This window comes from Cupressus sempervirens, chromosome 10, assembly GCF_028749045.1.
Source record: "Cupressus sempervirens isolate cs-2001-9-10 chromosome 10, ASM2874904v1, whole genome shotgun sequence".
NCBI lineage: Eukaryota > Viridiplantae > Streptophyta > Pinopsida > Cupressales > Cupressaceae > Cupressus > Cupressus sempervirens.
The window spans coordinates 854437164-854581342 of NC_143127.1; the positions used below are offsets into that span (position 1 = coordinate 854437164).

The 144179-nt window shown below is 34.7% G+C and overlaps 1 protein-coding gene across 5 annotated transcripts; it reads right to left on the bottom strand.

Annotated features, from left to right (window-relative positions):
- Positions 1–22628: 22628 nt before the first annotated feature.
- LOC149536696 (sporulation-specific protein) lies at positions 22629–95232 on the bottom strand. 5 transcript variants are annotated; one of them, XM_089806919.1, is made up of 11 exons: positions 65997–66446; positions 65492–65903; positions 50618–50818; positions 50250–50372; positions 49854–49891; positions 49587–49698; positions 41543–47377; positions 41093–41251; positions 40158–40268; positions 39875–40017; positions 22629–23621 (listed from the first exon to the last, which is right to left on the bottom strand). In XM_089806919.1, exons 2-11 carry the CDS (start codon positions 65567–65569, stop codon positions 23387–23389), a joined length of 7035 nt encoding a protein of 2344 aa, XP_089663045.1. In that variant the 5' UTR covers positions 65570–65903; positions 65997–66446; the 3' UTR covers positions 22629–23386. The 5 variants fall into 5 exon arrangements, 4 of the variants coding, with proteins under 4 accessions (XP_089663045.1, XP_089663044.1, XP_089663043.1 ...); XM_089806918.1 differs by lacking the exons at positions 65492–65903; positions 65997–66446 and adding an exon at positions 94418–95232; XM_089806917.1 differs by having other exon boundaries at positions 65492–66446.
- Positions 95233–144179: the final 48947 nt, after the last annotated feature.

Consider the following 144179-nt stretch of genomic DNA (forward strand, 5'->3'; position numbering starts at 1 on the left):
TAGGGTCACTTTTCAATCTACCCTGGGTGTCTGATGCAGGAGCATCCAGAGGTATAAGGGCAATCCTGTGTCACCCAAAAAAAAAAAGTACTTAGACTTAGTTTCTGTTTCATGTCTTTACATTTTTGGATACCCATTTGGACCAAATAAAGGTTCCAACTCTCACAGTTCCACTATCAGTGTGTTTGAAAATCCCAAAAAAATAGGAGCATGCAATTTGGCCATCATTTTGGTGACCTAGAATGTGTGAATTGGCCAGATGAATGTAATTGTGATTTAGAGCATTCCAGAAAAAGAATCAGGTTAAAAGGCCCCACGGTTTGAAAGTTATTGCAGTTTTTCAAGTTTTGGAGACCTCCTAAGAATGCTTTGAAGTCAAGTTAGGGGCATTAAATGACCTCAAAAAGGGCCAAAAAATGGGGGACGAGCGAAGCCTGTCCATAGGGCTATAGAGTGCTTCGAGAGCTTTCCAAAATTGTAAACGGTTCGTCAATCGGAGCTACGGTTCAAAAGTTATGCCTCCCGAAAGTTCGGTTACCATTTTTGGATTCTTCTAGATTTGCACCGACTTCTAACGCAGCTTCTGGAACCTTCTATTTTGTCGGTGGATGCCTACTAGCATTTCTAGAATGTACTCCTAGTCCTTAACCCTCTAGGGTCTATTTAAGGAGATTTCTGGCATTGTAAAAGGCAGTTCGGAGTGGAGCTTGAGAGGAGGTGCTAAAAGGAGAAATATTCTCCAGATTTATGCTATTGTAAGCCCTTAGGGCATGTTCTGAAGTTTATTTTCTCTGTACTATTTGTACTAGCTTATTTTCTCAGTTAATATAATTTCCCTTTTCTGTTGTGTCCATTCTGTTCTTGGGTCATGTCTCCATCATATTTTCATGTCCACATCATCTTCCTTGAATTTTTTTTGGAGATTAGCTTGTTATCGTGATATCATTCTTGTCATTGTAGACTCATTTTGTCTTGATCTAAATTCTTGAATTCAACATATCTAACCTCCTAATTCCACCATTATGTCATATTGAGTAAACACAATTTTGTATGAAAATCTTCTATATCCTTGTATTTAAGAATATTCAATGCATTCAATAATTAATTAGATCATAAGGAAAAACTATTGTCTTTATGCACTTTAATTGGTACTCTAAAAAGAATTAAATTTTGCACAAAAATTTGTAGAAGAATATGGATTATTGAAAAGTTTTTTTTTTTAATTTGTTATTCATTTTATGTGTCAATTTGGGAGAACTTCCCTTCTTATGATTAATTAGAACCCATGATAATTCTTAAATAGTGTTGAATTCCTATGTACTCAAGAAGAGTATGGTAAAGCATCATATAGATTATGTGGAATTCTACAATAGAACATCAATAAACACAAGAATGAGTCTAACCTAGAAAGGGCTCTGTTAATTGCACTCCACCAAAGCAGTGGTCCAATGTATATATTGAGGCACTTTACTAGTATAAAGACATTATTTCCATAGAAAATAGATTCTAGAATCACCTACATACGACATTCTTTCTTCAATCATCAAGCTAACTATATTTATTTATCTTTTATAAATTTTAGTTACGAACTTGTTGTTCACATCTCAATTCTACTATTAATTGTATGCAAAATTTATTATGTCCACTTGTATAAATTGTGTCTCAATAGCCATACTATGCTTAGGGGGAGTTTATTTTCCCTTACATTATTTGAGGTCTAATTTTCTCATCTTTATCGTTCCTTAAAAGTTTCGAATTAATATTTTCAAGCATGATATTATTTGAATTTTAATATATTTTTCACTTTATATATAACTTGATCTTTATGTAACTATGTCTTAAGGTTTGGGCCAAATATAACGATTTATCTTTTATTTGACCCTACAATCCTACATTATTCTATCACATTGACATTTTTTGGTCTTTTATTGTTGGCTTATATTCAAGCATACATTTCAAGTTTCAATAGATATTTATTTTTAATTACACTTGTGTCCTTCTTATCTTTAAGTTATATTTGTTTAATCAAAACAATGGGAAAAGTTATCTATCATCTATCAAAGTAAATTATGTTCTTTTATTTATGTTATTAAGGTATTTTTTCTATTGAAAGTTAAACTCAAGTTATGAACTAAGGTCTAATGGGTATTGTCCTATCAAAATTCATCCCTTATATGAATTTTTTGTTACATGATTTGTGAGATCTCTAAATTAAGTAAATTGATTGTCATATTCATAAAATTAAATATGAATGTTTTCACAAAAACAATGAAAAATATAAATCAAAATAAATCAACCTCTAAAATAAACCTAATATATTAACAAAATGACAATTGGTAGTTATATTGCACTATTAGAGGAAATAGGGGAGATCAAAACTCTTGATTGCTCCTAAAAGAAAAAATTGTAAGATTGTTGGAAATATTCAAGACTATGCTAAGTTACTAAGAGGGAAGGGGTAAATCAGTAACTTCTAAAGCTTCTACCAATTTTAACAATTAATCCAATAAATCAATTAACACTTAATTCATCTCATCTGATCTAATTACATGTATGAGAAACTGAAAATATGAAAGCATCCACAACACTTGAACACAAAGATTTGGTGACCAAGAAACCTTCCAAACAGAAAGTAAAACTAGGGTGGGGATGATATCCACAAACTTTACTACTATAGCATAGAATTGGCCAGTTGAGGCTTACATTGATCACTTCTGATGACCTACCCTATTAAGAGCAATTAGGACTATTAGGTCTACCTTATGAGAGGAGTTACAAACACATAACGAAGTATGCACTTGGTAAAGAGATTTATAGAAGACTATTAGGTCTACCTTGTTAAAGGATTTTGACTGGCTCACCTATTAGGATGAAGCAATAGATCTCTGACTTGCAACTGAGTTTGTTGATAGAGATTCCTTAGTGTATTGATCACCTTTCTATGATAGATCTGTCACTACTGCTCCTTATGTTGATATGGCCTTCATAAATCTTTATCTATTGCTATCATAACTTGGACTTTTTGCATCCACAATACATATGCTCACATTCACATTCTTTCTTATACACTTTTATGCATTCATACATTTGAAATGATACAATACATTACATATATATACCAATCCAAATTATAAAATTACAAAGTCAGCCATGACACAAGTTAACACAAATATTACAAAGTCAGCCCACATGAAATACTTGGGTTCTAAAGACTAATTTGTTGAGGTTCTGATACATGGCATCCACTATCACTGCTTGGCACCATCATGCTCTTGGTAGACGTAAAATCTTGGTCCATACTGATCACTTTCAAGAAGTCTTGAACTCAGTTTGCATTGGTGACTCGGTAGATATTGTGTAACTCGGCAAACACTAAATCACTTGGTTACCATGAAGTGGCTTGATTAACACTGGCTTCACATCACCTCAACTATGAACTCGGTAAACATTGGAATGCTTGGTAAACATAGGCTTCGCATCACATAAACTACAAACTCGGTAACCACTGATAAACTTGGTATACACTAAAATACACGGTTTGAACTGCTGGACTTCACAATAACTGAATTTGCTCAGTAACCACTAGAATTAGTCCAAAGGACTCAATAGAAACTACAGTAGAAACTATAGAACTCGGTGGCTACTAAATTACATGGAAAAAATTGTAAACTATTCAATGAGCTTGGTAGCTATACGGATTTTGAATAAGTGTGTGTCACTAATAACAAACTTGACTGATATGTCAACAAAGATAAGTCTATAAGAAGCATTGGTTAATGCTTATTTACCAAGCTTGCAATATATAGACTTAAGAGGTTCAAGAAGCCACCAAATAGAAATAATAAAAATCCAAAAAGGTTTTTAATTACTATAGCATATATTCTCATCATCCACAGTAAAAGAGCTACCAAAAACCTTAAAATATAACTCTCTAATAATATTGACTTTTGCAACTCAGATTGTTGACATATCTGACTCTTACTTGCATTCATTCATTAAGCACTTGTTACTCTTAAATGGGCACTAATAATTAAAGATTGTCTTTTAATTCCACTATTCAACAACTGAAGTATGCATCAATACATTGATAGTTTAAAGTCCTTAAAGAATAATAAATTTATTATGTAGTTTAATACCCTCATAAGGTGCCTCATTTTTCTACTTTGTGTTTCTTGAAAATTTATAAATTATCTACCCATTTCCAAATGATTGTACTATAATAAACCTCAGAATATGCAATGTCAATAAACTTAATCCTAATCTTATACTTGATAAACACGTTGTAAGTTCATAAAGGGCTCCAAAAAATAAACTCTTATGGGGTTTCAAAACTTGGTCTTACCCAACTACGTTATGATAATGGAATCAATAAATCAACCTATGGTTTTCATTATGTGGCCACCATCACGACCACAATAATTTCATTTATCATCATTCTTACAAAATATGTTGTTTTATCTCACATTGTAAAGTTGCTACCACGTGGGGAAGGATGCTAGTGGTGATCATTTGACTATCCTAGCATGCAATCATTCCTTTAATGACTCTTAATACCTAGATGATTTATCCCCATAGATGAAGTTCTTGTTACTACTTTGGCCTCCTCGAACCTTGTGGATCCTACACTATCTCTTTCTACCAGATTAGCCCCCTCTAGCCATGTGGAAGATCTATTCATCCCCCTCCAAGTATTTCTTTCGTGTTAACTTGAGGCACGAAAAATATATTAAATTATGATTTAAGCTAATAAATAGAACTATTCTAAATGATTTAAACCTATCTAGATGTAACGATTCAAGATCTAGAGCTCTCACTCACTATTATCATTTGAGGAACACATATAGGAATTCACTACTCTATTAGGACATGCATATTTAACAACAAATAAGAATTTTTATGTGTAATTCTTATCTACAATATTTGTTCACAAGTCATTGATTTGGTTTATCTGAGCATCTAATTGAGGAGAACATGACCCTCAATTACCAAACTCCATAAATATGTTTTATCAGCACCACTAATTCATCATTGCATATTGAAATGTAAGAAAACAAGGTGAACTAGTTTTCAGATTGATAAAGCTAGTAAGTGAACTTGTGCACACAAAATATCAATTCCACAATAAGATAAATTATTATTACTATTTCATTTAGAGTGGATGAAAAGTTAATTTCATTTTCTATCAAAATCATAAAAATAAATCTAATATCAAAAGACGGTTTTAAATTGTAGAGCTACAATTCATAATGATGCATCTTTCTAAATAATTAAAGTTTAATAACCATAATCTATCTTTATCAACTCAAAAAACATTGCTCATAGAATTATAGGATGGATATTTTATCATCATGTATATGGAAGCAATATAGATAGTGTAAAAATGTACAAAGAGAGCTACCATATAGTAGGAAAATTTAGAAATGGGTTACATGACAATAGAAGATTGGGAAGTAGTGTGTTTAGCAACAACAACCACCTACTAAAACAACTAGCAAGACATATCAAGATATAGCAATCTATAGCATCATATAAGGAAGAAACATCATGCTTCCATTTGAGCTAATACATACAATATTAGACCAAGATTACACTTGAAAACACCATTTAGATCCTCATCATTCTATGATCTGTCATTTTCCCAATCAAAAACCACTAACATAATTAATGTAATTTTCCAAATCAACCACCTCATCATAATCAATCATATCTTCATTATGATAAATGTTATTCTCCATAAACAAACACCATTTCAACCATGTCCAACTGTGGGAACTCTCTTTGGAGTTGGGTTTGCACACTTATCTTGAAACCCATTAATATGTACTTCAATTTTGTCTAAATATAATTCAATCTAAATCTTGCCAAGGATAATTATATAAATACTAATATGAAAGGCCAATCTTGAGTATACAATATGGATGTCAACCTGGAGCAAGAAAAAGGAATAATAATAGGAAATCAAGCACCTAAACCTCCAAATAAGGTTAATAAGAACTTGTCTTAAAGTCTAGGAGATGATATTGTGATGAGAGGATAGCCTAAGAGGTGCAATTTTCCAAGATCAATCTTGAGAGAAGAGATTTGAGAGGGTGATAAAGAGGGAGACCAATGTGGTGAGTATGGGCACAAAGAAAGCATTTAGATTATTTTCTCTTTTTGTATCAAAAAGGACAAGCCAAGGGTGAGAAGATGAAAAATAGTTGCTCACCAATTGAAATTTAGATGTGGACTAATTTCCAAGATTTTAATTGATACTAAGCATTATTAGTTTTTTATTTCCAAATTTCAAAGTTAACTTGTTCTATTTTACATGACTAGGGTTGCACTTTCATTAGATCTAAGTTGAGATGCTATGAGAAAATTAGAAGTTGTATATATATGATTTTAGGAGAAATGTTAGAAATTTTGTAAGTCATTCCATTTCCAATCATTTAGGAAGTTGAAATGGCAAGGGGTGGACAACAAACAAAAAATTTCAAGAGTTACTAGCTATTAGATTTCCAAAAGAAGCTACATATTAAAAGAGAAGAATAGTAAATTGAGTTACTCCTATGACATCCAATTAGAACTAGTGGGATCCCATATGTCACTAAAAAGTTGAATTCATTTTTTAACAAATGCTTTTCCTAGGGGCTTTCGAAGATACTGAGAGTCTTGTCATTTGTTGGTCAGAGAGGTTCCACTAAATAGAAGAAGTAATAAAGCTCAAGACATAATTCAAGATTTGATCATACCAAAACAATCTACTAGAAGTTACTTCCCAAGAATACCAAATAGATTTAAAATCAGCAAACCCATGACCTTTTGAGAAAGGAGAAAAAATCAGTTTATCTTTCTAGAGAATCAAAGATCACTGGACAATAGTAGATTGGATTTAATGTCCAACTAAGAACTTCTAAGGGACTTTTTCATGTGAAGCCCTAACAATCCACTTTGTTGTAAGACATAAGTCTAGGGCATATAGCTAGGGAATTCTCAAGCTCCATCTATCTTTTGGTGGAAGTAGTAGGTCCACATGGTTGGTGAAAAGCCTTTTTATTTACACATTTATCCTAAAGGAAACTCCTATTCAACCAGTCAACTTTATTGTAGCATCTCTTATAGGGAAACAAACAAGAATATATAAAGATAGGGCTAACAATGATGATTTTGAATGCCACATATAATCATCCAGCTAGGGATAAAAACAATTTTGTCAAATTCATGAGCTACTTGAATTTATTCAATATTCACATGTCCTTGAAGGAGAGTCCAATGTGAAAGTATTCCCAAGGTATCTACTGATAGTATCATGCTTGACTTTATTCCAATCACTAGAGATCCAAATAGGGTGAATGCTAGGGCGACTCTATCTTAGAACCAGAAATAGTACAAAAGAGATCCAATGTCTAACATGTGACCCATCTCCTTAGAAAATTTCTAGATAAAACACTATTATTATTAGAAAAGTGAGAATGTCTTTAAAAAGATAGTCAAAAGCATCAATAGCAAGGACAAAAAAGAATGTTTCAAGAGGCCAACCTTGGCAAATGGATTTTTGAAAAAGGAATTGAAGAAAGAATAGTTCATTAATAACCATGTTTGCATTAGCATCACTAAATAACATTTTAACGCTCTTAGAATTTGGGGCCAAAGTGAAGCCATTGTAACATTTTAAGTATCAATGGTTGAAGAATATAATCATAGACCTTATCAAAATCAAGTTTAATAATAAGAACATCTTTGATAGTTTGGTGTGCCAATTTAACAATTTTCCAACAAAAAACAAGAATGCCATTTACTTAATAATGTTTTATGTCCATGAGGCAAAGAAATGTATCCTATGAGATAGTCATCTTTGCAAACTTATCCTTGAGCATTTATTTATTTTGATCTACACAGGCCTATGATGAGCTCCTAATATTTTTAATAGCCCCCTCCTTTTTGAAAAGACTACCATGAACCAACTTACAATACATTACCATAATTGTTTCTAATGTTGCAATAAGCATCACACTCCAAAATAAAGTGATTTAGAAGCATTCTAGGGGTAAGGGAAGTCTTGCATCTCCCAAAAATATTTATGATTTTTCTTTCAATAAGGCCTATCTCAGTGTAGAGTTACTATTTCTGGAGGATTAGTAATTTTAGTAAGTTGGTTTCTTGGCCTCATAATGTTCTAATTTCATCCATGGATGTTCATTTTGAATATATTAACTTGGGTGTAAAGTCTCACTATCATATATTGAGTGTATTTGTAAAGTTATTATTAAAAAAATTGTATTGGCAATAGGGTATAAAAGCTTTGAACTCAAGTTAGAAGGTATTAGAGGCTCTAAAAAGGGATCAAGCCTCAATTCACTAGAGCTTACACAAGATGAGTGTTGTAGATCAGGTTGTGACATTTCTAAGTTAAGGTCATAATAGTTAATCATAGCAATTAGAAATGAGTTATGGTCATCAATAGTCATGCCACCTAAAATAGGCAAAAATGAAGTTTCTTCAAAATTTATTTTGAGTTCAAAAAATTTCTGGGACTTTCTCTAATGTAAAAAAATATGAAAAATAATTATAATTTAGGGATGGTTGGTCTCAAGTTCTTTGGTTAGATTTCAAGAACCTTTTGGGTGATCGAAAATGGTCTAAATAAAGAATGTGTGTAGGGTTGTCTAGGGCAGTTCTGGAATATTGGATGTGACTCTGGCTTACAAAATACTATAATAAATATGCTTATGTGTCTTTGCATACTTTGTTTCTAAAATTTTTAATTCCATACGTTTGGAGATAATAAGAAGCCAACTTTTTGTTCTTGCAACTTCTTTTTAGTTCTCTATTTTTGTTATGTGTTTGTATTATTAAGGGGAGCACCCTTCATCAAGTGGTATCAAAGAATTCATTTGTTAGTGGTATAAGAGAAGGAGTTCCTAAGTGTGTATATAGATTTCCAACCTATGAGGTATTTTGCACCAAGACCATGCTTGGGGGTTTAAACGATTAGTGCATAAAATGCCTCCATGAAAGAATTGTGGTAGAAGAGCTAGGGGTGTGACAAATGAGGGTTTTAGAGCCCTCCAAAGACAAGTTACAAGAGAAGGTTCATAGAGGAATGAATATAGTAGTGAGAGATGAAATTTAGGATGAATTTGATGAAGGGAATATTGAACATGAAGGAGCATAAGTGGCTAGGGGTCCTGAGGAGAATAGGTTTTTTAGAGCCATTTACAAGGTTGGAAAAAGACCCAAGATTGAAGTCCCCACATTTTCAAGAAATCTTAACCTAGACGAGATGATTAAATGGATCAATGATCTAGATGAATATTTTGAGTATGAAGAAATCAAAGATCCTGAGAGGGTCAAGTTTGCAAAGGTCAAATTAAAAGGGCATGTGAAAATTTGGTGGCAGGAGATTTAGTTAGAGAGAAACAGAAGAGGAAAAGATAAAATCACAAGATGGGATTAGATGGTGGATAAATTGAAGTGATAATTCATTTCTATTGATTATGAACTTGATCTATTGAATAAATGCTAGGGTTGAAGAAATTGAGAAGATTTGTTCAGGTGTACACATAAGAGTTCTATCAAGTCCTCATCAATGATATGGAAGCTAGCAAGGAGAAAGTTGATTATTACCTTAATAAGTTGAGGCCAAGTATTCAAGAGTTGTGTTTGGTTAGAATGACCAATATTGAAAAGGTGGACCAATTTTCCTTAAGGGTAGAAAATATCATGGTGGAACATCTAGTGGATAGTCTTATGGAGGTCGAAATGAAGATCATAAAAAGAATGATGATGCAAGAAGTAGTAAAAATCATAGGGGGAATAATTTTAGTCACTCTATGATCATAATAATGAGAATCAAAGAGGAAGAGGGAGAGGGAAACTACCAAGAAGAGGAGGTTTTCGTGAAACTTGTTTCAATTGAATGTCCTCAATGCCAAGGAAGGACAGATATGAGATTTGAATATTAGGAAAGAGTTGCACATGTAGACGAAAATGTCAATTCATCACATTTTGTAGAAGTTAAATGAAGAGAAGTCTTATTTGTCATAATAGTCTTGTTGAATGATGATAATGAACTTGAACATAGGAGGAATTTATTTTACACCAAGTGCAAGTTTGAGGATAAGTGTTGTGATGTGATTATTGATAATGGAAGCATTGACAATTTGGTGTAAGTGGAGATGGTCACAAAACTAAATCTCAAGAGATAAAGATATTCATGCCCATATCGGATTGCTTTGGTGTAGGATGACCACAAGGTCATGGTCAATGAATATTGTTTAGTGAAGTTCAATATTGGGAGCTACCTTGATGAGGTACTCTATGACTTCATACCCATGGATGCATGTCATATGTTGTTGGGGAGTTCATGATGATTTGCAAGTCATTTTATACATGATGGTTGTGCAAAAACTTATTCCTTCATAAAGGATGGAGTTAGACACAAGCTCAAGTAATTGAAAGAAATAGAAGAAAACATATGTAGTAGTATCAAAATTTGTGTAGTTGATGGAAGATAGTTTCTAGAAGATATGAGCATGAACACATATATTTATCTCTAATTCTAAAATTTGGTAAAGGGGACATAAAAGATGTACCTATAAAAGTTATAGATTTGCTAGATAAATTTAAAGATATTGTCCCCAATAATGTGCTTGATGGGTTACCGCGTGTAAGAAAGATTATTCATCAAATGGATTTGATTCTAGGAGCCAGCTTGCTCATAAGGAATCTCACACAATAACTCCAGTTGAAAGTGAAGAATTGAATAGACAAGTACAAGATTTATTGCAGAAGGTGTTGATTCATGAGAGTTTGAGTCCATGTGTTGCACCATTAATATTAGAACCAAAGAAAAATGGAGAATGGAGGATATGTATAGGTTTTCAAGCCATCAATAAGATCACTATTAAGAACAAATCTCCCTTACCAAGGATGGATTATATTATGGATTGTTCGAGTAGATCTATGTATTTCACAAAGATGGATCTAAAGAACAGATATCACCAAATATGGATCAAAGAAGGTGGTGAATGGAAGACTGCATTTAAGACAAAGGAGGGGTTCTGTGAGTGGTTTGTCATGCATTTTGGACTAATCAATGCTCTAAGGAGATTCATCTAGCTCGTGAATGAAGTATTGAAATATTTTCTAGGTAAGTTTCACATTATTTACATAGATTATATTTTGATCTTCATTAAGACATTGGAGTAGAATATAATACATATTTGCAAGGTCTTTAAGAGGCTACGGGAAGAGAAATTATTGACTAATTTGAAGATGTATGGATATGTGAAGAAGTATACATGGGATTTGTAGTTTCAGTAGAAGGCCTAAAAATAGACTTAGAGAAGCTGAAGGTGATTCTTGAATGACCCATTCCAAAGAGTGTGAGTGAGGTAAGATCTTTTCATGGTTTTGCTAGATTTTACAAAAATTTTATCAAAAGTTTTAGCAGTCTCTATGGACCCTTGATTGAAAGAATGATAGGGTATAGAAAGGAGTTTAGGTGGACTAAAAGAGCAAACAAGAGTTTTTAATTATTGAAATATAAAGTTACAAAACAATCGATTTTAGCACTTTCATATTTTATTAAGGTGTTTCAAGTAGACCGTGACGCTAATGGTAATGCAATTGGAGTTATTTTGAGCCAAAAAGGAAAACCTATTACTTGCTTCAGTGAGAAGTTAATTAATGATAAAAGAAAATATTGTGTTTATGATTAGGAGTTTTATGCTATAGTTCATACATTGAAGAAATGGAGACATCATAATTTTCCTAAGGAGTGTTTTATATACTAATCATCAAGGTTTGCAATATCTGAATAGTGAACGAATTTAATCAATGACATTTGAAATGGGTTTTTTTTGCAAAGTTACACATTTACTTTGATACATGAGAGTGGAAAATCTAACTGGATTGAAGATGCTCTTAGGAAGAGACAATTTGTAGACAAATATGGAAATTGAGGTTGTTGGGTTCAAGGAACTCAAGAGTTTGTATCTTGAGGATCCTAATTTTGGTGAAGCTTGAAAATCTTGTATTGAACATGTTAAGAACTAGGTGGTTATATTTCATCATCCAGTATGGTATGCTACTTAAAGGAAGTTAGTTGTGCATTTTGAAGAAAACTATGAGGGAGAATATCATCAAGGAGAAACATAGCAGAGGGATGCCTAAACATTTTGGTCAAGAAAAAAACCTTCTCTTATTAGTGAGAGTTATGATTGGCAACAGTTACAGTAAGATGTCAAGAAATCTATACAAAATTGCAGTGTATGCTAGATGACTAAAGGAGCAAAGAAAAATATAGGTTTATATCATCCATTAACTATATCAAAGAAGTCATGGGAGGATATCAGTATGGACTTTATTCCTAGTTTACCAAGGAGTCAACAAGAGCGTGATTCAATTTTTTTGGTGGTTGATAAGTTTTAAAAGATGGCACTTTTCATTCCCTACAAGAAGAATAATGATGTTGTTAATGTGGCAGGATTATTTATCAAAGAAGTGATGAGCCCACATGGTCTACCCAAGAGCATAGTTTAAGATCAAGACACCAAGTTTTTTGGGTGCTTTTGACACGCACTGGAAGAAGTTAAAGATAGTTTTGAATTCCAACTCATCACATCATCCACAAATTGGTAGACTAATAGAAGTGTTGAATAGGTGTTTGGATAATTTGGTATGATGTCTGGTTAGAGATAAACCAAAGGGATGGAATTTGATTTTACCACAAGAGGAATTTGTATACAATAATTTTGTCAATGGTACCACTACTAAATCACCATTTCAAATAGTGTATGGTAGTTGTAGGAAAAATGCTTCCAAAATAAGGAAGTTGAAAAAAGGGGAGACACGTAGTGCTGAAGATGAAGATTTTACAGAACACTTGAAGAACATCCATGAGGAGGTATGAAAGCACATTAACAAAATGAATATACAGTACAAGGCTTGGGCATATGAGAAAATGAGGCATAAGGAATTTCATATTGGAGATGAAGTCATGGTCCATGTAAGAAAGGAGAAATTTCCAGTCAGAACATTGATAGAGGTACGGCTCTGATACCACTTGATGAAGGTACACTCTGATACCACTGACGAAGAGCCACACCACCCTTACCAACTCATGACAAAGAATGCAACAAAATCTCTCAAGATCCAATCCAAACCCAAGCTAGCCCAGATCCACACTCTGGTAGAAACATCTGAGATCTCAACTTGTGCTCGCAAGCCACCAAGCAACCCCCTTGTTTCTAAACCGCAGTCACTAGCTCTTCTCCAACCTTATCCGAGATCCAAGTGTAAACTGCCTCACATTCGGCGCTCTATCTACACTCACAACTCCATCACAATGCTGTTATAAACTACCTCACATTCGACGCTCTGTCCACAGACTCAGAAAAACTCACTCTTCACTTCCTCCTTCTCTTTCACACTTTGAAACTTTCCAAGCTTTCCAAGCTTCACCTTCCACAACTTTCACCTTTCCAAGCTTTCCTTCCAAAGCTTCTACTTCCCAAGCTTCTCCTTCTCAAGCTTCCACTTCTCAAGCTTTCACCTTCTTCTCTAGCTTCCACTTCTCAAGCTTCTCCTTGAGCTTGATTAGAAATGCTCATATGCCTTGCTTAAATAGGCACTTACCACCCCATGCATGACTTATCCACAACCTTCTAGAATTCCTCCACAACCTTCTACAACTTCCATAATCTTCTAGAATTACAACTAAGCACCACCATGTGGCCCAATTAGAAAATTACATTTCCTTTATGGATCACAACAAATATTAAATGCAAGATTTAAGAAACTTTCCACAAGCTTCTAAGATGCCACCTACATACCTTGATTAATGGAATGACAACTAATTTCTCATTTTTTTATTTTATGCCACCTATGCACCTCGAAAATAGAAATTCCTCCTTTTTTCTTTTTCTCCTTTTTCCCTTTTTATTTTTTTATTATTTCTCCTCTAATTTTCGTCACTTTCTCTCTCCTCCACAAATTTTCTTTTTTTTTTTTTCAATTTTCTTTTTTCCCAATAATTTTCCCATACAAGATGCTCCTGCATCAAACTCCCCTGGTAGATAGAAAACTGTGTCCCACACTTTTGATGCCAAAAAGAAAGGTCTACAACCATCTTCATCTTCACCAAAGGTTTCCACCTCAACAGGGACAAGAAAACCACCATGCAAATCTTCCACATCTGCATCCATATGTCAAACACCAACATCTCAACCATCCAATCAGCATGCTCACTCCCAGGAACAAACTGAACATAATGCTTCATCAACAAAAACTCACTCACATCAGCAACTAGTGAATCCACACTCATAGCAACAAACCCCACATCAATAGCCACATGTAGATCTCCATCAACACATGCCAAACTCTCAACACCAGCAACCTCATTGCTCACAAGAAGATGCTCTGCAATACATAACTCACCTCCAACAACCGGATCATCCATGACCAAGTGCTCTGCAACATACAAGTCACCACCAGCATCAACTAGATCATCCATGACCAAATGCTCTGCAGTCTCCATGTCAAACTCTACCAACTGATCATGAAAAACAATCTCCATCCCAACATCAGCAAGGTTAGGAATATCCTCAGCAACAACCTCTAGTTGCTCTACAAGTTCTGCATCAGACTCCACAAACTGATCGACAAGACCAACCTCTTCTACCTCAACCTTGCGATGTCATCTTCTCTCACGAACCTCCTTAACTTGATCAGTCAATCTATCATCAAACCGAGAAAACATCTTAGAAAAATTTCTCTCCACTATATCATGAATTTTCGCAATTATCTTAGGGTCCAATCCTCTTGGAGCCATCTTCTAAGATCTTCATAAACCCTCTACAACAAATCCTTCCCACGCTCCTTGTGACAACCAAATTATTTGCAATTCAGATCGCAACCTGCCACCTCGCACGAACAATCAGGAACCACATCACAAGTCTAGGACCACGGATTTGCAATCCACCAGCTCTGATAAACTTTACCCAACCAAGGTCCTGGTACAAACTGCCTCACTCTTCGGCGATCTACTTGTACACTCAAGAACTCCTCTCTGGTAAACTTCACCCAACCAAGGTCCTGGTACAAACTACCTCACACTTCGGCGATCTGCTTGTACACTCAAGATCTCTTGCTCTGATACCACTAATAGAGGTACGGCTCTGATACCACTTGATGAAGGTACGCTCTAATACCACTGACGAAGAGCCACACCACCCTTACCAACTCATGACAAAGAATGCAACAAAATCTCTCAAGATCCAATCCAAACCCGAGCTAGCCCAGATCCACACTCTGGTAGAAACCTCTGAGATCTCAACTTGTGCTCGCAAGCCACCAAGCAACCTCCTTGTTTCTAAACCGCAGTCACTAGCTCTTCTCCAACCTTATCCAAGATCCAAGTGTAAACTACCTCACATTCGGCGCTCTGTCTACACTCACAACTCCATCACAATCCTGCTGTAAACTGCCTCACATTCGGCGCTCTGTCCACAGACTCAGGAAAACTCACTCTTCACTTCCTCCTTCTCTTTCACACCTTGAAACTTTCCAAGCTTTCCAAGCTTCACCTTCCACAACTTTCACCTTCCAAAGCTTCTACTTCCCAAGCTTCTCCTTCTCAAGCTTCCACTTCTCAAGCTTCTCCTTGAGCTTGATTAGAAATGCTCATATGCCTTGCTTAAATAGGCACTTACCACCCCATGCATGACTTATCCACAACCTTCTAGAATTCTTCCACAACCTTCTACAACTTCCATAACCTTCTAGAATTCCAACTAAGCACCACCATGTGGCCCAATTAGAAAATTACATTTCCTTTATGGATCACAACAAATATTAAATGCAAGATTTAAGAAACTTTCCACAAGCTTCTAAGATGCCACCTATACACCTTGATTAATGGAATGACAACTAATTTCTCATTTTTTTATTTTATGCCACCTATGCACCTCGAAAATAGAAATTCCTTCTTTTTTCTTTTTCTCCTTTTTCCCTTTTTATTTTTTTATTATTTCTCCTCTAATTTTCGTCACTTTCTCTCTCCTCGACAATTTTTTTTTTTTTTTCAATTTTTTTTTTTCAATTTTTTTTTTATTTTCCCATGCAAGATGCTCCTGCATCAAACATATAATAAGTTGAAGATGAAGAAATTTTGACCATGCAAGATACTGAAGAAACATGACTTGGGAAATGCCTATGAAGTAGAGTTGCCCAATGAATTGAATATTTCACCAATGTTTAACATTTCAAATTTGACAGACTATCACAAAGGAGGTGTTGAAGATGAGGTCACAAAAACACAGTGGAGTCTTGTAGTAACTATTTCAATTACAAAGGAGATTGAAGGAATCATAAACAGTCATGTTGACAAAAGCACAAGAAACAAGACATATGAAGAATATCTAGTCAAATGGAAAGGAAGATTGTAATGCCCCACCCGAAGATCCTTGGAACAAGGATGAAATATAAGCGAAGATTTATTTTTTAAAGTGTAAGTGCACAAGATCACAACATACACGGATCACAAAGATTGCAACAAAAGACTGAACCACCATCCCGACAACCAAGAAATCTCCTAATGCCACTACCCGAACTAACAACAAAAGATGCACAACTGAATTCGAACAAAACATACCAAATCTAGAATGTGACACCAAAGGATTGAAGAGCACTTAAGAGGGTACCCTAAAAATCTTTTGAAAAGTTTGGGTCTTACCAAAAAGTGCTCGCTGCCCACTTGCATAGGCTTTCGCAATTTCCAAGCGATACTTTAAATCAACACTAGGCAATACTTTCCGGTATCGCACGACATTTCTAAAGAAAAAGACAACACTTTGAGGGACTAATTGATACTTCTCTCAAGGGTGTGCGATACTTTTTAAGTATCGTACGATAATTCTTCAATGGGGGTGCGATACTGGAAAGTATCGCATGACAAAACTCCAAGAGGCATGCGACACAATCAAGAAATGCATGACAGAGTTCCAATGGGCATGTGACACTTTATTGTATTGCACCATGCTGACACATGGTCGCCCAGGAAAAACAAGAAAACACTTAAGGACAACAAAAAGGGGTAAATTAGAGTACAAAATCTCCACACCGGGAAGTATCGGATCCACGATTCAAGGCACAGCACTCGAAAAAAATACTAAAGAATGAAAAGCTAGAAACAACATCTAACCATCTAATCAAATAGCAAAGGAAAAGAACAAAAGGGAAACATCGCAGAGTACTAAAAGTAACATTGCAATAAATGAAAATAACATCACAATGAGCAATAAAACAAACTAAATGTGTAGTTCCTCCCAACCGTCAATAGCATCATAAGACCATCGTGGGTCCTAGCCATCTCCCATGCATAACATCCCAAGTAGCATATTAGAAGAAAGCATAAGATAATCCTATAAAGTAGATAACATCACCTATCACATGCTAATCATCAAAGTAAGAAAATGAGTCAATAAATAACATCATCTAAACATGATATACAAGCATTTCAATGATAGCATAAATCAGAAGAAAGCATACTCCGGAACTCGAAGTACCAAGTGACAACATCCTGCAATAGTTGCATTAGAACAAAAGACTGCCTTTGTACGTCGGTCCCTAGCAATGGTATAGGTAGCTATGCCTCCCAACCACGTGGCACCCATAGGTCCACACCCACCATGCTAATGGAGATAATGATCCAACCAAAAACACATGCAAAGCAAACATCCATGGCTAACACACACACCAAGCAGTATGATGGCTAAATCCAAGACATAGACAATGCATAAACTATAGGTCTTGGTCAGACATCTCAATGGGCTACTAAGTAGGGGCTGACATCATGAAGAGTCACTTGGCATCGACAAGCCCAAGCTAGTACTAGCAGCTCTCCACTTCCCAACGAAAGGAGCACATCCTAAATCATTTTATTATCTTTAAGTTTTATTACCATCCAATGTTTAAATTTAGTTATCACTTGTTTACAAAGCTTCTACACACCAACCCTTGGGAAATAGGCACCAAGCTGCGTAGATAGAAGCCCCCTCCATATGCTACCCTACCCTACCCATGCTCATCCAACGATGAGTGCCCGTAGGCATGCAAATTCCCAACCCAACCCCAATTATCATAACTTTCAGAAGTACCATAGAAGATCGGGCCCTGCAGGTCACCCAAAAAATGTATGTGTACATACAGGTGTGTGGCGCACCACCATCACGAAGATCAAAGTACAAGGAACACAAAGCAGAAAGTCACTCAACTAAAACAGACTTAGGAGGACGGACGCAACACACATCCCAATGCAACATAAAAGTGCAATAGTGGTCTAAATGATATCCAAATGGATCATCCAAGTCCAAGACCCACATTGTGCTAAGAAAACCTGAGAAAATAGAGTGGCACACAAAACAAGGTAAAATCCCAAAATTTGGAAAATTTTTGAAAATAAAACCCATTTGGCCTTTGGGCACAAAAACCTTGAAATCCAAAAATAAATGAATTCAAACACCATATGCAAAAATGGCTAGCATAACAGCTCGAAATCCCAAACCCCCATCCCAAAAGTATGGAAAACATTCATACCCGACCAACCGGGCAAAACCAGCAAATAGAAACAGGAGGGAACACTAGTTCTCAGCCTCCTAACAAACTACTACAAGAAACAGAAGCTGAAATGGAGTGAAACTAATAAAACAAGAAGGCCCTACTTGACAGCAAAAGGGGTCGAAACTGAAATCTGCAAAATAAAATAAATAGCTCGTCGAATATGCCTAAATGACAGCATAGCAAGGTCTCCTCGAGCTGGGTCCAATGAGACTGATCTCACGAAAAACCCATGCTCACAGCTCCCAAAACAAACAAAAGTCCAATCCTTCATAAGAGGATTTTGGAAAATGCTCTCCAAATTCTAAAATCCAAAAAATAGAAAAGTGAGGAATTAAATTCCTCTTTCAATACTTATTCACTTTTTGAGTGAATAGTCGATTAGGGCAAATAGCCAACTATAGCAACGAGACTCCAAATTGACCCAAACAAAAATAGGTTCTTCTCCGTAACGAAAATTTACCTAAGGCAAAGCTGCCAAAAATTAAATCCGAAAAGATTTAAAACTCAAAAACTCAAAATTACAGAGAATCACTTAACACTTTCACGACAGAGTGAACCTCTAAATGCACAGACACGCTCACTAGTCCGATCACATAATGCAAATGAGTTCAAATTTACTAATCACCAAAAGGTTTTAATTAAAATAATTAAAATAAGGATACATCGACCATACAAGGACGACATTGGTAAAACATGAACAGCTGAATCACTAACTGCATAGGCCACTGCCAGGGATATAACTCTTGCACACTAAAACACATGAAAAACACACAATCAAGTGCAATTGCATATGTTATAGCCGAAGCAATTAATGCATTAAGTAACTAATAAATCCATTTACACCACTCACGTTCGCAGAAAGTGTAAAGATACATGAATGAAGTAAATAACCATAGCATAAAATCTATCTAATAACATAATCAACAAATATGTCCAATAAACCATATAACTAGATATCATCATAGATCTACTGTCATCTCAAAATAGCATCAACATGCTAATATGATAAATTGAACAGCATAGCAGTAAGGCATCTATGGTACTGAATCAAAGTATAACATCTGACCATCAGGTCATCTCAAAATACATATAACAATAAGAGTATCAAGTATCTCTCAAATCAAAATAGACAAGATACAGATTGCAAACACAAGAGGCACTACAAAGACCTTTTGAAGATTCATCATGGTTGACAAGGGATGAGGTTTCCCTCTAAACACTTGAGATGTGAAAAGGTCACTTCTCAAAATACCTTGTGTGTCTAATGCATGAGCATTCTAGGTGTAAGGGCAACCTTGCATCCCCAAGAAACTATTTCTAATTTGTCTTTCAATAAGGGCTACCCCAGTGCAAAGTTACTATTTCTAGAGACTTAGTATTTTTAGTAAGTTAGTCATTTGAGCTCAAAGTGTTTTGATTTCATCCTTGGAGGTTCAATATTAGATATAGCATCCTAGTAGTGAATTCTCATTGCAATATCAAATCTATTTGTGAAGTTATCAAAAGTTTATGGTATAAAAGCTTTGAACTCATATTTAAAGGCTTTAGAGGCTACAAAAGGGGTCAAACCTCGGTTGATTAGAGCTAATGCAAGTGAGGCATTGTAGATTAGGTCATAGCATTATTAAAATATCATATTAGTCAATCAAAGCTACTAGAAATGAATTATGGTCTTCGAAAGTTGTGCCACCTGAAATGGACAAAAATGAAATTTCTTTTGAGTTCTGAAAGATGTTAGGGCATACTCTAATGTAATAAAATATTAATAATAATAATTTAGGGATGGTAGACGTCTAGGTCTAGGGTTAAATTTCTAGGATCTTCTTAGGCAATGAAAAATTACCTATATAAAAAAGGTATGTAGGGTTGTTTAGGACAATTTTGGGAAGTTGGTGATGGCTCTTGCTTACAAAATACTATAATGAAAATGCCCATGTCGCTTTGCATGTTTTGTTTCTGAATTTTGTAATTCTCATGCTTTTGGAGATAATAAGAAGTCAACTTTTTATTCTTGCAACTTGTTATTTCTATATTTATGTTATGTGTTTGTGTTATTAAGGGGAGTGCCCTTCATCAAGTGGTATCATAACAGTCCTTTGCAATAAAGTGTTTTAGATTTAATTGTCCCAGAAGTACAAGGTACACACTCTTCCCATAATTTGTTTAAATCATTTCCACCTCCTAGGTTCATATTGAAGTTGATGAGAGTTAACTCTAGATTAAGCAATGAGAAATTTAGCTTTTCATGAGATACAAACATTTAAGTATGTTTTTTTGAGAGGGATCAAATGTGGAACTAAACTTCTCAATATACTATTTATTTTTTCTCCCAAACACTTTATGACAAAAATGTTTGCCAAATTAGTCTAGAACAAAAGCTTTTCTCTTTGTTGCCTAAGGGACACATATTCCATTCGCACATCCATCTATTGTTATTCCTCATCCAAGTCTTTTTTTCCTTTTGCTCAAGCTATTACTGAAAGCAATGAATCTAATTGTTTACACGTTTTCAATTCTTTTTAAATAGCCTACAAGACACATCATAACAACTTCTTCGTTAGGAACTACCCCCTCTTCATTCAATAAAATGTTATTCAATCAAAATTTTAATCTTAAACTTACATGTTATCGAGTGTTTTTAATTTCTCTTAGTTTGTTTCCAACATGAAATAGTATTGTTGGCCTACATTCGACATACACAAAGAACAATTGAGAGCAATAGAAGAAAAATAACGTGGACAATATAATGACGATAAAGTTTAGTCTCGCTACGTCTATTTTGAAACCAAAGTTTTCTTTCTTGCACAGCACCACCGGACTCAAGAATGTTGCCTTCAAAATTAAACCTACACGGAACTAGTTAGCACACCTCACTTTAGTTGTTCCTTTCCATAATAAAGAGTCAACATATACACATACACTCTTATGAATGGGGATGTGAGTTGTGTGAATAAAAATAGATTGGGACAAATTCTATTCATTGAAAAATTTAACATTTCCATTTTTGTGTTAAATTGTTGTGCATTCCAATTTAGTCATTGTGCTCTTATTCATCCTCACATTTTATTTCTTATTTCGCAACTCACATAAACTGCAAGTCAAACATTCTTAAATGAAAGCCAACACTTGAATGGCAAACTACTGATAATTGAATAACAGATGTGATATTCTCCAAGGCCAATACTCTTGATATAAGATGTGATATCAAACATTTTTGAGTAATTGGTAAATATCATGTATCCAGGGAAACCAATATTCTTGATATCAAAACAATAGAAATATTATGATCAAAGACATCTTTAATCTTGCTAATTTGATATTACTTTGAAGTAATATGTGTTTTATCCCAAACATTATGACAGTGTTAATACATTTGCAACAAATCCAAAAATCAACATTTGAAACCAAAGTTCTCTTCTTTTCTACAGCCCTCCCAATTTAACTACTTGTTGAAGTCAAACCCAAGATATTGGTACTCTTAAGTCAAGAATGTTGCCTTCAAAATGATATCTATACTGAACTGGTTAGTGTACACTTCATTTCAGTTGTTCCTATCAAGAATAAAGATTCAACATTCAACATATTTAAAAGACTACACATGCACTCTTCTAAAAGGGGATGCAAATTGTGTGAGTAAAAGTAGATTGGGACAAATTGTATTCATAGAAAATTTTAACATTTCCATTAGTGTGTTAAATTGCTGTGCATTCTCATTTAGTTCTTGTGCTCTTGTTCATCATCACATTTTTCTTCTTATTTCATAACTCACATAAAATGTAAGTCAAACATTCTTACATGAAAGCCAACAGCTGAATTGCAAACTCCTGATCAATGAATAACATTTGTATGTTCTCAAGTTTCATAAGTTGTGCAGTAAAGATAAAATTGATACCTCATCATGACAACATAAAATTGCAGTGATCGTGAAATTTTCACCTCATCAAGATTCAAAAAGAAATTCACAGCTATAAATTAATGAGCACCAGACCTCATGAACTATGGAATGATTCCATAAGCACAAGTGACAAAAAGCCCCGAATATTTATTTACAAGACAGTTTGCATGCTGTAAACATTTACCATTAGAACATTATTTATAACTGCTAAACCATTTACTCGTACAATCTAACTTGATAAAGTAGCTCAATGGTCTACTGTAGTGAGGCCACAACTTCCGAAGTCCTTTCTTTCCTGACACATTTTAAGACTTTACAAGTACTAATTACTCATCTTCATTCGAGTTCGTAATCAGAAGAAATTGGAGAGCCAAAGCCTTGGATTAAAAATCTGAGGTGTGCCTCCAATATGATGATATTCACAAAATTATCCTGTTCGTGATTGTAAGTTTTAAAGGCTACAAGATTACATGCAATGCCAATAGATCCAGTAGGCATTGATAACTCGGAATCATTTTTTCCAGAGTTGGATTGCTATGTGTAGTTCCTGTTTTATGAAGGAACAAAGAATCCGTTTATCAATATTTGAAAAAATTTCTTCAGTACAAATGAAAGAATGCTATCAAAACTAACAAAATCCATATCTACAATGGCATATTTTGATCTACAAATTAAGATATCGGGTAAAATTGTGCTTGCTCATAACATGAAATACCATGACAGAAAAGCTCTTCCAACCCCCTCCTCTATTCCCTTGCTTTTTAACAACTTCTAAGAATGAATATAATACAATCAACAAAGATCAAGCAGATCACTGATATATCTCCTGAGACAAGGGAATGCTTTCTTTCATCCCTGATGACAACTTTGGACTAGAGCCACAATCTAAGACTTCTTTCCTCCCCGCAAGTTCTTGACCGTCATGACTAGTTGTTGTCTTTCTCCCTCCACTTCTGCAAACTGGAGGCTTACTTGAGAGTATCGATTTTGTAGCTCTTTTAGTTCATCTTCAAGCACTGAATTTTTTCTCTTCACTTCCAGCATATCATTAATCAATTCATTTATGTCCCTGAAGCTTTGGAGCATAGCTGCTTGATCTGCTTGTTGCTTTACAAAAGAGCTGATGAAAAGAGAAGAAAGTTATGACACAAAAATCAGGCCCTGAAACTTATTTAGCAGTAATAACAGAATCAAAGCTATTATCTTGAAATGAATATTGGATAGTGGAAATGGATAGTACAACTTAATACAATGCACATTTATTATCTTGACATGTATACTAAACTAACCTTAAGAAAAAAAATTCTGTAAATGTCATCACCTGCCTAAAACATAAATTGTCCAAAGAGATGAAAACTAACACAAAGCAGTACAGCTAAGACAACTCAATGTAGGTGAATCCAATCAGAAGGGAGGAATGACTAAGATATTACATCAAATAGATTGAGCATATGTAACATACTTTGAACAAGACCTTTCGCAATATATATTTATTCTACGAAACAGTTCGGTACTTATTAGAGACAGTTTACAAGATTTGTGAGACCACCTTTAACAACATACTGCAAATACTTTAGGAGATTTGTAAGTCATTTTCAATAGCCACTCCCTATGAGGTCACCAGGTTAGAATAACTGAGAAATTGGTCCTTATTAATACTATTTAAAAATGCAATGAATTTGATAGAGATGAGGCACAGGAAACAATTAGAATTGTAACCATGCAAAGCCATTGGTAAATGTTGTTGGATAGATAATATATTCCACAAGTCAAGTAACATCCTAAATAAAAGGCATGTTTTATCATCAAACTTACACCTAATCAATTATCACATTTCTGCAGTAATGTCCTCTTTCCAAATTCCACATTTCAAAGGTGATGCCTTTTTCCATGTGAAGGATATTGTTTATAGTATAATGTCAAGTAGTATATAAATTAAGGGAACCATTAGATCAAAGACCATCTAAATATTAAGCAACAAAGATGAATGAACATGAACATTTTTGTTAGTTCTCTTAAGGTTGTCTGATTTTGGGTTTTAGCTATGTTATAGGGTTCAGCAGAACTCCCACAAGGCCAGATCTAGGGGCACATGACAGCCTAGGGTGTGCCCAGGGTCCACCCAAAGTTCATTGGGAGTCCATCTGATCACCCTACAGGAAGCTGAGGCGGACCCAAGCAAACCCACAGATCACCCAAAAGAAAAAGAAAAAGGAAAAAGCTAAAACACTTTCGTAAGCAGAAAACAATCAAAATACCAGATTTTGTCCTCGTGATGAAATTGTGAATATCACATGCATTGTGAAGGGTTTTGTGGTATCAAAGAACTTTATCTATGGTTGGTGGTGGAGAATCTTCCCCTTGATCCCACCTTGTATCACAGGAAAGAACATGCTCAACCCACCCTATATTATAAAGGTAAACATGCCCAAGTTGCTACTCTAAAACACCAAACAGGCCACTACCCCTGAACTACACTAGGTACACTACCCCCAAACACCAAGAAGGGCCACTGCCCCTTGATCCCACTAGGGACTCTACTCCCACACACCCACAAGTTGCCATCCCTAAATCTAGGCTCTCAGTCTACCCATCCTCAATAACCATTCCTCATAGTAGGATTCCAAGGACCATAACTTATTTTTCTCAATTTAACATTTCTAGAAGTTTTGGGTGTTTCTTCAACCATGACGAATACTTCCCTTGTGATTAATGATCTGTTATTATTGCATGTCATGTTATTTAGTTGTATAAATATACTCACCCAACATTAGTTATTAAACATTTTGTGAGAAGAGCTTGAGCGTACAACTAACTAGAGCTTGGAAAAAGAGGTAGAAAGGCTTAGTTGCTTACAGAGGTGAGTTGTTGATTGCTTTATTTTTGTCTTAAAGAATATGCATCAGAGTCGAAGTTTTGGGTCTGTCCACTCTCCTTCGGAAACAAATATAAGGACAGATTTACAAATTTTTGAGAATGCCTCTAGTAAGAAGGGCCAGTAACCATGTAGCGGATTATGTCATGAGCACCATAGTTAAAAGTGAGATTGTTTAAGCCGTGGCTTTCCTGGCATCAATGATTTGCCTCGAATTAGTTCAGGACTGTATAGACAAGTATGGCCCCAAGGAGAGGTGCATCATGAATGTTGATGGTGGGGTGTTATTTGCAATCAATAAAGAGACTATTACAGTAGCTCTGAAAATTCTGGTAAGGGATAAGTACTTGGAATTCAACGTTTCCTCCTCCTGGGCACAATTTTCCCAAAACAAGCAACTATACACAACTAGGATAGCCAAGAACTAGATAATTAAGGCACAGAAAGGTGGGTCAAGGTGATGCAGTGGATTACCACATGATCCTTTCACAGAAGACACGAAGATAGATGAATGCTACTCTTGTTTACATAAAAGGACAAATGACACCTTCTTAAGTAAACTAAAACATGAACTAGTAGTGATTCCTTATCAAAGAATGTCAAATGAAGCTACTCAACTCATTGGCGTGTATCGGTATTATTATACACAATTTCCGCACTTTACATACCTACGGGTGGGACTCAGGAGGGTATGAAGGAGCCCATGTAAAGTTGCCCATGTATGCTTTGGATTGCTTCATGTTAGTGGAACTATGCAGACAACTTGCCCACATCAGCAAAATATACTCACCCAAGAGTGAGGAAGGTATTTCCTTTCCCATTGAACTAGGTACATGTGAATGTAGAAGTGCATTGGATGGTCTAAATCTGAAGGTAGATTTATTCAAATTTCAATTTCAGTTTTATAAACTTCACATGAATTTTGATAACAAGGGGTTTGCAAGGGAACACTTCCTTCTAAAGCCAAAGTATCTGTTGATTCCACACCTAGAAGATTACTGGGCTGATGCTAATGAAGATGAGGTGCTTAAAAGATCATGGAGCAGGTTCACCTTGTCCCAAATTGTCGAAAAATGAACATTAATGGAGTTGAGGAGGAAGATGAAAACATCCTAGTGCCTGTCTATATTGATTTAAGTCCTCTTCCCATACCGAAAATTGATTGGACAATCCCAAAAAATGGCAACCTAAAGTTCAAAATGTTCTCTGTTATAAGGCAAATTCAAAAATGGTTGCATGAGAACAAATGCAAGCCTAAGAAAACTAAGTCAATCTCTAAGAAAGATGATAAAAGTGTTAACACTGAGATGTGGGTGAAGTTCATAGTAAAGCCCAGAAGTCAAGCCCAAAGGATGAATCTATGACCCCAACACTCATTGTCACTCTTGTTCAGGTCACATGGTCAAGAACAAGAAATAAGAATAAAGGAACAATGATTGAAGCTCAAAAAAAAGTGGTTAACCTAGATTCACGAGGAGATAAAAAGACCATGTCTAAGGAGGAAACCGAATTTGATAAGTTGGAAACTATTGACCTCAATGATTCCCCGGACTTAGACATTGAGTGTTGAAACTACTGACCTCAATGATTCCCCAGACTCAAGCATTGAGTGTTATAGACTCTACACCAATTCCACTCCAAAATGGCTAGAAACCTCAATGATCAAGAAGAGGAAATTTGTACCTGCGACACTACCTATCGAAGACATGGTCAAAAAATGCCTTAAAATGACACCTAAGGCTAAGAATTTGAAGGATACGCCATGAATGATAGTAGACCCATAGACGGGTTGATGGGTAGCAAAGGTTGCTCGACCGATAACCACAAAAGAGGTGGAATAACCTATTGTGAGTGACTTTAAAATCGAGAAATTAGATTTAGGAGTTGCAAATAGAGGAACCAATAATCGTCTGTTCAAAGCCACAAAGACGAAAGGGATAAGAAAGAGCGTAAACATATGTTGAAAACTATGGTTGAATATATTGAAGCCATCTGCAAGCTATCCCCTCAACCTCAAGCTCAGGGACCATAGTCTTTCAATCCCAAATCCCCAACTAAAAAAATTTTCTCGACCAAGTACAAAGAGGTAAGATGATTGTCAATATGTTTGAAGAAAAAATATCGTCCAACAAGGTGAAGCCCATGTAGATAAAACCAAAGAAATATATGATGAAATGACCTTAGCCAAAGCCAAATTAGAAACATAGACCTCTGTATGGGAGAAAAAAGAAAATAAATAGGTTAATGTAATCGCCCAAATCTAGTAGATCCAAAATTGTGGAGTCTTTAAGTTCCTTACTGAAAAGCCTTGTAAAAGTGCAGATGAATACATGCTCTACACTTGCAAGAAGAACATCGAATGGAGGAACTTGACTATTGGACAAAGAAAAATAGAGTACTCCAATTTCATCAAAGTATTGAACAAGTTTACCAAGATGCTATTGGAGGAACTCCAGTGTAACAGGGTTCTGTATGTCTTTGAGAGTGGAGAAGTTGACCAAGATGAAGAATTGTTCATGCAAGATCTAAAGCGGGAGGTAGAGAAAATTAAGGACTCTAAGAACATCACCGCAAAAGACCTATCCAAACTAGCAGAAATTGAAGCCTTGTATGCACTCACAACTTGACTAACTACACCACCAAAATCCAAGAGGTCAAAAGAGAGAGATATTTGATGACAACGTGTAGTACATATCAATATACCCAACTTGAAGGTGATCCAGGAATTCGTGGCAGCTCACACGGAGTGGAAGGTCGTTTGATATATAACTCAGCCTGAGGAATCCGACAAAAAAACCCAATGATGTCTCGTGCATTCATTAGATAAGATAGAGTTTTGTGTTGTTTTTAGAGCATAATGAGTTAGGTACTGGGGGGATAAATTTGGAAATTTTATGAATTTCTTTTAAATAAAAATCCAAAAAGCAGATTGTGCGAACCCATCTTTTTATTTTGGTTGTCTAAAAGACTTTATATAGCCAATCAATTGACAAGCAAAGGGTTGGACAAATTTTTCTTGCACTATTAGCTAACTAATACATTCCAAAGCTCAAACTGTTTTTGATATTTTGGTGATATGAATATATGATGAATGATGACAACCTTTATCTCTTAAAGAAAGTTGTTCATGTGTTGAATGGATTAACCCTTTAACATCTATGAATTTTGGGAATTCGTGAAAAGTACCTTGTCTGTTGAAAGCCATTTCCGACTTCCATCGATCTACCTCTAAGCATAAGAGAAGGAATAACATCAAATCTATCAGGAATGATAACAATGAGGAACTCATAGAGGCCAAGGATGTAGGCAAACAGGCTTCTCAGATCTTCCTTCATAATTTCATTGATGGGTCTAGAGCGGATCCTACTATTCATGATAAGCTCTTAGATCAAATCCCATTGATTATTGATGAGGATGACAATGTTACTTTCACAAGTCACTGAAGATGAGGTAAAAAAGGCTACCTTCTCTATGGGAGCTTATAAAGCCCCAAGCCCTGATGGTTTTCCTCCAGCCTTCTTCCAACAATATTGGAAAGTTATAAAGTATGATCTAACCAAAGTTGCTCAAGACTTCCTTTGCTTGGTTAAACTATTGCAAAAATTGAACAACACATACACTGTCCCCATGCCTACGGTAACTAACCCCAAGTTGATGAGAGACTTCTGACCTATTAGCTTATGCAATACTGTGTACAAGATCTTTTCTAAGGTTAAGGTGAATCGGATCAAACCTCTTCTAAACAAAATTATTAGCTCTGCCCAGAAGGGTTTTGTCCTTGGTCATCAAATTAAGGATGTTGCAATATCAACTCATGAGGTCATTCACTCCATGTAGAAATGTAAATCTATGGCTATGGCTCTAAAGCTTGACATTTCTAAAGCTTACAAAAAGGTTTGATAGAACTGTGTTTTTGTTGTTCTTGCTAAGTTGGGATTCCACAAGCATGTCATTAACATCGTCCGAGAGGCCATTAGAAATGTTCGTTACTTTGGTCTTATCAATGGCAACCCCTAGGGCTTCTTTAAGGCTAAGATAAGGAGATCCGCTCTCAAATTATGACGCAGGAGCATCCTGGGGTAGTCAACAGTCCTACATGCAAGAGCTTTGTGCTCAGATTTGTGGAGCTAAGGTTTGCGCAATTGGGGATGCGTTCGAGACATATTGGGGAACCTTGTCCTAAGCGCGCATAAAGTTTGGAGTAATCGTCTTGGAGTTCAAGCAATTTTGCTGGCTACTGGTAGCGTGTTCCTGATTTGCTGGCAGTCTGGCAGACTTTGGAGATTGTATTTGCGAGCTTCAATCCGAGGGAGTTGACTTATGTGCTCTTGGATTTAGATCGTTGGATGGCACATGGACATATGCCTAAGAGCGTGTACTCTTATTTGGGCATATGAGTTAGTTATGGATTGTAAATCAAGGCTTGTTTTAAGTGTTATTTAACTGAGTTTGTCATGCTGACTTGTGGTTTAAGTGTGTATTTAATGTGAGTGTTTATTTAATGTAACTGCTAGCCTGACTTGTGGCTTGGTTTAGTATAAGTAGAGGGTCTTGTGAAGTCTAGAGTTATATTATTCAGTTCAACATGGAGTAGCTAAGAGGAGTGAAGTTTCGCAGAGCTAGTAGCTAGAGGAGTGAAGTTTCGCAGAGCTAGTAGCTAAGTGTGGGCTTGGGAAACACGAAGATTGCTTGGTGGCTTGCGAGCACAAGTTTAGATTCTTCTTGGGGTTCTCTACTAGATTGTGGGTTTGGGCTAGCTAGGAGTTAGATCTTGCGAGGCCTTGTAGAACTGTTATAGTAATTTGTTGATGAATTTGTCCATAATCCGGAAGGCCTTATAGTCGGGCATGCTCGATGTAAATCTTATGATTCCATTATGAGAATTGGTGTTGTTTGGATCTAAATCTCTATGTTATTGTTTATATTCCATTGTGTGGTTACTTGTTGGGGGCTAGGACATCTCCTTTGGGAATTCTCCTACCTTGCAATGCATCAAGTGGTATCAGAGCATTAGGTTGATCTTGTGGAGCTGGTCAATCTTGTAGATTTGTCGCTTTGAGTTTGCAAAGATCTTGGGAGATGCCTCCGAGAAGATTGGACCCTAGGGCAGTTGCAAATCTTTTGTGATGTTGTGGAGACTAAGGTTTTAGAGAAGGTTAGATCAGATTTCAGATCTGAGATGGAATTGATGAAGAATAACATGGTCGTTGAGAACATGAGAGCTATAGCTGGTGTACCTAGGAATGTGGGTATTGAAGATGGTTATGAAGACATTGATCGGATGGAGAGACCTATGGAAGACACAACTAGTCAGCTGGGTAGATCGGGATCGAAGTTGAAGTTGAAGCATAAGATGGATGTTTCTAATTTCTCGGCTACTTTGAATCCTGAAGATCTGATCGATTGAATTGGTGAATTGGAAGACTACTTTGAGTTAGAGGATATTGGAGATTCGCTTAGAGTGAGGTTGGCACAAACTAAGTTGAAAGGACATGTTGCTTTATGGTAGAAGGAATTACAAAGAGATAGAGAAGAGGAAGGTGAAATGAAGATCACTAGGTGGAGATTGATGGTGACAAAATTGAAAGCAAAGTTCATTTGTGCTGATTATGAACTTGAGTTGTTTAAAAGATTGCAGAATCTGAAATAGGACTTGTCTGTGAAGGATTACACTGAGGAGTTTTACAAGTTGACTTTTTAGTCTGGACATAGTGAACTGTCTAAGGAAATGGTGACTAGATATATCAATGGTTTGAGATTCAATATTCAAGATGAGATTCATATGGTGAAGATTGATTCAATTGAGGATGCTTATCAATATGCTCTGAGGGCAGAAGAGAAGTTGAAGAGAAGACATCAAGGTAATTCCTAAGGGAAGGAAAAGAAGGAATGCTCTAAGAAGGATAAACAGATTGTTGAAGATGAACCAAAACCTGTTGAGCAAAAGAGAAGAACAAGTAAGGTTGCATAGAAGGAATTGTTTCAAATGTGGTGAAGGACATAAAGCTTTTGAATGTCCCAATGTTGATAGGAAGACTGGTGATAGAAGAGTTGTTGTGGTACATGAGAATGTGGATTCACTGAATGAGCCTAAGGTGGAGTATAACTTGTTGGTTCGGCGAATGTTGCTTGGTAAGGTGATGTTGGAACCTTGTCAAAGGAGGAATTTGTTAAGAACTCGATGTAAGTCTGGAGATAAATGTTGGAATATTATTGTGGATGGTGGTAGTATTGATAACCTAGCTGTTGAGGAGATGGTTCAGAAACTTGGTTTGAAGAGAGTGAGACATCATTGTCCTTATAAGATCAATTAGTTACAAGATGAGCATCCTTTGGAGGTGAAGGAGCAATGTCTTGTTAATTTTCATATTGTACAGTATGTTGATCAAGTGTTTTGTAATATTGTGGGCATGAGTAGTTGTCACATATTACTTGGTAGTCCGTGGTAGTATGATTACAAGACAGTGCATGATTGTGTCAAGAATGTGTTTACTGTTGACAGGGTAGCAAGAAGCATTCTCTGATTCCCCTATAGAATACAGAACTTGGAAGGAGGAACTTGAGTTTTGGTAGCCAAGTTGAGTTGCAGAATTCTCAAAGGGTTAAAGATTAGCGTGGGAAACAGAACTGTGGTACATTAAAGACAATTATGAAGAACACAGTTGCAAGAAAGGAGCTGCAGAAGTGGAACAAAGGCAAGAGTGTACAAATTGATAATTTGCAGGACGTTTATGCGAAGATCCAATTCACAATTAATGTGTTAAACCTTGAAAGATGTTCTTCCAGTTGTTAAGAAGAACTTTTCTTCACACCTAGGGTGTTTAATGCAAGAGAATCCTAGCATAATGAGCAACCCTATATGCAGGAGCTTTGTGCTCAGATATTTGGAGTTAAGGTTTCCACAGTTGGGGATGTGTTCAAGACATTTTAGGGAACCTCGTCCTAAGTGCGCATAAAGTTTGGAGTAATCGTATTGGAGTTAAAGCCATGTTGGTGGTTGTTGATAGTGTGTTCCCAATTTACTAACAGACTTTGGAGATTGTATTCACGAGCTTCGATCCTAGGGAGTTGGCTTATGCGCTCTTGGATTTAGATCATTAGATGGCACATGGACCTATGCTTAAGAGTGCATACTCCTATTTGGTCTTATGAGTTAGTTATGCATTGTAACTTGTGGCTTGTCCTAAGTCTTATTTAATTGAGTCGGTCAAGCTGACTTGTGGCTTAAGCGTGTATTTAATGTGTGTTTATTTAATGTATCTGCTAGGCCAACCTATGGCTTGGTTTAGTATAAGTAGAGGGTCTTCTGAAGTTTAGAGTCATTATTCAGCTCAACGAAGTTTAGTAGACCTAGTAGCTAAGTGTGGTCTTGAGAAACAAGAAGGTTGCTTGGTGGCTTGCGAGCACAAGTTTAGATCCTTCTTGAGGTTGTCTACCAGATTGTGGGTTCGGGCTAGCTACGAGTTGGATCTTGCGAGGTTCTGCAAATCTGTTATAGTAATTTGCTGATGTTTTTGGCCATAACCCGAAAGGCCTTACAATCGGGCACGTTGGATGTAAGTTTGATGATTCCATTATGAGAATTGGTGTTGTTTGGATCTAAATCTTCGTGTTGTTTTTTATATTCCATTGTGTGGTTACTTGTTGGGAGCTAGGTCATCTCCTTTGGGGATTCTCCTGCCTTGCACTGTGTCACCTTTCCTACAATCATACTATTGGTTGAAGTCATGCCTAGGAATTTCACTTTCTTAGTCAGTGAACATAAAATTCGAGGCATGTGTTGCCACTAACCTTCCTCCGAAGGTTCTACCAATTTGTTGATGACACCCTTCCATTCGAGGTCTCCTCAATCATTGGGGCCAAACATTGGAAACAACTCATGGATGACTATTAGTCTTTGGCCATCAATTCATTGCTACAAAAGAAAAATCTACTTTTTCCATTTTGATTTAGGCCTACAAAGTAAAATCACTCAAATTATCATTTTTCAAGCAGCACCTCTTCCAAATACTTACTTGGGTCTCCTACTAACAGTTAAGGAGGTTACCCCCCGATTCTAGAACTCCATTCTTGAATGAATTCGGAGGAAGTTGGTGGGCTCAAAAGGTAAAACTCTAACCAAAGCTAGTAATTTGCAACTCTTCCAAGCCTCCCTTTAAGGAATACCGATGTTTTTCCTATCCTTATTTAAGATCTCTAAAAGTATAGCTGACAATGTGGAGAAGCTCCAAAGAAACTTCCTATGGACAGGTATGGAGGAGAACGCTAGAGATAGTCTAGTTAATTGGGACACAATTTGTATACCCAAATCCCAAGGCGGCCTAGGGATCAGAAAAATAACAGATCTAAACAAAAACCCTCCTTACCAAAGTTGGTTGGAATTCAGCCCGTCAATCAGATGGTTGATACAAAATCATGAAAGCCAAATATCTGAGAAACAACTCCTTTGTATACTCTTTTATGACAAAGGACCTGCCCCTAAGATCAAGAATTTGGAACAATATTGGTAGAACCTAAAACGTTTTGAAACAAGGGATTAGATGGCATTTTGCTAATGGCAACAAGATCAATTTTTGGGAGGACAAATGGGTGGGGGACAAGCCCCTGATTAAAAGTCAATTCAGCCAAATTATGAGGCAAACCAAGGAGTTTTTGGGTTACATGGTTAATAACTACATCAACCCTACCAAAGTGTCGGTTAGGATTGTTGAGTGCCTTGGGAACTCTCCCCACCTCCTCCGATTGGCGAAGGTCCTCCAAGATATGTTAAAGGACATTAGAATGCCCATGTTTGAAAACGAAGATATCTTCATCCGAGATAGAAACCAATCTAGTGAGTTCTCTATCAAGTTGACTTACAACCTTCTAATCAGCCTTCCAAGGACCCTACTTGCTGGGGGGAAATTTGAACTCCCAACTCTTCCCCAAGATTAATTTCTTTTGCTGGATGGTTTTGCATAGAAAAATTTGGCTACTGATAACCTCGAACGAAGGGGCTTTCAACTCACTAATTGGTCCATTCTCTACAAGAATGCAAAGGAAACTATCATCCACCTCTTGATCCATTGCTCTTTTGACTCCCCTGCCTAGAGAGCAATCCTTTCCAAATTCAATATCCCTTGGACTTTCCTTGAGGATCTACTACAATTTATACACAACCGGGATTGCCACTCCAACCACACTACAATTCAACAAATCTGGAACTTCATTCCGCCTCACATTTGCTAGAACATATGGAAAGAAAGAAAGAATAGGATTTTCAAGGATACTACTAATAACATTGAGACAATGGTGACTATCATGGAGAAATTGCTCTTAGAAAATGCTTCAATCTGTAAATGGAGAACTTTGGTTGATCCCCCTTCCTCCACGATTATATGTTGGCGAAGGAAATGGAGCTTCCCTAGCCCAACTCAATACTAAATGGATGGGCCCCCTTACTTCTTATCTTAAACTAAACTTAAATGGCACTGCCCATAGTGAGTTGGCTGGTGGTGGTGAAATGCTAAGAAATCATAAGGGAGAACTAATCTTGACCTATACAAGAAACTTATGGTTCGCATCTAGCAACTTAGCTAAAGCATTGGCATTGTTCTAGGGTCTAAAATTTATCTTGGCTATAGGGGCTACTAGCCTTTGCATTTAGGGGGATTTCAAACTAATCATTGAAGCCACTAGAGGAAATATACATGCTAGTTGGCAAGTGAGTTGTACAATACAAGACATTTGGCCCCTGTTGACAAAGCTCGACGAATTCTTTGTACAACACACTTTCAAAGAAGGTAATGTAGTGGTTGATTCCCTTGTTGTGGTGCATCTTGGGATTAATGGTATGAGCCTTGAGATGTTGGAGGCACATCTCGTCCCTCAGAAGCAACACCACCTCCCTTATTGGGAGAGAAAAATCATGTAAATCCTAAATGATGCACAACCTCTTAGTGTTAGATCCTTGAAGAAGCCATGTAAATCCTAAATGTACAACACACTTTCAAAGAAGGTAATGTAGTGGTTGATTCCCTTGTTGCGGTGCATCTTGGGATTAATGGTATGAGCCTTGAGATGTTGGAGGCACATCTCATCCCTCAGAAGCAACACCACCTCCCTTATTGGGAGAGAAAAATCATGTAAATCCTAAATGATGCACAACCTCTTAGTGTTAGATCCTTGAAGAAGCCATGTTGGTTGGCGATCCCTATAGCGGGCATTTCCATGTCAGTGTTTTCAAATTTGAATGTGGCTCTCATGGTGGGAGGGGATGGGCCCCACTACCAAGACAACTATGAAAATAGTGGCACCAATTCATAATATTGACATGACTTATAATTACTTTGCCTACTGTGATCAGATTATTAATTACTGGCCTCTATGTCTGAGATTTGATATTGCCTGGATTTTGAAGTTAGATAGTCCATGTGTCACCCAATTGGGATGTACTTACCCTGTGCAGTGCAATTAAAGCTTATAATTACATGCTGTCCATCATTTCTTGAGCTACCTTCTCAATGGTTTTCTAAGCTCTAAAGCCTCTATGCAATTACTCTCTCTGTGCTTTGTGTGTTTCCACCATTAACACTCTGGAGAACGAAGAGATGGGTGGTGATAGGGTTCGGGTGTAGCCAAAGAAAATCAATGATAATATTTGTAACGATCCCAAGTTTTGGCTCATGTTGGATAAAGGTGGCATTATGTCTTATATGGAAGCCACGAATAGGTATGATGAGTGTCTTTCTCTACAATTCATTAATAGTTAGAATGAAAGGCGGGTCACCATGGGTGGCATTTTCTTTGAGATAAACAAAGACAATATTGCATAGGCAACTAGGTTGTGTTCTAAAGGCCGAAAATGGAAAAAGACAAGCAATATTCCTAACGAAACAACTCAGAATAAATTTTTCCGAAGGAACAAGGTGCTTGTCAAGTTATGTGGAGGATTCAAAATAGAGGAGCTACCCAAGCCCTGGATTCTGGTATGCATGGTCACTATGAAGTACTTCACCCTCGAAGGAAGTTTCGAAATTCGCTATTACTATCACTTTCCTTTGCTCAATCATTTTAGGGACCATGACATTATTTCCTTTGATTTCTTCTTGCTCTATTCGCTTGAATTTACTATTAATGATGACAAGGAGTGTCAAAGCCAAGGAAAAAACTACACCATTGTCCACCAAGGTCTTCTTCTGTGTCTGTTCAATTTCTACAGTGACCTTTGTCCACCTAGGAACATCATAGTTGAGGAAGTTACTACCCTCCTAAGCCCCACCAAGAATCATGTTAAAAGTTCCTCTAAGAAGCCGACCCACAAAGCTAAAACCTCCCCTCTTACTGTCGGTTACCTCACCCAAAATTAGGGAAAAATTTTAAAAGGCCCCTACCAATCCTTTTGTTGGCACTAAGAAACCCAAAATCGAACCCCATGTCAATGTGGATTCTAAAGGCGAGGCTGGGGAAAACCCTGTAGGTCCCATAGAATTGCTAATAAATCTAAACCTAGAATGAAGGGCAAGAAGTTTATTGATAAAGACTATTAAAATACTAACAATGAGCAAAGTTCTACCAATAGCTCTACCCATGTTTCAGCAAGCCTTAATGAGGACACAGCAAACTCCCCGCAAAACACTAAGCAAAAGAAATAAAATTACCCCAAACTGTTACCTCCCTTGTTCCTAGCAAAGGTAAACAGGTTCATATGGATGATGTTGCAACGAGAAGTGCGCAAAAAGGTTCAGGTGTCGAATGTGTGACCAATGAGAGGCTATTGCCAAACTCAGGTTGGAGTTGGAAACTATGGACACGAGGTACACCAGACTGGCAACCTACATAGTTAGGGTTATGAACTCCTTTGCTACTACCCTAAGCCTATTGCAGGAATCTAAAGACAAGAAGGGCTCTAATGGAGAGGCTACTAGGGAGCTATTTGCCTTCTTGGCTGAAGATTGGACCCAACTGATGCTGACAAAGCCCAAGGAGAGCAATAATTTGATTTAATGGCTTTTACTTTGGTTAAGTTGGTTTACTTATCCTTGTTTATATTTTATATAATGGCCCTACATGGCAACAATACTCTTGATTTTTTTGGTACAATTCCATTGAAAGCCATAATGGCTTAGATACTAGTTATAGTAGGAACTTACATAGTTGTTTCTTTTTGCTTTCAATGAATGCTCTTCTTACAGTTAGTCAAAAAAATGTGATGGTTATCTGGTTCTCAAGGGATGGGTTTTTGAAATAAAGGGAAGGGTAGGCTAACAATGTGTTGTGAATCTCTGTGATTTCCAATTGTTATTGATGTGTTGTAACTGATCTTTTGTCCTTAGAGTAAGTTCCTTTGTTGGTGCACCTTATCAAGTTGTTATGCTTATGCTATTTTCTTAATGGCTCAAGAAGGCTATGTAATGTTCTAATTGGCCCACATAGTGGTGCTCAATTGTTATTGGGTTGACATTTAATATTTGTAGCTATGGCTATGGAAACCCTAATTAGGGCTTATGTGAATTAATCTTAGCTCTTTATTTCAAATCAATCTTGATCATTCTTGTAATTGAGCTCCATATATAAAGGCTTTCTCACATCATTTGTATGGGAGTTATGTTGGAGAATTGTTGCCAAAGTACTACCAGAATTGTTCTTTATTTATTTTTGTGCTTGCATGGTGGATATATACAATCATTTTGGAGTATTGCAAGGTTCTTTGCATCTCTCACTTAGATTAGGTTTTTATTTTATGTTGGATAAAGTAGAAATAGATGGATGGAAGATATTGTTGAATAGTGATTAGTGGTGTAGCGTGCATACCTTCTATTACTTGCTAGTTGTAAGTAAAGTTGTAAGACCAGTATGGGCCTAAATTGGAAGTATTTAACTTATGTTGGAGATGTTCATTTGGATTGCACCTTAATCGGGTTTTTGGATGAATATTGACAATGCGAAGAGAGATTAGAGGCAAGGATACGGTGAAGCAAGGATTGATTAGAGGCTCACCCCTTCATCAACATTATCTTACATTCTTAGAATTAGATAGCCTTTTTTACTTTAATAGTGATGCGGTTGGAAGTTGTTTGATTTGGAGAAGTTGAAAGGGTTGATATCCATCGAATGAATAGAGTAAGTTCCTTTGTGATAACTAGTAATAAGTCTCTTGGTGAGAAAAAGCATTTCGCATTATAAAATTGAGTGAAAGTCTACAATTAAGGATGAACCTTGAGGTTGTCTCGTTTGATCACATTGTTCAACATATGAGCATCCTTATTCAAGAGAGAGTTGGAGATTTGTTGTTTCACCTAGAAATACTAAGTACTTGATTCTCCATGTTGTAGTGGAGCAAAATTCACATCAACACCTCGTAAGGGCCTCAATATACTTTCAAGTCTCTTTAGCCACAATATTATTTCTTTCTAAAAAGATCATTCAAATAATCTTGCCTTTGTTTGGACATCTAGGAAATATAATATCTTTTGCATCAAATTTAAAGAAATTGTAGCCAAACTCCAAAACATGATATTTCCCATTCAATCCAAGTACTACAAAATAAAATTAAAAGTTGAGTATTATAAGGCTTGTCTAGTTTCCTCCTGAAAGACTAATTTCAGCTTGTTTTATCATATGGAGTCATAATATAAGATCTTCCTTTGTAGTTAAGGAAGGCAGTTGCAATCTTTCTATCTCCTCTTCAAGCCATTTGGAGGAATAGGATTGGGATAACTCCAAAGGTTGGCATTCTCCTCTTCGTTATAGAAAATGGCATTTCAATGGCTGAATGCTTCAGATCTCTTTCAAACATTTCCCCAAGGTTTGAATCTCTTTTAAGCTTCAATTATAAACTTAGTAAAGAAACCCTCACATCACCCTTGGTCATGACTTAGAGTCTCTTCTTTCATACACACACATTGCCATGTGGGTTGTGGTGCCAAAAATCAATTGAAGCTTGAATACCATTTGATCTGTCGAAAGAAAAATGCAAGAAGAATTTGGGGAAACTATTATTTACATGCAAATTAGAAAAATTGGTGGCACTTGATCACCCAAGTCTGTTTGTTTCATGCTGCCAACTCCAATTGTAACAATGACAAGGGCTAACAACACCTTGCACTAAAATAATTCCCAAAAAAGAATGAAATATAAAGATTAGGGCCTTCCCAAATTTTATAATTAGAGAGAAGAAATTCTTAAATAACTCAAAAGGAATTCCAGAAGACATCAAAAACATTAGCCAACACAGATGTATCCTATTGACCAATATGTGGACCATGGGCCTAATGAGAAAATATGTTATAACAAATACCTAACACTATGTTGTACCTAGGTACAGAATAGGAAGTTATCTACCGTAAACATTATTTTGAATATTTAAATCCTTTATTTTTTTTAATAAAAACTCATAGGTTGCGAACCAGAAAAGTGATTTCATATTTCATGTGAGTATAATGCTCAGATAAGATTATGGGAAGAAGCATTCTGAATACGCCGATATGGTTTCATATATTTGGATCCAATGAAGATACCTTTGGAACTGTCTTTTCTTTGCATCATTTGCTTTCAATGCATCTGCCAACTCTCTCTCCAAAGCAAGGACTCTGTCTATAACATTTCCACCCCTTGCAGGCTCTTTAAAACTGGGAAACATATTCTCAAGCTGTCTATTCACCTGCACACCAATACTATCTGGTTTAATTGTAAACTGCATCATATAAAAATTGCTTTCTACATATCATATTTGTAAGTATTATTATACAAATATGTTACAGGGAAATTGCAACTACTCATAGAAAACGTCGAGTCTCATACCATCTGCAACTGCTCCATTTCTTTCTGTAATGGTTTTTGTCGATCCAGCTCACATAGAGGCTCATTTTGTTGCTGAAATGGAGCTAAATTGTCACGTTTCATTTTCTCCAGCTACACACATACAAGATTTATGAAATAATTCAATTTGCGCAAAAAAATGAAACAAAACAAATCCAAAAAATGAACAAGATCAACATGAGAATTTTATTTATTAATGATAAGATCATAAGACAAATATAAGCTCCATGTTCTTAGATCTAGTGTTTGGCTAAATGTGACAGAAAATTGTTATTTCCAAAGCCCACATAAGATGTTTCTTTTTGTCATATTAACTATGAAGCATGAAGAGGATGTTTGTGGTGCAGTAGCTTGTTAAAGAGAACTAAGAAGGATTATTGTTCATTTGATAATAAATGGTGCTTACATAGTAATATACTAAAATAGTGAAGGAGAGGTACAATAGAGATGCCTTTTACTAGTAATTATTTTTATTACACTTGTAATTACTATTTTATTATATTATTTTCAAGTACCCCAAGTCTGGTTGACTGAGAAAGGTTGGGTTTATCCAGAAATGATTAAGAATTTGGAAACATATAGAAGCAAACAGGGAAATCCCTTTGTGAGCTACCATATGGGGATCTCATATGCCAAAACAGCATCCAACCTTTCTGTGACCTAAAAAACCTTACTTACACACTATTTTATTGTTATTTAGCATTAGAATTTCTACCACAGAAGCATAAAGAATAAAACGACCACCAGTAACTATATCCTCTTTAAAAGAAATGTCTAAGAAAAAATATAAACAATGAAAATTAAAGTTTCTGTAACCATCCTCAATTTGTGGGCATCCTTAAGCTAATAAAATATAGCACAGCTCAGTAAGAAGAGAAAAACTCTAAATATGACTGATATTTTGCACATGTCATTACCTCTTTGTTAATCCGTTCCAAACTAGAATTCAAAGTTGACTCATCTAGATGCTCGTCAATCAGCTCCACTTTATCAATATAATTTTGTGATTTCATTTCATGTAAACTAAATTCTTGCCAGGGCTCTCCAAGTACGACAGCCAATGATTTCACCTCACTCTGGCAACCATACAAAATCAGCCAATGTGTAAATTGTTGAACCTCCTCATTGCATGCAAGCAAGATAACATATTGTCTCTAGTGGAGTTAAAAGGAAACAATTCAACATGTAGTGAAGAATTTCAAGATTGTCACAAGCATGCAGAAAATATAGTTTTATATGATAGTAAACATGACCTATGAAACAATTAATTGTGTTGCCTTTAGTGGTTGAGCAACAGCATTAATTTTGTAAAAAGGTGAAGAAATATTAAGGTAAGGTCCACAGCTAAATTTAGAAAGTGCACTTACTGTGCTATCATCAGCAGTCAATTTTGTGTTATCATCTTTGCCCTTCAACTTTCTCTTAATTTCAACAAGTGCATTCACGTTTTGCTGAAGCTCTCTCTCTAATCTGGATACATGTTTCTCCATGTCTTCCATCTTTGACTCTTTCTCCAACAATCTATTCTTAAGTTCATTTTCTAACTCTCGAAGCTGAATTAGTTCATCCTTTTCATCTCCTCGGAGCAATAATTGAGCATCTTGGCCATCCAATTTGGACTGGAGAGAAGCAATCTTCATCTCCAGTTCATCCTTGCAACATTTCAAATCATCCAATTCCACATCAGAATATCTAAGCATTTCCTTTAAAGAGCAAAGCTCTTTATCAAGTTGTTCTTTCTCCACATTAGAAATATGCAACAAATGTTCTAACCGTGCTTTTTCTGCTACACACTTCTCTAAACTTGCTTTGGTAACTTCAACCTCATTCTTCATGTCACTGCTTTCCTCAACCTTCTGAACAAGGATACTATTTTCTTTCAAGACAGATTGCCATTCTGTCTCCAGTGACACAAATTTAACGGACAACTCTTCAGTTTTTTCCCTGTACTGAATTTCATTTCTTTTTTGGATTTCAAGCTCTTCCATCCTATCTTGCAGCTTTGACAGTAAGTCCTCGGCATGTCTTTTTGACATTTCTAATTGGCTCATCAGTTCTTGCTCCTTCATTTCAAATTGCTCTCGGATGAATGCAATTCGAAGCGACTCTTGCACCATAATTGAATGTTCTTCCATTTCTTTCTTCTGCACACGGAGTTGAGAGACTTCACGTTCTGCCTTCTGTTGAAGCTCTTTCAACTGCATTGAATGTCTTCTCAAATCTTCTGTCATTACTTCTTTCTCTGAGAGGCCGTTCTTAAGTTCAATGCATTCATTATGAAGCTGTATCAATTCACCATTTTGCTCATCCATCTTGGACTCCAGAACTGTGACCGTTATCTCTAGTTCATCTCTGTGGCAATTTAGCTCATCTAGCTCTGAATTTAAATTCCTTAACATTTCTTTTAGCAAACCAAGCTCCTTACCAAGTTGCGCTTTTTCCTCATTAGCACTGTCCAAACAGTCTTCTAGTTCAGCTTTGAACACTTTAAGTTCCTCAAGATTATGAATGATTTCCAACTTCTCATTCATAACAGTTTCCAGCTCTGTTTCCAATAATGATATCTTGACAGAAAGCTCCATATTTTCTCTCAAGTAATTTTCTTCACTTTTTGTTCGAATCTCAAGATCAGACATTACATTTTGCAGCTTTATTAAAAGCTCTTTCCTTTGTGTTGTTGACAGATCTAGCTCCTGCACCTTGGCAGCCAACTGCTTTTGCATCGATTCATTCTCTGCATTTGCTATTTGTAGAGATTCTTGGATAACTAACAACTTCTTTTCTAAGTCAACATTTCTGGCTTGAAGCTGAGAAGCTTTCAGTTCTGCCTTCTCCAAAAGATCTTTAGAGTGAGCTAAGCATTTCATCAGGTCTTCTGTTTTAGATTCTTGTTCTTGAAACCTATGTTTAAGTTCATTATTTTTGCCATGAAGCCGTATCAATTCATCATTTTGCTCATTCACCTTGGACTGCAGCAATCTGACTTCTGTCTCTAGTTCACTTCTGTGTTGCTTCAGCTGTAGTAATGTTGAATCTGAATCCCTTAATAATTCCTTTAATAAACCAAGCTCCTTACCGGCTTTTTCTTTCTCCTTGGTAGCCCTGTCCAAGGAATCCTCTAGCACTGCTCTCTCTGAATTACAAATATTGAGACTCCTTTTATTACTTTCTAGTTCAGCTACAACAACTTCATAATCTTCAACTTTATGAAGAATTTCCATCTTTCCATTCAAAGCTGTTTCAACCTCTGTTTCCAATAATGAAATCTTGATGGACAGTTCCTTATTTTCTCTGAATGAATTTTCTTTACTTTTAGTCTGCAATTCAAGATCCGTCATTGCATTTTCTATCTTTGATAACAACTCTTCCCTTTCCTTTGTTAACAGATATAGTTCTTGCATATTGGCTTCAATTTGCATTCTCAATGATTCATTCTCTGCATTTTCTAATTGTAGTGATTCTTGGATGATTGATAACTGTTTCTCCAAGTCATGATTTCTTGCACAAACCTGAGAAACTTCCACGTCTCCCTTCTGTGAATATTCTACAGAATGAACTAAATGTTTTGTAAGTTCTTCTACTTCCACTTCTTTTTCTGAAAACCTATGTTTTAATTCATCATACTGCTTCTGAAGCTCGCTTAACTCATCCCTTTGCTCATTACTCAATACTAGGTCAGCATATTGATTATCCAACTTGGACTTCAGGAATGCTACTGTGATCTCCAGTTCATTCTTGGAACATTTCAACTCATCCAGTTCTCTTTCTGCACTTTTCAGTGCTTCTTTCAATGATATAAGTTCATTTTCAAGCTCTCTACTTTCATGCTTAAGCTTTTGCAAAGTTGATTTTAGCTCTGCATTTTGGACTTTAGTACTGTCCAAAGTTTGTTTATTTTTCTCAAAATCAGACATCATACTGTCACATTCCTTAACCCTTTGCGTAAGACTACTCACATCCTTCAAAACAGACTGCAACTCTGTCTCCAACATTGAAACTTTACTGGCCAGCTCATGATTTCTTTTGATATGATTTGTTTCATTATTAATGCATTTCTCTTTATCATTCCATGCACTTTGCAGCCTTGAAATCATCTCCTCTCGCTGTTTATTTGAAAGATCTAATTGGGTCATAAGTTCTTGGACCTTGCCTTCATACTGTCCCGTAATAAATGCAATCTCATCTTTGGCATTTTGGAGTGATGCTTGCAAGCCTGATGAATATTCTTCAAGATCATTCTTCTGAGCGCACAGTTGAGATATATCTGCCTCTGCCTTCTGTTGAAGTTCTTTCTGTGAATGAAACAAATGTTTCATCTCTGCTGTCTTTAACTCTTGCTCAGACAACTTCTTCTTAAGCTCACTATGTTGGCTATGAAGTTCCAACAATTTGTTCTTTTGCTCGATATGAGATGATTTATCTGCAACTATATTTTCCAATCTGGAGCAAAGTGATGCTACTTCTTCATGTCGTTCATCTTTGCAATACTTCTCATGCAAGTCTGTATCTGAATTTTTCAGTATTTCATTCAAAGAACCAAGTTCCTTTTCAGATTTTCCTTTTTCCTCATTTACTCTCTGCAACAAAGCTTCTATACCTGTCTTCTCCGCCTTACAATCATTTAAACTTATTTTAGTACTCTGGAGTTCAGCCTTTACAATGTTACATTCTTCAGCCTTTTGAAGCAGATTGATCTTTTCATTTGTTAGAGTTTGTACCTGTCTCTCCATCATCAAAATTTGGGACGAAAGTTCCTGGTCTCTTTTATTAAAGTCTTTTTCACTTCTATTCTTGTTTTCTATCTCACTCGCCATGTTTTGAAGCTTTAACAGCAACTCTTCTTCGCTTTGCTTTGAGAGATTCAGCTGTGCTGTAAGTTTTTGCACCTGAGATTCACTCTGTTGTCTGGTTTCTGCAATCACCCCATTGGCCTTTTCAAGTGACTTTTGCATTATTTTTAATTGATCTTCCAGTTCTTCCTTCTGTACACGCAGTTGAGATACTTCTGCAAATGCTTGTGTTGCCAGTTTTTCATTGGTATTAAATGTACATGAAATCTGGAAAGAAAGATGCTCAAGCTCTTTCTGAAGTTGTCCAACTGTGTTAGCATTATGCAATCGAGTCTTTTTGAGTGTCATTTCTGTTTTGTTGGCCCTTTGCTCCAGTTCAGCTTTACACGAGGCCATTTTATCCCTGTCTTCTGAATAGCTTGCTGCTTGTTGATCAAACGCTTGCTTTAACTTTTCCAGTTGACTTTCAAGGATGCTAATATTGTATAAAGAAGCACTGTGCTCATTTCTCAAATTTTCCAACTGTTCTTGCAGCTGTTGCTCTGAGTTCCCTAAATATGACACACGTTCCTCAAGTTCGCATATCAGAGCCTCATATTTGTATTCTAATTGCTCTATTTCATATGCTAGAGAGTCACGTGCTTTTCTATAGTCCTCTGCTTCCGCAGAAAGCTCATAAATCCTTTTCTGCATTTCAAGAGTGTTATCATCATCAGTTTCACCTTTTCTGACTACCTCTGATAGCTTTGTTGTGGCCATCAGAGCTTCATCATTTTCCATATCATGTTGCTGTGCACGAAACTGAGAACTATTTTGAATGAACTGATTCTTTTTCTTACCCAAATGAAACATTCTGCTGTAAATCTCATCTTGGTCATTGCCTATGTTTTGGCTTCTCTTGATTTGTGGTTCACAGTTTTCTTCTGTGACAGTCATAGATTTTTCTATAAAGCCTTCGTTTTGTTCCCTTGTTAGAACTGTATTTAGCCGATTTTGTAAGTCCAGTCTTTCCTCCACTAGGGATTGAATTCTATTTTCTAGCTGGTGATTTGATGTAGAAAGAATCTGTACCTGTTGCTTAGCTTCTGAAAGTTGAAATTCTAATCCTGACTTGTCAAAACCATTTCTTCTTTCTATGTTCCCTGAAAGTTGATGTGTTCCAATATGTATATCATGTAATGCATTTTTCTGCTTGTTAAGCTGATAAGTGCTCGGTGTTTCATGATCATCCAAATAAAGATATGAATTTCTATTACCAGAGCCAAAATTAGTTATATTGTTATGTGGCAGGAAGAACTCTTCGGGCAACTTGTCAGGATCAACTTCAGTTATATTTCTATCACTTGCAATCATTTTACCATTAAACTTATGAATCATACTTATGTTTTCCTGCCTGAACTCTTCAAATAGCCTCTCTAAAACCTCAAGATCATCTCCAAGGAATTCCAAGATCCTCCCATCATCTTTCAAATTTATTTTCTCTTTCATTTCTCTGACTTTGTGCTCTGAAGAAATGAGCTTCTGTAGCCAGTCAATCTCAATGTGCGTAAGTCCCTGATTGTTTCTATTTGATACCTGTTCAATTTCCTCAGTCTTTCTCCCTTTAAAATCCCCCTGAAATCCAAGTAATAACTTAGTGTGTGCCTCTTGAGTCTCCTCCAGCTGCATTTTGAGGCTCGTGCTGACTTGTTTCTCAGAATCCAGCTCTTTCTTGAGCTCTTCCAAAGTATACTTGCTATCACCTGTGTCACGCCATCCATTTCCCAGATGCTTATTTACTTCCTTGCCCTGTCCTGGAGCCTGTATCTGTTCATAATTTGATGTAATACTTCCACACTCTGATCTGACATTTGAATTTTGTACTGCAAAATTATGTTCCTGCTTGATCTCTGCTGCAAGTTGCTGCATTAGAGTATTAATTTCTGCTGTTTGTCCTTCTGACTGTTTTTCTAATGAAGTGACCTCTGTCTTGAGCTGCATTATTGAAGATTCAGCAATTTGTAGATTTACTCTAAGCCTCTCATTTTCTTCATAAACATTTGCCACATCATTTTCTGTAGAATAATCTGAACTCCAACCATGTGTCCATTCACCACTTGACCTTTCTATTTGTTTCATATGCATTTGCACCTGACCATTACTGCTTGATTTTAGAGGAGGCTTAGAATTTTGGGTAAGAGGAGACGGAAAGCCTTCTGCATCTTGACTCATTCCGTTTGTTGTACCACCAACCTCAGGAACATCATGATCCTGCTGCTTTGCAGTATAGTTGTTTTCTGCAGTATAAACTGGTATAGTAGCACCAGTGGCATGCCCTCTGTAGTTTCTATTTGCTCTGCTACTAAGTTTTATTGATGAAACTTCTTGACTGCCTGGACGGAGCCGAACAGCCGAACTGGATCGAGGCTTTTCCTGGTTAGTTTCAATGAAAAATATTTAGAAGCAGTTCATCAATTGTTTTTAAAACATGCATATCAAGAAATACGCAGGGAGAATGTAGCTGATGCAGAATGACTTCCCAAAGAAAGTTTGTTATTCTTTAGAAAAGTAAATTCCAAAAGGAAAAGATCCATAGCTGAAGATGAACATATGATTCTTTCATATATCAACAAAAAAAGCTCCAAGCATCATAATAACTAACAAGGCGTACATAGGCCCTGAGAAATATCATAATTACAAATATTTAACTAAATCCATATTTCAGACAGAGTCCCACTGTCATACTCAAAAACATAAAGTGAAATGGAAGTTCACCATTTCTCCCTAACTCATTACATTGTCATGAACCAAGTAATATAAGCTTTTCAGAACTAAGACTTCCAGGGAATGGATGCTTGCTAGGGCATGATTTCACTCAATAAATTGAATGTTTTTCCAATGCAATATCAAATAAGCAATGACTTTTTTCAACAGCTTAGTGGTATTCAAAGAAGAGCTAGATTACATTCACCATTCATATGCTATAAAGATTTCTATCAAAGAAATTGCATAGCATTTGGTACTCACTTGTTCCATGAAATAATGAAGAAAACAACTTACTCACTTATAAGTCTTTTATACAATCAAAAGCTTAAAAGTTAGATATTCAGATTGAAAACATTTAGTGCTCCCTAGTATTTAGCCCAGATCTTCCAAAGATTTTTATTTTCTGGATAAGAACTCCTGCAGAATGTATGTACCAAAACATACCCCTGAACATAGGATTTAACGTTTTAAGGTAGTTCAGGCACATCTCTTTGTATTACTGTAGTACCCTACAAAATTTGATGAAGAGGAAAGAATTTCTAGACAAGTTTAACCATCTTGTAGTAGAAGGAAAGAAGCAATACTCAAAATTATGATTTCATAATAGGAAGAAGGAATAGACACTTGAGTTTGCTGATCTCCTAGTCTTTCATGGTGCTGTGGCATTCCTGGATAAATAATTTTGTCCTTAAGATCCAAATTTGGACTGACTATTTAAATTATCGTTGGCGACATACTGCATAATCCTTGTAATGCTTAAAGTGCATGAATGTCATTAACATGATGTCAAAACTTAGATACGTTCTAAATAAAGAAAGAGCTAGCACAAATAACCACACCTTTCTTAACATAAAAATACTTCTCAATAACAACATATAAAAGCTTTGGCATGCTTCACATTGCAGAAGAAACCTTTCCCAAATGTTTTTCATCTTCATGCACAATCCTTATACCTCTTCTATTATATGCTATTTTTATCCAAAACCAATTCCAAACATCTTGAATTCTTTTCCACTCCAAATTTAATGAAACATAAAATATTCTACTTTGATCGTGATTTTAAAATAATGAATAAAAATACTACCCTGAAACAAGAAAGCATCACCGAATGTTGTGAACAGTAATAAGTTAATAATTCTCTTCATATTGATACAAGGATTACCTTTGAATTAAATTTTTGATTCAAAGGTCATCATTAAATCTAGCAGTTTTGTATGCAGAGCTAATCCGTTAGGATGCATGAAGATTTTTCTTCAAAATGTAAAAACCCATGAAATTCATCTTCTAAGGACTTTTACAATCTAAAATGTTAAAAACAATTACTTTAGGAAACCACTATTGAAATGTTAAGTGCACATTATATGACTCATAGTTAGTTTATTGCTATTTATAAGATCTAACAGAACCAGTATGTAAAGAGTAAGAGGTCATGGGAAAAAATCTTAATATTTGAATTCTACGAAGACCAGATCATCATAGTTTAAAGCTGATCTACAACTGTACTTTTGCTGTATTAGGTTACAAAATGTGATAGCCATCATTATGGTTTTTATAACAACTCCAACTACTGGATCCTTGAGATGCATGGAACTATTTTAATAGTTGTACAATTGGCTATGTGCATCTAGCACTTTTTCAAGATAAAATTGAAGTGCACTAAACAGGTATATAGTCCAGGATGTGAAAAAAATAAAAAATTATTTTGGCTTTTGCACCTGACTAATCTACCTACATCCTTTTGGCAAGTGACGAATGCTAAGAAGTTGTGTAATTGTTCTAAGAAAGCACAGACATAATCACACAATCCAGATAGAATACAGTGAAGGTAATTCCATGCCACATCTTCAGGGTTTTTGCACAAACATGACAAACATACCTTAATTCCATGGCCATCAATTTTCTCTTCAGAAACTAATGCACTCCCATCATGTTCATCATCCCCAACATGGAAACCTCTTTCTGTAAGCTCCCTTTGCTGCTCAAACTCTCTAACATTTTAAGAAGAAAGATGAACTATCAAAATTGCATGGAGAAAGTAGTCATAATCTTATTTGAAAAAGAACAGCAACTATTTTTCAGCCAAAGTCCATAAGGAGTGTAGTATCAACTAATGTCATTCTCACATGGAATTGAATATGCATACCTAAATCCTGTTTTTGCGCTGAGTAGCTGGATCGTAACCTGCAAAAGTAGTTAAAAAACATTTATAAGGCATCTCAATGCATTATCTTTGTTGTTTTTCTTTTTATTGTTCTACTTTTTGTATTGAGGGCAAAATGAGGAGATGTAGTCTATTCAAAGTCATGTGAATTAATACTTTTATCTCAGCTCTCCTATCTGTAGTTACCAGAATTTTTAATGTACTTTATTTAAGACACTCAATAAACATTGGATGGTCACTGATCCTTTAAATGCAAATACATTTAACAGAGGAAAGCTATCATCCTTTAAATGCAGACACATTTAAAAGGGGAAAGCTATCAAGTGTGACTAAATATAGTGAGAGGAAACTTCGATATGGTGTAGATGTCTAACTAACATGTAAAATGGTACCAAAATTGCAGCTTTGGAGTGGCAGAGAGACAGTTGATGGGTTTACAGATTCTGCATAATCTGCAAGGTTGATGTCAGCTTCCCCAAGATAGCCATACCGAGAGGACCCCTGCTATTACATAAGTTATGGGTTAATCACACAATGACTGATTCAAATTTAACAACTTATCAGTGCATTATTATTATTCTATCAAGAAGCATTATTCTACATGAAATTGGTTACAGCACAAGTTACAAGCCTTCCCAAATTGGCGTTAGCCTTCCTGAAAAGAGACATCGTAATTATAACTTGTATGTGAAATAGAAACAAAGCTAACAGACACAGGAAACACATGAAGGCACCAAATTTTGTACCGTTGAAACTGCAAGCTTGTATAACTTTTCATCAAATTTTCTGGTCTTCATGTCCTGCAAAAGCCTTGTTGTCTCATAAATTGGATCAGACCATTTGCAGCTTCCATTGCGGACAGAAACTTTTGTTGTCTTAGCTGAAGCCTTTCCAGTCTCGGCAGGAATAAAGGATACAAACAACTTCTCCCATCCTGGTTGTGGCACCTGAATCCATCAGCACATATATTACAAAAATGAAGAGTAACTAGAAATATTATGGTGGGCCAAATACCTTAGTAGGTTATGTCACTTTGTCTGAGCATGGTCATTTTTAAAACATAACGGCAATTGGTTTATTTCCGCATGGTCAATATGACTCAATTTGCCAGTCTGTGAAATTCAACAATGTTACAGAATGAAGAATAAATTATTTACTATTGGATTCATATTTTTCACAAAGATGCAATAGGAATTATTTATATTATGTTACCTGCAACTTCCATTTGTCTAGACTCAAGATGCAATTGGAAATCAATTTTACTAGCTTTGCAAGATTGGTTGATACCTTTAATTCCAATGTGCATAAATTAACTCAAAGACACTTCCTGGTTGCAACTGTCTTGGAAAGTGTTATGAGAAATATTAAAGAACGAGTTACAGCTTATTTTGAGCACTCTCACCAAAAATAGTGGCGAGCCTCGCTTCAGAAACATTTTCATTTGACCTACTGAGATAGAAAAACTATATGTTATGTGGCTAGCGATTGAGTGGCAAGTAATCTGTAGATCCAGATAATTGAACTGTAACATCACTTGTCTTCAGTTTTCAAAATGTCAATTTATTTAAGCTTTAGGAAATACAAAATCCTTTGTGTGTATACATATTGTCTCTGCAGTTTAAACAGTTACATAAATGTGTAGGGAGGGATGAACAGGAAGGTAGCAACACAGAGAGAGAGAGACAGAGAGACAGAGAAACCTTGCAAACATCTGGATAATTCCAAAATTGTATTTTACAAAGGAAGAATTTTCTAAAACTTGAACCAAAGTTTACTAAAAGTAAATATATTCATTTTCAAACTCTTTCTAGAAGAAAAAAGGGTTATTAAGAATGGAGTTCCTTGTATGATGGGTGCTCCAATTGTAGCAGAGTTTCAAGTAAGGCACAGACACTCCATCCAGTCACAATCTTCCTGCTTTCAGCTACCTTTGATACCATCCACATGGGGCAAGAATGGATCATAACATGGAAATTCGAATTTTCAAATTAGAGCATCCATTGTTACCAGACCATTGAGTTTACTTCAATTACAGGGATAGTTTCCTTCAACATAACCAATTTTACAATTAAAGTGGTAAACGGCATTACAATAGAAATAGATATGAGTATTGGAACAAATTATAGCACAACCAGTACTATAATTGAAACAATTTCACCATTACTAATCTTATATAGATCTTGGTGTTTGCAGTAACTAGGATTTCCACCTTTTTTCCTCTAAAAACATAATAACCCTGAAAGGCAAATGGTATGCTGAACTTCATTTCGTTGCATACGAGAATCGTTTCTATCAAGAACATGGACAAAACTATCTTCACTTTGACAAAAAGGTTCAGATTCTACAATCGACAAAAGAATTCCTATTAAGCAACTTATTTACCATTACTTATGTATTTTGAATTAACTGATTTACGATTCAATGAATTAGTCTGGTTGCAACACATTCAAGTTTGTCACCATGAAATTGAACCCTTACTTTATTATTAGGTCCTAGGAACAATAAACACGGAGAAAGTTCAGTTCCTCTCATATTTCCAAGGATACAAACACCTAGTGTTCACAATTTTGTTCATCATAACATACAGTCTGATTACCTAATAACCATCAAAAGTTCCTAATATACCAATTAGAGCGTGACCTAAAAATTCAGGCTAAAAAATAAGTTAAACATATGTATTAAAATAGAAACTAATCAACTCAGGTTGCAATCTGTGCCCACTCTCGCTCCCATGCCCTCATTCCTAGAACTTTTTCCAGGATTTCCAGATTTAATGAAGGAATGAGATTCTCAGATTTGAATAAAGCTTATGTGTTCTCTGAAGAATTTCGTCAGATAATATGTGAACAGTGCACAGATATCAGCATTGATTTTGTTAGTTTTGTTTGACTCAACAGAACTACACTCAGACAGAGATTCTAAATGTACTATAATTATTCATGAAATGCTAGTAACCAAAATAGGATTAGCTTTAGCCCATGGAGCACACACTAGACACATAAGCCACGGAAAGACACAGATAATGGTTACATGTTTGAGTTATTCCCTTCAACCTTTGCATGAGTAAGAGCAGCTCGTGTGGTTGGAGATTATAATGGCCATGTTATTAGGAAGTCGCAAAGAGGATCCTGGGTAATTTCGATTCCTCCACACCAAAAACATGGTTTAGCTTTATTCTATGTGAACCAATAGCAACTGATATTTAATTAATTATTAAACATAACATGATTCTCTGTTAACCCAGCAAAGATTCTGTTAAACCTTACAATGGTGTAATGAGTACCAGAAATTGCTCATAATGCACCTTAGCTTAAACTCCGTATTGATAGAGGTTAGAACCATGCAATAAAAAGCATTTTAAATTTCAGAATGATACGGATATTAAAAGCTTTTCCAACCATTACCTTTAACTTCCAACTTTTAGTATAGCTTAACTGGAGCTAGCTAAAATCGCTACTAGGATTATGACAACGATTATTTCAGAATAACCCATTTCACATAGGATTCAATCCCTAAAACCTGTGGTCTTCACCAGCTTGTCAATTATAAATAAAGTCCAGACGCTAGAAAAGTCTATGAATCCATATAAAAGTAATAATGCATGTGTCACACCCCCGATCATGACAGGGAAATTTGTATAAACAAGCTTATATATAGGAATGTGCATTTTCTTACGAAGTATCTTGAAAAGTCCAGACGCTAGAAAAGTCTATGAATCCACTGTTGACCTTATTAAATTCCACAGTCGCTTTACTCCGGTTTCTTCTAACAGGTGTAAAATAGGGTTAACCTTCAAGAAGTTATCCTGTCTAACTTTGACACCAGCATATTCCTGACATTCCAAGATTGTCTCTTAACTTGCACAGCTTCAAGGTACAGAATAATAATTTTCTCTCCTCCCATTCTGCTCTAGGTGTCAGCTCAACTTCAGGTTTTGAACGTGAGTCCAGAATAAGCCTTTTTTTCGCCTCCCATTCTTCTTTTGGTGTCGACCCATCTACTGGTCTTTGTTTAGGTTGCCAGTATTTTCATTTTTAACTTGGTGCTTGCCGTAGAGGGGATTGTTTAAATATGTTTGAGTACTTAAATTAAATTCTTTGAGGTAATATGTTGCAATTTCCATTAAAACCTCTGAGATTATTTCAATAAATTTCACGAAGGCTATAAAGAGCTTCTGTGTTTTGTTAGAAATGCTTAGACAATACAGTAGCTTGTTTGTACAGGACATGGGATTATCATTATCTACGAGCATCAATAATAATTTTAATTATTCAATCCTAAGATTTTAACCTATACGCGACATTCATGAAGCGGCTTGCTTAAAGCACAAATGGCTTCCAATATACTCGACAACAGTAAATATCTTAACTCAAGTCTCAGTATGAAATTAATCAAAATAGGTGCTCTGCAGCTGAAACTACAATTACCAACAGTTCACTTGTATTAAACGGTGATAGAATCAATCCTGTCGCTGATCTTAAAATAAAAAATAATTGCAGCTTTGACATTCTGAATAACTAAAGCGATTGCCAAAATGAACGCAACAGAGCCGCGCTTACGAGTTGTTCATGTCGCCATGCGCATTATATTTCTCATTTCTTATTTCTTGATACTATATTCTTAATATCTATATTCTGATGATAGATTGATGTGACCTAAGACGTTAATGGAAAACGAATTAGATAACTAAATCCAAAAATATTCAAACTAATATATCCGCAACCACCAAATTTGGAATCAAAACTCCTCCTATCACAAATGTTTCAAAACTACTATCAAAACCCATTCCGATTCAATGTCATCCAAATCATTGAAATTCTGAAAAGCTGCGCGAACATTTCTTCGCTCAAATAATCTAAAAGTTTCATCTATTTCTTGTCAAACAAAATCCTTCGAAAATGCAGCAGAACTTGGATGCGTAAGCTAAGACCGAACCCAAATAAGACAAATGTTCACTGAAATACAATGCAAGAAAATAACAACAATTACAGATCTGAAAAGCCAAAAGAACGTAAAAACCTGCGTCGCCTGCAATTGCAAGCGGAAGGCAACTTGTACTCTGTTTCTCTCCGCTTTGCATCTAGCTCCACTATGCATTCTGCCCTGTACACCGTATGTCTACCCTAATGCGACAGTAGTACCTCAATCGCAGTCCATAAACAACCTCAATTCAAACCCCTTCGGATTCGAAGCCCTCGCCATTGCGGCAAAGAAAGATTCATAAAAAACGAGCTAATGAACTGAAACAGACGTCGAATATGCACTTCGATTCAGCTCAAGGTATATCTGATCCAGGGTTTGTACCCATTGCCTAAATCTAGAATCCTTTCATTAACATTGAGTTAAAGGCATTCTTCTGCATTTCCATGATTTACCTCTTCAAGTGCTGTACTGGGAAAAGGAAAATACTTAAAATTGAAATCACAGGAAAAAGAAATTGTCTGGCTGAGCTCAAAAAATCGGGCCCCCATTTATACATAGAATAATCGCAAGTACTGACAAACTCTAGAGCGGGACCAAAGAAAATTGCCGATCGACTAAATATTATAATAATAAATCTTTATCGCTACGACAGCAGGTGGGAAAAAAAAGTGCAGAAGACAAAGTGAAGTAGTTGGCGTTTGCTAGTCACACCAACTTCTTATCATTAATCAATTATTATTACACGTAGTCCTCACGCGACACAGACAAAATCATATTGGTTTGGTCTAAATTTTGGATTTATTTAGATTAATTAGTCATTCGGGCTAGATGGGCATAAATTGACGGGGGGCATGACAGCTCGTAGAACAAAATTGAATTATACGGGAGACCCGGGAAAATTTGTGTTGCAAGTGGTCGGTGGGCAGAGAAATTGATATAATTAATTGGTGTGCGAATGGAGGGAACATAGGGAGACACAGGGACGGAACGTAGATAAAATAGAACCAGGGGTCTCATCGCTGTGTCATAATTCGAAAAACAAAGGTAAGGTGCCACATTATCATCGGCGCCGCAGGCTTTTTATCGTGCGCGCATTTATAGTCGTTGACAGCGTCACATGGTTAGTAGCATTGGGAATAGAGAAAGCCGTGATTTTAAAAAGGGAAGGAGGATCACGCGGTCACATGGACGGAGCCACGGACTGAGCGGTGACCGCCACGGTCACGAGTGCCATGGTGGTACCAATTTTAGAAGACTTGATTTACAAGAGTTATAAGCGTTACATTCTAAAAATCATAATGTAAACGTAAATGGGTAGTTCTGTTTTGATCGAAATGAGCTTTTTAGGAGCATTAAAGGAGTGGTTTAAAATATTTATTCTTTAAAAAAAAATTAAAAACATAATTTATATAGGATATAAATAAATAAACATGATTTATTATACAATTATACCATTTTTTAGATTATTTTGAATAATTTTATTTTTTAAAATATTGATGTGGCATTATATATGACTATATGGACCTCAATCAAATTTTAGAAGTAGAGGACTTGATAAGAAAATTATTGATATTTTTCATAAAATCTCAAATTGTGATATTTCTATGTTCAACTATGTAATTCTTGAGCTCATTGACCCATGTTTACCTCGGAAAAATACACAATAGAATATTGGTAGCAAAATTGAGTAAATTGTTGTATAAAATTGTGACTCATTTGAAATACTACCAAGGGATTTTTAGAGATACCATTAGAGTGCTCCATTATAAAGCTCTTTAATTTTAAGGAAAACGAAGTGATAATTTTTATGCTCGTAATAAATGATTTTAATGTGAAGAGAATGATACTATTCATCTTTTATAATTGTTATTTTATAAAACTATTTTGTATAGCAATATAACAAGTTTAGATTTGTGTGTGTTTTTTCATGATATAAAAAATAAATTAATAAAAATTAAAGAACACTTTTACTTAAATTAATATTGTGTGCTTATGTAAAGCTATTAGATAAGCATTTATTATAATAGGGTTGGATCGATTAGTTTTGCAACAATTAAATATATCATCAATGTTTAAAAAATTTATCCAAGTAGAATAATTTTGTGTTTTCATAAATTGATATTAAAGTCTTTGACAGCAAGAGAAGTTAGTTTTAAATATTTCTTGAATTTTATAAAGCATGTATTTGTATTATATAACTATGACAATTTTACGTGTGTCTAAATCAATGTAGAAATATTTTTTGCACGGGGGTGATACAATAATATGAATGTGACAAAGAGCAAACAATTTATCATATACATGGAGACCACGTCATGACTATTGGCAATTTTGTTTGATATGTAAAATGTATTATCATAAATGTCATAAGAATATGGTGCTTTATATATTAAATTAAGTATTTATCAATAAAAGAGATCACTCATGCACAAAATGATGTTAACAATTTTATGTTAAAAGTTTGTGAGGAATCAAGTTTGTTATATTTTAACAAGTGCAATGAGAAGAGATATTAGTTTCTCATTGTTTAAGATTTTCTGATTATTGATCTACGCTAGTGATTTAATTATTGAAATCATGTCTTTCTTTCTAGCCTTTTTTTAACATTCATGCATTCTTGTTTAAGATTTTGTGATTATAGATCCATGTAAGTGATTGAATTGTTGAAATCATATCTTGCTTTCTAGACTGTTTTTGCAATTGTCACATTTAATTGATTCTAACAAGACATATTCATAACTATATTCATTTACATGTCAAACATATTAACTTTAAAAATGCCAATGTCATTTGGTTTTAGATTTGTATGTTTTATATTTTGAGGTTTAATGTTTCAAATCACACTTATGATGCATCATTAGGATACTAGAGAGCTTAAGGAGATAAGGATCGTGAACAATGATATGAAATGTTAATGTTCACAAACTTACACAATCAAAACTAGAATCAAAAAATATTTGTCAAAGACATTAAGTTTCCATGGTCCATAATGATGACTTGAAGAATTCTAGATTACCTATGTATATCTATTTTGTATCGACATTTAGGATATGCACAACTAATATACAAAACGTTGATGCAAAATATATTTACACAATTAATCTAGAAATATTCAAGCTAGTCACTAGAAATTGTTCATAATCTCCATCTTCTTAAACTCTCTAATATTTGGATGATAGATCACAGGATATGATCTGAAACATTCATGCAAAACAAATATACATCTTCAAACTCAAAAATATTAGTCTCATAAATTGTAAAGATCTAATAATTCATAATAATTTCATGCAAAAAAAATTGTTCTAGTACTTCCTCATTAAAAATCTACCTCCTCCATCTATCAAACATAATCATTCACTATGACTGCATTCCAAAACTATGTGACTGATGATTCTGGTTTTAGGGGTTAAGTCAAAAAAATAGTTTCAAAACCTAAAATAAAAATCTACCTCAATCTTTATCTATCAAACATAATCATTCACTATGACTATATTTCAAAATTAAGTGATGGATAATCCTGATTTTAGAGGTAAAGTCAAAAACATAGTTTTGAAGTCTAAAATAACTCAATTTCAAAGCCCAAAATAAAAATGTACCTCCTCCTTTATCTATCAAACCTAATTATTCACCATGACTATGCTCCGAAACTATGTGATTAATGATCCTGATTTTAAGATTAAAGTCAATAACATACTTTCAAAAGCCAAAATAAAAATCTACCTCATTTTTATCTATCAAACCTACTCATTCACCATGGCTATGTTCAAAAAGTACAACGTTAATCCTAATTTTAAAAATAAAGTCAAAAATATACTTCCAAAACCCAAAATAAAAATTTACCTCCTTTATCTATCAAACCTAATCATTCACCATAAGTATGTTATAAACCTAGGTGACTGATTATCACGATTTTAGGGAACCGACTGACTGATTATCATGATTTTAGGGGTAAAGTCAAAAGCATAGTTTCCAAACCGATAAAATAAAATCACTGGACAACACGTAGGAGGGGAGGGCAGTGGCGTGGCTAGCTTTGAGGCCCACAATATGAACTGTTTTTTTTGGGAAAACTCATAAATCCTGTGGAACGTACGATGAATGAATCTCTTCTTGTGGGTTGGGGGCAATACCTACACCTAAGAGTGAAGAAGAACAAGAGAAGACGGAAGAGATAATGAAGTTGAACCATGAAGGCTACCACAGCCCCCTCCACGTGTCCAGTCTTTTCGGACACTCGATTGATTAGACGTGTTTGTAAACAGAGCATCTGAACGTGTCTCTTTCTCTTTCACTTTGCAAGAATGCTGGATATCAACACACAAGTTATCCAGAGATGTCCCATCGATGGAGCACTCGTTCTTGACTTCCTTTGTTTCTTTCCGCTTGCGTAATATGGTTCCGTGTTACGTTCGTCCTAAGTTTGCTGTACACAGCAAACTGAGTTACATGATTATATTAAGGAACCCGCACCAATCAAGGGAAGTTTTTCCATCACACAAATCTATCGCCCTCGCTCTCTTCACAAAAGCTGTGGGTCCGTTACCCTTTTCTGTCAATTACCTTTTCCACCGTTTTCTGTCAATCACCTAACCTATGGTCTTCCACAAGAAGATCAAAAAGCAGAAAGCGAACGACCTTAAGATATTTCGTAAAAAATGATTATTTTCTTAAAATCTCAAGAAATAAGCAGGCAAACTGATAGAATTTTTTGGTTCATTTAATTTGTGTTGTAAAAAAATATATGTAGGACCAAAAACAAATGGTCAATATCATTGATTATAAAAGAATTTTTATTATTAATAAAGTAATTATGGTGTTGCTCATTTCAAGATAGTGTATCTTTATTTTTTTCTTTTTTATTTGATATTTTAATATTTTTCTAATCTTTTAAGTTTTAAGATATATTTTTATTCTAGTGATTGAAAGGATTTAATAACTTATTATAGTATATTAGTTATTTGAAAAAGCAAGCTCATTCTTCCAATCTATCCTTTATGGTATGTTTTTGTATCTTCATATTGATATATCTCAAAAAATAATTAGTATTTATTATTAGGTGGCATCAATAATTATATCTTCTAAGCATTATGACCATCATAACTATTCATACCTTTTCTATATTTTCAAGTTTTTTTAATCTTATGTTTGACAATCTTAAATAATAGCAGCTACACATCAACATGCATATCGAAATTGTTCAAATTTGTGTCTAGGACATGTATTTCAATGAATTGTCCTAACATTATTTGATACACTATTAATTAGATTAAGAAGACGACATATTTGCAAATCTAGTGCAATGATCTCTTTGGTTATATCTATGTCAACATCCAACTCAATGGTTTAGTTTACATTTACTATTGACTTGACTTTTAAGATTGACTAAAGCATAAACAAATTATAAACTTCAGCCTACACAAAAAGGCCTTTTTCTTGCTCATTAGGACAATTGCTTTTTCCATTTTAAATATCACCAAGCAAATAGATGTTGCAAGAATTATTCTCCAGAAAAATTTGTAAAATCAAGACAAGAATGTTCTAGTGATTCTTTCTCAAAAAAAAATTGTGTTGACCTTGGAGTGGTTCGATGACAAGCACATAACCTACATTGATTTAAACCATTTAGGGGGGTTAATGGATCGCGCCCCATACCCTTGAACAATTTAACGAAGAGATTCACTTGTAACTACACTTAGGCACAATTGCTCACACTTATTCTCCAAAACTATAGTCTCAGCCAACCAATTATAGCCCCACACCCTAGGGGGCTAAAGTATCACCTTGTAGAAGATTTAAGGTGACATGCACCACGAGATGTAGTCTCCACCAAGAATCAAGCTTCTTTGGTGATACATACATGTTAGAGATTGAACCGTCCTCCAATTTATTGGCTTGCATAGCCCCACGTCATTATAGATTGCACATTGATCCAACGAATTAGTACATGTTACTCCCTCTCGTCAAGTGTGGTGCATTTGTATGTATGCATCCTCAAAGAAGAAATAAGAGTGTTCCCACTTCTAAGTCATAATGGAGTAGTATTCTAGCCTCCCTCTATATTCTAGACAAATACCATTGTTCTGATGAGCTAATACAAACACCATTCAAAGTAACTAGAGTCTTGATAAGCTTGTAATCCCATTTACAATCTCAATTTTAATTTTCCTTCTTTTGCAATACTATTATATTCATTGAAAAATGCATTACAAGGTGGGCAACTACAATCCATCTTAACTTATTCTTAGTGTGTGTTTATTTTAAATTTATTTAACTTTATTTCTTTTATTTAAATACTTGGCTCCATATATGTCTACAGTGTTAATCGATACACAATTGTTTTACTCATTTATTAGCATCTAGATATCCACTAGGTTGTATTGTTATCCCTATAACTATACTAGTATAGATATCTTAAATAAATGTATCTAAAGAAATGTCGATAGATATCCACTACAAAATAATTATAATTTAATTTACTACATCTAAAATTATTTATATTTCCTTTATCTCTATTTATTTAGTTTTTTACTAACTTAATCTTTTTATTTTAATTTCTTTAAAAATGGATGATTTATATCTCCAAATATTATAATTTAAATGGATATTTTATGTGGTATTTATTAAATTATTTTTAAAATTATATTCTATTTATAATAAGATTTAAACTTTTAACATGTAGATGATTGTCAAATTTAACCTAGAAGAATAAAAGTTAACATTAACACACTCACACCATCTCACTCCCTCATTCTACCATTGTAGAATGCCTATCGGCATTAATAATACTATTTAGCGAGTTAGATTAAGATAGAACTTCTATTGTTGTACAATAGTGATACTAATTATGAAAGAAAAATATATATCAATAGTTTTTTTTTTTTAATAATTAACATTGGTTTGTCACTTTATCATCTAAAGGAACATCAAAAAATATATAATTAGAAGATAACACCACTAGCTATTATTATTGGTTATTTCTAAAGAATAACTAGGGCATGCAAGTCATGTGATTTAATGTATTCTCAAGCTTTACAAGTGCTCTCGACTCAAATGTGATTATGATTTCAATATAAATAAACTCTACAAATGGTTTAGAATCCCTAGACTTGTCAAGCTTATCTACTTGTAAAAATTGTGTTCCTTATAACTCAGAAAATTATATTCGCTTCAATGGGATGCACAACCCATTTAGCACATAAGGCCAAACCATATATTTTGAATATCATAAGGCACCCACATCCTATTACATACAACAAAACAATTGTAAGAAAAATAATGGAATCAAAAACCTCCTTCAACATTGACATAAGAAAAAATGTTTTAAAGCAATATATCCATATCTAGTTGTACCCTTCATTAAGAGCTCAATAAGATATATACAAATGTGCATGGGTAGTTATAAGCTCAGTATTGATCATAAATTTAAAATTTACCTAGGAGAGAGTTTTGGTAACATAAATTCAAACACTATAAGCAAAACTCACGAAGAAAAAGGGAATCTATAGAATTCAAACATTTTCTTATGGCGTGTTCATTTTCAACTATATTGTGTTAGCTAACCATGGAATGATAAATTTTCTCCTATAGAATTGATTTTCATCCCCTTGATGATATATATAGACCTAAAATAAAAGGAAGAAATTTAATATTCATCAGATAAATTGATTATTGATTGCTCCTAAAATTCTAACATGAGGAGAAAAATACCAAAATCAGTCATTTATAATTTAATAGAGCATAATTCCCATTTCATAGATATTTTATAGGACACCAAGAGGCATTGTTAGTTAGTAAATAGCCCAAGAATTCACAACCTAGTATATAGAGGGAAGGAGAAATGGTGTAATCTTCTCTAGTTGACCTAAATAGACAAAATTGAGAGTTTTATTTTTCAATAATTGTAGTGAAATCAATTGAAATTATGAGGAGATAATTTCATTGAACTTCGTGAATTTGGGGCAAAATCCCAGATCTAATAACATGGTAAGCCAACCTATTATATCATAATCTTTCAAAAGTCAATTTAATATACAAGTATGTGCACCAAGATGGGGGGACTAAAAATTGTTCAATATTTTTAAGGAAAATATACATAACGTGTTTGTGTTATGATTTGAGATGGATTAGAAACTCTAGGTCATAACATAAGCATGTTATAATATGCTAATATTTTATTTTAAAAAAAAAATTAAAATTAAAAAAGAGCTTGTTTTGGAATACCACTCTTAGGCTTGAATATCTAATCTAAAGGATTAGGCATGTATGTAAGGTGCAAAAGAAAAAGTTTTATTATGTCACTTTTTTATTCATGTTGGAACTGGGATTTCTTCTTAACAAGTTAATCTTGATCAATTCCAACTATTTTGATATTTTTTTCTTTAAGTATAGTATTTTTTTTTTCACACATCTATGTTTGAGTTTTTTTATCACACTTTTAGATCTTTTCATCCCAATATTCTCTTTTGCCAAATTATCTCCTTTTACCTTATCAATGTTTCAAACTTTCCCTACCAACTTGTCTTTCCTACACCGTCTACTTTCTCTTACTCTAGTCGGTGTCACACTTTCCATACATGCATATGTTACATCCACCTCTTTCATTTCTCCTAAATATTCATGTTGAAGTATCAAACTCCTTTCTATGAATGTGTCTATAGCCCAAACTTTAACCTCTTCACTCTTGACCAATTGCATGAATCTTGTAGTAGATCCTTGACTCTTAAACCCTAACATTCACCATTTTTACTATTCATTAACATATATATATATATATATATATAAACAATGTAAAGGGTTTCATTTAAGATGAATGTTGCGTACTGTGTAGAATATTAAAAACGAGTCATATAAGAATATGTTGAAAGTTGAGATTGATTTATGCTTACACTTGTTTTCTTGAAGCTTCTAGCCAAGTGGGTATGATTGGATTATCATTTCTGATTTTTAAGAACATTAACCAATGCAAAGAATGAAAGTCCAACTCAAAGCTTGCAATAAACAACTAGAGTTAAAACATTTGAATTTAAAAAATATAAAGTAAATTATGAGTCAAAGCACAAATTAACTTGACTAAAAATGCACTTGATCTCAACTATAGCTTTCATTCTAATTTTTAAACACCGTCAAAGAATTAACATAATTTGTTGATTTTCTTTGATATAATAAAATTACAATTGATACATATATTGCATACACATGTACACACGTGATAGTAATTTTTTTTTAAAAAAACTCAAAGAATGTTATAGCTTAGCTATTAATGAATATAATCAGTTTTAACTTTAAAGATATTTCAATACTTCTTTATGAATGAGTTCCATAATTTGACTAACACATACATACTTTCTAATTAAAAAGTAGTAATTATTGTGCATTATTGTTCGAGTGAGATGTTAAATTGGTATAAATTATTGAATTCCATGGCCCTTTCGATAGAACCTCTCGCATAGTCCTTTAAATATCATGTTTATCTAAAGCTAGTGGGAGTTGGCTAACCAATACATAAATTTCCAAATGAAAAGTTGTAATTCTTCTGCACTACAGTTCCCTGTTCAGTTGTAGTGTTAAACTGTTGCAAATTATTTGAGCATAACAAAAGTCGAGTCATACTTAACAGTCTTGTGAGTTGTAAGAGCGCAAACAATACACATTTTCTTGTTGGAAAGTAATAATTTACAACTATTATAAGCGCATATTTTGTATCCATAAAAAATTCTAATGGGCGAGTTTCAATCTTGTAGATTATGATTTTAAGACTAAAACTGAACATCTCTCCCTCACGCACTTGAAAAAATAATACTCTGCACTCTATTTTGACAAGACAAGAATTTAGTAAGAGTGTGCCAGATCAATGCTGCAGCGAGCTGTGTCTTTTTTAGCAAGGGCTTCGTTTTTCATTCAGTGTTTGCTCCAATTTCGCGTTTTTTTGGTAGAGCGATTATACCAAGTGAATTCTTTAGACAAGTACAATTTACACTGGAAATTCTAGCTTACTTTGTTCTAAGGTCTCACTCACAAGATTCAATAGCCTGTTTATCCAGAAATGCTTTCACAGTAAATAACAGTATTTTATTTTAGATAGCAAGGCTCGTGAGACTTAAAAGGCAGCTTGCTTTATAGTCTAGACTCTCAACGCTCTGAATGCTATCGATACCGTTTTTCTATCTAACTTGAGTTGACACGCTTGGGAAATTTGTTAACATTGGTGTTCTGCAACTGAGTTGCAACTAAGAATACTCATTTTTCAAAGTTTATGTTATTGAATTTCGAGTTTTTTTATATTTGATTGTGTGTATAGTTCTGTGATCCAATCTAGTATTATTGAGATATTATGAACCGTTATTTTGAAATAAAAGAAGTCGAGATTATTTCCTTTTCACTGTAATCCAACCAACCTTTTTGCTCGGATCAAATGTTTATATGAATGCGTAGTTTATTTCTTACATCAAAGCAAGCTTTCTAAAATACAGTTAAAGCTGACTGCAAAAGTTCTTTTCGCTATGATAAAGTCGAAATTTTTGCTCAGAGCAAAGGGTACGAATGCTTAATTTATTTCTTAAATCAAACGAAACTTCCAAAAAGAACAGTTAAAGCTAACTGCGAAACTAAAGATCAGGTATGAATAACACGTATCGGCAGTATAATGCAATGCAGAGCAAATAACTATTGTAGATCTGAAAAGTCCTTACAAAAATTACCTGTGTCGCCTGCAATTGCAAGCGGAAGACAGCTTGTACCTTGTTCTTCTCCGCCTTCCATTTAGCCGCACCGTGCATCCTGCTCCTACAAACCTTAGTCTGACCGTATTGCAACTATATTCCTTAAATCTCAGGCCGTAAATCACCTTAATTCAAAATATTTTCGATCCGAAGCCTTTTCCATTTCCGGCAAAAATGCCTTTCCAAACAATAATATAAAACCGAAGCTCTTAATATGTACTTGGAATCTACCTCTTAAGCTCACAAAACCTCCGATCCAAGGTCTATTCACATTAATTTGTGAGTTTCGTTCCAAAATTTTAAGCCCTAGCCTGCAATTCCGTAAAATTTCTCCCCGACTCCAAAATAATTCAAACTGAAAATGAGATTCGAAACCCTCTCCTTCTGAAATCTATCCACAGAAAAGATAAAATAACGACAAGTGCTGACAATGTCTAGATCAGGACAGCCATGATTAGAACAGTAATTAAATAGAAATGATTACCGTTTCCCGCTAAGACAGCCCCTCCTGCTCATTGAGTTTAAACAGTATTTAAACCGGGGTTTCATTAAATATTGTGCAGTGTGCGGAAAGTAGACGGCGTTCCAAATTTCCCGTTCCGTGCAAGTTGATTTGTAGAAGAGAGTGCAAGACAGCAGAAGTCTCCATCAGAGGGACGTAAGCAGCGCAGGGTTTTCAAAACTTTGTTTGAAAATGAAGATGAGTCTATCAGGCTTTTTTATCGTGCCACTGCCAACATATACGGCTCGTTGACAGGATCACATGGCGTGTTAGGAATCACCATGGCCGTAGCATTTGCTGATGATGCCGCTGCAAATGCTCTTTCATGGCGGGTACAGGCCCTGCGCCAGTGCAGTCAGAGGAAATTAAAGCCCCCGATCACATGGGCGGGGCCAGCCAGCGTGGAGAGCAGCCGTTCAGCTTTGAAAAAGTGAATGCTTTGTGTGTTATACGGCTATTTATAGGAGCACATGGAACGAGGAGGATGGGTTCAAAGGCGAGTGGCTACTGAGCAACTTATATGCATCTTTAGTCAGTGTTAAATATTCTGAGTCTTTTATATTTTCCTGCAATAGTGGTGCATATATGTTGCATAATAGACGAGGCGCCTTGTATGTCTCTTTCTTAGTTGGATTTTAGAAGGCACTTGTTTTAGTTTGTCATTCAATAATGATATAATGTAGATTCTAGAGGCCTTTTGTTTTAGTTTGTGATTCAATAATGATATAATGTACGGAATGAGTTGAATAACTCATTCCAACTATATTTTTATATTGAATAACTCATTTTGACTATATTTTTATATTGAATAACTCTTTTTTGACGTTGGAAGCTCTAGTTTCATGTAGGGAGGAAGGCTTTTTGCAAGGGTTATTTAGATATGTATTTGGGGAACCAATAGTGTACTCATATAAAATGCATCTCATTTATCTAAAACAAAATGCACTGTGGCATGTGTCTAGATGTATGTTGTTTGATTTATATAACTACATAGCAATTCTCGTATCTAGGGACACTTACTTACAATAACAAGTTAGCTAGGGATGATATTTTATATCTTTGGGACCATATCTATTGAGTTTCTAGAGGGAATTTTATTTTATTATGACTATTGAATAGGTTTCCAAAGGGGTTGGGATGACATCATCTTAAAATGGGTGATATTGTCTTAGTTGGATTCTTGTGGGTTCTTATCGTAGATTCTCATGGGCCCTTGCTTCAACTCACCATTCAATAATGATACATTATGTATGTCTTTGTCATCACCTTTTATGACTCCCTTGTCTTTTTCTACTTGACAACCCCAAGAGTTAAGAAGTGACACTTTTAGAGGGGCATGGTGACATCTAGTCAAAATGGACAATGTTATGTAAGTTGGATATACGTGAGCCCTTGCCTCTTAAAAAAAACGTATATTGCATATTATTCAACACTACAAAAGTATGTACTCCTTACTTCCTTTTATAATGGGATGAGTCCCTTGTCCTTTTCTATTTACTACACCTAACGTCAAATGACAATGATCAAGAGGGGCATGAGATGATGTCCCATCAAAATGGACAATGATTCTTAGTTGGACCCTCATGGGCCTCTACTTCACCGTGGAATATAATCCCCCCCAAATTAATCATATTGGTTACCATCTAAACTTAACACAATACATATCCTCATCTTCTTCATAAAGGGATGAGCCCCTTATCCCTTCCTCTTGATTACAACTAGTGTTAAGTGACAATAGTTTATATCAATTGTAAAGTTTATTTTTCATGGTGTATTATTTTTACATTTAATTGAGGTTTAGGACGTCTCAACCTAACTCGTATTAGCAATTAAGACATTGTTGTGCCAACTACATATAGAACTATTTTGTTGTTGTGATTGTGACCTCCTAATTAACTAATGACTTTACTAGCTCTACCACGTAAGGGATATAAAATCTTTTTGATTTTTCTATCCCTTTTTATCTGAAAAATGTATGTATAGATGAAAGGAATGAACAAGAGAGAGACAATCTAGAATAGGCACTTCTAAGCGAAGAAGGATAAAGGTAAAAATTTCTTTTAGAACTGTCTTAGTTGATTCACTCCATTATGTAATTCATAATTGTAGAATTTTTATGTTCATGTTTTTTTTTAAATTACAATGTATTGACCAGATAAGCTCTTATGAAACAATGTATCCATCCTAAGACGATCTGAGTGCAACATTCATGTGTTCAAACTATTATGAATTGTTGTTATGTTAGATTGGCATCTTCTTTTGCACAACACTATCATTTTCTGATGCTTTATGTCATACTATTATGTTTGTTATTGAGGAAAGATGAAAATCAACACCTTTCTAAATAGTTTTGTTAATTACAGTAATGGTTAACTGCTGCAAAAATAAACATTGACAATAATAAAATTGACTTTGAAGTCATTAGTCCAACAAACTATATTATCAATAAAATAATCAAAGAAAGACAATATGAATGTTTCATGTAAATGGTGTCCTTTCTAGTCCTATTATAACATGTTAAATTTTATTTTGCTAAACACTTAAGGTTTCTCCCTTTATTTCTCATTATGTCAACTTAGGCTTTCCACAAGCTCTAGAGTGGCTGCTTGAGACATAAGTGGGTCCATTTATCTCTTTCTCAACTTATTCCCCCTAAAGCAAACATTCAATTTGACTTAAAGGCTACTAGAGATATGTCTTTGTATCAAACTATGTTTAGGTAAGTACTATGAGTTTCATCTCAAGTCATTGACACCATTGAAGTCATAATTGAATGTTCTTATATAATTTTTATTTATTTTTCGCTATAAGTCAACCCTAATAAAATCAATTGTATAAGTGGGTTAGAAACAATAAGAAAATTAGGGAGAGGGGGCATTATCTAACTGAGGTCTACAAAACGGGTATAACTGTTTCATTGAACACATACAAGCATTTTTATAAAAGAAAACATGAACTATCTATTTTAAAATATTTTAATTGTAAGCCAAGAACTTTGATTTTCGCCTCGAGGGTTCCTTAAGATCTAGATACATGACGTGGGTTGAGTTTCCCCTTCTTAACATTAATATGTCATTAATTAAAAGAGAATGTGTGAATGATGGTTAGGGTTATTTGGTTAAATATAGAATAATGATAAATTTGTTGGCTTGAGTATTCATCCTAGGGCCTATGTTGAATAGTTTTGACCCAAATTCTTCTAAATACCATCAAAATTCTTGGCATTAGATTTGAAATAAACAAATCAACTTTAGTAACAAGTAAAATTCTATATTTATTATCATAAATACAGGCATGTAATCAAAGATCACCCTTCAATGAAACCCAAAGATCCTTCTTTTTCCTTCACCCTCCTTGCCATGTCCTACTAATTGTCATTTGTCCATCAACCAACTTCAACAATCCTCACTTCACATTTCTCTAAATGATTAAAAAAATACTTTTATTATTGATACTTTAGAACTTCATGAAGTTATCGAGTCAAATATTTAGACTTTAGTTCTAATGTGTAATGCCCAATCCAAAGGACTAAGGAAAAACTTGATAGTATAATTTTTTTAAAATAATAACAACTACATCACCAAAGAAATAACATATCTCACTCATATTGTCTAGTGCATGCATCATTATCACATATAATACAATGACATAAAGGTACTGCTAAGAAGAAAAATTCACCAATAAGTAAGCATGGTGATACTAGCAGAAGACTAATGATCTAAAGTTAACTTATCCATAATGATTTTTCAAGAGACAAAAAAAAAATCTCATAAATATTTGGGTAATGATCACATGAATGCATTTTGGCATGTTGCCTTAGGGATGGGGCGATGTGATCATAATTCTCCAATCCATACCTAGACATGTTTCTAATCTACCTAATATGCAACATATTTGTAGGTTGGTGTTTTTGAAGTCCTTGGTTATGTTGAGTGGACTAAAGGAGATTGTATCCTCGTCGTATCCTCTTGTCTAGAAAATCAACAATGTTGTAGACTAGTGGACCAAGATTGGTTCCTAAGGCATCCATAATTATTATTGATCTTGTGAGTGTAATTTTTTTTATTGTGTCCTTCTCAATGAATACTTTGTTTTATTTTATTTGCTTAAATGTCCCTTAGGATGCTATATATTATCGCTATTCACAATTTCTTGGATTCATTATACATTTTTTTATCGTGACACAACTACAAATAAACATTAGCTCAAACTATATATAAAATTACCCACCCCCCCCCCCCCCCGCCACCTCACCCTTTCCCCTCTTGAAGGTTGGTCCTCCTATGATACAAATATTGATGTAACTCTTTCGCATGTTGGCCCAACTTCACTAGCCCTTCCTTAACAAGACATTGTTCTAACACAAATGATTGTCTTTGTTCCCTCCCTCAAACCCATCAAACAACCAATTAAAATCCAAAACCACTATATTGCCTTTATAGAAGAGAACTCATAATCTATTTCATGTCTTTAATTAAGTGTCATTTGCGTCATGGAACATTAAAAAAAATTAATGCTTCTCTAAATAAATTATAAACCCAAACAAGACATGATTTCTAAAAATATGAAAGAGTTCCTTGAAGTAGTAAAATTTAAAAGAGTTGGAATTAAGCATGCTTTTAATTGTATCTTAAAGGATACCCTCTTACTCTCATCTTTAAATATGGAAGGAAGAAAATGAATAGCCTTGTGATGTAGTGCAACGCAGGAGAATTCCCAAAGGAGATGTCCAAACCCCCAACAAACCAACACACAACATAAACACAACAACAATGCAAGATCTGATACCAAATCACAACTCTTTATTCATAAAATAACTTATTACATGCAATATGCCTGACTATAAGGCTATTCAGGTTAGGGCCAAATACAAACAACAATTATGATACCAATTCTGCAAGATCCAGTTACCACATGCCAATTCCAGCTAGTCCTGATCCACAACTGGATAAGAACACCAATAAGAACTCACACTTGTACCCTCAGGTCCACCAAGCAATCCTCTAGTTCCTAAGCCACAACCCTAGCTTTTCAAAATTTGTATCTACTCCTCATCCCCTTCTCCAAGCTGGAATGATAGCCCCCTTCCTAAAGACTCCACAAGACCCCTTCTTATACCCAACTAAGCCACAAGTCAGCCCAGCTCATTACAAACTAAATTAAATCCCTTACATTAAATATAGGTTGAGCCAAAAGTCAGCTAAAACACTAAATTAAATACCCATACATAAATTAAATGCCAAAATTTGGCTCACAGACAACTTGACACCAACAGAACCAAGACCAAACTGAGTGTCAATAAAACCAAGCTGAGCACCAGTAAATTCCCAAGCATAGCTGAGCTCCAGAGACCATGCCAAGTTCCAGCGATCGTGTCGAGTAACCAAAGACCATGTCGAGTTCCCAAACCATGTCGAGTTCTGAGACCATGCCGAGTTCCATAGACCATATCAAGCTCCCAGTGTATGTTGAACACTAGTATCTGACAAGCTCCACAACACTTAACCAAAATCGCTCCAAACATGCAGGATTGCCAGAAAGCTTAGGATGCTCCTGCATCAGATACCCCAGGCTTGAAAAGATGTTCTCAGTAGCTAGAAGAACATCTTCTAGGATTCAACACATAAACCCCAAATTGGTTCTTCACATACATATCCTCCAAGTCTTCAACTTGTACACTCTCTCCCTTGTTCTTCTTTTGCTTCTTCACATTCATCTCAGGTGTGCTACAGGTGTGTTTTCCATGTTGATCTCCAACCTTCTTAGAATTTTCCAACTCAACTTGCCTGCCAATACTCAGGTTCCTCCTACCAAGTTCTTCATTTTGTAAAGGAATCAAGGAAAACTTCCTGACACAATCATGCACAACCCTACAATCATACTACCAAGGTCTACCAAGCAACGCATGACAACTATTCATGTCCATAATATCACACAACACTTGATCCTTATACCACCTAATCTGGAAATCAACAAGGCATTGCTCCCTCACTTCCAAAGCATGCTCACCTTGCAACCAACTAATCCTATAAGGACAAGGATGTTTCACTCTCTTCAAACCAAGATTATGAACCATCTCTTCAACAACAAGGTTATTTGTATTACCACCATCCACAATTACCTTGCAGACTTTGCCACCAGACTTACAACAAGTCCTGAACAAACTAGTCCTCTAACAAGATTCCAATGTCCTCTCACCAACCAGCACACGCTGAGCCAACAAATTTTCTCCTTGCTCAGGTTGACTGTCTTGAACTACAACATCATTCACAACAATGGTTGTCTTGCTAAGTGGACATTCAAAAGATCTATGCCCTTCTTTACCACATTTGAAACAATTACCTCTGAATCCACCTCCACCTGTTCTTGTTTTCTGATCAACGGGTTTTGGTTCACCTTCAACACTCAATTTAGCTCATGCCAAGCTATCCTACTTCTCCTTCCCTCTAGCATTACCTTGACTTTTCCTTTTCAACTTATCTTCTGCCTTCAGAGCATACTGATAAGCATCTTCAACTGAAGAAATATTCAACATACCAACTTCATCCTAAATATTGAATCTTAAACCATTAATGTACCGAGCTACCTTTTCCTTTGAAAATTCTCTATGACCAGACCGAATAGTCAACTTGTAGAACTCCTCAATATAATCTTTTACAGACATATCATTTTGTTTCAAATTCTGCAGTCTTTTACACAACTCAAGTTCATAATCAACATGAATGAGCTTAGCCTTCAACTTAGTCACCATCAATCTCCATCCAGAGATCTTCATTTCACCTTCCTCTTCTCTATCTCTTTGCAATTCTTTTCACCAAAGAGTAGCATGTCCTTTCAACTTAGTTTGTGCCAACCTCACTCTGAGTGGATCCTCAATATTCCCAAGCTCAAAGTAGTCTTCCAATTCACCAATCCAATCAATCAAGTCTTCAGGAGTCAAAGTACTTGAGAAATTAGAAACCTCCATCTTATGCTTCAGCTTCAACTGAGATCCAAGTCGAGCAAATTGACCAGCCTTAGTCCAATAGGTCTCTTCGCACGACTAGTTTTGTCCTCACCACTAGATCCAACAACTTCAAAGTCTTCAGCAACTTCCTCATAACTACCTTCAGTACCCACATGCCTAGGTATGCCACCTAAAGCACTTACAATTTCAGCAATCATATCACTTTTCATCAATGCAATCTCATATCTAAACTCTGCTATAATATTTTATGAGACCCTTTCTTCCACAGCATCACTAAGATCATTAATTGCCTTAGGGTCTAATCTTCTTGGAGGCATTTTCTAAAATTTTAGCAAACCCTAAGCAACAGACCTATCAACCCAGAAGATCAATCAGCCACAAGATCAACCTCCTCTGCAAATCCTAGTGTAAACTGCCTCAGCTTTAGCAATCTGTCCACACAATCAGGAACAACCTTTGCTCTGATACCACCTGATGCAGTGCAAGGCAGGAGAATCCCCAAAGGAGATGTCCAAACCCCCAACAAACCAACACACAACGGAAACACAACAACAACGCAAGATTTGATACCAAATCACAACTCTTTAATCATAAAATAACTGATTACATGCAATATGCTCGGCTAAACAAGTTAGGGTCAAATACAAACAACAACTACTATACCAATTCTGCAAGATCCCACAAGATCTAGTTACCACACACCAATTCCAGCTAGTCTAGATCCACAACTAGATAACTTCCAAATTCCTTTTATGACAAGGAGATAGTTTATTCTTAATTATTGTAATTCTTAGTTACTTTTCACTATATGGTCATATATAAATTTAAATTTGTGGCTTTCAAAGTTTGGATACCTCGTCCATCGATTGGAAGAGGAAAGTTCCACCTTTACATTCTCTAGAAGAATCTCCCGTAGATCTCAGTTAACTCATTCATTGTCTGTATCCCAACTATGTTTGAATATCATTGTATATAGATAGATTTGGGTCGTACGATTATGCTTTATCATGACTGAGATAATCGTTATAATCTTTTGGAACTCCTACGTATGAATTTTACCAAGCCAGAGACTTCATAAAATATATTTTCGATGAGGATGTGTTATATTGCTTATGTCATCATTGCCCATGCTGATAGTTTATCCATACTATAATGTAAATGTTCATTGGAATCTTGGTCCCCTGTTGTTTATGTAATAATAATTTTCCCTGTAGAGATCAATCTACGAAAAAGGTGTTTGATATGTGCACGACTTAGATCCTTTATTTGCAGGATAGTTTGAATGTCGACTTTGCTTCTTTCAATGTGTTAGCGGCCAAGTGCATATGAGGAATGCATCTATAGATTTCATTTTTCATTAACATGGACACATGATTCAACTGCACTTATTCTAAAAGTATTGAATCTAGCTTTGATACCATGTTGGTTTTCTAAGGATCAATTGTAGATGTAGTAGCACTACTATGTATGAGGTATGTGTTTTCCAAATGCAATAATCAATTATATTTATATTGAGTGTAAGCCATGACTAGACATGTCCCTTTGTTAATCAAATAAGTTGTGTGTGTGTGTGTGTGTGTGTGTCTCATATATTTATATCTCATATAATTATATGTTTATCTGATAGAAGCTACCAAACATCAACAATATTTACCCTCAGAATTGAAAAATCATCTTCAAGAATACATCATGTCACAATATTTAAAACAAATTATCTCTTAAACTCTAGAAAAGAATTAAATTGATTGTGCTCTCAAGTGTTTGATACCCACAAAGAGAATAATTTCCCATTTACATTCTATATTTCCCTACAAAGTGGAGGAATTGGTGTTTTGTTCAAGGCCCTTGGTGGTTTATTCTTCTAATGGTTCTTTTCAAAATTAGGTTTTGGGTGGAACTTACATCCTGCAACCTCAAAGGTTCTAATTTGAAGCCCTCACTTTTTCTCAATATTTTCGTTATTGTTCCTTGTTGGATTTTAGGTCTAGGCAAGAACTTAGAGCCTAGAAACTCAAAGGTTTCAATTCCATGTCCTCGCCTACTCCTAATCTTTTCTTCATTGTTCCCTATCGAGTTTCAAGCTGCAAGTGGAACTTGGAACCTCCAAGGTTCTTGTTCGTAGACCTCTCTGTTGTTATATGGTCCTTTATTCTCTATCAAATTTTGGGTCTTAACTAGCACAAGAACCAAAAGGTATATTTTTAAAAAATTATTGTAGTTGTAAAATTTACATGTTTAGTCATGTTCTTAACTACCAAAATTTATTGTCTAACCCATCAAGTGATTTAAGTCACCCACTTTGGAAGAAATTAATCCTTAATTCTTGATTCAATATTGTTAATGTTCTTGTGACATTAGCAAGTGGAAAACTCATGTACTATATTTAACTCAGGTTCAGGTGCTTAGTACCATCTATTTCAACTTCATTTACACTCATTTTCTTGAATTCAACCTTATCACATACCTTTCTTTGCACATTAATGCAGGAGCATCCTGGGTGTAAGAGAAATCTTGCATCACCCAAAAATATTTACTTTTTGCTTCTTGAATAAGGGTTGTCTCAATGCAGAGTTGTTGTTTCTAGAGGCTTACTACTTAGTAAGTCAGTCATATGAGCTCAGAATGTCCTAATTTCAGAGGTGGATGTTCATCTTGGATATATCAGCCTACTAGTTGAGGCTCAGAGCCATATCATGAGTATTTGTGGATTCATTGTGGATTTTTGGTGTGCAATTTTAGTATAAAAACTTCAGGCTCACCATTGAAGACCTTAAGAGGCCCCAAATGAACTCTGAAATGGGGTCGACTAGAGCTTGCATCAATTGGGCCCTACAAATCAAAAGATGAGGATTTTGAAAAGTGGTTATAATAGCCAATCAGAGTAACGGTTTGAAATTTATGGCCTTCTAAAGTTGAGTCAACCAAAATTTTCAAAATAGGTGTCAAAGGTGTATCGAACCGACTCTATATGTAATTTTAGAGTTAGTCAGTCTCAAGGGTTAGGGTTTGATGTCTACAAACTTCTCGAGCGATGTACAAATGCCTATTTAAGGAATGCATGTACTTTTTATAGGATAGCTTTGAGTAATAGTTCGCAGCTCTATGTTGCAAATTATTGGAAGGAAGGCACCCATGTGGGTTTGCATGTTGTATTTCAAAATTCTGTAATTCCGCATTTATGACGATAATAAGAAGCCCATTTTTTTTTCTCTCCAATTGTTGTTATTTCTTTGTTCATGTTATGTGTTTGTGGTATTAAGGGGAGCACCCTTCATCAAGTGGTATCAGAGCAGGAGTTCTTAAGTGTGTAAATATATCATTGACTATGAGGAAGTTGCACCAGGATCATGGTTTGGGCTAAGCGTGTAGACAAATTATTGATTATGAGGTAGTTTGTAGTAGGGTTTCAGTGAAATTGTGAAAAATGTCTCCATAAAGAGAATGTGGTGGAAGACTTGTAGGTGTTACACATAAGGGTTTTAGAGCCCTCCAAGGATATATATGAGCATTGGAAGAAAAAATGCATAGAGAAATAAATCTTGTCATAAGAGATGAAAGTGAGGATGAAGGAGAAGAAGAAGAAAATGTTGAAGTATAGGCGGTTCTAAACCCAGAAGAAGAAAGAGTTCTCAAGGCCATCTCCAAGATTGGAAAAAGACCTAAGTTTGAGGTTCCCACATTTTCGAGAAATCTTAACCAAGAGAAGTTGATTGATTGGATTAATGAATTGTAGGAATACTTCTAGTATGAAGATATTGAAGATCCTGATAGAGTTAGTTTGCAAAGGCGAAACAGAAGGGACATGTGAAGATATGGTGCCAAGAGATTCAGTTGGACTGAAATAGAAGAGGAAAGAATAAAATCACCATATTAGACCAGATAGCTAAATTCAAGTGACAATTAATTCTTGTGGATTATGATATTGATAGGCTAAAGAAAATGCAAGGTTTGAAGCAAGTGGGAAGATTTGTTCAAGAGTATACTGAAGAGTTCTATCAAGTTCTCATTAGAATTGGCCATGTGGATGCTGATAAGGAGAAAGTTTCTTGTTATCTTAATGGGTTAAGGTCAAGAATTCAAAAGGAACTGAGTGTGGTTTGAATGAACAGTATTGAGGAGGCGTACCAATTTTCCCTAAGAGTTGAGGAGAAGCTGAGAAAAAACTTTGATAACAAGAATAGTAGAAGAGGTAGCAGTGGAAGATCTGGTGGATGATCTTATGGAGGCCGAAATGATAATCAAAAGAAAAAGGACGAGGCAAGCAGTGGAAGACAAAATCGAAGGGGAATTGATTCCAATTGTTTCCATGATCAGAACAACAGAGATCGAAGAGGAAGAGGAAGAGGGCAAGGAGCTAGAAGAGGAGGTTTTCATGGAAAATATTTTAACTGCAGAGAAGAAGGGCATAGAGCATTTGAGTGTTCCCAGCGCCAAGGAAGGACAAGTCAAAGAACAAAAGATCAGGCCAGAGTTGTGCATGTTGATGAAGATACTGAATCATTCCATTTTGAAGATGTTGAAAGAGGAGAATTCCTAGTTGATATGAGAGTTTTGTTGAGTGGTGAGAATGAACTTGATCAAAAAGAGGAGTTTGTTTTGCACAAGGTGCAAATGTGAGGATAAATGTTGTGATGTGATCATTGATGAAGGAAGCACTAACAATCTAGTGTCAAAAAAGATGGTCACGAAGTTAAATCTCAAGAGGTAGAAACACCCACATCTATACCGTATTGCCAAGTTGCAAGATGACCACAAGATCATGGTCAATGAGTAGTGCCTAGTGAAGTTCATGATTAAAAGCTACCAAGATGATGTTCTTTATGATATCATATCTATGGACATATGTCATATGTTGTTGGGTAGACCATGGAAATTTAACAGGCATGTTGTACATAATGGGGAAGCAAATACCTACACTATGACAAAGGATGAAGTGAAACATAAGTTAAAGTCGTTGGAGGAGAAAGAATAAAAGGTATGTAGTGCGGCCAGAATATGTTTTGTTGATGGAAAGGAGTTTCTCCAAGGTATGAAGCATGGACATATGTGTTTTGTTGTAATCCCAAAAGATGGTAAAGAAGAAGTCGGGAAGGTACCTGCAAAAGTTACAAATTTGTTAGGAGAGTTTCTTGATATTGTGTTAGATAATTAAGCTAATGGATTACCCCCAATGAGAAAGATCGATTACTAGATAGATTTGATTCCAAGAGCCAGCTCGCCAAATAAGGCAACACACAAAATGATACCAACAAAAACTGAAGAGTTGAATAGATAATTTCATGAGTTATTGCAGAAGGGGTTGATTTGAGAGAGTTTGAATCCATGTGTTGTACTAACAGTATTATCACCAAAGAAGAATGAAGAATGGAGGATGTGCATAGATTCACGAGCTATCAACAAGATCACAATCAAGTACAAATTTTCATTGTCAAGGATGGATGATATTATGGATTGTTTGAGTGGAGTTGTGTATTTCACAAAGATAGATCTAAAGCGTGGGTACCATCAAATTCACATCAGAGAAGGAATGAGTTGGAGACTTCCTTCAAGATAAGGGAAGGATTGTGCAAGTGGTTAGTCATGCCTTTTGGGCTAACCAACACATTGAGGACTTTCATGAGGCTCGTAAATGAGGCATTGAAGGAGTTTCTGGGTAAGTTTGTCTTTGATCTTTAGCAAGCCATTGGAGGAGCATTTGATGCATATTTGTAAGGTGTTTGATAGGTTGAGGGAACAAAAGCTTCTAATAAATCTCAATTAGTTTTGTGAAGGAGTTGGTGTACTTAGGATTTGCAGTATCAGCAAAAGTTCTGAAAATGGATCATGAGAAAGTGAAAGCTATTCTTGAATGGCCTACTCCAAGAAGTGTGACTGAGGTAAGATCTTTCCATGGATTGACTAGTTTTTAAAAAAAATTTATCAGAGGTTTTAGTAGTATTTGTGGGCTTTTGACTAAAGCATGAGAGGAGATATGAAATAATTTAAGTGGATTGCAAGAATAGATAAAACTTTTAAACTATTAAAACATAAAGTTATAGAGCACCCTATTTTAGCACTTCCAAATTTTAACAAGGTGTTTGAAGTAGACTATGATGCTAGTGGTACTGCAATAGGAGTTGTTTTGAGCCAAGAATGTAGACCTGTTGCTTATTTTAGTGAGAAGTTGAATGATGCCAAATGATAATATTTTGTTTATGATCAAGAATTTTATGCTATAGTTCCGGCATTGAAGAAGTGGAGACATTATCTTCTTCCTAAGGAGTTTCTTTTGTATACTGGTCATCAAGCTTTGCAATAATTGAATAGTCAAGAAAAATTGAACCAGAGGCATTTGAAGTGGGTTGAGTTTTTGTAGAGTTATACATTTTTTTTGAAACACATAAGTAAGAAGTCTAACAAAGTTGTAGATGCTCTTAGTAGAAGACAACTTTTGCTGACAAAGATGTAGATTGAGGTGGTTGGGTTCAAGGAACTCAAGAATTTGTATCTAGAGGATCTTGATTTTGGTGAAGCTTGGAAATCTTGTACATAACTTGCTATACTTGAAAAGACAAAGTGGTTGGATTTCATAATCCAAGATGGTATGTTGTTCAAAGGATGTCAATTATGCATTTCCAAAAGTTCTATGAGAGAGAATCTCATCAAGGAGAAGCATAGTGGAGGATTGGTTGGACACTTTAGCAAAGATAAGACCATTGCTTTGGTTGTTGAGAATTATCATTGGTCACAATTGCAATAGGATGTGAAGAAGTTTGTATAGAGTTGCAAAGTATGTTAGATGGTAAAAGGCGTGAAGTAGACTACTAAGTTGTATTAGCCATTACCTATACCAGAGAAGCCATGGGAGGATGTCAACATGGATTTTGTTTTTGGTTTACCAAGGACACAATGAGGGCATGATTCCATATTTGTGGTGGCTAATAGATTTTCAAAAAATGGCACATTTCATTCCCTCCAAGAAGACTAGTGATGTTGTTCATGTGACTGCATTCTTTTTTCAGAGAATTGGTGAGACTAAATGGTTTGTCAAAGAGTATAGTTTTAGTTCAAGATGCCAAGTTTGTTGGGTATTTCTGGTGTACATTGTGGAAGAAATTGAAGACATATTTGAAGTTCAATTCATCACATCATTCACAGACTGATGGACAAACAAAAGTTGTGAACCAAAGTTTGGGTAATTTGTTGAGATATTGGTTGGAGATAAACCAAAGGGATGGGATCTGATTTTACCATAAGTGGAATTTGCATACAATATTTCTATCAATCGGAGTACCAGTAAATCTCCATTCTAGATTGTATATGGGAATAGTCCCAGAAATGCTTTTGAATTGAGGCAATTGGATTAAGAAGAAATAAGTAGTGTTGAAGCAGAAGAATTTACTGAACATTTGAAGAATATCCATGAGGAGGTGAGGAAGCACATTATTAAGATGAATACATAGTATAAAGCTAAGGCATATGTGAAAAGGAGGTATAAGGAATTTCATATTGGAGATGAAGTCATGGTTCATTTGAGAAAAGAGCATTTTCCAGTAGGTATATATAATAAGCTGAAAATGAAGCAGTTTGGACCGCATAGGATAGCGAAGAGGCATGATTATAGAAATTCCTATGAAGTGGAGTTTCCTATTGAATTGAATATTTCACCAATATTTAACATTTTGGATTTGACATGGTATTATGAAGGAGGTGATGGAGATGAAGTTGTAAAAGCATAGTGGAGTATTCTAGTAACTTATTTGGCTACAAAAGATATTAAGGAAATACTAGACAGTTGTGTTGGCAAAAGTACAAGGAACAAAACTTATGAAGAGCACTTGGTCAAATGAAAAGAAAGGCTAGTAGAAGATTCATCATGGCTCGCAAGGGAGGAGGTTAACCACCTTGGTTTTCATCTAAACACTTGAGAGGTGACGGGGTCACTTCTCAAATTACCTGGGGTATTTGATGCTAGAGCATCCTGGGTGTAAGAGCAATCTTGCATCACCCAAAAATATTTTCTTTTGGTTTCTTGAATAAGGGTTGCCTCAGTGCAAAATAAAATAAAATTTGGAGGCTTGCTACTTAGTAAGTCAGTCATATGAGCCCAGAATGTCCTAATTTCAAAGGTGGATGTTCATCTTGGATACATGAGCCTACCAATTGAGGTTCAATGTCATATTATGAGTATCCATGGATTTATTGTGAGCAATTTTGGTATAAAAACTTATGGCTCACCATTAAGGACCTTAGAGACCCTAGATGGGCTCCAAAATGGGGTCAACTAAAGCTTGCGCTAGTTAGGTCTTGTAGATCAAAAGTGAAGTTGAGGATTCTGAAAAGTGGTTATAATAGAAAATCAAAGCAACAGTTCAAAATTTATGGCCTTCTAAAGTTGGGCCGACCAAAATTTCCAAAATAAGTGTCAAAGGTGTATCAAGCCGACTCTATATGTAATTTTAGAGTTAGTCACCTTAAGGGTTAGGGTTTAGTGTCTAAAAAATTCTTGGGCGGTGTTAAAATGTCTATTTAAGGAATGCCCATACTTTGTCTAGGACAACTCTAGGTGATAATTCGTAGCTCTATATTGCAAGTTATTGTAAGAAAGGCACCTATGTGGGTTTGCATATTATATTTCAAAATTCTTTAATTTCACATTTGTGTCAATAATAAGAAGCTCATATTTTGTTCTCTCCAATTGTTATTTCTTTGTTTCTATTATGTGTTTGTGGCATTAAGGGGAGCACCCTTCATTACACATTCTATTATATTAGTCATTTCCAAATCATTTATTAGCCTATATTCATAGGGGAAAACCCATATATTGATTAATTACATTTAAAAAAATACTCGTCTATCGTATGTCAATCCCAACTATATCAAGATTAACCTTTTAACTTAATAATAATAAATCAAGTCTTGACATCCTTTCTTACTTGTAATTGTAAGTTGACTTTACCCACAAGAGCACAATACTTGGTTTGTCTTAGTATTTAAATAAATTCAAGTGTGATTGATTTATATGAGGAAAAATGATATAAAAGTGGAGAAAACTTCATCTTTCAAGGGACATAGAATAATTATATACATTAAAAACATATAGGTCATTCTCTTATAGTTTCTTGTCATCTTGAAACATTTAATCAATTCTCTAAAACTAATTCATTGAAGAGATTAAAACCAAGGAAAGTCTATCCATAATGATGGACAACAATCTCTCCTAAACTTTTTGTAAATACTGCAATCCTTGCAAGCTTATTACAAAACAAAAGTTCATAGTTAGGCTTTATCAATGTAAACTTACACATCACAAATGAAATTGACACAATTCAAATAAAATCCACAACATTTGAGATAAAGCATTTGATGGTTGGAATTGATTTTCCAAATTTTGAGAGCAACCTACTTTAGATTTCATTACTTTTATTCTAATTTATATAAGAAGTTACGATTCTTGATAATTAATAGTTAAAATAATGGATACCTATTAATTCATTTTTTACTATTGTAAATGGTTTGCCATATCTCTAAATTAGATCAATTAATTTTTTATATTCATTAATCACATTTTTAGTAAATAACACATTTTATTTCTTTAAAAAAGTAATTTACCATTTGTCCTTTTTTATTTCCTTTTCTTTGGCTTATCATTTTTTAATGTATTATTTCGTACAATTTAATGTGTTGTCAAGCTATTTTTTTAAAATTTGACTTCTACTTTATAAGGGCCCTTAAAAAATCATAATGCTGAAACATGTAGAGCTCATAATAGGTGTTTTTCTAACCCTAACCAAGGTTGTGTGGTTCTATTTTTCAATGGACAATAATGATAAATGATATTGTCATTCTTTGGATGGAAATCTTGTTTCAATTATATGCTTGAGATATATCTTGGCACTTGTAACACTCTAGAAGAAGGAAACACCTTTTCAAATGGTTGTTACAAAAGATGTTTCAAATCAACCCTAGAGTGAGAAGAGAAGGAATCTTGTGTATTGAGCAATATGCAAATAATTTTGGTGTTGTCTGCATGGTGTAATAGGTAGATAATATGAGTCAATCAATGAAGTGGAGGAGATGCATGGTACTGTGTAAACATGTTGTTGGTTAATAAATTTGTCTCTTTATGGGCTACTTTCCTAGATTTGTACAAGTGTGCAAGCATACAATTTTAGACTCTTTAAGAGTGTACTAGTGATTTATACATGTCAATAGAGTTTATTAAATTTTTTTCTTTGTAACGGTTGAAATGGAGGCAACGTCTAAAATGTAAATCTTACTAGGGGGGACACTTAGTTTTTTTTTTCAAACTTCCAAGTGTCACCCTTGGTAAGATTTATATTTTAGTTTACATTTTAGCCAATACTTGAAATGGATAGAGAGAATATACTAACTAGGGGGCCTTGAGAAAATGACACTCTTTATATAAAAGTTGCATGTGTGTTCCAAATGACAGTGACCTCTTATTTATAATCAGAAAAAGATAAAAAGAGACATGTCTCTTCATAGGACATGTCTATTCGTTGATTTGATAATTACTATAATAAATATTTTATCATTGTGATATATATATATATATATATATATATATATATAACAATAAACTTATATATAATTATATATAGGTTTATCCGATAGAAGCTACCAAACATCAACACTCCCTCTTAGCTAGGGAGGATAAACACTCATGTCAAATCAAAGTAATATCATGTTAGTAAAAAAGAATATCAGGTTAACAAGATTAAGCATATATTTGATTAGAAGATATCCATCATTTTGATATCACATTTGATATCAAGAGTATTGGTCTCCCATAATATCAACATAAGAAATTCACCAAATACTCAATAAGATTTGATATCACATTTGATATCATGTGTATTGGACTCCCAAAATATCAATGATATTCACTAAATACTCTTTGAGTAATGGTCTTCCAGAATGTTGAGATGCAAGATATTCACCAAATACTATGAGAAATGGCCTTCCAAAACATCAAGTCGCATGATAGCCACCAAGTACTCTATGAGTAATGGCCTTCTAGAACATCAAGACACATGATATTTACCAAGTACTCTATGTAATGGTCTTACAAAATATCAATATGAATAACATTCACCACGTAATTAAAAAATATATTTATAAGGTATGTGCACACACATTCTCATAATGCTTACCATATAAACATCCACCATGCAAAGTATAATCAATTATGATCTACATAGACATTGTAAGATATCCATCATAATAGAAAATTAAGTTATTGTAAGATCATCACCTTTCAATAACTTATGCAAATACAAGTGACATCATTTTGAAGTCGTCACTTCCTCATGATGTACACAGGGGGCAGGCCACTTAAAATCACAAAGTCACAGGGTATATTCATCCATTATAATCCTCTTGACTACTACAATTTATTAATCATTGGAGAATCGATCTCAACATGGTTTACTCCCTCTGAAGCAATATGACTGAGATCACCAAAGGTTGACTAAATAATGTCCTCTATTCACTCCCTCTCTTTCAAGGTTGTCTCTAATAAAATGTCAAGCTCCCTTTAAATCTCAATCTCCCTCTTCCCACAATAACATTCTTGGAGGGAAGAATCAAGGCACATATCTCTTATATTAATTTTTAAAATAAGAGAGAGAGAATATAATACTCAATTATGTAGATCAATGTCTACAATTTAAACATATACATTAATCTATTCTCATTAATGCCAATTTTCCAATCTCATATATTCATTTATTTTATTTTATATCTCTCTTACGTTCTTGAATATAACATAACCAAGTCTCTATAAATAATAGCATAAATTTGTGTAAATAATATAAATTCATAAGCTTACCTCATGTGAACTTTACCTCTATTCCCTCCAAAAAGTAAATCACATATATTGATTATAAATGCTCTTGTTTGTAATTTGGCCCTATTCTTATTGTCCATGTTGTTCTATATACCACATGATGAAACCATGGAAGTATGGACGATGGTAATCATTTTATATCCCCAAAACAGCTATCCTCCCTTATATTTAATCTATTTATCGCATCATCCATTTATCCAACACCAAAACAATAATAGAAGTTATTATTGTTATGCCAATATAATACCACCTCGAAGGAATACTAACAATTCTATGTAATATGTATCTTTGATCACCCGATGCATATTGTCAAAAGGGGACTTGATTTGGTTCAATTTACTTTTTCTTCTTTCGACTCAAGCGAGTTTTTCTATCTTTTCTAATAAGTCACGTGTTTTGTCATCTATGACTTGTGTGGATCCCTACGATATACAGTGATGATGTGGCTCATCCTTATTTTGAATCCATATATTTTTATGCCTAACCTTACTAGGTTGTGTACTATGTTCTATAGGCACGTTGCTCCTTTCTTTACCTTCCTTCTGTGTGGGGTCCAATGACTTCTTATTCCAAGTCACCCCTATCACTTCAATCACATGTTCATGCATTATTCTGCATTTCAAGGGGAATTGTTGACCTTGTTTGGACATTTATAGACCATACTACTACATCAATCATAGTAGCAATCTGAAAATGGTTATTTTTCTTTCCATGTCACATGTGTATGAAGCTTGATCATTTACTAGTCTCATCTTGATCGAATTCCAGTGCCTAGGAGATAAATGCATTTGCCACTCCTTATCATATGTCTAAATATGTCTGTGGCTTAAAATCACAATAAGCTTAACAACCAAAACTTTTCATATAATGTATCATTTCAAAATGCTCCTCATATTTTTATCGAGACAAGCAAGGACATAAATTGTTTGCATTAAAATAGCCCCACATGAACCATTAGAGAATCCCAAGAAAGCTTGCCAAGAATACAATCCATATTCACCATATATTTTCTTGTCTCATTTCTCTAATGTTTATCATTATTTTGTTAGAGTGGGGTTGTCGTTGCACCAAAAGACCAATCTATCAATGCCCGATACAACCACTCAACTTATAGTACACAGGAGGTAGTTAAGCCCTTGTCACAAAACCTGAGGGGAGCATTGAACAAATTTCTAACAATCTCTCCCTCAGTGTTACCCGAGGGTCTGAGGATTCAAACCTGTGACCAAGCTCTGATACCACTTGTTGGAGTGGGGTTGTCATTGCACCAAAAGACTGATCTTTCAATGCCCAATACAACCACTCAACTTATAGTACATAGGAGGTGGTTAAGCCCTTGTCACAAATCCCAAGGGTAGTGATGAACAAATTTCCAACATATTTGTAATAATTATATTATATTATGCAATATTAGTATCATCGTGTACTATCTATATGTAGCATATTTCTTTTGTGATATCATATTTTGTTTATTGTTACGAATCTAACCTAGATAACCTATAGGTCTGATGGTACAGATCATACTTGGCTCTTCTATTTATATATTCTTAATGAATGGCATTCAACATAATTTATATTATCTCTAAAGGTGCCAACGATTTGTACGCAATTACCGTAGTTTGTTCTTGACTAAACTTAGTTAGACATAACTAATTTTTCTACTAAGATCGTCGGCTTAGGGATGACAAATTTGTTAGTTAGATGCCAAGGGTTATGTCTCTTGAGGGACATTTCCTCTAGAAGGATATATATGCGGATTGAGAATGTAGTTTGGAGGACACACAGATACACAATAGTATGATCTTCCAAGCATTCTTCTTCCCACGAATACATAACAAAGAGTATACAATCATACAAGTTCAAGCATAGAGGACTGGACCTACAATAATCATAAAAGATATTTGCCTCAAGAAATTTGAATATGTAGATTGTTAAAAGGATCATTCTCAGCAATTCTAAGTTTGATTTAAGGCTCACAAATTTGTAGAACTGTACATGGTATCAGAGCCAAGTTATCAGATCTAGGGCTCTGCAAATTTTTCAATAATCAAACCTTATATATATTCAGTAGTTGTCTTCCATTTCCAATGGCATATACAATCAGACCTGAGGACAAATTCAATGGGAAGGAACACTTTGAAGCATGGAAATTTGGAATCTTGATGATTCTTGAAGAAAACAATGTTAAACAATTTGTTGATGGAGCATCCAAACAACCACCAGTTGAACCTCACAAATCCATATGGACCAATGGAAATAGAAAAGCCATTCAAATCATCTTGGATGGAGTTAAGAATGATATCGTACCTATGCTTATGAAACACCAAACTGCCTATGATATGATGAATGCATTAAAGAATGCATTTGAAGTAAATAATGCAACTAGGGTCCTTGCACTAAAAAGACAACTAAATCACATCCAGATAAAGAAAGGAGAACTGATAAACTCTTATTTCCTAAGAGTTGCTGGCATTAGAGATGAATTATCAAGCATAGTAACCATCATTAATGACACCGAACTAACACTCATGGCCATAGATGGTTTGCCAGAATCATGAGAAACATTCTCACAAGGAATAAGTGCTAGAGCTCAGCTTTCGGACTTTAATAGACTCAAGAATGATTTTCTTCAAGAAGAGTCAAGAAAACTAAATAAAGGAGGAAAACCAAAAGTAGAAGATGAAGAACTTCACGTTCTTAATGCAAACTCCTATAAAGGCAAGAAAAAACACTTCAAGAAGAAAAGGGTAAATCAAAAGAATGGAAAGCCCAAGAAAGATCTATCTAAAATAAAGTGTTTCAAATGTGAAAAATTTGGACACTATAGATCTAATTGTTTGGAAAACTCCAAACAATGGGCAAATTGTACAAATGTCATTAGAGAAGAAGAGACTTATGGTCCTGAGAATTGTGTTTTGTATTCCTCTCTATCAAATGAAATCTCAAATAAGGCATGGATAATTGATAGTGGATCTTCCAGACATATAACAGGATATAAAGAAACTCTAGATTCCTTATCAGAGAAAGTTAACGGTGAAGTTACTATTAGTGATAACTTTGCACACTCAATTGAAGGAATTGGTAGCTGCACTTTGAAACTATAAATAGGAAAAACTCTTCTTCTTAAAGGTGTACTCTATGTACCAGGGATTAAAAGAAACCTAATTTTAGCAACAACACTTGAAGATGATGGACATAATGTTGCATTCGTAGCTAGCAAAGTATTAACTTGGGCTAAGAACTCTTCCATCAAGAAAGCTAAATTAATTAGTCAAAGAAAGGGATATTTGTATGAGTTGAATACATAATCCAGTCGATCCATTCAAGCCCTAGTTCATGAAGCTAAAGATTCAAATGAAATATGGCACAGAAGATTAGGGCACCTAAATTTTAAAACTTTATCAACTATGGAAAAGATGGTTACTGGATTACCAAAAATAAATAAAGATCACCTAGTATTTGCAAAGGGTGTGACCTGGGTAAAAGTACTAGAAGTCCTTTTCATGATAGTACTAGAAAAAAAAATGTACTAGAATTAATTCATTCATATTTATGTGGACCTATGTCCATTCCCTCCCTTGGAGGATTCTGGTATTATGTCTTGTTCATAGATGACTTCTCTAGGAAAACATGGATTTATTTTTTTAAATGCAAAGAATCGGAAGAAATTCTACAAAGATTTAAAGAATTCAAAGCATTAACTGAAAATTTTTTAGGACATAAAATTAAAACCCTTAGAACAGATAATGGAGGAGAATATAGCTCAGACTTGTTTAAATTTTTTTGTAAAGAATCAAGGATCAAGAGGGAGTACATTGTTCCTTATAACCCAGAACAAAATAGGGTAGCTGAAAGAAAGAAGATGACAATTATAGAAGCTGCTAGGGCTATGATTTTTGACCAAAATCTAGAATACTATCTTTGGGCAGAAGCCTCTTGTACTGTTGTATACATTCAAAACAGAAGCCCTCATTCCTATCTTAAAGATAAAACCCCTGAAGAAGTATTTACTAAAGTAAAACCCAATATAAGTCATCTCAAAATTTTTGGATGTCCTGTATACATTCATCTTCCAAAAGAAAAGAGAACCAAATTAGAACCATTTGGGAGGAAAGGTATCCTTGTAGGGTATAGTGAAACTTCTAAAGCATATAGAATTTTCATACCTGGACAGAAAACTATTGAACTTAGTAGAGATGTAATCTTTGAGGAAGATCCTGCATTCAAAAGAGCCTTAAGTTCCAATGAACCTTCTTCTTTATCAAGTTCTGAAAGAATTAGTTAATCTAAATCCCAGAGGGAGAATCTAGAAGAGGTCAAAAATCAAAATATGAACCTTGACAAAAAATCAAATAAAAGACCACTATGGGCCATAAAAACAGTTGAAATAGCTCAAGATTTTGCTACACCTTCAAGATTAGTCAGAGAAAGTAAAAGACCTAAAAGATTCTCTAGTTATATAACAAATATGATTGATTTATCCAAAATAGAGCCAACCAATCCTTCTGATGCTATTAAACATCCAGCCTAGAAAGAAGCTATGATAGAAGAATATCAATCAATTATGAAAAATGATGTTTGCAAAATAGTTCCAAGACCAAAAGGAAAATCCGTTGTTTCTTCCAAATGGATATTCAAGATAAAGCATGCTATTGATGGGAATATTGAGAAATATAAAGCTAGATTTGTAGCCATATGTTTTTCTCAAAAAGAAGTGATTGATTATGAAGAAATCTTTGCTCCTATTGCTAGATATATTACCCTTTGAGCTATCTTAGAAATTGTTGCATCTAAGGGATGAAAGGTACATCAGATGGATGTAAAGAATGGAAAGATTTCAGAAGAAGTCTATCTAAAGCAACCATAAGGATTTGAAACCCATGATCCTAACGCCTTTGTTTGCAGGCTCAAGAAAGCTCTCTATGGGCTTAAACAAGCTCAAAAGGCCTGGTATGAAAGGATTGATAAATATCTCACCGGCTTAGGATTCTCTAAGAATGAAGCCAATCCAAACTTATATTATAAAAGAGATAAAGATGGTATGGTAATACTGATATTGTATGTTGATGATTTATTAATCACAAGTGATGATCATCTTATAGATCAGTGCAAGAAAGATCTAACTAGAGAATTTGAGATGAAAGACTTGGGGCTTCTCCATTACTTCCTAGGATTGGAAGTATGATAGAATTCTGATAGTATCATATTGAATCAAGGAAAGTACACTTTAGATATCTTGAAGAAATTTGGAATGTGGAATTGCAAGTCTATGTCTTCTCCTATGGAGACCAATTTGAATAAACTTAAAGAAGCAGCTACATAATCACCTCCAATAGATTCTACTCTCTACAGATGGATGATTGGGCCCCTTATGTATCTAGTAAATACAAGACTTGATATTTGTTATGTTGTTCATGCCTTAAGTCAGTGTATGTGTGAACCTAAGGAGATTCACCTAGTTGTTGTTAAACACATTATGAGATACTTACAAGGCACTCTTAATTATGGACTCAAATATGAGAAAGTTGCTTTAGACTTGCATGGATTCATCAACTCAGATTGGGGTGGAAGTGTTAAAGACAAAAAAATTACTTCAGGATGTTGTTTCAGTTTAGGATCAATTATGATTTCATGGATATGCATAAAGCAATCTTCAGTAGCTCAAAGCTCTACAAAATTTGAATACATTGCAGCAGCGATGGCCTCTCGAGAAGCAATATGGCTGAAGAAGTTATTTGTGGGATTATTTGGGCAAGCCATGAATCCTATGATTATTCATTGTGATAATCAGAGTTCCATCAAGCTCTCAGTGAATCCAGTTTTCCATGACAGATCCAAACATATTGAAATTCCTTACCATTATGTGAGAGATATGGTAGATACGAATTCTGTAAAACTGGAATACATTTGTATTGTACATCAGACAACAGACATACTCACCAAACCTCTATCTAGAGTAAAGATAGAACATTTTAGGAGGAGACTTGGTATGGTTGAGTTGTAATCCATTTGTACTCTTTTGATTATTAATAAAATAACTTTATTTTTGTCAAGCTATTGATTGTTATGGGCTCCACCCTGTATAATCATTATGTAAAGAGGTGACGATCTCTTAGATGATATACTAAATAGTAGGTTTTACTGTAAAATCCAGTTGAGTTTCAGATCATCTTGTGACATTGACATTTCTATGTTCATGGTTCACAAATTGGATAAAGGAAGTTTTTTTTTCTCAGGTTTATCCCATATTCTAGTAGATCTTAAACTTAGGATCTTGTTGTGATATAGAAATACTAGTTTCTATGAGTCACAACATGTGTCTTATCACTAGTAGCAGTGATTTTTCATATCACAGTTTTAGTAATATGACTTTGTATCATGTGTTCTATGATACCACATACTAAGAAGAGACCGACAGATATAGAGTATTAATTCTTGCTTAAACATTTGTATTGATGTTGCTAGATATGATATCTCTCTGTAGGATTATCAGGTTAAGAGGGAGTGTTACAAATCTAAGCTAGATAACCTACAAGTCTGATGGTACAAACCATACCTGGCTCTTCTATTTATACATTCTTAATGAATGGCATTCAACATAATTTACATTATCTCTAAAGGTGTCGATTTGTACACAATTACCTTAGTTTGTTCTTGACTAAACTTAGTTAGACATAACTATTTTTTCTGCTAAGATCATCAACTTAGGGATGACAAATTTGTTAGTTAGATGCCAAGGGTTATGTCCCTTGAGAGACATACCCTCTAGAAGGATATACATGTGGGTTGAGAATGTAGTTTGGAGGACACACAGTTACACAATAGTTTGATCTTCCAAGCATTCTCCTTCCCACGAATACATAGTAGAGATTATACGATCACACAAGTTCGAGCATAGAGGACTGGACCTGCAGTAATCATAAAAGATATCTGCCTCAAGAAATCTGAATATACATATTGTTAAAAGGATCATTCTCAGCAATTCTAAGTTTGATTCAAGGCTCACAAATTTGCAAAACTGTACATTTATGACTTGTGTCACCTGTTTGCTAATCTCCTCTCCATTTTAATGATTACTCGAGAAAGGAATGAACTCAAAAGAAACATTGCCCTCCAGGAATTGATAAAGGTAAGGTTCTACAAACCAAAAAACCACCTAGGTTTGAAAAAAACTTGTCATATCACTAGTTGAGTTCAAAAGAAAGAAACCATAAATGATTGTTAAAGTTGGTAATGTTCTTTGTTGCTCCCACTTAATTTACATTTACATCCCAACTGTAATACCATGTTTAGTTATCGAGATCACTACAAATGTACTAAGCACTACCATTGCATTTGGGTGTACATGTGTGTTCCAAATAGAAGTGACCTATTATTTATAATGAGAAAAGGATAAGAAGAGACATGTCCCTTCACGAGACATGTCTATTCTTTAATTTGACAATTAATATAATAAATATTTAATCATTGTTATATATATTTCTCTTATATAATAATAAACTTATAGATATAAATTATATCTCATATATAATTATATATAGGTTTATTTGACAGAAACTACCAAACATCAACACCCCTTTCTCAAAATTGTAAGATTTAGTTAGTTTGAGTTAGATTGTCAAATATGTGGTTGCATTTTTATCTTAACTTCTCTTTGGAGACTATTGGACAATATTTAGGTAAAATTATTTCTATATTCAAAAAATCATTTGCATTCCTAAATTATTTATGTTTGTATTTTGGTTGATACAAGTTTGTTTATTGATTTACAAGTGGATATATGGTTGAAAACAAAAGAATTCTTATGGAAGTAGACATTGCACTATAATCTATAAATTTGAAATGTTGGAAGTGAAATAGGTTGGGAAAAAAATTGAGTTGTGCACAAGGAAAAAAAATAAGCAGGGAAGTGCCTTGGGGTTTACTTAAGTACATGAAGTCTTAGCTAGTTGGTAGCTCTTTAGATGACTTTCCATTCAACAAGAAAAAAATGTGAAGTGTTGGAAACAATGGAGAAGATTGGAGGAACAAATATTGTTAAAAGACGTATATATTGTAATCGCTAAAGAGGTAGTGACGTTGACTTGGAATCTCTATTTAGAAAGGAGTGGTATTGAAGGTTTGCTAATTTTATTTCAAATTTGTAGAGGATGATATCTTGAAGGGTTCAACAATGTCCTCGGTAAAGGTGGTTAAAACTATTTGACAAATAGGGATTTTGAGTATAGTGATCCTATAACTTATGTTCAAGGAATTTTCTTTTGAATAAAGGAATACAAGGATAAGAAGATGAGGAAAATAAAATAACTCCAAGAATGAGTGATGAACACTAATAGCTAGCCAAAAATCAAAATATAAAATGTACTTCTATTTTCTAAAGAATCTTAGGCTCATGTAACAAAAATTAAAGAAGGTTTATTGTAAGTTACACGAAGAGAGAGAAAAATGTGTGTGTGTGTGTGCACAAAATTATAGGTATTTTGATGATAAAATCATAACATTTAATTTTGTTTCTTTAAGGGTAAAGTCCATATATAACCCTAGCTAATTTATCTATATGTAAGCCTAAAAACTATTATTTAGATAGAGCATAATGCCACCTCCTGTTTACTTGTATGCCTATTTTGAATAAGTATATCAATACATATGCATAGTGAAAAATGGCTCTACAATTTTCCACAAAGTTGGGCTCATTCTGCAAAAAAATTTAATCCATCATTATGAATATCCCTATGCTATTAGACCCAATCTATTATTTTGTGCACACATTTCTATACGTTCAACTTGATAACCCATTTATCATGTTCATTGATCCACTTGTCTCACTTGTATGCTTGTGAAGGATTGCCTACCCATCAATGTACTTTTAGTTGTCAAGAATCCCCTTGATCTTCAAGGAGAGTAGAGTAGACAATTATCCATCAACGAAAGAAAGAAGCATGGCATCATTTTATGTAGAGATGAGTCCACATTTGCAATTCGACTTCATTCTAGATTCATAAAATCATCTCCCATAAGAACACAAAACCAATATATACATTGAACCATATTATTGATTTAAAGATATACATTTTTTCAAATTGTATAACATTTTGATACTACAATTTTTTTGTCCGCTAAGACACTCAAGTTTCTTGTGTAAACTATCTTGATTCTTACATTTGAATATCCTAGACGAACAAATGAGATTTATCGATTTTGTACATTTCCTAAAATAATGAACCATAATCTGAATTGATACCTATTTGATTAATCAGCTTGAAAACAAAAATGTTCCTACTAACTTTTTTTCTTCGAGTTTTACTTCGACCATACAACCACCATTTCCAAATTATAAAAAATATAAATAAATAAACTCAAGTCATGACAACCCCCTTAAAAAACAAGAAAAAAGAAAAAACCCTTAACATCGCTGAATCTCTAATAACTTTCATATATAACGGTCACCAAACCCTCGACAAGGCCGTGTTTTTAATTTAAAACTTCTCAGAGTGAAGAGATTCGAGGGTACAAATAAATCAAAGGACTGCAATTCAGAGCAAACAATTACCATAAATCTGAAAGGCAAAAGGAATAAATAAATACCTTTGTGGCTTGCAATTGCAAACGGAAAACGGCCTTCACTCTGTTCTTCTCTGCCTTCCATTTTGGTGCCCTGTGCATGCTGCCCCTGCTCTGCAATCACCGTATTCCCACAGAATTCTCCCACAAAGCACCCCAATTCGATTCCTTTTTAGGCGAAAACATTCACTAAATTCTACAAAATGCTCAACTTAAATGAGCTGACGAACAGATCTTGAAAGCGCACTAGGATTTAAGGACATTAAGGATTTCTGTGCTTTCATTTTAGGGTTTCTTCTGCATACTGCCCCTGCTCTGCATTCACCGTATTCAATCCCTTTTCGAAAGCACACCAATTCGATCCTTTTCAGTTCAAAGCATCCGCATTTTTCTACGAAAGCCTCAAGTTGAAGGAGCTGACGAACAGATCTTGAAAGAGTACTAGGATTTAAGCGCATTCAGCACCAATTAAGGATTTCTCTGCATTAAATTTAGGCTTTCTTTTGGCCAACAGAAAAGGCACAGGTCCGCCTTGGTAATGACGGACCCTGAGAAGGAATTAAAGCCTAAAATTAGGGTTTTTAAGAAACGCCTCTGAGAAGACTTATAATTTTCAGATTTTGTTGCAGTGCGCATGTAAATAATGGCCTCATTCATGCGCTGACAGATTCTAGAACTGGGAAGTCATGAATAAATTTAAATTACAGGAAAGTTCAGCGTTGGAATCGAAGTGATTGGCTTTGTTTTGATCACACCAAATTATTAGTTGATAATCATTATAAATCTCCTTCACGCAATTTTAGTTAGTGGAGGCTCTGATTCAAACGAAATTTAGGTGTGAGGTTATGATTGTTGAAGTCGGAGGAGATGTCAACCTCATTCATGAAATGCTAGTGGGATTCTACAGCGACTGACTAATTGTTCCATCTCTTATAATCATGGGAGTGGTTAAGAGTTCGATCGAGGGTTAACATCCTCATTCAAGTATGGTGGCACCAAACATGGAGGATACCTATGAATAATCCAGTATGGGTTTCCATAGGAGACTTCTTTTGACATTTTTTTGGGTTTTAAGTTAGAGGGAGCTTTTTTTGGGAGGTTATTGTTGCAATTTCATTTTCAATTGAAATTATAAATTTAAGAAGAGGGTAAGAGAGCAATAGATTAAGACCTAATTGACAATGATTGTGGATAAGTGATATCAATTTTTTTGTTTTGTTGAGTATGATACAATGGGATTGATTTACATATTTTTTTGGTTGTATTTTTTATGTTTGTTATTAGTCTTGCTGGCACTCTATATTTGTGTCTCGTCTTTGCTTTGTTAGGTTCTAGAGGTTTCACATTTGGTGTAATCCACCCTTTATTGATAACCGATATAAGAAATTCTAAATGGGTGCCTTAAATGTCGAAAGATCTTGCAAAAATCCATAGGAGTCTATGTTTGGGTTATTATTGTCATCTTCCTTAGTGTTGTGTTTGCCTCTAGATTCGGTTGTGTGACTATTTTTGCATCAAGCACAATATCTTATGGATTGTTGAAATCTTCTTACTTTTATATTCCTTGGTGTTTTGCATATTTGTTGACCTTGTAGACTTTTATGCTTACCTAGACATGCATACCTTGGCTACCAATCCTGATAGCTCGTTCAAGTCCTTTTTAAAATTTCGACTATGTTGTTTTGTTAGGGTAGTAGAATTTTACTTCTCTACATTCTTATCGAACTTGTCATCCCTAACATGTATTTCCTTCAAATCTTTTTTTTCCCTTCAAGTCCTTTTCCGGACTTTTAGACATCATTTGTCATCCCATCGCTTAGCTTATTGCCCTTTATATTTTCTCCCTAAACCCTAATGCCTCACACTCCAAAAAGTTTCCAAGTCTTGCGAGGTTTGCTTTTCGACCTCCCCTTAGTTACATTTTTTCATCCACCCTAAAAGTTTTAAACTTCAGTACTTCAGCACTTTGAGATGCACTTTTGGTCATTCTCATCCCTCAATACCAATTCATGCCCCCATGTTGACTCCTTTGTCTCAATATCCTAAAAGTCATTTCTGTATTATGACTCCCTTGTAGAGGATCAAGATTCCCTAGCATGCCTTTCCCTAAAAGTGTATTTTTCCCATCTAAGCCCCTTTTGGACTTCATGACTTCCTCATTCATACCATCCCTTAATACATATTTGCCTTTATCTTTGATTCCCAAACCCAACGCCCCCCCAACACCACCCCCACACCACCCTCCCCCCCCCCTCCCCCCAAAAATAAAAATAAAAATTCCAAGTCTTGAATTGTTATACTTTTGGCCTTCCTTATTTAGGAACCTTTTCCATCTAGCCCCAAATGTTTGAAAGTCAATTGATTTCTCTTGATCACTTAATGGAGTTGGACTTCTAGCCATTCTCATCCTTTGTGCCCCATCTTGATTCCTGTATCTCGATATCCCAAAAGTCATATCTTTAATAGAGCTCCCTGATTGAGATTCTCCTATAATTTTAACATCGAGTTCTTCAAACTAGCATACAATCACAAAGTGACAATTGAGGTATGGGTACACGATATAATATGGTTTATGTTAAGATATAAGTGTTTCACTTCTATGTGACATCTATTATATTACTTTAGGAAAGCCCCTAGGTTTAGCAAAGATATGAGTGAAGAGGTCTTACCCACATGAGTAATTGGTTCTTAGAACTTGCTCAATCAAACATAGGTTTTGTGGTATTCTTTCCAATCTTGAAACCCATTGCATTTGAAAGACTACTCAATCTTAGGGATTTGGTGCATATGACTCTTATATCATCAACTACTCTTTGATCCATCTAGTGATTGACTAATGGTCCATCACTTATAGTAATGGAAAAGTAGATAAGAGTTGGAGTAAGGGTTAACATCCTTTGAAGTTTGATGACAAGATCACCTTAGGGGATACTTATGAATAATTTGCTATGGGTTTCGTGGGAGAATTTTGGTGGAAGGAACTTATTTAAGAAGGGGTTCTATTTTTGCACAAGTTTTGAGTTAGTTTTTAGAGGTAAGGTTGGGATTTCATGTAATTAATTGATATTGTAACCAAAAAAGAGGAAGAGGTCAATTGATGAAGATATTAATAGGTAATGATTGTGAAGATGATATCAATTCTTCTATTTTGTTGAGTATACTATAATTGAATTGGCTTGCATATTCCCCAGGTGTTTTTGTGATGTTTGTTGTTGGTTTTGTCAACACAACATTTTTATTTGTTTCATCTTTACTTCATCACATGTTTAAGAGGTTGTCCAAATTTGACCTTATCCATCTCTTTATTGATAGTTGATATGCTTTTTTTGACGGTCCTCTAAATGTCAAAAGGTACAAAAAACAATAAAGAATTTACAATTTGGTTTTTTTTTGGCGTCTTTATTTATGTCTTGCATGTTTGTTGACCTTTATGATTTTCAAGTTCCCATGTTTGTATACTTTCCCTACTGATCTTGAAAAATTGCTTAAGTCCTTATTAAGTTTTGAACACATTGTTTTGTTAGAGTTTTAGAGTTTCACAGCTAGACATCCATATCAGACTTGTGATCCTTAACATGCCTTCTCCTTGAAATCTATTTTACCTTCTAAGCCTCCTTTTGGACTTTTAAATTTCCTCATTCATCTTATCCCTTCGTATTTATTCCCCTTTTATATTTGTTCCCCAAACCCCAATCACTTACACTCCAAAGAGTTTCTAAATCTTGCTACGTCAGATTTTTGGCCTCCCCTTATTTAGGTACCTTTTTCAATCAACCTCTTAGAATTTGAAGCTTCATTGATTTTCTCTTCATCACTTAATGGAGTTGGACTTTCAACCATTCTCATCCCTTGATAGCAAGTCATGCTCCATCTTAACTCCTCAATCTCGATATCCTAAAAACCATTTCTTTGTTAAAATTCCCTTGTCGAGACTACCTTGTGTATTTAACCTTGAGTTCTACAAACTAACATATAGACATGAAGTGGCAACCAAATCATGGGTACATTGCACAACGAATATAGTTTATGTTAGGGTAAGTATTTTACTTATGTAGTGATATATATTCCAACACCTTATAAAATATTCCCTTCATTTAAGAAAGAAAGAAATGAATGATGTCACACCCACCTCAATAAATTGGTTCCATGTTTCTCATTCAAACATACATTTTATGGCATCCTTCCAAGTTTGACACTTGTGACACTTTAAAGAGTATACAATTGTAAGGATTTTTCATACACGTGTCAAACACCACCTTGATATCTACTTAAATATACAAATTGAGATAGATTTTAGCATTCAAAAGGAACACATGATTAGACCTAAGATTTAAATTTGACACTCACTTAAGTTACAATTGAATGGTAACTTGGATCTTGACATCTTTTTCTAGAAAATGTTCATTAAATTGTTGCTACTTCTACCTTTCCTTTATTCACGCTAAATCCACTTGAAAAGTTCATTAAGCTTCAAGAATCTTTAAATGACATTTTTCAAAACTTATCAACTACTAAATTACACTACCTTCACTCCTTCCATTAAATCACAACAAATTAATTATTAAGACCTATAATGACCAATTGAAGATATGAATTCCACTATTGCCTTTTTTTTCCTACTCTCACAAGTGAGGATATGAATTTCACTATTGCCTTTTCCCCTATTGACAGGTGAGGATATGAATTTTACTATTGCCTTTTTCCCCACTGACAAGCAAGGATATGAATTCCACTTGATCACATGCAACTATGGGGGGCAAAAACATATTTTAGCATTCAAAAGGAACACATGATTAGACCTAAGATTTTAAATTTGAAACTCACTTAAGTTACAACTAAATGGTAACTTGGATCTTAACATCTTTTTCTAAAAAATGTTCATTAAGTTGTTGCTACTTCCATCTTTCTTTCATTCACACTAAATCCACTTGAAAAGTTCACTAAGCTTCAAGAATATTTAGATGACATTCTTCAAAATTTATCCATGTAAACTTTCACGGGGTGATCTTGTATCCCCTTTTTTTTTTGAATATGTAACAAGTATATTACCTTATTAATATAAAGGAACTATTCATCAAAAAAATTTATCAACTACTAAATTACACTATCTACACTCCTTCCATTAAATCACAACAAATTAATTATTAAGACCTATAATGACTAATCGAGAATATTAATTATTACTGTTTTTTTTTGTGACCTACTCTCACAAATGAGGATATGAATTTCACTATTGCCTTTTTCCTACTGACAAGTGAGTGTATGAATTCCACTCGATCACATGCAAATATGGGGGCTATTTGTGCTCACTTTTATGTCATCACAGGTATCGCGCTCGATTCCCGCCGAGTGGATGATTTTGTATAACAGGTCTACTTCTTTCCCCTGTACAAACCCTAATCTAGGAATCCTGAGAGAAAGACGGGGGCCAAAAATAATGTTGACATTGATGCAAGGCGGGCCCTGCTACAGATGGCGAAGCTTTCGGAAGCTTGATTGATAAGACGTCTCTGCGAACGTGAACGTGCCCGCTCATTTTGGTCAAGAAAGCTAGACGAGAGTTGAGCCATTAACATCAAATTTCTTTCCAGCTACGCCATTAAAATACCTGTCTTGTTGCCTGTGGTAATAGCACACGGCGATGTCGTTGCAATTTCCGATTGGGGGCACGAATAAGAGGATTTATTTTAGTGATTTATCGCTATCTCCGATTCGTTGAGGGGAGGGACTTCACAGTTGTTTTCAATTTTGTGTTGCAGAGGTAATTGATGGGGAATCATCGTTTGGGCCCCGCGTTCAGCGCCCAAACGAAATTCGGGTTCATCATTTGTTTTCATGGAAATCTGGGCCTCAATCAATGTTAGTGGCAATGCGGCAATTTATAGGTCCCCATCAAGTGTCACGAAAGGACCTAGTAGTCATCCCGGCTACAATTCCTAATTTGGATATCAAAATTTGTTGATTTTTTGGGTGAACTACGGTGAGTGAGTGATGAGCTTAAAATTAATCTTTTGGCTTTCCAGCATTTATGAAGCTCTTTATAGAACTTGTAGAGTACAAGATGGTTTAAAAGTGTCATTTTAACACGTTCACCTGATACTCGCCACTAAGACCCCCAATAGCTGTTATACTTTTTGCACAAATGAACCAATCAACAACAAATATAACAAAAAAATGATCAAATATTAGTACATGTGTGATCGATTATTAATACTTTTTAATTGCAGTAATTAGGGGGGAAAGGTAGCGGTAATTGGGGGTTTGGAGGTGATGAAAATGCATACATGGGTGACAACTGGAAATAGTCTAAATAACTTATACTTTCATTGTAAAAGGGTGCATTCTTGTGGCATTGTAGACTATGCCACAATTGATTGATCTTAAGTTCGATTCTCAGGGTTTGGAAGTTTTGCCTAGGGCTCAACTTAGAAACCCTTATAAATATTGATTAAGACAAACAGTCAGACTAAAGATTGCAAGTTTTCACAATCTATTATAATAGTGCATTAATTTATTTGGGCAAGATAGGGTTGCAATACTATGTTTAGAATCAAGAGTTTATTATATTTCTGAAGCCTAATTAACGTTTTGGAGTTTTGGATAATTGTTCATGATAAAAATGAGCTCATTTTCATAGGCTTTGCAATTAATTTTTTATATTGAATAAATATAAATTATAAAGTAAAAAATAGTAGTTAAAAAATTTGTGAGAGAAGAAGAAAAGATTATACAATATTCGGTAATTCATGATAAAACCATAAAACAACAGATGATTCAACTATACAAATAGCCCAAGGAAGTAAAATTAGTAGTCTAGATAACAATAAGCCATATAAATAATAACAATTGTAGAACTAGCATGCTCGATAAACAATAAGCTACACAAATTATACATGAACAAGGAAATAAATTGAAGCAATCAAGGACACCTTTTATGTAAAACTTGGATAAGCGATTGGAGTCCATGAAGTAAGCCAACTCTCTTATTTCTGAATAGCTAATCTACTTGACATTGGAGGCATTGGATTTGATATTCCCCCTGTTGGCAAGTTGGTTGAGCAAGATCATGGATGTTGTCATTAATAGCAACATTATACAAGGTTAAGTTGGCTTATGATAAATAGATGGTCTGGTATATTATAGTGCAAAAAATAATCTAAGTATAACTTAAGGAAACAATGCACAGTTTTTTTTTTTCTTTCTCCGTGAGCTTCAGTGGATGCGCCTAAATGATAAATCTATGTTCGCTCAAGTTAGTATGCCAATTGACACATGTTTTGGATGGAAAATTAGTCGACAAGTTGATATCCAAGAAACAAAGCAGACATGACAACATGGACATTTTGACTAAGGAATTGAATTGACTTGTCAATTCAAGGACTTGGCAATGAAGGGATGACATCCTAGATGTTAATCCTTACCTAGTAGATCTTAGTGTTATGTTTTCGTAACATGTTAGGCTGACTAATTGAAGAGTTAGTGGAAATGGCATAAAGACACATTATTTTGATGAGCGAAGCTGCCAATGCTTATGCTCAGTTATGATTGTTATGTGTGAGCGTTATACATGTTGAAAATATTATGTTTTGATGATCATAACAAATTTGTATATGGGCATGATTAGATGCATGGAATAGCAAGTGACTAATCAGATATTTAGGATATCAACATCGCCAGTTTTGGTATTTCTCTATACTACTTGTAAAGTTGTATATTATTGTAAGAGAAGTGAGCTCACTATTTTGTAATACAACTCCTAACAAGGTTGAGATCTCTAACAAGGTCTAGTCCTTTGACAAGGACATATACACTATATGTATGTAATAAACTCTTTGATGTAGGAGCATCTTAGGTCTTAGAGCAATTTCACATCAACCAAAAATATCTCTTATTTTCTATACCAGTCTATTGTTTGCGAAGTAGTTGTTTTTGCTTTGTTTTCATGCTATGCACATTTTTCATCATGTTGAGGACCTATCCTAGATCCTTGTCCGAAGGGTGCAAATTCTTATGTTCTATATTTCTCGAGTTTTGTGTCATTCTTTGCGGTTCTATTTTAGTGTTATTTTTCATCTTATGAAGTGTGTTGTTCTGATTGATGCAATTTCCATTTATTATGTGGTGTCTTATGTAGTTAGGAGTAAACTCCTAACACACATGTTAGCCTACCTTTAAGTGTGCATCATTTCATATTGTTGTTTGTGTAAATTTTGGTTTACTCTTCCAAGAATGAACCTATATTGTAATTAAATGCTTGACTAGCCGACTTCTGGCTTAATTGGCTATAAAAGAAGCTTGGTTAGATGTAGGAAAGTATTAATTAGGAAGCATTCTTAGAGAAACAAAGGTAGATGCGAGCTAAGGCTCTGCGATTGTATAATCTTTGTTTTGTATAAGGCTGCAACCTAGAAGGCCTCACAACCAGGCATGTTGTGGTTTCTTTATATGTGAAGTGAAATAATTACACCTATAAAATCTACTGCATTTGGCCTCGTGTTCTTTGTGGTTTCATAGATTTATGTGTAGCTTCCATGTGCATCTCTAAGCGAGGAGTGTTGGATGTTTTAAGTTGATTTTATTCCACATGTTGTATCGAAAGCCTCATATCTCCTTGCATCAAGTGGTATCAGAGCAAGTTCTTTCTTGAGGTTTGTATCGTGGAGAACCTTGTTGAATTTGGTTGTAGGGTGGCAAATATGAAATCTTACCTATAACTTGCAGAAGGTAATCTTGTAAGAACTATTTTCAAGATGGTTCATGGTAGAGGAAATGATGATAATGCTACTATGGACATGTTGAGGCAGATTGTAGTGAGACTTGAAGCCATGGAGACAACACAAAGAAGAGTTGTGCATCTTGAAGATGTCAGTGATGATGAAGAGGCAACACTGAATCCTAACCCTGAACCTACGGTTGAACAAGATGAGGAAAGGCTTTTGAGAGTTTTGTCTAGGGAAAATGCTAGACCTACTATTGAAGTTGCTTTCTATAATGGAATACTTGAGAGTAATGTTGTATCGGATTGGATTGCCAAGATGGATGAATACTTTGAGTATGAAGGTACTCCTGATAATAAGAAGGTTAAGGTAGCATTCACAAACTTGAAGGGTCACGCTTCACTTTGGTGAGATCATTTACAAACTGAGAGACAAAAAAGGAGACAAGAAAAGATCAAGACATGGGTGAAGATAATTGGAAATATGAAGAAGAAGTTTCTCCCTGATACACATGCTGAAGCTTTCAGAAGCTTGATTGATTAGACATCTTTGTGAATGTGAATGTGCCCACTGATTTTGGTCAAGAAAGTTAGATGAGAGTTGAGCCATTAACATCAAATGTCTTTCTAGCTACACCATTAAGGTACCTGTATTGCCTACAACAATAACACATGACGATGTTGTTGCAATTTCCATTATGAATAGACATTGATGTCCTATCGATTGGGGGCATGAATAAGAGGATTTACTTTACTGATGTATTGCTTTGATTGATTCATCGAATGGTGGGACTCTGCAATTGTCTCCAAATTTGAGTTGTAGAGGGAAATCATCGTTTGGGGCCTTGCCTTGAACCACAATGTTTATGGTACTGAGCATTGAATGCCCAAACAAAATTCGGGTTCATCTTTTATTTTTATGGAAATCTGGGCCTCAATTAATGTCAATAGCTACCATATCAATTGTTAACAGTCTAAAGGTGTAGAGTCCTGAGGGGGACTTAAAGCTCTATGTTTTAGGAAGTGGGTGGTCTCATAAGAAAAAAAATATTTTGCTACGAGATTATTCAGAACCTTCTCCTAAAAAATAGAAGCCCCTAACTTTTATGAAGCAGGTGAAAAAGGGGTGGGACTAGAAATAGCCCCACCAAGTTAGGAATATTTTTTTCCACTTGTCAAACATCTAAATTTTAAATTTTAGTTAAAATATAAATTTAGAGGAAAATTAAAATTTTAACTTATTTTCAATGCATATCCTCCTTAAATCTTGGACTAAAATTTTGAGCTTGAATATACAACATAAGTCATGGGACCACTAGCTTTAAAATATTCCCAAAAAAATAGCAAGTGACTTCCACTCTATTTAATAGTAAGCCCCCTTCCATGGCCCAACCTAAATAACTTAGTGTAAAAGCATCCATTCTATTGACAATGTAGATGTTACTCCATTTAATCGATCTTAAGTTCGACTACTAGGGTGTGGAAGTTTCACCTAGGGCTAAATTTAAAAACACTAGTAAATATTGATTAAGACAAACAATTAGACTAAAGATAGCATATTTTTACAATCTATCATAATAGTTCATTAACTTATTTCGGTAATGACAGTGTAGAAATACTTTTATTGTCTAGGATCATATTCAAAGATCCTTTATACTATAGATCAAGAGTTTATTATTTTTCTTAAACCTAATTAACATTTTTTTCATGATAATAATGAGCTCATTTTCATAGGTTTTGTGATAATTTTTTATATTGAATAAATATAAATTATAAAGTAAAAATGGTAGCTTAAAAAATCGTAAGAGAAGAAAAGATTTTACATTATTCAATAATTCATGATAACATCATAAAACAACAGGTGATTCAACTATACAAATAACCCAAGATAGTAAAACTAGCAGTTTAGAGAAACAATAAGCTATACAAACAGAAATTATAGATGAACAAGGAAATAAACTGAAACAATCAAGGACATATTTTATTTAAAATTTGGATAAGAGGTTGGAATCCATGAAGCGCATCAATCCTTTTATTTGTGAATAACTAATCTACTTGACATTGGAGGCATTGGATTTGATATTCCACCTGTTGGCAAATTGGTCTAGGCAAGATCATGGATTTTGTCATTAAGGACGACATTGTACAAGGTTAAGTTTTCTTATGATAAAAATATGGTTTGGTATAATATAGTGAAGAAAATTATCTAACTAAAGGAAATAATGCACTGTTAGTTTACCTTTCTTAGTGAGCTTTAATAAATGCACCTACAAAGCTAAACTTTTGGAATATGGTAGCATGATGAGCCTACAAGATATATCTATATTCACTCAAGTTAGTATGTCAATTGACATAGGTCTTGGATGGAAAATTAGTCAACAAGTTGATATTGCAAAAATAAAGTAAAAACGATAAGATGGACATTTGGCTAAGGAATTGAATTAGCTTGTCAATTCAAGGACTTGACAATGAAGGGACACCATCCTAGACTTTAATCCTTACCTAAAAAATCTCAATGTTATGTTTTGGTAATGTGTTACAGATTATGTTGATGAGCGAAGTTGGAAATGCTTATGCTAAGTTATGATTGTTATGTTCGAGCTTTATACATGTTGGAAAGATTATGCTTTGATGATTGTAGCAGAATTGTATATCGGCATGATGAGATGCATGGAACATGAAAGGACTAGTAGGATATTTGGGATATCAACATTGTCAGTTTTGGTATTTATGTATACTACTTGCAAAGTTGTGTATTGTATCAAGAGTAGTGGACTCACCATTTTGTAATACAACTCCTAACAGGGTTGAGACCTCTAATAAGGTGTAGTCCTCTAACAAGGTCTACTCTAACAAGGACATATACTTTACATGTATGCAATAGACTCTTAATAGAGTGAAAATGTTGCACAAGATTCTTTTGATTAGTGAATCATTTTTTGGGTACCATCCCCATTGTGGTTTTCCCTTATTAACAAAATATGGTGTTATGAGTTTCTCTATGGGATGCTTATTATTACTATTCAACTTAATTATTTATGCATGTTTAACGCTAATTCTTGATATCCATATTTGGGAAAAAAGTGCTGGAATATTAATTCACCCACCCTCTCACACCCCCCCTCCCCCCATTATTTTCCTTTTCTAACAATTGTATAAAACACACAATAACTATGGATAGAAATGACTTGCAAAGAAAATATGAGGAAATTCTTGAAGAGTTAAATCAGGCTAATGATGAAATAAATAGGATGAATATCAAACTTAGAGATGCTTAGGATTTCATTTAGAAGCTGAAAGATCAGATTGAGAATTCAAGATCCAAGAGAAAGAAACTAATAGAACAAGTCAAGAACTTAGATGTAGTTGTCAAGATGAAAAGGAAAATGAGATACTACAACATAAACTTTGAATTACACCTCTAAAGGTGAGTATGATATCAGATGAACAAAAAGCAGATGTAGATCTAAAGACTAAGGTTACAAATCTGAAGTTGCAACTTGCATAGGTATCATCTAAACTTGGGAGCACTAAGTTGAAGTATGTTGAACTTGAGAAGTATAATAGCATTTTGAAAGGAGAACTTGTTCAAACCAAGCAAAATATTGAGAATTTATATTCAAGAACAAATGAACTTGATGAGAAATTAATAACATAGAAACCTAACAAAGACATGATAGGGATTGGTTACATTGAAGGAGAATCATCAAAGGGATCAAATATTATAGTTGAACATGAAATTGAACAAGAACCTAATCAACCATCAAATAAAATTATAAATTAGTTTGAGAAACCTATAGATTAGGGGATACCATTCAGAGGTAGATGTTATGCATGCAACAAGTATGGACACATGAAGAAGGATTGTAAAACTAATTTGAATACTAAACATTTTACTAGATATTGTTACAATTGCTTTCTATATAGATACAAATCACATGAATGTAAGAAGCCTCATTAGAAATCAAATATGAGGGAAAATGAAAGGACCAACATGGCAACAAAAAAAACCTGTAGGAATAAATTTTGTTGTGTTGATTTTATATATATGTGATTTCCTTGGACTACCGATACTCGGATCTAGTGTGTATGGAATTAACCATGGAAGTTAATAAAAGAACCAAGGTTAGGCCTATGTGAAAACTATGACACTAAGGTTTAATCTAATGAAGATATTAAAACCTTTTTATGATGTATTTTATTTGTAAATATAATTTGGATGAATGTCATTAGATAAAAAAATGCATTATGTGATTGGACTTGCCACTTGTCTTTGTGAAGTACATTTTCTAGTGTCACTTAACACTTGTATTGTTTATGTGGTAGTGACATGTCTACTTAGTGTTTGGAAAGGGCTATCTAATCTAGGGTTAAACCCAATAGGTTACCTAATTAAACCCAACTGATTTAGAGACTTGAGTGAGGTGCAATCAAAATGAACCCGTAGGTAAACTTCAAGTGAAAATTTGAGGGGTTAATAGTGGCCCTAAGGAGTGATCTAAGTGAAAAGTAACTAGCCTAATAGGTGTACCATCATTAGGGGTTAATTCTTTTCCATTAGGATGCCAAATTCATATTTATGGCCTTCCAAAAGGACCACTTTTCAAAAGTGGCGAAAATGGAGGTGGTCATGTCTATTTCTTTTCTTTGCACTCTTGGTTTACCTATCATTTATGAGAGGGGACAAGGGTGGAAGAGGAAGGACTTGTAGTCACTTCTCATTATGATTGATGTGTAGGTAGAGGAATGGAGGCCTTTTTAGAGGGTCTTGGTAAGACTTAGAGGTTGATGACCCACTCTCTAGTTTTAGAGATATTGTTAGTTTTGGAGGAGTTGGAAAATAGGCATAGGAAGGGAAGCTCTTCTATAATCTTCATTTCTATTTGCATCGGATCAAGGTTGGTGCTCCTTCCATGAAGGAGTTTTTAAAAAAATAAAATTATGTGGATAGTTTTGCATTGCATTATTTCTTTGTCATTTTGGTTGTATGTAGTTTTATGGGTGTTCAAGGCAACACTCACCATTGGGAGGGAAGTAGCGGCCTTGTGGTGAAGGAGTTAGTTGAGTCTTCCCTTGAAGTGTAGAGTTTCTTCTCTTAGAGAAGAGGGATTTGCATGGAGTATGTTATCCATGTGTCATCCTTGTGATTTGCATTATTGGGGCTATACATGGAGGATTTTGTGAGAAGAAATTGCAAATTTTGAAACCTTGTGAAGGAATGCATTTTGGTTCTTATTATTTCTTTGAATGACATATCCTCTTGGGTTGATCCACCTTTACCCTCTTTAATGGGTTCTTGGGTGACCCATATGTGAAGACTTAAAAATTATGGGTGTATGTTGTTATATTGTTGCATTTGTAGCCTTGCTTGGTTGCAAACCATTTGGCCTTGGTTCTCCAAGCTCGAGAGTGGTCTAATAAGAGGCCTAGGCTAGGAGGTGAGCCTCCATGGTTATTGTGTGTTTTATTATATATTTCAAGGTTGAAGCTTACATTAGAAGAAAAGCTATTTTATGTTCAAGTTTGATGCATTGTGGAAAAGTAATGTGCAAATAAGAGGTTTTTAGTGTGTATAATCCTACTACAAAGTTATACTTGAAAAGAGAAGGATAGTTTATTGTTTTGTCAAGATATGGTTATGATTCAATGGACATTGTAAATGAAAAGTTTAAATGTTGAAATATGCATCTCGATGTTGCTAAGGAAATGAAAGAAGTATAATATGTGGGATATGTTTCAAGAAATGTCTTGTGCACTTTTACTAGTTTATGATGTAAGGAAATGTAATGTAAGGTTTTAAACTCTCATATTATCATTATAAAAAATCTATTGTAGATTTCTGCATATGAAAGGAAGATAGGTTATATCTATTTTATTCTAGCTATTAAATAATTACAAAGGACATAGAGGCTAGGTACCACGTGTGTAAATTCCAAATAATTAGTCTTCTTGTGTGCAAATAGCATACTCAGGTTTGGACTCTAAGGAAGCACCTTTGTTGTTGTTGTTGTTGTAAAGACAAAGAAAAGGTTTTTATTCTAAAAGACTAGACTTTAAGTTGAGTTCATTATTATTGTCATATATTCTCACCCGCATGTTGGCTACTTATACATAGGAGTTCAAAAATAAATAAATAAATAGAAGGAAACTTAACTAACAATATTTAGCATCTCCCTTGTTGTCGAGGATTTAAAAAATGATATATTAATCTTGTTGGTTTCTTTTGCCCTTTTTTTAGGTAAGCATAGTTATAATGCTATCATGACCATATGATTTGATATATACAAAATCATACACCATCATCTCAACCAACATTCGAAAAAAAATCTTACATAAAGAATATGCAAATGTTATAGTGTATATAATATTATACACTTTTTGATTGTGCATGATAGTATATATATTATAATATATAACATTAACAAAAAAATCTCCTTTTAAAAATAGAAGTAACCCACATAATAAAATATATGTATATTGTATGAAGAAAAAGAATAGAGATGAGAAAAAAAAATTGTCTACATTATAAATTCACTAATCTAGAATATATGTTCATGTCAATTCAATGGTTTGCATATACTCCTTAAGACAAATGATTATTATTGAATCAAAATAATACAAATTAATGAGTTATATTATCAAAAGGAGGATTATTATATTACTATTTTTTAAGCCTACAATAGGGTCGAAGCCCTACCAACACAACAAAGGGCCGATGCTAAAAGAATTAAACTAATGAATATTCCTATGGTGCTATCATCATTTGTACAACACGGTCATGGGAATTAGGTATTGTAATATAAGGATGAGTGTCGCTATTGTGATGGCAACTACATTGTCTTTGATAGGGTCATCACCTTTGGAAAGATCACCTTTGAGAAGTCAAGCTTGAATATGATATAGATAGCTCTCTACTATTAGTCTTCATTCCTCCCCACAATGGCTAGAATTTGACAATCATGAGAGTCATTTTCTCTCTTTTATAAGTTAAAAATCAAAGCAACAAATATGAAAACATGTTCATATTTGTTGCTTCAATTTTTAACTTACGAAAGAGAGCGGATGAATCTCGAATCTCAAATTCTGGCCATTGCGGGGGGATTAATGACTAATGATAGAGACCTACTTGTGTCACATTCAAGCCAAGCATGTTAAACATGACCTTTAAGAAGGCGACGATCCTTTCAAAGACAATAATGCATCACCCAAATTATATCATTTTTTGCAAGTATCCACAACACAACCAAATTTGATAGTCATGAGAGTCATCTGCTCTCTTTTATAAGTTAAAAATCAAAGCAACAAATATGAAAACATGTTCATATTTGTTGCTTCAATTTTTAACTTACGAAAGAGAGCGGACAAATCTTGAATCTCAAATTTTGACCATTGTGGGGGGATCAATGACTAATGATAGAGACTTACCTATGTCACATTCAAGCCAAGCATGTTGAGCATGACCTTTAAGAAGGTGACGATCCTTTCAAAGACAATAATGCATTACCCAAATTATATCATTTTTTACAAGTATCCACAAACACAACCAAATTTGAGATATATTTCTTTTTTAATTTTCAATCAATGGAAATGAAAACAAAATAAAACTCACTTACCTAGTTGCTGGCGAGAATAATTCCCAAGTACTTACTCAAGAGTCTCAAGTTACTATTCTAAAAAAATGTGATGTGGCTACACACATTTATTTTCCTCTTTTTTACTTGACTTCTGATGAGCTAAAAGTGTTTCATTACTCTTTAACTAGAAATGTGTAGCTACATGTCTATCCTAGCTCACTTTTTCATCTTTCTCTTCTTTAGTTGCTATATTTTACTATATGGTTAGTGATTAGATTTAGGACTTCAAAAAATAGTGGCTATAAGTGTGGTTTTAATCATCCTAACTTGGGGAGATCGTTGGTGCTACATGGGGTAAAAAAATAGCATCATGAAAATTGGTATCAGAGCACAATGCTTGATACTCCAAGCTTAGCACATAGTAGGGAAGTGTAAAAATGTCAGAAGAGGTGTCAGTAGAGGCACTAACTTTAGAATCTATGGCAAAGAGGAACTAGACGGCCAATATCAACACAGGGCCCAAGAATACACTAAGACTAGAGGATAGGATCAATGAATTGGATGGTCAGATGGAATCCATAGAGGACATGGTCGCAGTACAATTAATAACAACTTTGGAGGTAGAGGTCAAAGATGTATATGTTGATATTGGATAAATGAATACAAAGTTTTAGACATTTATGCGAGAGCACAAATTGCTCTCTAAATATCATGCTCTCTTGGGAGAAGTTCATAAGAAGTTGAGAGATGATCATCATTCATTGTCAGATGAGTACCAAAATTTAGTGGGGGAGAATCAAACAATGATCAAGGATTGTCGGGGAGCATCAAAATTTTGTAGGAAATGTTTGACAATCCTTGATCATCATTCATCTCCCCAAGTTGATACAATTTGTGTGTGCTCAATTATTTTCATAAGCATAGTTTCAACCTATTAAGTGTTATATGTGCTCAATCATTGTTCCCATGGATTGATAAGGTTAGTGAAGCTAAAAGAAAGATACTTTGTCTTCACTACAAATCCATTTTCTAGAATATTATGGATCCTGTTGGCAGAATGCCACAGATTTTGTCACCTGAACAATAACCAATTCTATATCTTATCTTTTCTATGTTTTACTATTTGGTTATGAGTAGAATTTAAACTATGTGAGTTGTTTTAATTAGAGAAGAATTCCATGATGGAGTATCTATATTTCCCTTACCAACCTTAGAGAACTAAAATCTCTTAGCATTATTTAGATACATGTATTTACTATCTATTACAACAATGTCCATTACACCAAGATTTATAATGAAGTTGTGTTGTTATCTTTGAAACAATATATGTTTATATATTTCTATGTAGAAATTATGTATTCAAACTGTTTACATGTTGTCAACTTATATAACTTGGATGCGAAGTTGAGAAACAAAAACTTGAATTCTTTACTGGGAAACTATAACTATAAATAAATACATTTGCTGGCACACTTTCATGGAAGTAGAAGAGAGATTTAATTATGGAAATGTCATTTCTGATGCCACTTTTTACCATCCACAATGTTGCTTAATGTTTTTGTTAATGCTATGGAATATGTAGATTAAGAAGTTGAGTGACAAGTAGTGTCAACTTGTTTCGCATTTGAAGTTTGAGATTGATGCATGGTTGTAGATAATTAAATATGGTCATTTCTTTTTTATGATAATTTCTTCTATCGAGACCTTTCATAGTGACAATTAGGAGACTACAACAAAATTTAGGAACTCCCTACATAATCTACACACTAAATAGCATGGACTCTGGGACCCCTCCAAAAACACAAACATGGAAAGGAAAAAGCCTTTGAATGATTCTAAGGCATGTATTCACTCATCAAATTCCTTTGAAATTATATTTTTTTGATACTTCACTACAAGGGAAATCGAATTTCAGTAATCTCTAATGGCTAGGACAACATCTTCCTTACAATTTCTTTGATAAGATCTAGTTGGCCCTTCCTCTTTTGGATAGCCTTTGAATCCAATATGGTTTGAATTTGATTTCAACAATCATAAAATTTGCTTGAAGTCCACAAGGATATAATTTTTAAAACAAAACTGACATATATATAGCAGTAATTTATCCACAATGGGAGTCACTATAAAAGAACCAATGATGGTAAATACATCATAAAGTAAGACTTGTTCAAGATAGTTCATTATTGACCTAATGGGGGCTCCTGGTGCATTAATTCTTGTTGAAACACCTAAAATAGTTCATGCAAAAGATCCTATGTTAGATAAGTCAAAGACTAGCCATGTTATTATTGCATAGGTATTCTCAAATTTGCTCTCAACTTTGGAGATCAAAGACAGTGGTCTATTTTTTGATCAAAGAGACATTATGGTTTAATCTAATAATGATTTGGGAGATTGTAAATCAAAAGTTAGAAAATGAAACTTTGATGCAACGACAAGTAGGGTTCTAGAATTAGGTATAAAATCCAATCTAAAACAAGAATGTGACCATGCTAAATAAGTCTATATATTGTGCTTTTGGTATTGCCAAGTCAATTAAAAAAAATTCATTCATAATTTTATCAAATTTTATGTATGGATTATATAATATGTAGAAGTGATATATATCATCATATAATGAACTATAAAGGAACCTAGACAAATTAGTTGGGTTGATTATTATAGTTCTATGTCTTTATCGATTCCAATACCAAGAAACCATTAAGAAGTCTATGATAGTGATCAATAGTTGTGATGTCTCACCCCTACTATTCTTCACATAAATTTCTTCCAAAATAATATAACATTTTCTTCATATTTAACATAATCAGTTGGGATAACATTTTAATCTATTTTAATTTTTAATGGCATTCTCTCTAATTTTACCTTTTGAGCTATTGGCCTATTTTTTCACCATTCATGTTTTGTAGATTCATTAGTGAAAAATCTTGACTATGTGCCTTGAAAATTTTTGAAATTAGGTTTAGACCCTAGGTAAAATTCATCAAAAAACCCTAGTGCTTTATCTTGTTTTACCCTAGTTTTTGAAAACCTTCAAAAATATTATTTCAAACTATTTTAGACGGGACATTTTACCCTAAGGATTAACCTACGCAAGGATGACTTCATTATTTTTTTGTTAAACCTTTTATATCCTTGTTTTTAGTTGTAGTTGTTGCGAATACTTTATTGAAAATCTTAACTACAACAACTTTTTATCAACCGTCGGTCTTGGTTAGATCAATGAAGGGCGCTTCCCCACAACATTGAAATTTAAGGTTTTTAAGTAATGCTGGCAAGCACCTTTGTGCCACATAGCCCTTGCTCATGATAGGATTGCAATGTGCCATAAAGTTTATGATTTGTCATAGTTGGTTGGAACTTTTTGCAGAATTGTTAGTACCTTTAATGCACATTCTAAAATTCTCGCAATATCATTGATTGGTCTTTTAATTGAAGGTATTACTTTGTGTTCAATTATTATGTACCATAGATCTTGTTTAGATCAAAGGCCAACGCTTTATTGCAATAATAAAATGCATGAGAATTAAACAATCAGGGAAGCGCCAACAAGACACATAGCACAATCTGACATCATGGGCCTGCCTTTTTAGGGGATAATAATGATATACCTTCCATGGTAGTTGTTAGATGAGTTGGATTAAAAGGAAGTTTCTTGTTGGTTATTTCAACTGACTCAATGTTATTAGGGTTCAAGAATCTGTAATTGTTGATCTATGTGAGATCCATGGTTAGCGCATGCCCGCTTTATGAAGTTGCATGAAGGTTAAGCAATGCAGGGAAGCAGAAATTTGACACGTGGCAAGGTGGGACTAGCTGCATAGGGTATGTGTTGAGTTATGACATGTTGGAAAGAAATGTTAATGTGTAATGCTAGATAGACCAATCGAAAGGTTTGTCTGACAGAGAGGTTTGAATTCTCATGATCGTAGATCTTTTAAAGATGAATGGCTAGCGCTTACCCGCAATAAGGAACTGCTCAACTTTTAAAGAATGTGGGCAAGTGCCCTTGTGCCGCATGGCACAATGGGACTAGGTTTTGGGAAAGCTGTTGAGTCATGCCATGTCATAAATTGTAACTTTTCAAGCATGTTCATTGGTCGAATGTGACATGTATGCCAAATTGGGAGTGATGATGTCATGGGTGTAGAGTCTAACAATTAATATGGCAGTCAGACTTGTCAGAGCATGAGGGTTAAAAGGAGTTATTTCATTGGTTGAATTGGATGATTGGACCATAAAAGACAAAGATTTCAATCTACCATCGATCTTGGTCAAATCGATGAAGGATGCTTCCCCACATTAAGAACTTGCAATCAATTTAAACAAAGTGGGCAACCACCATATGGACACATGTCCATGATGATGTTAGTGGCTCTACCTTAGATCATCAAAAGGTTTTAAGCTTTTTTTCTATTGATCTTACAGAGATCGACAGTTGGCACTTGCCCGCATCATGAAAATACTCACTGGTTACACCATGCGAGGAAGCGCCAGCCTGACACGTGGCAAATGTGATGTCAGGGACTACTTTCTCAAAAGGTAACATGGGACCCACTTGTGTGGAAGCTTGTTAGAAGGAAAAGATGCACATGGAGAGTTCCTATTGGTCAATACAGTTGTTTGGGTATCATCAAAGTACAATAATCCCTGATCGTTGATTCATCTATGATCAAGGGTTAGCGCTTGCCCACAATTTTAGGATGTAAGGAGGTTAAGCAATGCGGGGAAGTGCTAACATGACATCTGGCAAAGTGGGACTAGTTGAGACCAAAGTAGGATGATTTGTGCCAGGTTGGAGTATTTATTAAGCCAGTTGTATTACACTTTTCACTTGTTGCCGTAAAATGTGTTATTTCTCTTGGCTATTGATCTAAAGGAAGATCAACATCTAGCACTTGCCTGCAATTTCAAAATATCAAAATTTAAGGAATGCGGGCAAGTGCCTATTTGATATGTGGCCAAATTTTTAAAGCAATAAAGCAAGTCTACTTTTTTGAATTGAGACTGTCTGATCTACCAAAATCAACGAATAAGATTCAAATCTGAGTGCAATATGCAAATAATGGTTAATGGAAATTAATAATGCTTAGAGTTCATTCGTGTGATCTCAAAGCATGAGTAAAACTCATGATTTCACCATTATTGAACCACCAAAGTGCAAAAAGTTATCAGAGCGCAAAGAACTTCCAGAGCTAGGGCACATAAATTCTACCAGGTGATTTAGTGAATTGCAGCAAAAAGTACATAGAAGAGAAGCACAAATTTGGCAGGTAAGTACTTTGCAACCTCTAAAAATCAAGAATTTGGTGTTGTGAAAATCTAAAATCTTTAAAAATGCCTCCACAAAAAGAATTCTTGGGACAAACTGATTACCTTAAAAGGGTTGTGCATGATGATTTCCTTGAACAACTCCCACTATCAGTAAATGAGATAACTAAGGGGAGAGAGCTTATTCCAAACAACCCTAGGGTAGCTGTAGTAGAGGGTTTTTATGATACAGCCAATTGGGTAAGAGACACCTAGGTTTCTATGGGAGGATTGGAATTGTTTACACCCCTTTGAGCAATATTTGGGAATTTGACATTGGGAAACTAGTAGTACCTGGGGTTTTCTTTGATAGTGATCTACTTACCAATTTAGCCAAGAAGTATGATCATATTACTGGGTTTGTGAAAAGTTATGTTGGAGATAATCTTTTTAAAGTTTCTCCTGAGTTGATTAGAGAAGTTTTCAATCTTAACCCTAACCGTGTTGTGCATGAGACAATTAACATGGATGACCTTCAGGCAAGGTATGATGCACAGAGAACATACTCAAGGATAGTGCCTCTGCAACAAAATTTTGCTAGGATTGGTACATTGCCTTTGGTTACAACCCATACACCAGAACCATTAATGTGAAAACATTTCAATCCTAGGCTTAGGCGTTATATTTCACCCTGTGCAAAATTTTTGGGATGGACTAGGAGGAGAATATTAAAGGCTCTATTGTCCTTATCATGGCTCAAACATTACAATTTGGAATGAGTAGTATTCTTTATTTTGTTACTTTTCTTTCACAAGAAATTCATAATGGTTTGGTGGGAATATCACAAGGAAAGGTAAATAGACCTTTTTATTGGTATTCATTGCTCTTGTATATATGTCTGTTTAAGGGAGTCACCTTTTTCTCCAAGGGTATGGAGTTAGAAGTAACAAGGGATGGAGAAAAGAATCCAATTTAGTTGTGGAGTGTTGACATGACTTCAAAGGCTATGGATGATAGTTTTATGAGATTTGATAGATATTTTGCATCCAAGCTTAGACTGCTCTTGAGAGGAGATAGTCTTAGGATTCCACAATCACTGCTAGAATTGGTCAAACCCAAGGACCATGCAAAGGGGCTTTTGGTTAGTCATAACTAGGGGATATAATCCCATACAATTTTTCTATAGTGATTAGAGTATATGGCTTTCTAGGGAAGCCCCATGTGCTACCTTTCCATGTGCCTCTGAAAATAGGGATAGTAGAGTTGTTATGGAAAATTGGGACTATTGATGAAAGAGATTTTCCTAAGAAATGTACTTTCTTCCCAGTTGTTACTGTGGTACGTGATTTTTTTTTTGTGAAAAAGGGATGGAAACATTTGAGTTTATTTTTGGATAGGTACAACATGGCAGAGTCCCATGCAAGATTTATTGATCTAGAAGGATTTTATGATCTTTTAAGAGAAAGGACAAAAGCTGCCCGCCTGACATAGTAGGTGTATTTTCCTAAGGATGTTATAAGGAATATTTTTTCTTTACAAGAGCAAGATGTTAGGAAAGAAAAATGGATAGTGTTTAGCAAAGTGTTGGAATTCATCAATGCTTTTGACTCTACCTATGATCCATTAAAGGATAAAAAATATTGGGGAGCCAAATTGCATGTACTGATGAACAATTTTGCTATAATAATGCAAACAATGAATGAGAAGAAGGCTACGTATGCCAAAACCTATCCAAACAGAGCTTCAAAAGTACAGAGAAGAATAAATAGCATAAACATAGTAGCTCTTGGTCAATATACTTTGCAGAAGAGGGCAAGATATGTGATGGTGCAACATATACAATAGGTTCCCCCTCAAGGAAGACCAAGGCCCGAAAGCCCATCTATAGCTAGTGCCCCAAAGAGACAAAATTTGGAACAAGGATCATCTTCTCATGTAGAATAGTACTCCCCAAGACAAACCCCAATCCTGATAGATGATGAAGCATCCTTAAGGGAGCAACTCGGATAGATTGTTGGAGAAGGGGATGTCATTGTTACCACCACAAACCTAGAAAGTGGAGAACCACAAGAGCCTCATGTACCCCCCTTGGACCTTACAATTGCTGATTATCAAGGTAAGGAGATAGACCCAATAATTGCCTAGGCTTCTGAGAAATTTATTAATGATGAAAATTTTGTTAAATCTAGAGATTTTGCACAATTTTTGTGAGGAAGAATATAGGAAATTTTGAAAAAAAAAAGTGAGAAAATAAAAGCAGAGCAACCTGGCAAGATGGACTCTATTATTTAGGAAGAGGTAAAGGCCAAGTTTTTGAGTGACTTTTCCCAGTTCACACCTAAGGTCGAGAGACAATTAGTCAAGGAGTTAGGGGTCTTAATTTTGCTAGAGTGGGACATAGCTAATGCTATGATTTTTGATTCAATTAGAAAGGAGAAAGATGTACAGTACAAATCAGAGGAAGAAATATTGCAGGCCCACAGGGGAGTCATATTCAATGATGACCATCAGGCCCTAGTAAGCTGGTCAATTGAAAAGAGAGACAAAACTAGAATGTAGGAAATCTCTATTGCAGAGCATATTGGTGCACTGACAATATTTAGGGCTGGTGAGGTTGGTAGCAAACAAATTTTTGGAATGGCTACAAAAATGATGAAATTTGGCAATGTGGTGTTTGGATAGGAAGAGGATAAGTTTGTGCAACTTAATGCTAGGTTTGAAGAAGTTTTGAAAGCATATGAAGATAGGGGTAAATAGATACAATCATTGGAAAATCAAGTATCTCAAATGGAAAAGCAACTTGGGAAAATAAAGGTGGGAGAGTCTAGTAGACCCAAAATAGTATACGCCCCCATGGCCACCTATTGAACCGTTTAAGTCAACCCCTATTATTGAGATACTAGACACCCCAGAGATGCCTCAATTCTATACTATAGAAGAATTTGAAGAACAAATGAATAAATTATATGCACTGCATGTAGAATTGAACAATCAATATGAAGAAAAAAACTAAGGCAGGGTGTAATGTATTTGATGGATAGAATAGAATGGCCAATTTTTTTTGGTTAGTTGGCAAGGATTGCAACAATCAGGGATGAATTAAAAGGAAATGAAAATAGAATGAAACCCATTGTACAAAAATGGACTGAAAGAAATAAGGATATTACTATCATGTATGGATCTGTCATCCAACTATCCTGTCACTAGATAGAGAAGATTTTTGATTTGTTAGATTAGTTAGAGAATTTTGATGACAAATAGGATTCTTTTTAAATAAGAGTGACAATTTGTTTCTTCAAGTACATAGCTGATAAGTTTGATTTATTTCCTAGTGCTCTAAAAACTATTGATAAAGTAAAGGAAAGGGATGAGTGGAAAAGGGAACCGGATGAAATATTTTGTCAAAGAATGAATAATGTAATAAATGAAATTAGACATTTATTGTGGGCAATGACCAATGAGGAATTGGTTAAAGTGCAGTTATTTTACAGTGCTATCATAAAATATTTTGTTGAAATAGAAGCAATTAGAAATTCTTTAATAATTGTACAAAGGGAGATCTTAAATTTTGATTGGCTTGATGACACTGTTTACAATGAATGGAAGGAACAATATTTGTCTACAGAACAAATGGAAGAAGGTGATGAGGCAGAAGAAGATGCAAGTGTAACTGTTACTTTAATAGTTGATAATGAAGACAAGGGGAATCCCCAAATTAAAGTAAACTTGCAAGTAACTGAAGAGGACACATTGCTTTCAAGCCTCATAGCCACTTATTCTGAGGATTCAGAATAATTAGAGAATCAAATCATAAAGCTTTATTATTCCAAGAGATGTAACAAAAAAGGAGTCCACCAAAAGAATATAATGACGTTTAAGTTCTTCTATTACACACAATTTTGTCTTTTTGTCGCAGCAAATTGTAAATATCTTTTGTAAAAGGACACCTATTAGTTCTCTATGCCTAAAGCTTATTGTGACTCACATTATATAAGTGATATTATAGGGCTAGAGAAGGGTCCAATTTCTAATGCTTTTAGTCTTATACTTAGAATTTTTTCAGTCCAATTTTTGAGTAAACTTTATGGTGTATCTCCTCAGCAAATTTTCTGAGAATACATTAAAGTTGAGTGATCTTTGTGTCTTTTTCTAGAGTTATTACGAGTTTACTACAATTGTATACAATTTTCAAGGGAAATTAATACAAATTTGAGCTGTCACCATATCAGTTCTTGTTGAATTTTTTCTCCTTTGCTGTTACGTGGTTATTTTGAGATTGTGTGAGTAAAGTTTATTTAATTGAATGCAATTCATTTAGGTTGTATGTCAATTCATTACCGCTATTAATTCAATGAATTAAGTAAAGGCTTTGATGAATTCGATGGGATTGCTATGGTAATAGAAAGGATGTATGTAAGGATGAATTCTAGTAAGAACTGCTAATAGTATTTGTTGTAATGCAACAAATTAGATCTATAAATTGGAGTAGACTCTGAATCCCAATGGAACAGGCATTGATCAAGTTAATTTAGTCTGTAGATAGGTATATGATGAATAAGCATCAAATCTAAAATCACAATCAACTTTATTTTACTTTTCTTGAAGATTTTCAAAGGTGGTTAGCAGTTGTTTGCATGGAATATTTTAGCCTTAGTTAGCTACTATTGCTGGGGATACTTGCAAATCTATAGAAGAATTATGACCAAATCTGTTGTATGGGATGTATTTTATCTAAAATGTCAAAATCATGTATGTTTCTGAGGATATAAGATGAGAATTAGAATGAAACTAATATAATTTTCATACAATAACATTTATTTTGAATCATCCCCTGGGTATACCCACCTTGGTTTTATAGAGCCTAAAGAGTAGAAAACCATCTTTGGTTTTGTTGAAGTTGGGTCCAAATGGTTTGCACATGTAATTGTTAATAGGAATTGGCTAATCCTTAGGTTGTGTGAGTATTATCATTTTGGTATTGAACATTTTGTTGTTCAATAGTTTTAAAACACCAACATGACCAAATCTTTAGAAAAAGAGCATGAGATCTAGCACTGATAAAAATTGGACTAGAATGTGGAAAAATTAAGTTGTCCTTATGGTGTAGAGTGGAAGGTGTGCTAAAATATTTTCTAAACATATTCATCACATTAATCCATATGATCTAATCTTCCTAGATGACTAAAGGTGGTATCATGCAAGAAGGAGAAAACACAAACTATTGAGATCCTGGAGAAACTAACCTTAACTATTTGAAGAGTAGAGTGGAGGAAAGTGAAAACTTTCAAATTTTTATGAGCAAAGTCATAAATTTATATATGAAGGGAACATGCACAAGAAAAATGACACCTATGAATTTTGGAAGGGTTCTATAACCCTAATTTGTTCTATGTTTTCTTTTCTAGACTTTGTTGGATAATTCAACAATGCTCCACATTAATATGTTTAGCTATTATAAGAATGCACAAAATCCATAGCTATGCAAATGAATATAAATTGGGAGTCCATTTTGGTCACACAAGGCTTGGATTTGTAGAAGCATAGAGGAAGTGATCACACAAGGCCAACCAATACTAACAATATAAGTAGCTAAAGAAAATAGACAAACAATTCTAGGATTAAAGGAGAAAAGAGACAAAAAGCAACAATTTAAACTTAAATTCAAAGGCAAAGAAGAGAGTGCCAAAAAGAGATCAAGATGTCAGACAAAAAGCAACAATTTAAACTAAAATTCAAAGGCAAAGAAGAGAGTGCAAAAAAGAGATCAAGATGTCAAGTACCTCAAATATTGCACTAAAACCTCATTGTCATAGTTTACAACTTGGATGAAATTTCTTAGTAGGGTCTTTTAGCACATGATATGGGTATCTTGTGACTTGCTTCTCAAGATAACAAGATCCTGTAAGAATACAATTTTAATATTGAGTTAGAACATTGTGATGTAGTCAGAGGTAAATAGGGCTAACCATGTGAAGGTGGAAGCTCATTTGCAAACCCCCCCCCTCCCTCGCCCCCAACCAACATGACTCTAAAATTTTCATTAACATCTACAATTAATTAATTCTTTCAAACCATACTCATTCACAAATAAAATGTAACATTCGTTCATTATCACATGATAACATTCATTAAGATATTTCATTCAATTTAACATGAACATTCATTAAGACATTTCATTCAATTTAACATGAACATTCATCAATATTCATTACCACATTATATGATTCATGAACATTAATCAATTGCACATAATTAAATCCATTAACAAATAAAATTTAGTATCCATCAAATAAGGTACACAGGTTACAAAAAAATCTCCTCTTCTTCATGTAATCCCTAAGAGGAATATTGGTGTCATCATAAGTTCCCCCTTGATTAGTTCTTCTAAACTCTTCTTGTGATCTCAATATTGTATGCCTATTGCTATGAAATTGCACAAGGAAGGACTCTATAATAGCAAATAAAAAGGTTAAATTATACACATTTTATTATAATTGTTACAATTATTTCATTCCCTTTAAGAACATAACTTTGACACTATTTAACTATTTCGGCCAGATCATTTTGTTTGGACTCAACCTCAACATGCTCCTAAACACTAACCTCCCGATCCACTGGAGTATTGCAATACAAAATGTTACATTAATCCAAACACCAATTGCAATTGAATTTGTGTTAATACACCACAAAAAAATTAAGATGTTTACTTGTGCTAATTATCACATAAATAATTTTGAATAGAAAATATATACCTCTACAACTAGGATGTACATCTTGTTGGAAATCCGAGTAAAAAGCTCACCGTTGAAGATCAAAGAGGGAGATTGTTGGAAAGAAGGAAGAGAATATTTTCAATCATTTTTTTCTCATTGATGTCAAACTTGCTACTTGTAGGAATGCCATTTTCTTACATGATCCAAGTACTATCACTTAGTTGATTGATGAAGAAGATTTGATCAACAAGATGTGACAAGAGAACCTAAGGGAAAGGTTGAGTCATGATGTTGTAATGAAGTGCAAGGATTAGTTAAGAAAATGGTTAAATGATGTACTAATAACATACTGAAAGATACAGAGGCTGGTCACACTTAGAAACATTGGTGGAAGAAGTTGTAACAAGGTTGATTGCAAAGCTTAAACTAAGATCATTAGTGGATGCCGAGTGAGTTAGTTGAAGCTAAGTAATAGGAAATTCTAGTGTATACTGAGTGATCTTAAGGTGTCGAGTGAAGATCAGGTGCTAAGCATTAGAAAATTCTTAGTTGGTGTCGAGTGATCTTTAGGTGTCGAGTATCAAGAAAAACACAGTTGATGCTGAGTAACATAGTATGTGTTGAGCACCACTTTTTCAATAGTCCCAAGTTGTTGCATTATTTCAAGTGATGAAGATTTGCCAAATTTGAGCCAACGTAGTGGTTACATTGAATTTTGTGAACAAGCTGAATGATAAGGATGATGATTTGGTGGCACAAAATCCTATGTAAACTATTTTTAGGCAAATTCTAAAGGATTATTCAAGAAGTTTCTAGAGGAAACAAAATATGGGTTAGATGCAATGAATCCTACCTAATCTATATGAATTGAAATTAAATAATGGAAGGATTGAGTGGGAAAAGGAACTCCAAGAATTTTATTTAAGGAGTTATAGATCAAGAAGCAAAGAGCTGCTAAAGAGCCAAGTCTGCAAAGTGGTTGAAAAGGTATCAAGGGGGAGATATCTAGGAGAAGGTAGAGCACAAAGGCTCTACTTCTATGATTGGTCATGAAGAGATGATTTCACTGGTACATTGAGTATTAAGACTTAAGGAGACTAATCTTGAAAGGAGGACAAGCTGTCAGAATTGCAGAGATTGAAGGCTAGGCAAGGGTATGAGCTAAGAAGTGATCCGAGATCTGCAAGATATGTTGTATGTTGTAGTTAGGTCAAGATTTTTTCTAATACTCTCTAGCAATTGTATTAGATCTGAAAATCCTATGGATTTAAGTTTTCCTAACACCCATTTGTAAATCCTTTAATAGGGTGACATTCTAAGTGAATGTTCTAAAGTCTTCTAACCAGGCCCACTTCTAATAGGGTGGTTAAATCCTCTAACAAGGTCACATTTAATAGTGTGTCGTAAGCCTTTAACAGGGCAAGTATTTCACAAGGCATCACTTCAAAAGAGTGAGAATTGAGTAGCATGTTACAGGTGGTTTTTCTCAAATTGGGTTTCCACATAAATCACTATGTTATGTGTTAATTTCTTATGTGCTATGCTTACATATTGATTTACAATAACTTTTTGATTAGATAATTCAAAGCTTGGATGAATGAATGGTTGAATGGGCTTACTATACTTAGTGAAAAGTTTGAATAAGACATTTGGACCTTGAATAACTGATTCACCCCCCCCGCCCCCACTCTCAGTTATTCTAAAACATTTCTAACAATTGGTATCAAAGCCATCTGCTGTTTTAGTTTCAAGGTACTAGAAGTAGGAAGATCAAGATGTCCAAGAGAGAAGTTCCCAAGCTCAACAAAGACAACTTTGTTGAATGGTAGAGTTTGATGAAATTGCACCTTGGATCAATAGGTCACTATGCACAAACCTCAATTGAAGCATAACATGTAACTCTAGCAGGACCTCTTACTGCAGATGATTTGAACAAAAAGAAGGAACACAATCAAGCAATGCTGTAAATTGCCTCTGCACTTAATTATGCAGAATATGACGACGTCAAAGATTGTGATACTGCATTCAAAATGTCGAAAACCTTATCAAAAATCTATGGAGGAGATCAGAATGTCTAGAGAGCAAAAAGAGAAAGCCTAAGAGGAAAGTTTGATGACATGAAAATGGAGGAAGGTGAAAATGCTGCAAGAATAAAAGAAGTGGTAAGTGCAATAAGAAGTCTAGGTCAATTGGAAGAAGAAACTACAATAAAAAAATACTTGAGAACTCTACTCCCTATCTATGCTATTAGAGTATCAAGCATCCAAGAGCTGAGGTGTGTACAAGGGAACACAATAACCTTTAAAGGAATAGTGGGAAGACTTATTGCATTTGAGTTTTCTAATTTTGATAACTACAGACCTAAGAACCTTGAATCTACTTTCAAGGCCAAGATGACAATAAAAAAAACTGAGGAAGACACATCAAACAAGAAGAGAAGGAAAAGAAAACATGCATCCAGTGATAGCAACATAGATGAGGAAGATGTGGAACAGTTAGAAGTACTACTGGCTAAGAAATTCCATAGAGGCAAAGGTAGATTCAAAGCTAAGCTCTCTATTATATGTTTCAATTACAATGAAGTAGGTCATATTGCTGCAAGATGTCTGCAGAAGAAGAATTACAAAGAAGGAAACAAGTACAGGAACAAGAAAGAAGATGATAGCAAGGATTACAAAGAGAAAGGCAAGAGATATTATATTGTTGAAGAAGATTATGATGAAAATGATGATGAAGTAGTTTATGTAGCCATGAAGAATGAATCAAATGAAGATGAAGCAACAACATTGGCTACCTATGTGAACAAGAATGACAAGTGGATCATTGACAGTGGATGCTCACATCACATGATAGGAGATAAAAGTAAGTTCATTACCTTTACTCAATATGATGGAAAGAGTGTTAGATTTGGTAATGATGCTCCATGCCAAATCAAAGGAAAAGGCTCTATTAAACTTATAGAGAAAATTTCATGTGATAATGCATGCTATGTTAAAGGACTGAACTACAACTTGTTGAGTGTGTCACAGTTAGGCAATGTAGGTTGCAAAGTTGAATTTGGAAACAAAACTGATAAGATCTATGAAACTGATGGAAATCTGATAGGAAAGGGTGAACAATCTAGGAGTAATCTGTTTTACCTAGATATGGAAGATGCAACATGTCTTGTTGTTAGACTTGATGATGTGTGGTTGTGGAATAAAAGGCTGTGTTATGTTAACCTTGATAATCTGATCAGCATCAACAAGAAAAAGAAAGTTAGAGGGTTGTCCAAGTTGAACAAACCTAAAAACACAATGTGCAAACAATGTCAACTAGGGAAGATGACTAAGTCTAGTTTCAAAAGCAAAACATACACTTCCAATGGAGTACTAGAACTAGTCCATACTGACTTATGTGGTCCAATAGAAGTACAAAGCTACCTAGGAGACAAATACATAATGCTATTTGTAGATGACTATTTTAGGATGACGACTGCTATGTTTTTAAAGAAAAAATATGATGCATTTCAAATGTTTAAGTGGTATTTGGCTAGAGTTGAGAAGGAAACAAGAAAGAACCTAAAATGCCTAAGGTTAGATAGAGGAGGTGAGTTTACATCAAAAGAATTTGAAATATTTTGCAATGACAAATGTATCAAAAAGCAAACATCAGCACCAAAAACTGCACCACATAATGGTATTGTTGAAAGGAGGAATAGGTCAGTGATTGACTATGCTAGAACCTTGATGATGGAGAAAAATGTTGTGTTAAAGTACTGGAGAGAAGCTGTAAGTACTGCAGTCTACACATTGAATAGAGTTGAAGTCAAGAAAGGTACAAATGCAACACCTTTTGAATTATGGTATGGTCACTCACCTAATGTTAAAAATTTCAAAATATTTGGATGTAAATGCTATATTCTTAAAGATACTAGAAATGGCAAGTTTGATGCAAAGAGTGATGAAGGCATATTTCTTAGATACTCCACTAGAAACAAAGCATATAAGTGTTTGAATACTAACACTAACAAGATTGTGGAGAGTAAAATATAAACTTTGATGAGCATGCAAAAGTCCAAATTGATGAGTCCAAGAAATCAGAGGATTATAGATCCTTTGTATACTTCTATGAAGGAATGACTATTGAAGACAATGCTGCAAATCAAGTTCGGAATCAACAACAAACTTCAATATCTGTCGAGTCTCAGCCTATGAATGTTGAGCTACATTTAGAAGCCGAGCTATAGAATGTAGAAAATACTCATTCTAACTCTAAAAATCATATACATGAAAGGAATGATGAAGTGTCAGATGAAGAAGAACAAAATGACTCTGAAAGTGAAGGATCAAACATGGAAAGAAGGACATAACCAAGATTAGCCAAGTATATGAGAAGACATCACCTTGCGGAACAAATCATTGGTGACAAGGCTACCAGACCAATGACAAGGAATAGATTGAAAAATGAATCATGTCTACTAAGCAAGGTTGAACCTAAAACAATTAAAGATGCACTACAAGATGATGACTGGTATAAAGCCATGGAAGAAGAGATAGATCAGATTGAGAAGAACAAAATATGGTCTCTAGTTCCTATACCAGTTGATAAGAATGTGATTGGTACCAAATTGGTGTTAAGAAAAGAACTAGATGAGAATGGAGAGATAACAAGAAACAAAGATAGACTAGTTTGCAAAGGCTATGCACAAGAAGAAGGATTGGATTATGGGGAAACATTTGCCACTATTGCAAGAATGGAAGGAGTAAGAACATTACTTGCATATGCTACATATAAAGGTTTCAAAGTGTACCAAATGGATGTTAAGTCTACTTTTCTAAATGGTATACTAGAAGAGGAAGTCTACATAGAAAAACTAGAGGGATTTGTAAATGAGAAGAACAAGGACATGGTCTGCAAACTATATAAAGCACTTTATGGATTGAAGCAAGCACCTAGAGCATGGTATGAGAGACTAGACAAATATCTTGTGAAGATTGGATTTGAGAGAATAGATGACAAAAAGAACTTGTACATCAAAGTTGAAGAAGGTAAAGACATTTTGATATCAGAAATCTTTGTTGATGATATAATATTTGGAGGAAAATATGTTCTTTGCAAAGATCTTGCTAATAAAATGAAGAATGAATTTGAGATGTCAATGTTTGGAGAAATCAAATTCTTTGTCAGATTACAAGTACATCAATTGAAGCATGGCATATTTGTGACCCAATCTAAATACATCAAACAGGTACTCAAAACATTTGGGTTGGATGAATTAAAACCAGTTAGCACACCAATGACAATAGGCCATAAGCTATCCAAGAATGATGAATCTGCTGAAATAAATCAGACATTGTATAGGTCAATGATTGGAAAGTTGCAATATGTTGTACATAGTAGACCAAATATTGCATTAGCTATTGGAATAGTGGCAAGGTTTTTTGAAAATCCAAGAGAAAATCACTTAATGGCAGTGAAGAGAATACTAAGATACCTGAAAGGAACTGATGACTTTGGTTTGTACTACAAGAGGAGTGAGAAATTTGAACTAAGAGCCTACATTGATGTGGATTGGGGAGGTAATATTGATGATAGAAAAAGAATCAGTGGAGGAGAACTTTTCTTTGGAAAAAGGTTGATTACATGGATCAGTAAAAAGCAAAGCTGCACCTCACAGTCCACTGCTGAAGCTGAATATGTGGCAGCTGCTATAAACTGCACCAATATTGTATGGATCAAACATTTGCTGTAAGGTATGAAGGAAGAAGTAACTGAGCCTGTGATACTTTATTGTGATAATACAAGTGCTATTAACATATCAAAGAATCCAGTAATGCATGCCAAAACCAAGCATATTGTAATCAAGTATCACCATGTAAGAGAGTTGGTGGAAGACAAATAAGTGAAGATGGAATATGTTAGCTCAAAGGAACAGATTACTGACATCTTCACAAAAGCACTACATAAAGATGCTTTTGAGTATCTTAAAGGAAAGTTAGGGGTGATACCCCTAGCTAAGGCTACTTGAAGCACAAGCAAGTATGCCCTGCATCAAATGAGATGATTGATGAAGATATTATACATGGATGTAGAGGTTTTTTACTTTAGGATTTATGCCTAAAGTAGTATACGTGTTGAAATTCCAGATCAGTCACAAGCAAGGTGACAGAGGGAGAAATTGAATGAACCTGCAAAAGCTACATTTTCATACTAATATGTTTATATGTCTTTGGCATTGTTGTCAAAGAGGGAGAAGATGTTTGAAACTGATCAACAATTGTTAAAGATAAGAAATCAAAAGATAGAGGGAGAAGTTGATAGAAATAATTAAAGGTTGACCAGAAGAACAATAGAAGATGAGCAACACAAAGGGACAAAGATAGAGGATATAACAACACATAGGGAGAAGCAGAAATGAAGCAATCAGAATAGTAGAAGGATGATGTGAAGCTACACTTTACTTTTTGGAATTTGACTTACTATTCTAACCTAGCTATCCTATGGTTGAATAGTGTAGTCTGATGGTTGATCAGTTTGGTTTGCCATCAATGCCAAAGAGGGAGATTGTTGGAAATCTGATTGAAAAATTCATTGTTGAAAATCAAAGAGGGAGATTGTTGGAAAGAAGGAAGAGACTATTTTCAATCATTGTTTTGTCATTCATATCAAACCTTCTACTTGTAGGAATGACATTTTCTTATATGATCCAAGTACTATCACTTAGTTGATTGATGAAGAGGATTTGATTAACAAGATGTGACAAGCGAACCTAAGGGAAAGGTTGAGTCATGATGTTGTAATGAAGTACAAGGATCAATTAAGACAATGGTTAAATGATGAATTAATAACATACTCAAAGATACAGAGGTTGGTCACACTTAGAAACATTGGTGGAAGAAGTTGTAACAAGGTTGATTGCAAAGCTTAAACTAAGATCATTAGTGGATGTCGAGCGAGTTAGTTGAAGCTGAGTAACAGGAAATTCTAGTGTGTTCCGAGTGATCTTCAGGTGCTGAGTGAAGATCAGGTGCCGAGCATCAAGAAATTTGTAGTTGGTGCCGAGTGATCTTCAAGTGCCGAGTATCAAGAAAAACATAGTTGACACCGAGTAACACAGTATGTTCCGAGCACTAGTATTTCAATAGTGCCTAGCTACTGCATTATTTCAAGTGATAAAGATTCGCCAAATCTAAGCTGACATAGTGGTTACATTGAATTTTGTGAACAAGTTGGAAGATAAGGATGATGAGCTGGTGGCACAAAATCATAATGAATGAGAATTAGGAGACAAAGGCTACAAGCAATATAAGGAAAATAAAAGTCTCATCCATCACATAAAGGTGATTAGTTTACATCAAAGGATTCTCATACATCAAACCCAGTTGCATAATAAAGATCAACTACCAGTTCATCCTAACAGGTGCATTAGTAAAATCCTCTAACAAGGTGGACTTAAGAGTCTTATATTGAATCTCCTAATCGAGTGCATACTTCATTGTATTGTATAAATCCTTTCACAAGGTGGACCTAATAGTCCTTATCTCTCCTAATAGGGAAGATCACTAGAAGTGATCAATAATAAGCGTTAACAAGACAACTTTATATTGTATCCATAAAGCTTGTGGGTATCATCCCCACCCCAGGTTTACTTTCTATTTGGAAGGTTTTTGGGTTACCAAATATTGTGTCAAGTGTTATGAATGTTTTATTTCTTTTAGTCTTTCATGCATGTAATTGGATCATAATAACATATGAAGGATTAATTGGTGAATAGAAGTTAAAGATTTTTTTGTTCCTAATTCACCCCCTCTTAGTAACTTGGTCCCACATACATTTTCAACAATTGGTATCAGGTCATTTGGTTCTCACATTAGAAGTTTAGCAGCTTGAGAGAAGATCATAGGTAATGAAAGTATATAGACTAGAGAAAGCTATTGAGAATGAAAATTTGGATCTACAATTGACAATGGATCAATTCAAGAAAATGAAGGAGAAACACTCTCAATCCTTGAAAAGAAGAAAAGACCTAGAAGCATAGATGTGTGACAATATCTACATTGAAGAAAGAATTGAAGACATTTTCCAAGACATAAGTTCAGGTGAAGCTGATGCACCAATAAAAGATCTACTTGAAAAGAATCTTACTTTTCATGAAGAAGTTAGAAAGATGAAAAGAGGACAATAAATTCAATTAGTTAGAATGTGTGAAGACATGGAACAAAAGGAGAAAGCCAAAAAAGAGAAGATATTGATAACTAGAAAGATAGAAGAAATGGACAATGAAATTCATCACTTATCCCTTCAGCAAGCAGATTTGATCAATCAAATCAATTGTGCAAATCAAGAGCTCATCAACTTGAGGACACAGAATGAGAGATTGCAAAATGATCTCAGCATAGAAAAGAAAACCAATGAGAGGATAATGAAATCTCAAGAAAGAATGAATCAATTGGACAAGCAAACTCAATTTAAACACAAAGGTAAATAATGATTAGGTGATAAAGATGAAGATAAATAATCTCAGTAAGGAGATCAAAGGAATAAAATACCTACTTGTAATCATAGTGGAAAGATAGGGCATACATCAAACAAGTTATGGAGCAATGGGAAATCAAAACTTAGTGGAAAATGTTATAGTTGTAACAAGCTAGGACATAGAGAAAGTGAATGCACAGAGAAATCTAAATTTGAAGGAAAGTGTTTTAATTACAACAAACAAGGGCACAAATCTTTAGAATGCAAGACCAAGAAATGGAATCCAAAAGAACAAATTATGAAATCTATCTTTGGTTGGGATCATAACACATGGTACATATGTCACTTATGTGGTGAGCATGGTCATATTGGACAAAATTTCATAAGAACTCACATGAGGAGAGATGTTATGTATGTATAAAACTTGGACATTTAGCTAGAAATTGTATGAATCGAGGTAAAGTCAAAGATGAGAAGAAATCAAAGGATGACAATATCAGAAGTCAAATGAGGAAGTAATGGATAAAGAAATCTCTAGAGAATACACATCAAAGTCTTGAAAGTGTTGACACCCAAGTCAATGAGTTGGGTAACTCAACCATTTAAAACTATTTAGCCATGGAGATCACTGGAACTATGATTCAAAGGAATCATCTCATATCAATTCCAATAAAAAAGAAAGAAGATCCAAATAAATATTTTAGATACAATGGGATCGCTAAGTTAGATAATAGTTGAAGTAATGTCTTAAGACCTTATTGAGAAAGGGCAGGTTGCAAGACCTTACCGAGTAAGGTTGGGTTACTAGACCTAATCGAGCTTGATGTAGATGGAAAGTTCAGAGTTCTAACTAAGTGTTGTTGATGCATAACAAGTTCAAAAAGACTAATTGGGAGTATGGTTATCGAAGGTTTTTGCCGAGTTGATGGACTTAACCGCGCATATTATGACTACCGAGTTGAACAAGCTATCACCAAGATGTCTTTTGTACGATGAATTAATGGCATCTTGAAGATTTTTTTTGGTTAAAAGATGAAATTGAAAGATTTATTCTTCACCACGAATTTCAGAGTAGATAGAGGAGAGGGTTTCTTAGCCCCCAAGAAATTCAAAGTGATTTAGTGGAAACTTTTTTAGGGTTTTATCAACCAGTTACCGACCGTAATGGAATCTTCATCCAAGGAAAGGTGAAGAAAGGTTCTGAGATGTTGATAAGAGGTGTTGAACATAGAACCTCGATGTTCAAACTATGTCCAATAATCATAGAAGAACTAGATCCAGTCAAAGCTCATTTGCAAATCCCTTTGAAGGTACTCTTGATTCACAATATTAGGTCATTTTATCATTGTTCAATTATGGAATTAGGTACTTTTGAGATGAATCAAACATATGAGGTGTTATGTGTGTATAGAAGTTTGAAACCTGAGCATAAGCATTTGGAAACTAAGGGTTTAACTAAAATTTTACATATGCCATGGGACTTCCAAATCAAATAGATTAGATTTATCCTGAGTTTTGTCCACGACATGCAAATTTGGCTTGATGAACCTATTTAGATAATAAAGTAAATAATTTATAGGGTTACTAGTTTGCTGATGCTTACCAAAGAAAAGACAACAAAATCCCTAGGTCAAGTTGAACTAGAGAAAAAAAAAATTTCCCAGTGGGATGGCAGAGGAATGAAGTTGAGTGGTGTTGCAGACATGGAAATCAAATTTGGAATCCATGTGATTGCCCAAAAAATTTACAATTCTAGTAGACTAAACAATGTTCTGTATGAAGCCACGGACTTAGCATACATAATGGTCAAGAATAATCTATCATTTGACCTTGCCGAGTTGTAGTTGAACTAGCTAAGCAAGAATATGGAGAGCATCTAAGCGTCCAAGACAAATATATGTAAGTTTGGCTCACTCTTGACATGTCTATTCTTTTATGTTCAGAAATTCTTCCCTTCCAAAGGCACTGAGGTATGGAAGAAGGATATACTCATTGTATATTAAGTTGATGAGTTTATAGTTGATATGGGAGATAATTTTGAGAGTATTATGGATGCGTATTTTGAGACATTCAAGGAAAGAATGTAGAGTAGATTCAAAATCCCAAAGCAATTAATTGATGATTATGAACAAGATATTTGTTTCCTTGTGGATTGTGACAATGTGCATATTCAGGCAGTTAGGCCAAGATAACATGGGTAAAACATCTAGATATGAGGTAAACATTGATGACACAAAAGACATCATTGAGGCTCTTGTCAATGAGCCACTGGAACCCAAGGCACCATATTTTGGTACCTATGAAGAGGCTAAGACTAGAATCTCTTTGGAAATTAAGCTACCCCAGGCTTTGAAGAGAGGAAGAAAATAGGTTGAGAAAATTCAAAAGGACAACAAGAAATCTAGTTCCCTTCTTCTGCTAACAAAAGGAAAGAGTGATGATATTGAAGAAGAGGAAGGAGAAGAGAAACATGCATAAGAAGAAGAAATAGAAGAAGATGAGCCTCACAAGAAAAAGGGGAAGGTTTTAATAAAGAAACCAACCAAGTCTTCACTTGCTTTCTTCACAAGGAGACCTGCCAAATCAAGGAAGAAACTCAAATTATAGGATGAAGAGGAAGATGAAGAAGAGCAACAGGTAAACTTTAAAAGGTCTACTCCCACTTCTGAGGAAATACTAAGAAGACTGTAAGATGGTGGAGATATGGTTGACTTTAAATTTCTTAAGTATGAAACAAGGAGTAAAGAAGAGAAAAATAAAAATTGAAGAAGTCCCAGTGGCTAAAATGGCTAAGTGGAAGTACTCTCCATAAGAACTGACCAAACAAGTTCTTGATATATTGCTGAAGGTTGTTGCACATCAATGGGAAAATACAATAAATATTGCTAGAGATATCAAGGGAAAAGAAATCTCTCTTACAAGGAAATGAAGGAAGCATTGAAAAAGAATGAACAAAAACTAATTCCTCGATTCAATGCATTCCTGATTCTATCAAAATATATTGAAGCTATGGTGAAATCAAATACAAATACATGGAATAACATCTATGGATTTCATGATGTAAGGCCTACTAAGGAGGTTGTACAAGTAGATGATGTAGATGAAGAAAGATTATGGTGAGAAAGATGATGAAGAAGAAGTGGATGATCATACAATCAGTGAGGATCTACCTGAGATTTAGGATATCCAATATTATGATCCTAAGAAGATAGTAAAAGGGGTAACGGCCTCCCTTCCTATCTCTTTGAGAAAAGCCTTAGTGTCATTTAGTTCAGAGAAGGTTTCTATTGAGTCACAATAAATTGAGGTAAACATAGTTCCATCAAGCACCCAATTGATTGTTGGAGTTGTTTTAATGAGTATAATGATGAGTGTTGTTTCCACTACTTCAACTATCTAGAAGTGGAGCCCACTCTTCATGGCAATAGGGAAAAATAAGTCTCAACAAGGTATTATGAATATTGTTGCTATTTTGTTTTTTCTTCTATAATTGATACGATTCCTACTTCTAGTGTTTCAACAATAAGTGCAATGATAGTTGAGGTTAAGCCTCAATTGAGCACAAAGGATTTGAGTAAAGGAAAATAAATTATTTGTTCTACTATTCAAAAAGAAAAGGGTAAAGAGGTAGAAGCCTCTGATGATGAGATTGATCTAGAGGAAGACATAGTCATATGAGATTGGGATCTCTCCAATCTAACTCCTTATCAGATGGAAACTCTAGGAGAGCTTTGAAAGAAAAGGGAAAGACAATAGAAGTTGAGAGCTGAAAAGAAGAAGAAGAATCAAGTGCTTGTAGACATTAAAGGTATATTTTTTGATGCACTAAGAATAGAGGTTGATGAGAAGCAACATATATTGGATCAACTTGTTGATATTGCGCACAAGTTTAATGAAGAATTTAGTGGACAAGACAAACATCTACAAAGGGCAAAAAGGGAATTTGAAAACAAAGTTTTGGAGAAAGTGGCACAAAAAATTGCCATTGATCAAGTGGAATTGTCCACTATTCTTGTAAATTTTAAATTTTTTTTAATAACATTGTTTTATAATTTGTAAAGTTAAGTGATACTGCAAATTTTACAAAGGAAATAAAGAAGTTATCAAAAATTGATGCTGATCTAAGTTGTCACTTGACCCTAGTAGTAACTCTACACATTCTATGAAGATCAAGTATTTGAGAAACTTGTAGGCATAATTGTTGAGGGAAAAAGAAAAAATAAGGGATACACTAATAGATATTCAAAATATGATAATTCCCAACATGGATGTATGCAAAAACATATTGTGCATGCAAAAACATTATTCCATGACAACAACTTTTCAATTGTGGATCACATGATGGAATTATTGGCTAAAGTTTAGATAGTTTTGCATGTTTGCAATGTTTTGCAAGAGAATTGGGACAAAACCATGTCCATAATTTTGAAGGTACAAAGTGCTTTCCTTTCACATTTTGGTATTACCTTGTAAATATGCATTTTTGGCATTTGTGTCAAAATTAAGGGGGAAATAATTATTATCATAATATACAATGCATATGTATATATGGAAGTAGGGAAATATAGAAAGGGGTAAATGTAGTAATGTATAACAAAGCTAAAAAAACAAATTTGAAAATTCAAAAATAGAGTCAGTGTTTACTGAGTTGTTAGCACAACAACCAAAACCAAGTTGCAGACCCAAGAATATTGATAGGGGGAGTTTTGAATTTTATTTTTAGTATTCATAATTTTGGTATGATAAGTTTTTTTGTCAAACATACCAAAGGGGGATTGTTGATCTGATGGTCAAATCATTTGTTAGGTAGTGATGTATACATGAAAACCTAACTTGTCAGGAGTACGTGTAAACAAGCAAATGTTAGTTGTACATGTGCATATTCAAAAGATTCCAAACAAATAAAATACAACTAAATGTTAAACTTGAGTTTTAAAACTATGAAACCAAAAAGAAAGAGTCCCCATGCAACCTCAAAGCAGCTTAACAAGGACGCCCATAAGAGGCCTTGTTGGTGTGCTTTAGATTGGAGGGATGTGAGTGTGCTCTCCCCAAACACAACTATGAATCCCAATAACCGATAAATGATATGAAATGATAATGAGTCTATACTAAGATGAATGGAAAATACTTCAAGCAATGGCTATGGAAACAACCATGCTTGAAAGCACTCAAAGGATATGGATATGGATGCAAGAAATCAAACTAAGTTAATAATGTAAATTACATAAAATCTAGCAACTACCAAAGGTTAGTAACAATGCATAAAATATCTAAAAAGCTCTAGAACTATACTAGCAGGATAAAAATACAAATGAGGGAGATGAAAAATGCTTGAGACAAGGGCTCTATTTATAGGCTTGATGGGGGCTTTGAGGAGGTGGCATCTATGTGGCATCCACAAAGGTTCCATAAGGGAGACACATGGGCTAAATGAAAAGCCATGCAAAAGTCAAAACGAGCCTTTATGGTTGAGAGGTTCAAGGTGTGCTCACACATGTGTGAGCAACCTTGGGAAAAGAAGTGGAGGACAAAGGTGTAAGAGCTGTAAATGAAGTGGAAGCTTTATTGGATCATGAGCTTCTCACACATGTTTGAGCAAACACTTAGGAGCTAAAAGGTGTTTATGATAAATAAGTGGGATTAAGTAGTGGATAGGCTTAGAAGGATGAGAGTGATGGGTGTAGACTAGGTTTTAGGATGGGATTAGGAATAAATTAAATAAAATTTAACTTAATCATAAGATTAAAGAATTTAATAAAGTGAAGGGAATTAAATAAATTAGAATTTATTTAAAAGGAGATTCATGGAGCACTATGCATTAAATGAATTTAATACATTAGAGGAGAAGTATTTAAATTAAATTTAAATACATTAGGAAATGAACCTATATAATTATATAAATTTAATTAAATAAGTAGAAGAATATGAAAAATATAATTAATTAATTAATAAATAATTATAACGTCACAGGAAATATTAAATAAATTAATATAGCATTTGAGATGATTTTAAGCGTCTACAAGTGACTAAACAATTAATCAGTTTGATTGCCTACATTGCTACCGAGCTTCACAGAGTCTACTAAGCTTCATAGTGTAAACCAAGTAGGATATAGTCTTAACTAAGATTATCATTGTCTACCGAGTTAGTTGTGTCAACCAAGAAGAAGGAAGGTAGTGTTGCATGAGTTGTAGTGTCAATTGAGTCCTTCGGTGTCTACTGAGTTCTCCAATGTTCTCTGAGTCACCAAATGCTAATAGAGTTTGTGCCTACTCCCAAGTGATCAATATGAACTATGCGCTAATGTCAACTGAGTGCTAGAGCTTGCCAAGTTGATAGTGTGGCTAAGTGTCATAATATCACCCAAGTGGTCTTCTAAACTTGAGTTGCAATAGTAAGCTGACTTAGTGAAAATTGTTTGAATTTGGTGTTGTAGCCAACTCTAGAAGTAATTAATTGGATTCGTATACATGTAATACATCTTATCATATCTAAGAATGAGTGTATAACAAGTAAGAAGAAAAATGAATGTGAATTAGGAGGCAAAGGATACATGTAGTATAAGGAAAATTAGGATCTCATCCATCACATAAACATGATCAGTTTACATCAAAGGAATCTCATACAACAAACCAAGTTGTAGAACAAAGAACATCTACTAGTTCATCCTAACAGGTGCATCAGTCAAATTATCTAACAAGGTGGACTTTATTTTCTTGATACTAAATCTCCTAACCGAGTGCATACTTCATTGTATTATATAAATCCTTTCACAAGGTGGACCTAATAGTCCTCATTTCTCCTAATAGAGAAGATCACTAGAAGTGATCAATTGTAAGTCTTAACAAGACAACTTTATACTATAGTCATAAAGCTTGTGGGTATCATCTCCACCCTAGTTTTACTTTCTATTTGGAAGGTTTTTGGGTTACCAAATATTGTATCAAGTGTTATGAATGTTTTATTTCTTTCAATCTTTGATGCATGCAATTAGATAAAAAATAACTTATGAAGGATTAATTGGCGAATTGAAGTTAATGTTTTATTGGTTCCTGATTCACCTCCCTCTCAATTACCTAGGCCCACATATATTTTCAACACCTTTCTTCTTGCCATTTAATATTAAAGCCTACCACTCAATATCAGGAACATAGGGCAGATGGTCAAACATGGGGTTAAGCTTTAGACTTTTCTTATATTGGTCCCTAATATATTTTAAATGTTGTCTGACTCTCTCTAGGAGCTTATTTTTTATTGAACACAACATGTCTAAAAAGTTGGTTCATACTCTATGCAAGATCATCCTTTAACTTCTTAACTTGTAGATTCCACCTTTTAAATAACAAAAACCTACTAGATTAATAAATGAAGTGAATAAACCTTTAACATAGTTCAAGAAATAGATCAAAGGGAAAATATTATAGTAGTTATATGAAATAAAAATAGTGGATAGGTGTTTTAATTAGTTTAGATATGATGTTTACCATGTACGCAGGGTGGGCTCAAATATCCACAAAGACTCCTCACCAATTTTTCTATAAATTATATCACTCCCTACAAAAAAACTCATGGCATCATTAGTTAAAGAAGATTTATGAATAAGTAAATTACTATTTTCTAATAATAATAAGTATTTTATAGTACCTAGAAGCTTGGATACTTTTATGGGAACACCATCTTTGTTGCTCATGATCAAGTTACAGTTCTTTACCATTGTCATACTAGGAATAATGGTATAGCCATGAAATGAGTCTAAATCATCATGTGCTACCTTATGTATTGCACAAAATGAAATCATTATCAAATGCATCCAAGAAAGTAAACTTCAAGAGAAATAAATTGGTGCAAGGGAAAGAACACATCATAAATACATAACAAAAGAGAGGTAAAAATAGGGATCTTCATACCATTAGCTGGTGTGACATTTGATGTTTGTATGTTGCATGTTGTTGACATCACAATTGATAATACTTTTATGGGTGTCCTTGTTAGAGGCACTATCATCATAGGGTCATAGACAAGAGCTAAAGAATACAATTGTTAGAGAATGGACAAGATTTTTAGAGCATTAAAAAAAAGATTGTTGAGTATGTATTGTTAATGATTATCATCATTCATATATATATAGTGGAATACACGAGTGGGCGATAGAATATGTGATCTACTTGAACCACATACAATACCCTCATCATGGAAAGATGGATCATAATTATGCAAATAACACTAGAAAAGAAACACATCCATATTTTAGTTAATGAAATAAAAGAGCATAACATAAAAACCATTATTGCAATTTTGGTATAATCAAAATTTTCATTAATACATACTTTGAAGTTTTTAGAATGATGTAATAATTCATCAATCCTCCCTATTATCTCCAGAGTTTAAGGCTATATGTTTGAGAAACGAATATTTTTTGGTCCAATTTTCTTGATTGACCTTCTAATGGAATTGATCAGGATTTTGATCTTTGCTAAATCATCAAATAGTGGGTCTTGGACGTGGAGGGGTTAATCAAGCACAGGTTCCTTTCCTACTCTCCAAGCATGTGTTTATGACAATAATATTATTAGTAATATCATAATTACTCCAAAATAATGAAGAACATAACATAAAACAATTACATCTTTCTTCTATCAAATTTGTACAATTACAATGCGGTTTACCTGCTCATGGGTAGAAGAGATGCCAATATCATCACCGTGCCTTCTATGTCATTCATCCATGTGATCCTATGATAAAGATCAACTATAAAAACATTAGCCAAAATTTTAAGAAGTTAATAACTAAATTGTGTGTTTGAGTCATTATTTGGAGGTTAGTTTAAATGGTGCATAACATGTACTTTCTGTTAGAGTAAATAATTAATTAATTATTAATTATTAATTATTCATTCTATTACTTAAGTTTACTTAGGTTAATGCATTTCGATAATAGTTGTAGTGATGTGTTTTTGACAACACGGGAGTTTGTTCCCTTCTGGCATGTTCCACCTTTTTGTGAAGGTGTGCTTAGTTGTCAACCTTATCTTCTACCACCTTCCAGCTTATTCTACAAGCTTCCTTGAGGCCTTTATATATGGTTTCTTTCTCATTGTAATTCATTCATTCACATAGCAATTTCATTTTCCTATTGTGAAATATTTTCTCTTGCATTATTTGCTTCAAGCTCTTACTCCTTTAGTTTCTCTTCAGATAGCTATTTGCATGCAGGTGATCTTGGTGCATTGTGGAGTTGGATTTTATCAACTTCTACATGGTATTAGAGCCTCCCTACTACTTCTTGGCCTAAAGGATTTTTGGCCGTGATTTGGAGACACAAACCCTAGTTTGTTTGTGATTTTTTCTTCAATCAGGAGGAAGTGCATTTTTTCGAGGAAATTTTTTGCTCAAAAAAAAGAAAAGTTGTGTATTTACACTTTTTTTTGTGAAAATCTTGTATATATATATATATATATATATTCATATATATGTTTTTCAATTTTTTTTTTCCCAAAAAAGTGTAAAATTACCTACCTATTTTCCAAGGTCAGCCTCCAAAATTTGGTGTCCAATTTTATTTTTTCTTCATAGACGCCACCATATCACCATCCAAAGCCATTTGTGGCCTCTCCAACAACAACCTTTACTGCCCCAGTAGCCTCTGGCCTTGTACTGCACCTGCACAACTTGGTTTCACTCCGTGACACCAGTAGCATTGCCATGTTCAACCACCATTGCCACAGAGAAAAACCCACCTAGCCACCACTGCTAGGTGATGTCATTTTTTTGGTTGCTGATGTCAACAAATCAGCGACCGGATTTTTTTTCTAGTGATAGCCAGTTGATGACCATACGACTATCAAGTTTAATCTGGTTATTGTGTTTTTCCAGCAAGGTGGTTTTTTGGAGTAGAAGTCATTTTTTTAGCCATAACTTGAGCATACAAAGGTATTTTTTTGATTCAAATGAAACACAAAAAATTTGACTTAGAGATGGAGACAATGGTGTTGGTTTCATCACATTCCAAGTTCATTTGAGCTCCCATTTTTGGTGTCAAAGTAGAGGCTTATGTTCTGCATTTGGAATCTAGGTTCTTTTTCAATTTTTCTTTCTTTCCATAGTTGTTTTTGTGGTATTTGAGGGATTTCATTATCTGTTGTGGGGGGGCATTTTCTTTTCTATAATTTAATTTAAAATAAGACTCTTCTACTTTTGTCTTCTTCTCTCTCAATGGCGGATCCATCTGTGACCCATCTCACACCACACAACTATCACACCTGGAAGGCACAAATGACTAGGCTTCTCATGTCAAGGGGCTTATGGTCATGTTTGGATGAGAATCAACCTATTCTTAAATGACCTTTTGAGGTTCTTCAGCATAGGAATAAAATGGATGAGGCCATGGGATTGATTGCACTGAATATTTCTGACAGTCTACTGTTTCACTTGGATGGTTTGACCACTCCACGGGCTTATTGGCTCAAATTTTAGACTTTGTCTTGCACAATGAATGAGTTCTGGGCACTTTAGCTTGATGTAGAGTTGACTTCTTTGACATCTAACAACTTTCCCACCATTGAGGAGTTCTTGATGAAATTCAAATCTTTGCGTATACTTTTGCAAGGATGTGGGAAAACCAAGACAGATGATGAGTGTATATTTTTGATACCCTGAAAGTTGAGGGGATAGTATTAGATCTTCTCTTCTACTTTCTACTCCACTATGGATGCCTTGGGTGATAGACACAGGATTCCTTTATTTGAGATATTTTGTGATCAGTTAACTCATGAATAGTCCAAGATCAATCATATGGATTCACTTTCAGGTTCACAGTCACAAGCATTGCTTATCAATTATACATAGGAGCAAAAGTTGAAGCAGATATCAGATCCCTCTTCTACTAGTTCATCATCTTCTAAGAAGAAGGAGAAAAAGAAGACTGAGACTCCTACCTATTCCTATTGTCAAAAAGGATCCCATGATGAGGCACATTATTTTCAGAAGAGATTTGATGGCTATGAGAAACAAATTGCAGATTTGCAAGCTCTTCTTTAGAAGAACACTGTTTCATTTCCATCCTCTTCTACCTCACAGGGCTCTACCTTTTAGTCTTCTTCCACATCTTTTCCATCTACATCAGATCTTAGAAAGGGTCTTGCAATACAGGCTTCCATTGCATCTCCTTCATAGGTTCCTTGGATACTGGATTTAGGTGCTTCTCACCATATGACATCTTCTCAAGGTGTCTTCTCTACTCTTGAGGCTTCTCCTATTCCTCATATTCTCATGGGGAATAACACTCCCTACCAGTTTGCGAGAAAGGTTTATTTTGCATCTAGGATGGTATATTCAATGATGTATTGTATATTCCATCTTTGTCTGCCAACCTTCTCTTGATTTCTCATATTACACGTACCAGATCAGGGAAGATAGTTGAGTTCACTACTGATTAAGTTTTCATTTGGAATTTTTCCATAGGAGGCCTTATTGATACATGGATAATTGATTCTTCCACCCATCTCTATACCTTCTCACACTTTTGCCCACCATCTCTACTTTCAGAGCATGCCTCTTCTCTTTCGCAGGAGCATCATGTGGTGCAGTCTGAATACATGAACCTTTGTATTATTCTCAAGATCCCTATTTTGACTACCACACCACATCTAGTTGAGGGATTTTCTCCTCTATAGGATTCTTCTTTTGCTCTACTTGATCCTCTAGCTTCATTCATTAAAGACTCTAGGTGCACTTGTTGTAGATATTACAATAGAAATTCATGATAGTGTCATCACACCTACCTTGTGGATTCCATTTCCAAACCCTCATACTTTTTCCTTTGGGCATCAACTAGGCCTTCTAGTTTCTCCTCTCATTCAGTGGTTCCCTTGTTATGTGCCCTTGTTCCTTCCACATTGGAGTTTCATTGGTTCGATCATTTCTACAGGAGCTCCATCATTCTAGGGGGGCTTTGGTGTCTATTCTCATGGGGGGGTTGGTTATACTTATGGTTTTGAGAGAGTCTGTTGAAACATTTCCGATGGAAGTTTTCCTTGCGGGGTCTTGGTGAGGCTTTCCTTCCTTCCTTCCTTCATTTTTTCAGCATGTGTTTTACCTCATTTTTTCAGGGAGGGTTTTTCCCATGAGGTTTTCCCTCTTTCTTCATTTTTACAGGTTGCATTTTTTTGCATTGTACATGGGTACCTAACATGGCCTCATTGCCGGGACCCATTCTGCATTTTCTCTTAGTTGTGTGAGCTTAAGGCATTCCCCTAAGTTTCACTTAAGGGGTGGGGGTGTTAGAGTAAATAATTACTTAATTATTAATTATTTATTCTATTACTTAACTTTATTTAAGTTAATGCATTTAGTTAATAGTTGTAGTGATGAGTTGTTGACAACATTGGAGTTTGTTCCTTTCTAGCATGTTCCACCTTTTTGTGGAACTGTGCTTAGTTGTCAACCTTATCTTCTACCACCTTCTAGCTTATTCTAAAAGCTTCCTTGAGGCCTTTATATTTGGTTTCTTTATCATTGTAATTCATTCATTCACATGGCAATTTCATTTTCCTATTGTGAAATATCTTCTCTTGCATTATTTGCTTCAAGCTATTGCTCCTTTGGTTTCTCTTCAGCAAGCTATTTGCATGTAGGTGATCTTGGCACATAGTGGAGTTGGATTTTACCAACTCCTACACTTGCATCCCTATTATAGTAGCTTTGTTTATATCTAGGAGATTCATATTATAAATAATAAGAAACTCTTACCCTACATGTATGGATTTTATGGTACATACAAATACTTGATTTCTCTCACGTGCCTCAAAAATACAATTGGGTCGCTTAATAGTTGATGGAGGTCACATACTATTATAAAACCTACAATATTCCCTATTTATTTTGGCCTTCCATCAATGTATATAGACATACTTTTAGATTGATTATTTTCTTTTTGTTGTATATAATATGCCGATTGCATACCTATGCATACTATTTTTATATCAAACAATATGAATCCAAATTTGGTAATCATAACAAGGTCCAACATCATACTCCATCAATTTTACAACTTTTTTGTAAGAGACACTTATGTCC

Excerpts from the sequence above, each read along its gene's own strand:
- LOC149536696 (XM_089806918.1), bottom strand. The coding sequence starts at position 94,495 with ATGCACAGGGCACCAAAATGGAAGGCAGAGAAGAACAGAGTGAAGGCC. Across the intron at positions 49,892-50,249 it reads ATTTTGGTACCATTTTACAT|GTTACGATCCAGCTACTCAG; the intron begins GTTAGTTAGACA and ends CTACTTTTGCAG. Across the intron at positions 41,252-41,542 it reads TGACTGCTGATGATAGCACA|AGTGAGGTGAAATCATTGGC; the intron begins GTAAGTGCACTT and ends TATGGTTGCCAG.